Consider the following 143013-nt stretch of genomic DNA (forward strand, 5'->3'; position numbering starts at 1 on the left):
CCTGTTGAGATGTACATAAGCGCTGCCTCTGGGATGGCCTCCTGACTCTTTGAAGTCTCTTAGCCATATAAACTCATAAGGTTTTATTTATTTATTTTTTCTTCCCCAGATGTATTGCTTGGTTGACATGGAGAAATCTTTGAAGCTGACTCTGAAGATTTCCTATCTAGAGGACAGAGAGGTAAGGGGTAGCCTTGGGGCCTTTCTTGACCTTCATCCTACTTCCTAATAGTTATTGAGATTTATGTGCAATATGTGTCCCCATAACAAAACGACTCCCTCTGAGAATGGGTTACAGTAGTAGATAATAGATCCATACCGACTTCAGCTCACATGGTGGTAGAGATAAAGCCTGACACAGCAGGTTCACAATGTACCAGTCCAACCTGAACATCACATATATGTTACTGCTTTGAAACTTATCATCAGTGCTTGGGGCCTCCTAACCTGAAATCTGGAGTGATTTTATTTAGAGAGCCAGAAAGATTCTATTCATAAGCATTCTGAGCTGCAATGCTTGGGGCAACCTCATGCTTTTTCAGACCCACTCCCCATGCCAGACCTGGCTGCTTGAGACTTTCTCCGAGTCTGGTCCTTGCCTCGGTTGTGGCCCAGAGGGCATGAGCAGCCCCCTTGCCTTTAGCCCCCAATCTGTGAGCTTTCAGACAGTAGGATCCTCCTTCAACTTGATAGCTTCAGCATTGAGTTTAGTGCCTGACATATGCTGTCCCAGTCACTCCATGTGCTACTAGTTCTTTCCTCTGCCAGCCTCTTGCTTCCTCTTGTTGCCTCTTGCTGCTGACCTGGCTTTTCTCCAGCTTGTTCTGCTAACTGGGGAAAATGACCACCGGACTTTTTATAAGTGAGGTTGCAGCCCTGAACTCAGCCACTTTTAGGTGCATAGAATTTGATCCTCTTCCCTTTACCTCACTGTGTTCCCACACCCCACTTTCTGGCATAGTGGCTAGTCTTGCAGACTGAAGACACAGTTGTTTTCAGTCGCCTGCATATGGAATAATGGTAGATGCTAGAGTCCTTGGGTATGTCAGAAAGAGACTGAGGGTTAAGTTTTGCCTGAGACCAGAACTAATGTCTATGTATACAAGGAGGCTGGGAATTGAAAAACTGGGCACAGATTGTAGCAAAACTTTTCATTTCTTTCCCATTTGGGGGTAATTCCCCACTAGGAGAGCTTTGGTGGGAACTCTCCTCTCGGTAGAAGGGTGGAGATCCATGATGACCAAGGCCTGGCCAAAGAGATGTTCTCACCTTGACTCTGACCCTCCTGGGGGTGACACAGATACCCAACACATGGGAAGTCATTGGGGAGGAGACTGTGCTAGGAGCAAAGTATCACTAAATGGAGTGATCTTGCTGGGTTTCTGGCCCACTAGCTCTCCTTCACATGTTTTCCAATCTAATGTCCTTCCAACAAATCCAGTTTGTTAGCCGAAGTCAATTTCCATTGCTAGAAACCTGGACTGACATAAACCTAAATGTCCCATTGGAGGGGAAGATGAAAATAAACCAAGGAATATCTGTAACATGGACTATTATTATGCAGCAGTAGAAAAGAGAAACGCATAGCTAAACTCTTGAAGAAAAACTCTCCAAGACACATATATGAGGATAATATGTACAATATATCACCATTTATTAAAAATTAAAACAAAATCATGCATTTTTCTATGTATTTGTATGCTACTATTCAAATAAAAATGCCACTAGAGAGTCACTTTGTCTTGTGCAAGCCTATATCCCCAGGCCTCGAACAGTGCCTGGCACATAGTAGGTTCTCAAAAATATTTGTTGAACAAATGTATTGTGAAAAAAAAGATCTGAAATGACATGTATCAAACAGAATATAGTGGTTTCGTGGAGGAATAATTAGAAAGCAGGTGTGGTAGGAAATGGGGTTTTTATCTCTATTTGAAAATTTTTTGCAAGGAGTATATCTTTATATGCTACTTGTATAATTAAACAATATAAAAAAGGAAAGGACTAAATATTAACAGGTGATGAGAGGCCCATTAAAATGATTTCAAAGATTATATCATGACAAACACAATTTAGCTGGCAAAGAAAGGAGGAAAGAATGGGTATTTCAGGTGGGCATGTATTTTGGTGGAGCTCTTGGTCATTTCATAAAAGAATAAACCACGAAATCTTTATCTTTTTCCTTCTCCCCTTTCCTTTTTTCCTTCCTTCCTTTCTCTCTCCCTCCCTTACTCCCTTCTTTCCTCCCTTCTTTCCATTTTTAATCTTCAATAGGCACTCTCATTCCATTCCTAACCACTGTTCGGGCTGATGAAAGGCTCAGAAATGTTTATTATGCACATGATGCTTTTATATTTTCATGTGCATATTAAAATGTCCTGCTCTAAATTAGGCAGAGAGAACAGCAAGCACAAAAGTGGGAAACACTTTGCTGGGAACTGCAAGTCACTTGCATAGTTGGAGAGTGAGCTTAGAGGTGGGGGTGGGGCAAAGGACAAGGTGTTTGGGGGGTCATGGACAAATCTTCCTCTTTCTCTTCCATCTTGTTCCTTCTTTTACTTCCTTCTCAGCTTTCCTACTCTCTCTCTCTCTCTCTTTTTTCCCTCCTGCAACGAGGCTAGAACCTGGAAACACAAGGAAGATTAGAACTCCCCTTCTTTCCCCAAAGCTCACAGTCTAGTGGGAGAGATAGCTATATTTGCAATTACATTTGTGGCCCACTCCAGTCTGTGCCTTTGCTCTAAAATCATCGCTGACGGTGCTGACCTTTTTTGCTTCACCATACCTCTGAATTCCTAGGAGTCTATTTTCTTCTACTTTGATATTTAGCCCTCCATAATTCTAAATTGTCTTCTGTTGTGTGTGATTTATTTTATGCTCATTTTGTCTCCCTGAGTCAACTGTAAACTCCTTGAGGGCTGGGACCACTTTTCCTGGTGGCCTTTTGTTCAGCCAGGCTTTTGGCAACAAGATGACTTTCTGAACTTCCTTGAATTCCTACTAAACAGCCATGCTTATCATCAGGCTGACAATCTGTACCTAGATAGAGTAAGGATGATATCCGGGGGGAGCTGTGACACCCTTGCAGAAACAAGGTGTACAGGCTTGTCAGCTGAGCGGGTATTTTTATAACCCTCAGCACTGATATTTGCTTTTAATCAGCAGTCACATCGGAACAGTTGGTTTTGAGGAGAAACACTCCCTTCTCCAGAGTATTTGATTAAAATGTAACTAAGATGTAATATATGGTTCACATCTCACAGCAATATGTTATCTGAGAAGGCAGTTTACCACGCTTAACCTTCATCCTGTCATGGTGAATGTTTGTCTAGCTTTACTATGCGCCAGACACTGTGCTGTTAAGCAGCTTTTCAGAGATTATCTCATTTAATCTTCACAATAACTCTGTAAGGACTACTATTTTCCCCATTTAAGGAAGGGGAAATGGAATCATAAAGTTAGGTAACTTGTCCAGGGTCACACAGCTAGGAAATAATGGGACTAAGAGTTGAATCTGAGCTCAGTAACTCCAGGGCTCATTCTTTTAACTATTATGATGCATTTCCCCAGATATTTTGGAATTTATTAAAAAATAGTGATTCTTTATCAAAAGAGATGAACTGTAAATACAGTTGTGTGATGTTCTTTCTCAAGGTGGTAATATTTTGTAAAGTTTAGAATATTTCTTTTGTGAAAGAATCAGTTTAATTCAGTTAATCAATCGATAGCCTGAGTGCCAGGAGGGCAGGAAAAAACTTGTTTATGCTTTGGGGAAAGGGCAGGGTTTGGACCTTGGGTTCCTTCTTTGTGTCTACATAACAATTATGGACCATGGATTTTCCAAGGCTGCCTGGAGTTCAATGAAAAATTTCACTAATACATGTTTGTTGAATCTTGTGTTTCTCTTCAGGTATTTGCTCACTAGACAATTTATTAAACATAAAACTATATGCAATATGATTGTCAAACTTATAATATGAAATCATCAATTGAAAAAATCCATTAGAACATGTAATTCAATTTCTGATTTGGATAATAATACAGTCTGAGGATTTGTTCATTCATTTATTTAAAAAATATTTATTAAATGGTCACTAAATGCAAGATACTGTGGGGAGTAAAATAGATACGATCTGTCCACTTGTGGCAGAAGACTAGCTGGGAACGCTCACACAAAACAAAGTCACACAACTTATAAAATTATAAGTTGTAATAAGAGTTATGGAGGAAGAGTACAGAGTGCTATGTGAAAACTTAGCAAGAGAAGCGGACGTGGTTCAACTGACAGAGTGTCCACCTACCATACAGAGGGTCCAGGGTTTGATACCCAGGGCCTCCTAACTGGTGTGGTGAGCTGGCCCACGTATAATGCTGTCGTGTGCAAGGTGTGCCATGTGACGCAGGGGTGCCCCCGCATAGGGGAGCCCCACATACAAGGAGTGTGCCCCGGGGAGAAGAGCTGGCCCACGTGAAGAAAGCGCAGGTTGCCCAGGAGTGGTGCCGCACACATGGAGAGCTGACGCAGCAAGATGACACAACAAAAAAGCGATGCAGTTTCCCAGTGCTGCTGATGAACACAGAAGAATACACACCAAATGGTCACAGAGAGCAGACAACAGGGGAGGGGAAGGGGAGAGAAATAAAATAAATCTTTTTTTTTAAAAAGAAAACTTAATGAGGAAATTAATTTATACAGAGGGGGCCATGGAAGGCCTCTGAGCCAGTGACATATAAGCTAGACCCCAAAGAAAAGGTGAAAAATGGGCCAGGCAGAAGGCACAACATGTACAAAGGCCCTTAGGAAGGGAAGAATTTGTTAAGAAACTGAACCATGTGTGGGAAGAGTTTAGTGAAAGAGAAGGAGAGGGCTGGGAGAACCACAGGTAAAAGGACGTTGAAGGAACAACAGAAAAAATATCCCCCAAAATCTCGTGTACAAAAACAAAATAGAAAAAAACTTAATATTTTAAGTTTATAAAGTTCTCACATCTGTTGCCTCAATTATAACCTACCAAAATCCTCTGAGGCGGAAAGGCAAGCATAATTATTATTATTTCAACCATTGAAGACAAAAACTCACTCAGGAACAAAATCATAGGGCTTTTGATTCCAGGATTCAGGCCAGAGTGGCAAACTCTGTGTTTTCTAGGAAGCCAGAATGGATCCTGCGTGGGAATCCAACAGAAGTGATGTACCGCTCTGCTGTGTGATTTGGGACACGTTTCTCTATTTGAAGAAGGAAAGCTTTGAACTACACTTAACAGTAAGTACTTCTTGGGCGCCCACTTTGGACTTGATCTTCTAGGTATCTCTCTTCGTGTCAGGACAGCAAACGGGGCTTGCGTTTTAGAGAGTGACTCTTGAAGTCACTTTCATTTTGGCGGCTCTGTAGTTCTGAGATTTACACATCAGGAAAAATTTGAGTGTTACCTGCCTGGTAATTTCAGACTTGAACCTAAAAGTCGATGGTATCGTGAGGGTTAATTAAAATAAAAAACTACAACTCCCGGCAGGCCTCGCGGCTGCCAGTACTGGGGGCCACCAACGTCGGTTAGTAATTTGAATTGACCAATAATATCAGGAAGCTGTGCAAATCGAGGCGGGACGGTCAAATCATCCAATCGCTTGGAAGAGAGGGAAACATCTAAGCCAATCCAAAGGCATGGGGGCGGGACCTGAGGTGAGGGCGGTGAGAGAGATTTGCCGACTAAGATGGCGACCGAGGCACAGAATGAAGGGGAGGTGCCAGCTTGCGCGCCAGGCCGGAGGTGAGCCGAGTTCTCAGTCCAGCTGCCAAGGAAACGAGGCCGTGGGCTGGTCGTGCTGTCGCCCTACCCCTGGGTCTCGGTACCCTAGCTTTGCTTGGGCTTTGTTTCTTCCTCTCTCGGCGTTTTTCACCATCGCACCTGTGGGGAGCGCCGAGGTTTGGCCGCGGTGCTCTGCTCCCGCGGGTTGGTAGCTGGACCCCGCTCATGTCCGAGGGTGGGACGCCACGGCGTTGACTGCAAACCTCCCTGTTGGTGGTGGCAATACCACGACTCGCTTTTAGCCTAGGACTCATCTTGATGGTGGGGAAACCGAAGCCCAGAGCTATTAAGCAGATGTTCCAGTCACACAGCGCTGGGAAAGAACGTTCTTGCAGAGCCTTTTAATCTACCCCGAAGCAGTTTATGTGGTCAATTCAGAACAAGGATTTGAGTGTCAGTTAGAAATGGATTTGAGTTGGCCTTACCACGTATTAGCTGCGTGTCCTTTGGGCCAATTTTAAAACTTTCTCAGCTTCAGTTTCTTCATCTGTACAATGGACATGATGTCTGTATCCCAGAAAATGTCAAGATTAAATTAGATGATCTATTTAAAGCTCCTAGTACTGAGCTAGCGAATAGCTACCACTCAATAAGTGATTTTGTTTTTCCTAGTAGAACAATAAACGAACAGATTCGAGGGATCGCAGTCCTGGAGATCAAGACTTTGTCTCTACAGGGCGATAAAGCTAAGCAGGCACTCACAGATTTAGCGATTCTCGGAAACAATTTCTGGGTGGTCTTGCCCCATCCGTGAAACTGGTTGTTTTAACTGACTACAAACCTCAGCGTGTATCAATAAAACTCTTAGATTTAACACCCAACGCTCTTAGGGTAAATAGGATCAGATATTCTTAGAAGGTGGGTTTGTTAGTGGGCACCTGGCTCCTTCCCCAGCCGAAACAGGGGTGATTGCACGTGTTATTTCAAATTTTATAGGAAAGAGTTAAACACTCTTGGAGCTGTTCATAAATGGTTGACCGTTTTTGCCCTGGAACTGTAGAGGGGATTGAATAATTTAATATGATCTTTCCTTATCTGGCTCAAAAATAGTGAATTATGAAAATCTGAGGACAAATAAAATATTATTCTGTAGCAGGAGTAGTGTGAATTTCTTTAAAGGATGTTGCCCATTGAATTTAAATTTTGGGTGAAAGTATTACATGATCAGTAGGTATTTTCACAAGCTTATCTGAACTGGAAACTGTTTTAATTCCCATCCAGTAAAAGGGAAGTTTGGAGTTTCGATAAAACTTTATAAGGGCAGGACCCATATATGTTTATTATTTTTTTAAAAGATTTATTTTTTCATTTATTTCTCTTCCCCCTCCCCCCTGCCAGGTTGTCTGCTCTCTGTGTCCCTTTGCTGCATGTTCTTCTGTGACTGCTTCTAGCCTTATCAGCGGCACCAGGAATCTGTATTTCTTTTTGTTGCGTCATCCTGTTGTGTCAGCTCTGGGTGTGTGCGGCACCATTCCTGGGCAGGCTGCACTTTCTTTCGTGCTGGGCGGCTCTCCTTACGGGGCGCACTCCTTGCACGTGGGGCTCCCCTACGCGGGGGACACCCCTGTGTGGCAGGGCACTCCTTGCGGGCATCAGCACTGCTCATGGGCCAGCTCCACACGGGTCAAGGAGGCCGGGGGTTTGAACCGCCGACCTCCCATGTGGTAGACGGACGCCTATCCATTGGGCTAAGTCTGCTTCTCCCATATATGTTTTTTTTTTTTTTTTTTTTTTTTTTTTAAAGATTTATTTATTTATTTAATTCCCCCCCCTCCCCTGGTTGTCTGTTCTTGGTGTCTATTTGCTGCGTCTTGTTTCTTTGTCCGCTTCCGTTGTCGTCAGCGGCACGGGAAGTGTGGGCGGCGCCATTCCTGGGCAGGCTGCTCTTTCTTTCACGCTGGGCGGCTTTCCTCACAGGCGCACTCCTTGCGCGTGGGGCTCCCCCACGCGGGGGACACCCTTGCGTGGCACGGCACTCCTTGCGCGCATCAGCACTGCGCATGGCCAGCTCCACACGGGTCAAGGAGGCCCGGGGTTTGAACCGCGGACCTCCCATATGGTAGACGGACGCCCTAACCACTGGGCCAAAGTCCGTTTCCCCCATATATGTTTTTTATCACATATTTGCCAGCACTTAGCTTTTTGTAGGTGGACAGTAATAAATGAGTAATAGTCTATCATTTCTAAGACAATAATAACTTGTATTAAATACTATGCAAAGTCTTTTTCTGGCCTGCAAATATTAACCTCTCTAATTTTTATTGGTGATGTGATCACTTATAATCCATTAAGAAGAGTAAAGTATTATCTGATTTGCACAGGTCAATATATACTTTATCACTGAATGAAGATTATGAGATCTTCCATTTAGAACTGTCCAGCTTTCCATTTCTTGGTCACTACTTTAGGCCTGTTGCTCATAATTAGGAATGTTGTAATCAAATAAAGAAAAATTACCCATAAAGAATACCTAGGTTAAATATTGACCTGTTGATTCCTAGCCTTTGTCAGATAGAAAAATGCTTTAAAATTTAACTCACTTTGCTTGTTTTACCTTCAGTTGCTCATAAATACTGACAATACAGAAAGGGAGATCTGCAAAATAGAAGATATCACTTTACCAATAGTAGTAGAAAAATAATAGACTTTTAAGGGTCAAAGAGAGAAAGCTAAATCAGGAAATGAAATATAGCCACCTCCACTCACAACTTAAGGTAGGGAACTATAGTTCAGTACTTTCTGAATGGAAAAGAGACATAAAAAGAAAGTTTTAACTGTTACTAGTTAAAAAAGAAGCTTTTTAACCACAGTATTTTACTGGGGGGAAATCCCACCGTGAACCAAAAAAAATCAAATGGGAACATACAAGTCAGGAGGTAGATAAAGCAAGCCATGGTGGCGATAGTCCTTGTGAAAAGTTGATGTTATGATGCCAGCATCGTTCAAATTCTGGGACCCAATCTGCTGCTATGCCTAAGAACAGACTGCAGGGTGCATGCTTCCCATTTTGGAAATGTGTCTGGAGGTTACAGAAGGTGCCTGAAGATGGGGAAAGGGTCTTGAATTCTGCTAATTTACATATACCTTAGAGTATGGAATATTGGCTAGTAAACATATGACTTCCTGAGAAAATTGTTCTTTCCCTTATAAGATAGCAGTGTGACCTGTTAACTAAAGTGATAAATGGAACTTTTATTGATTTTAGGAAGACTTTCTGTTCTCATATGCACATGTTAAGTGGAAAAACATGTTTTAAGTATCTGTATCAAGTGTTAGGTGTGTGCTGTCAAGTTCTATGTGAAGGATAATGAGGAACAGATTTCTTCAGAGGTTTTTAAGATTTACTTTTAAAAAAAAATTTAATTTATTCTCTTTCCCCTTCCTTGTTTAAAGTCACTGTCTGCTCTCTGCATCCATTCGCTGTGTGCTCTCTGTGTCCGCTCATTTTCTCTTTAGGAGTCTCTGGGAACCAAACTCGGTACCTTCCATGTGGGAGAGAGGTGCTCAATCGCTTGAGCCACCTCAGCTCCCTGGCTTGTTGTGTCTCTTGTTGTCTTTCCTTTTTGTGTCTCTTTGTTGTGTCTGCTCACTGCGCCTGCTGGTCATGCCAGCTTGCCTTCTCCGGGAGGTACTGGAATGGAACCTAGGATCTCCCATGTGGGTAGGTGGGAACCCAATGTTTGAGCCTCATCCACGTCCCCAGAGGTCTTTCTTGAATCTGGTTTTATTTTACATTTTAATCAATTATCTGGATTAGAGAATTTGACTATTGTATTTATAGATCGGTTCTTTCTTTCTGAAGGAAGAGAAGAGACAGAGTTTTAAAATTAATCTGCATAAACTAGTAAGTGGCCTGGAACTACACTGTAAAGCAAAGCCAGTCCTCCTGGACAAAACTTTCTTTCATTAGTCAAAGCAAGTGGGTTAGCTGTATCATAAAGACTTGGAGGAATGATGTAGGGTGTCTGTTCACTTTTTGTTAGGTGGCATCAGTAAATAAATTCATTTATTTATTTATTTAATTTTTAAAAAGATTTATTTATTTATTTTAATTCCCCCCCCTCCCCTGGTTGTCTGTTCTTGGTGTCCATTTGTTGTGTCTTGTTTCTTTGTCTGCTTTTGTTTCTTTGTCGTCAGCAGCACGGGAAGTGTGGGCGGCGCCGTTCCTGGGCAGGCTGCACTTTCTTTTCACGCTGGGCGGCTTTCCTCACGGGCGCACTCCTTGCGCGTGGGGGCTCCCCCACGCGGGGGACACCCTTGCGTGGCAGGGCACTCCTTGCGCGGATCAGCACTGCGCATGGCCAGCTCCACACGGGTCGAGGAGGCCCGGGGTTTGAACCGCGGACCTCCCATATGGTAGACGGACGCCCTAACCACTGGGCCAAAGTCCGTTTCCCAAATTCATTTAAAACTGTCTTAATTCAGCCTTCTTTGCTCAGATACATGTCCCCTCCCGCCCCCATAGGGGGGCTTGTCATGGAACCTGGGACTTCTAAGTGGGAAGCTGACACTCAATCACTGAGCCACATCGTCTCCCCTGAGTTGGCCTTTTTGTTTGTTTGCTTGTTGTTTGTCTTTGTTTCTAGGAGGTACTAGGAACCCGAACTGAAATGGGACCTCCCATGTGTGGGAAGCAGGCTTGCCACCGTTTGAACAACAGCTACTCCCCCAGATATATGTTTAATCCTCCCTCCCCCCTCATTTTCAGACACTACATTTAAAATTGATCTCTCGGGAAGCGGACTTGGCCCAGTGGATAGGGCATCTGCCTACCACATGGGAGGGCCGCGGTTCAAACCCCGGGCCTCCTTGACCTGTGGAGCTGGGCCATGCACAGTGCTGATGCGCGCAAGGAGTGCCCTGCCATGCAGGGGTGTCCCCCACATAAGGGAGCCCCACACGCAAGGAGTGCGCTCTGTAAGGAAAGCTGCCCAGCGGGAAATATTAAGTGCAGCCTGCCCAGGAATGGCACTGCATACACGGAGAGCTGACAGAACAAGATGACACAACAAAAAAAGAGACAGATTCCCCTGCCGCTGACAACAATAAAAGCGGACAAAAAGAACACACAGCAAATGGACACAGAGAACAGACAACTGGGGCCCGGGGGGCGGGGGAGGGGAGAGAAATAAATAAAAATAAAATCTTAAAAAAAATAAGAAAATAAAATTGATCTCTCCTGAATGACGGTAGAGTTTGGTAACAGGGACTACAATTCAGATGTGTTCCATTGAATGGTGTCTAGTCAATGTTGTGTTTATAAAAATATTTTAAAAATATTTGCTGATATTGAAATAGTCAATTTCACTTCCTTGCTTGTAAAAATGAATGAGTGATAAGATCATTGCATTTGGCCATTGTTGGATGAGGTGAGAGGAAGAGAGAATCTAGAAAGAATGTGGTTTACAGCTTAGTGTGTTTTAGAATCATAGGTAGATATCCAGTGTTTTCATTGATAATTAATGGCGTTTCTTTAAATTTTTGTGGTAACATATGTACAACATTTCCCATTGTCACCACTTTTAAGAATACAATTCAGTGGTGTTAATTACATTTACCCTTAAGAATACAATTCAGTGGTGTTAATTACATTTACCCTTTAGGACTCTTATGCTTGCCATTTCTTTTTTTTTTTTTTAAAGATGTATTTTTTAATTTATTTTTCTCCCCTTCCCCCACCCCCAGTTGTCTGCTCTCTGCTTCCACTTGCTGTGTGTGCTTCTGTGACTGCTTCTATCCTTATCAGCGGCACAGGGAATCTGTGTTTCTTTTTTGTTGCATCATTTTGCTGCGCCAGCTCTCTGCCTGTGCGGCGCCATTCTTTGGCAGGCTGCACTTTCTTTCTCGCTGTCCTTACAGGGCACACTCCTTGCACGTGGGGCTCCCCTATGCGGGGGACACCCCTGCGTGGCAGGGCACTCCTTGCGTGCATCAGCTGGCCCATGCCAGCTCCACATGGGTCAAGGAGGCCTGGGGTTTGAACCGTGGACCTTCCATGTGATAGGCGGACACCTATCCATTGGGCCAAGTCCACTTCCCACTCGTCATTTCTTATACAGAAAGTATACAACCTACAAATCCATTGGAACTTTAAAAAAAAAAAAAAAAAAAAAAAAAAATATATATATATATATATAAAATATATCTTTTTTTGTTCCCCCACTATAATGAATTTTAGGAAGTTTAGGAAAATATGTAGAAAAGAATGAAAATAGCTATTCTCATTCTACCAGATAGAGATAACCATTACTCATACTTTGGTGGATTTCCTTGAGTGCTTACTCTTGTAATTTCTCTCTCTTCTGATTACAGTTAAAATGTTTTTCAAGAAGTCATAGGGGTATATAAGAGTAAGTAAACTTTATCATCATCATCAGTTTCAACCATTTGGATTTAAATTCTGATGTTTTTTACTGTAACTCTAAATAAAATTATACCTCTATTTTGTGATACATCAGTCTTAGATACTGTTGGCTCCTTACTATGAACTTGAAGATTTATTGTACTTTCTTTGCAATCTTCCACTTCTTTTTCTATCTATTTTCCTCCCTATTTGTTATATTTTTATTTTTAGTTAGTGGTTAGCTTTATAGGTTTATGACCAAGTACTTTACTTATTTAGACCTTTCTTTCTTTTTTTTTTTTCTAGGAGGTACCGGGGATTGAACCTGGGACCTCATACTTGGAAAGCAGGTGCTCAACCACTGAGCTACGCTTGCTCTCCATAAATCTTTATTTCTTTTTTTTTCTGAGAGTTTTTTTTTTTAAATTTTAAAGAAGGTTTAGATTACATAAATGATACATTGAAAATATGGGGGGATTCCTGCATACCCCACCCCTTCCTCTTCCATACTTTTCCCTATTAACATCATTCATTAGTGTGGTACATTTTTTACAACTGATGAATGTATATTGAAGCATTGTTACTAACCATGGTCAATAGTTTACATTGTAGTTTACACTTTGCACCTCACATTTTTATAGGTTTTTGACAAAATGTGTAATGGCCTGTATCTGTCATTGCAATGTCTTGTAGAACAATTCCAATGTCCCCAAAATGCCCCATGTTATACCTACTCTTCCCTCTCCCTCTCCTCAGTGCCTTTTCCATTGCTAGAATAATAAGTCTAGTTTATAGTTTAGTTCATAAACCTTTCTTTCTTTCTCTTTTTTTTTTTTTGAGGTACTGGGGCCGGGGATTGAACCTGGGCCCTCGAATGTGAGAAGCCAGTGCTCAACCACTGAGTCACATCAGCTACCCTGAGTGTTGTTTTTTTCGTTTGCTTGCTTGTTTTTATTTTATTTTTTTTAGGAGGCACTGAGAACTAAACTCTGACCTCCCGTGTGGAAAGCAGGCACTCAACGGCTTGAGCCATAGCCGCTCCCCTTTTTTTTTTTTTTAAAGAAAAAAAATATATAAGAGGTTCTCATATGCCCCACTCCGCACACCCCCCACTTTTCCCAAATCAACAACTTCTTTCATTAATTTGGTACATTCATTGCAATTGATGAATACATTTTAGAGCACTGCTTCACAGTGTGGATTTAAGTTTACATTGTAGTTTACACTCTATCCCAGTCCATTCAGTGGCTTATGGCAGGATATATAATGTCCTGCATCTGTCTCTGCAATATCATTCAGGACAACTCCAAGTCCCAAAAATGCCCCCATATCATATCTCCTTTTCCCTCTTCCTGCCTTCAGCAACTCTCATGGCCTTTGTCTCCACATCAATGATATAATTTATTCCATTGCTAGAGTCATGATAATTCTATAGTAGAACACCAATAAATCCACTCTAATCCATATTTTATTCCTCTCTCCTGAGGACCCTGGGGTGGAAATACCCACTCTACCTCTCAATTGAAAGGAGGCTTTGATCCCACATGGCTGGTGGATGGCATTCTCGTACTGGCGGCTGTAGACTCTCTTGGTTACCTCCCTGTCAGCTGACCTGGGTAAATCCAATGAACTGGAGTATAGACGCTGCAACACTGCCGAGGCTCAGGGCCCAGCTGGCACACGGACAGCCCAGCCCAGAGATTAAAGTCTCTTGGGCATACACCAACCCCAGAGCCAAACACAGGTTCACTGAAAGGGACAGAAGAGGCATGTTTAGAGAATTCACATCTGAGTCCAACTCCATCACACCCAGGAGCACAAATTCCAAAGTAGGGCCTCCTGGGAAGGCACTGAACTCAGGAGCCATCTGCCATGATTGTAGGACCTGGGTGTCTCCGTAGCCCTCAGGAGCACTACTACCTGAGGTTCCCTTTATTTCTTGATCATCGAATTTCAAACAGTATTCTTTACTATTTGAAATTAGGAAAGTAGTATACTTACACTTTTGTCTACTCCTTGCCTCTTTTTTTCTCTTCCTTTTCCAGGCTTCATTCAGCTATATCACTACTTCCACATTTTGAAAGTATTTATATTCCGTTCTAAAAGTGCAGTTAAATATTCTATTTATTGTGTGACTGCTGATTCTAAAAGTGGAAAACTAAGGAATAGCATCATTTAAAATAGTGTAAACTATATAAATATTATGCTCTGCAGCGCTAAGTAGTGTGTTTGAACCTGTAGAGAAAGAATTATAATCCTAAATCATCAAACCTGTTTTAATCTAAGCAGGATGATTAAAACATCACTATTAAATGAATTCTCTTTTCTTACACTCTATCAACTGGTCAAAATCATGCCACATTCTAGTTTGCATCAAAAATCTTCTATAGCTTTTTTATTTTCCTGAATTCTCTGATATTTTTCCTTGTTGACAGAAATATGCCTTTATTGTATCATTATAGAGCTTAGGTTTCTTACCACATTTTTGTAAAGGAACACTCTTTTTTCCTTGAAGACATTCTTCATGGAGTAATCTGATTTCTATTTCCAATTTGGATTGATTCTTTTTTAGGCCTCTTGCATAGCTGTCTGCCTGTAATTTATTTTCACGGCACTCCTTAGTTAGTTTTGCTGTTTCTTGGATCTTTTTTCTTAGCTTCTTTTATTTTGCTAAACTATGTCTTCAAGTAATTCTTTTTAAGAAAGGGAACATGAGAGTTACTTTCCAACTCTATGAACATTAATGTACAAATATCTGTCTGAGTCTCTGTTTTCAATTCTTTTGGGTATGTGCCTAAGTGTGGAGTTGCCAGGTCATATGATAACTCTATGTTTAACTTTCTGAGGAACTGCCAAACTGTTTTCCACACTGGCTGTACCATTTTACATTCCCACCAGCAATGTACTAAGGTTCCTATTTCTCCACATCTTCCTCAACACTTAGAATTTTCAGTTTAAAAAAAAAAATAGGGGAGCAGTTGTGACTCAGGATTGAGAGGTACTGAGTTTGGTTCCTTCTGAAAAAAGAAAAACAAACAAGCAAAACAAATAAAAAAGCCAACTCAGGAAAGCCGGTATGTCTCAGGTTGAGTGCTGGCTTCCCACATATGAGGTCCAGGGTTCAATCTTGGCCCTGCTTTAAAAAAAGAAAAAAAGCCATCCTTGTGAGTGCGAAGTGGTATCCCATTGTAGTTTTTTTTTTTTTTTAATTTCCACCCATTCTTCTTGTCTGACCTTTCTTTTTCTTTTTCTTTTTTTTAAAGGTTTATTTATTAAATCCACCCTGCTCATTGTTTGTGCTTGCTTTCTGTTCCCTGTGTCCATTCGCTGTGTGCTCTCTGTGTCTGCTCGTCTTCTCTTAGGAGGCACAGGGAACCAAACCTGAGGCCTCCCATGTGGCAGAGTGGTGCTCAATTGCTTGAGCCTCCACTCCCTGCTTCGTTGTCTCTCTCATTGTTTTTCTTCTTTGTGTCTTCTTGTGTCATCTTGTTATATCAGCTCATCGCACCTGTCTGTCACACCAGCTTGCTGTCTTCCTTGTTTTTCTCCAGGAGGCACTGGGAATCGGACCTGGGACTTCCCATGTGGTAGGCAGGAGCTCAATCACTTGAGCCACATTTGTGTTCCATCATTGTAGTTTTTTTTTTTAAGATTTTTATTTATTTATTTTCCCCCTTCCCCGCCCTCTCCCCTTGCCCTGCTGTTTTTGTTGTCTGTGTCCATTTGCTGTGTGATCGTCTGTGTCTATTTCTCTTGTCTTCTCTTCTCATTTTTTCTTCTTTAGTATTCACCGGATTTGATCCTGGGGACCTCTGATGTGGAGAGAGGGTCCCTGTCAGCTGCGCTACCTCAGTTCCTGGTTTCTGCTGTGCTTCACCTTGACTTACCTTCATTTCTCTTTTGTTCATCATCATCTTGCTGTGTGACTCACTTGGGTGGGCACTGGTTTACCACGCAGGTGCTCGGCTCGCCGTGTGGGCCCTGGCTCACCATGTGGGCACTCGTGGGCCCTTGGCTCATCAGGTAGGCACTTGCATGGCCTCTTGACTCACCACACGGGCACTCGTTCACCACGCAGGCACACTTTCTCTTTTTATTCATCAGGAGGCCCCAGGAATCCAATCTGGGTCCTCCCATGTGGTAGGTGGAAGCCCTATCCTTGAGCCACATCTGCTTCCCATTATTGTAGTTTTAATTTGCATTTCTCTAATGGGTAATGATATTGACTATCTTTTCATATGTTTATGGGCCATTTGTATATCTCCTTTGGAGAAATTTGTGGTCAGATCCTTGGCCCGTTAAAAAAAAAAATTTTTTTTAACTTTTTGTTGTTGAGTTGTAGGAATTCTTTAAATATTATGGATATTAACCCCATATCAAATATATGGATTTCAAATAAGTAGAGGTCATTTTTGGTCTTTTTAAAAAAAAACCTTGTTATGATATATAGGAATATATGCTAAAAAGTAATAGATGCAACATATGTTATATAACAGTATTTTAATGAGCACCTATGAACCTTCTTCCAACCTGAGAACTCAAATATTACCAATAACCCATATGTTTGTGTGTTTCTTCCCATCCCATTCCCTATGGAATATTTAGCATTTTCTTTTTAAAAAAAGTTTTGTATGTTTGCATGCCTAAAATATATTTTGAATAGTTTAATAACATATGTATGTTTGCATGCCTAAACAATATATTGTTTAGCTTTGCTTATTTTTGAGATCATACTGTCGATTTGTGAGACTTGCTTCGTTCACTCATTATTATGTTTCTAAGATTTCTCCATGCTATATTTGTGGTGGTTCATTAATTTTCACTGTTGAGAACTTTCCTCTCTTTTTTTTTTTTCTGTTGAGAACTTTTAAAAAAGTTTTTTTTTAAAGTGGGATGAAATATATATAAATATACATATAAATCTAAATTAATCTTAAGCTTGGTGAATTTTATGTGTGAATTCACCTGTTTAACCACTACCTAGATCAATATATAGGATATTTCCAGTTTCTCAGAAGGATCTCTCATATCCCCTCCCAAATTATCCCCCCCACCAAAGCTAACTACTATTCTAATGTTTATTACTACAGATTAGTTTTTGAACTTTATATACCTGGAATAATTTTTTTTCATAACTTTTTTTTTAAAAAAGATACATAGATCACACAAAATACATGGAATAATTTAGTATACACTTATCTGTGTCTGGCTTTTTTCACTCAATGTTATCTTTTTTTTTTTTTTTTTAAAGATTTATTTTTAAAAAAATTTCTCTCCCCTTCCCCCCCATTGTCTGCTCTCTGTGTCCATTCACTGTTTGTTCTCCTGCGTCCGCTTGCATTCTTGTCATCAGCACCAGGAATCTGTGTCTCTTTTTGTTGTGTCATCTTGCTGCGTCAGCTCTCCGTGTGTGTGGTGCCACTCCTGGGCAGGCAGTGTTTTTTTCACGCGGGGCGGGTCTCCTTGTGGGGGTGGTGTACTCCTTGCGATGTGGTTCCCCTACGTGGGGGACACCCCTGCACGGCAGGCACTCCTTGTGCGCATCAGCACTGCACATGGGCAGCTCACCACACGGGTCAGGAGGCCCTGGGTTTGAACTCTGGACCTCCCATGTGGTAGACGGATGCTCTATCAGTTGAACCAAATCCACTTCCCTCAATGTTATCTTTTTGATATTTATTCATGTTGATTTTTATAACAATAGTTCATTCTTACTGAGTAGAATTCAGTATATTTCACAGTTTATTAATCCATTCTGCAATTGAAGGACAAATAGGTTGGTTCAGGGACTTTAAAAAAATATGCATTAATTTATGTAACAGTAGCAATAATAAACCTTACATGTTAACATAAAATATTTCTTATAAAATAATTATTTTCCAAAGCAAAAAAACAATTTTATTGGAAGAAGATACTTTTTTCATTTTTATAAATCTCTAATGGAATTCTTCTTTTTCTGAATTTAATCTATTGCAGTATGCTGTTTTGGTTGAAGTTTATGAAGAAAATCTGGTGATATACTGACTGGTAGTTGGAAAAGTGAGGAATATTTTAATAGACTTTTTAGATAATTGTAGGTGCAAGGCTTTTTAAAAAATTATTTTCTTAACTTTTAATTTTGAAATACTTTCAAACTTACAGGGCAGTTAGAAGAATAATACAAATTCCATACAAAGAACTCTAATATACTTCTACACCACCACATACCCAGATCCATAAGTTTTAATATTTGCCACATTTCATATCATTCTTTCTCTTTATCCATGCATCCATCCATCAGTCCATTTTCTTAACACTTGAAGGTAGATTATATACATCATCCTCCTTGACCACTTAATACTACCATGTACCTTTCCTAAGAACAAGGATGTTCACTTATATAACCTCTTTAAGTGCAGCTATCAAGGTCAAGAAATTTAACATTGATATAAAACTTATAGTTTATATTCCAGTTTTTCCTATTTCTGAATAATGTTGTTTTGGGCTTTTGGTCCTCCATTATTTATCCAGTTCATTTATCTGCATTTAATTGTCATTGTCTCTTTAGTAGTTTTTTAAAAAATTGTGGAAATATATGCACAACATGAACTTTCCTATCTCAACCACTGCCATTCAATGGGATTAATTATATTCATAGTATTGCAGTGCCCTTACCAGCTTCCATTTTTAATATTCCCATCTTCCCAAGCAGAAACCCTATACCCATTATACAATTATACATTATCTTCCCATCTCCTCCCCATCCCCCGCAAACTGTACTCTTACTTACTGTCTCTATGAGCTTTCATATTCCCTTATATTTTCTTTGTAGTTACCATGGGCTTATTAAATTTAACATCATAAGTCTATAGCAATCTTGTTTGCTTTGATATCAATTTAACTTCAATAGTATAAACAAACTATATTCCTATTCTCCTCTACCCTCTGTCTTAAGCAGACTATACTTAAGTATAGTCACAAATTACGTATTTATACATCATGAGTCCAAATCCACTAGTTTTATCACTGTATTTTATGCATTTGTCTTTTAGATCACGTAGAAGTAAGAAGTAGAGTTACAAATAAAAAAATACAATAGTATTGGCATTTATATTCACCTGTGTGTTACCCTCACCTGAGATCTATCTTCTTGCAGCTTCATTCTTTTGTCTGTTCTCTTTTCAACCTTCAGAACTTTTTTAGTATCTCCTGTAGGGCTTGTCTGGTGGTGATGAACCTCCTCAACTTTTGTTTATCTGAGAATGCCTTAAACTTGCCCTCATTAAAAAAGATATATATTTATAAAAGAAGTTGAAATTATACAGAAAAATCAGGCAGAAAATACAGAGTTCACATATGCCCTCTTTATTAACACCTTGTACTAATGTGGTACATTTGTTACAATTGATAAAAGATTATTATAATTGCACTATTAAATATTGTCTATGCTTTACATTAGGGTTCACTGTCTCCATTTTTAAAAGACAGTTTAGTCTGATATAGAATTCTTTTTTTTTTTTTTAAGATTTATTTATTTCTCTCCCCTTCCTCCTCCACCGCCTTCCGCCCCGGTTGTCTGTTCTCTGTGTCTATTTGCTGCGTCTCCTTCTTTGTCCGCTTCTGTTGTCAGCGGCATGGGAATCTGTGTTTCTTTTTGTTGCGTCATCTTGTTGTGTCAGCTCTCCGTGTGTGCGGCGCCATTCCTGGGCAGGCTGCACTTTTTTCGCGCTGGGCGGCTCTCCTTATGGGGCGCACTCCTTGCATGTGGGGCTCCCCTACGCAGGGGACACCCCTGCGTGGCACGGCACTCCTTGCGCGCATCAGCAGTGCACATGGGCCAGCTCCACAGGGGTCAAGGAGGCCTGGGGTTTGAACCGCAGACCTCCCATGTGGTAGAAGAACGCCCTAACCACTGGGCCAAGTCTGCTTCCCCTGATATAGAATTCTTGTTAGACAGTTTTTTGTTTTCAGCACTTCAGATATGTCATCCCACTGCCTTCTTATTTCCATGGTTTCTGATGAACTATTGGCAGTTAATCTTTTTTTTTTTTTTTAAAGAAAACAGACTATTGCTCAGAAATTAAAAATATAAGTATTAAACTGAGATAAGGTTATCAACATCAAACTAATTTTCTCCATTTACTTCTATTCATCTGTCTTCTTGGCCAATTCATTTTTCTTTCCCAAGATTGTTGCATACCACACTTGAGGCTAAGAAGAATTTCTGAATACCACAGCTATGGACCTGAACATTGATCTGCAGCTACCTGTATGTTATAACTTTAGGTACCTCTTAATAGTTGTGCTTTTTTCAGCCATTTTTTTTGGGAAAACATTTAGCATTATGATCGTCATACTTCTTTAAAACTCAGGCTTTGTTGCACCGTGTCAGGGTGTCCCTGGGCTGCACAGCCTCACGGCTGACAGGCCTACGCACACCTTCCTCTCTCGGCTGTCTGGAGCAAAAGCTGGCAGTTAATCTTATTGAGGATCCCATATACATGACATATTTTTTCTCTCTTGCAGCTTACAGAATTCTCTCTTTATCTTTGGCATTTGACAATTTGGTTATAATATGCTGTAACGCGGGTCTATTTGGGTTTATTCTGTTTGGAGTTTGTTGAGTATCTTGGATGTGTATATTCATGCCTTTCACTAAATTTGGGTAGTTTTGAGTCATTATCTCTTTGAATATTCTCTCTTCCCCTTTCTCTCTTTCTTCTTTTAGAACTTCCACAATGAGTATATTGGTATACTTGATGGTGTCCCACAAGTTCTGTTCACTTTTCTTTCTTCTTTCTTCTTTCTGATCCTCAGACTGAATGATTTCAATTTCCGTATCTTCAAGGTCATTGATTCTTTTTCTGCCAGATCCAATCTGCTGTTGAAACTGTCTAGGGAATTTTAAATTTCTATTACTGTGATCTTCATCTCTCTTTGGTTCATTTTCATAATTCCCATCTCTCTATTATATTCTCTATGTTCATCTATCATTTTCCTGATTTCCTTTAGTTTTTTGGTTCATGTTTTCCATTAGTTCCTTAACCATATTTAAGATTTTTAAAAGTTTTTGTTTAGTATGTCCTGAGTCTAGTCCTCTTTGATAGTTTCTAATGCTTTAATATTCTCTTTTGCTTGGGCCATGATTTCTTTTTCTATGTATGTTTTGTATCCTTTTGTTGAAACCTGAATATTTTGATATTTTAATTTGTTATTCCTGGATTTAGACTCTGAGGCATCTGTTCCTTATGCTTGTATCCAGGTAGTGTTATGATAGACCTTTCCTTGAATGCCAGGAGTTAACTAAAAAACAGACAAAGAGGGGAGCAGATATAGCTCAAGTGGTTGAGCATCTGCTTCCCACATATGAGGACCACATTCGATTTCTGGTACCTCCTAAAAAAACAAACAAATTAAAAAACCAACTGTCATTGGGGAGTGGATGTAAGTCAGTGGTTGAGCACCTGCTTCCCATGTACAAAGTCCTGGGTTCTATCCCTGGTACCTCCTAAAACAACCCCCACCCCCAACAGACAGAGGGGGAGAGAGAGAGGGGTAAAGAGAGAGAGAGAAGAAGGAAAAAGAAAACATCTTTCCCAGTCTTTGCAGTTTGACATGTTCACATACTCTTCATGGTTTGTCCATACAATGAGTTTAGAGAAGAGCTCCAGGCCAAAGTGTAGGAGCCTCAGTGATCCTTTCTGTGCACGCATCTTGTTTTGGGAATTTGTCTGTAGCCCTAGAAATTGGTTTTCTTGGTTCTCAGTGTTCCCTCTCCCCTTGGAACCAGTTTCCTCATCGTTGGGAATTACACTGCATGTCCCATAGCCAGCAATTCCTTGCCCCAGGCAGCATGACTTGACTGCTCTTTATAGCATTCTATAGGAGAGGTCTGTAAAATGCTTTCTACTTGCAGGACAAGTTCTGGGATGGCAAGTCCCTTAGGCTGCCACCAGGCAGATTGGGTCAGACATATATGCTTCCAGTATGTATATGAGAGTTATCTGCTCCCTCCAGAACCTAGTGGGGAGGGGCCAACATGGGTGCCATGTGATCCTGCTGCTTATAAGCAGCCTTGTTCTTTTTTTTTTTTTAAAGATTATTTATTTCTCCCTTTCTCTCCATTGTTTGCCCTTTGTGTCCATTTGCTGTGTGTTCTTCTGTGTCTGCTTGTATTCTCATTAGGTGGCTCCAGGAAATGATCCTGGGACCTTCTAAAGTGGGAGAGAGGTGGCCATTCTCTTGAGCCACCTCACCTCCCTGGTCTGCTGTGTCTCTTGTTGTCTCTTCTCTGTATCTCTTTTTGTTGCATAATCTTGCTGCGCCAGCTCTATGTGTGGGTCAGCACTGTGCACAGGCCGGCACTCCATGTGGGCCAGCTCATCGCATGGGCCAGCTTGCGTTGACCAGGAGGCCCTGAGTATTGAACCCTGGACCTCTTATATGGTAGACAGGAGCCCAATTGGTTGAACCACATCCGTTTCCCAAGTTTTGGTTTTTAACAAGGAAATCTTGACAATCGTTGGGACAATGAGAGATAGTCTACTGACAAGAGAGTATTTCTTCATGGCGTAGAGATAGGCTTGAGATTGTTCTGAGTGTGATTACCTGAGTACTAGGTATACTTGTGTAAGAGTAGAATGCCCTGTCAAACTCCTGATCTTCATTTTTCTGATCTTTGTGTTGAGTTTTCACTGTTCACATTAGCTTTTTAAAAAACAAATCAATTTTATTGATACATATTAATAAAGCATATGAGGGAAGCAGATATGGTCAGGCGACTGGGCTCCTGCCTACCACATGAGAGGTTGCTGGTTTGGATCTCAGTGCCTCCTAGAGAAGACAGTGAGCTGGTGCGACAGGCAGGCATGGAAAGCTGACGCAACAAGAGATGTGCGGAGGAAGAACATAATGAAAGGCACAACAAAGCAGGGAGTGGAGGTGGCTCAAGTGATTAGGCCACCTCCCAAATCAGAGGCCCGAGTTTCAGCTGCCGGTGACTCCAAAAGAAACAAGGAAGACGAACAGACACAGCAAGTGAAAAAACAACAAGGGGGTGGGGAGAAATAAATAAAATAAATCTTAAAAAAAAAAAGCATACGATTCATCCAAAGAGTACAATCAGCGGTACTTGGTATAATCACATAGTTATGTATTCATCACTTCAATAATTTTTAGAGCATTTTCATTACTTCAGTAATAATAATAAGTAAAAAAACAGACAAATAAGAAAATTCTTTACCTCTCAATCTCTCTATGCAACCCCTGTTCTACATAGCTGCTATGTAGCTATCCTTGACAATAGCTTTTTAAAAAAATAAAGATATTTATTTATTTATTTCTCCTCACCCCCTCATTGTACTTGCTGTGTCTGTTCATCTTCCTTGTTCCTTTAGGAGACAGCGGGAACCAAACCGGGGACCTCTGATGTGGGAGGGAAGTACCTAATTGCGTGAGCTACCTCCACTCCCTGCTTTGTTGATCTCTCATTATGTTTTTCTTCTTTTGTCTCTTGTTGCGTCAGCTTGCCGTCTTGCTCATCTTCTTTAGGAGGTCCCAGTAACCTCCGCTTCCTGCTTTGTTGTGTCTCTCATGCTTTTTCTTCTTGTGTTTCTTGTTGCATCAGCTTGCCGCACCTGCCTGTCGTGCTAGCTCGCTGTCTTCTTCAGGAGGCACTGGGAACTGAACCATGGACCTCCCATGTGGTAGGTGGAAGCTCAATCTCTTGAGCCACATTGCTTCCCACAATAGCTTTTTAAAAGGTTCTCTTTCACATGCCTCTGTTCTCCAGAGACTATTTTGATTCTTTTACCTAGTTGAGTGTACCTTCTTTGTCTGGCTGTTTTTCTTTTTCCAGTGTTTGTTTTTTTGGTATTATTTTATGTTTTCTTTCCTTTGCTAAGTTTATTCTCACAGATTATCAATTTTTGCATTTGTAGATGATTCCAAATCTATGTTTATAGACCTTATATATTTTCTAAGAGTCAGACTCTTGATTCACAATCTTTTTTAGACATGTTCAGGTTATTTCATATTCTGCTTTGGAAAATATAATGTAGTGGCACAGGATTGTCAGTTTTCCTTCTATGACCTCGTGTAAGTGTCTAGTTTTATTCCGTCTTCATCTGTAAAATGAAGACATTTTACTAGAATCTGAAGTCAGTTTCCTCAAATCCAACAAATGGAAGAATAATTTCTAGACATGCAGTAAAAATAACAACAAAACAATGCTGCTATCTAAAGACCATCCACACAATCAACCAGTAATCTTTTCTTTGACTTTTTTTTTTTAAAGATTTATTTTTATTTATTTAATTCCCCTCCCCTCCCCCGGTTGTCTGTTTTCTGTGTCTTTTTGCTGCGTCTTGTTTCTTTTCTGACTTTTTTTTTTAACATCACAAATGCTACATCCAAAGGTTAGAGAGAACCTGAAATGCGACATAACAAGATCTGATTTGCTTTCCTGGTTTCCCAGGTTCTTCCAGTAAGTGCACCAGAAAACTTTGAATGGATTTCTGGTTTGGAAACCATACAGCAATAGAAGTGTGGGTGGAATACAAGTATTTTCTTATTTATCCCTCTCTGCAACCCCATGCGTAATTACATATTCACTTTATAGCTAAGGAAACTGAGACTGGGAATGGTTAAGAAATGGCACACTTGGAGAGTGCATGTGGCTCAAGCCGTTGAGCGCCTGCTTCCTACATGGGAGGTCCTGGGTTCAGTCCCTGGTGCCTCCTAAAAACAACAACAACAAAAAACAACCAGCAAACAAAAGAAAAAACCAACTCAGGGTAGCTGATGTGGTTCCGTGGTTGAGAGCTGGCTTCCCACATACATGGTCCGCCCTCCCCCAACCTCAAAAAAAAAAAAAAAGGTAGACTCAGGATTTAAGCCTATGTTATCAACGCCATAGCCTGTGTTGGATCCACTGAACCACACTACTTTTGCATTAGAATATCCCATTTTACATGAGTAAGGAAAGAAGCATGATACTAATACTGTGGTTGCTGAAGAAGGAAAGTAGTAGGTTATGTTGAAGAGTAAGATTTGGGTAGGCTAAGAATAATTGTGGTAAGGTATTGGGCAAAATGAACAATTAGTGTTTGCTGCCATTTGCTCTCCAAACATCCCACCTTTCTTGTCTCTAACCTTTGATGTAGCATTTGTGATGTTAAAAAAAAAGTCAAAGAAAAAGATTACTGATTGATTGTGTGGAAGGCTTTAGATAACAGCATTGTTTTGTTGTTATTTTTACTGCATGTCTAGAAACTATTTTTCCATTTGTTGGATTTGAGGAGACTGACTTCATCCAGGCCCTCAGGAAGCCAATTGATAAACCAAATGCAAATTCAGTAATTTACGTGAAGAATATACCATTTATATTTATCTGTTGTTAGCATATTTTATCCTTGGGAGAAATGCATTACAATTGAGTAAGTTATTGTTTTCTTTGTTATCAGCACTTTTCAACACTTCCTTCCTGAAGATACCCTTTGATCACCTTGAGTAAACCCTCTTAGCTGCACTTTTATTATCTGTTTGGCCAGAGCCCATCTATTTTGTGTTGATGTTTTGCTAGCATTACATGGTGTATCAGTGAGTTCAATCAGGAGACAGAAACAGCACAGTAATTTGGACAGAAAACATTTAATATAGTTATTAACTATAACAGGATTAGGGTAATGAAGCATTGGCTAGTAAGAAGTAAAGAGAGAAATGCTAAGCGATCTGGAGTCTGTCTTTTGGAGTAATGAAATTGTTCTAAAATTTTTGAGATGAGGAATGTACAACATTGTAATTGCTAAAAGCCATTGATTATACACTTTGGTATATGGTATGGGAATATATCTCAATAAAACTGGTTAATAAACAAATAAATAATTGTGCAAGAATAACCAGAAATAGCACCTATATATAGCAGGGGAAACAGATTGAGAGGCGAGGAATTTTCTTGTTTATTTGCCTGTTTTTTGTTTGTTATTATTGAAATAATGAAAAAGCTTTAATAATGAAGTGGTGAATGCACAACTATGTGATTATACCAAATACCACTGATTGTACACTTTCAATAAATTGTATGCTTTATTAATGTGTATCAAAAAATTGATTTGTTTTTAAAAAAGAAGTAAAGAGATCTCTAATGAGCATAGTAATAGTAGTCATAAGAAGCAGTCACAGGAAGTGGATTTGGATCAACTGATAGAGTGTCCGCCTTCCATGTAGGTGGCCCAGGGTTCAAACACAGGGCCTCCTGACCTGTGTGGTGAGCTGGCCCGCATGCAGTGCTGAGGTGTGCAAGGAGTGCTGTGCCACGCAGGGGTGTCTCCCACATAGGGGAGCCTCTCACGCACAAGGAGTGCACCCTGCAAGGAGAGCTGCCCCGTGTGAAAAAAGCGCAGCCTGCCCAGGAGTGGCGCTGCACACATGAAGAGCTGATGCAGCAAGATGATGCAACAGAAAAGAGACACAGATTCCCAATGGCGCTGACAAGAATGCGAGTGGACACAGAGGAACACACAGCAAATGGACACAGAGAGCAGACAACGGGATGGGGGGATGGGGAGAGAGATTAAAAAAAGAAAAGAAAAAAAGAATATATATATATATATATATATATATATATATATATATATATATGTAGAAGCAATCACAACCCTTACGGCTGAGATAGAATGCAAGGAAGAGGCCTCCCAGGGCAGAAACCTAATTCTTGTGGCAGAGGCATGTCTGTGGCTTTCTGAATGCCAGAGAAGTTACTGTTGTGATGGAATTTGCTGGAAATTCACCTTATGGAACTGCTGGAAATCTACCTTTTAGGGTACCAGGGAAAGCTTTTCATGGGGAAGTGTGGGGGGAGGAAGGGGGCTCTGGGTGCTGCTGACTGCTGTGCACTGCAGGATCCTAGTTCTGGAGAAGCTGCCCATGCTGCAGGAGCCTGGTACAGGAGGAGCCTGGTACAGGAGGAGCTTTCCGTGCTGCAGGGGGCAGATGCTGGAAAAGTTGCCCATGCTGCAGCAATTTGGATAAAGGCATTTCCTGGAACCAAGAAGGGAAATGCCCCCTCATTCTATAGTTTCTCTCTGGTGTCCTTTACTATTAATTTAACATTGTTTACATTGTAATTTAACATTGGCAAAGGAAAAATAAAGACTGTGGTTCCATTTTTGCAAAGTAGGCAATTAAGGATGGATTTGGAAATAAGAAGTAATAAATTCTGGTGAACTTGCATAATCACTTTTCTGCAAGTTCTAAAGAGAGAGCACTCCATTTTTTGTAGTGTTCTCTGAACCACTCTTCAGAAGAATATTAGGTAGTATATATAGGCTGTGAATGAATGAGTAGGGACAGGGACAAAACAGGGAAAAAGAAGGTGATTGGTAGATAAATTTGCACTGGCACACTTATTTGCTTGTAAGTATGTGAAAGTTTTTGTGCATTCTAACATGAAAGACTGTTTCCAGGAATACTAAAGAACCTGAAGCAAGACTGTTAAATTATATTTGATTTTTTAACTGTTGTTTATTTATATATTATTCTTTGAATCATGCTGATGAAGGTGTATGGTATTTGTAGTTTCAAACTTGCAAAGATTCCAGAGGTATATTGTTTGTTGATATTTTTCCCACAATCAAACCATAATGGGTCTTTGAATAAGCAACTTTCACATTTCTCATTTCCCTATTTATTTTTTATTTTTATTAGAGGAGTTGTGAGCCTACTCTCTATTTTTAAATTTGGGGCTACTGATATGTAGTTCTTTGAGGTTTAAAAAATTGGTGACTATAATGATCTTGAAATAAATATAATTTTCAGGAGTTTTCTGCCTAGGTCTAATGTAAAGTAATTTTTTTTGGACCTTGTTCTAGGACTGGGTATTGCACTTTAGTCTTTTAAACAGGGTAGGTTTTATTTTTTTATTTTTTAAAATTTATTTGATTTTATTTATCTCTCTCCCTTTCCCAACCCCCCCTCCCCCCCGTTGTCTGTTCTCTGTGTCCATTGGCTGTATGTTCTTCTGCATCCGCTTGCATTATTCAGTGGCACTGGGAAACTGCGTCTTTTTTTTTTTTTTTTGCGTCATCTTGCTGCGTCAACTCTCCTTGGGTGCAGTGCCACTCCTGGGGGGCTATGCTTTTTTCACGCGGGGTGGCTCTCCTTGCAGGGTGCACTCCTTGCATGTGGGGCACCCCTATGTGGGGGCACCCCTGTGTGGCACTGCACTCCTTGCGCACAGCAGCTCTGTGCGTGGGCCAGCTCACCACACGGGTCAGGCGGCCCTGTGGATCGAACCCTGGACCCTCCATATGGTAGGCGGACGCTTTATCAGTTGAGCCACATCCACTTCCCATGGGTAGCTTTTAGTTACAACTATAAGTATCAGTTAGAGTAATACCCTTCTGGATTTTTTTTTCAAAGATTTATTTTTTGTTTATTTATTATCTCCCACCCCGTTGTTTGCGCCACTTTCTGCTGTCTGTGTCCATTCATTGTGTGCTGTCTGCTTCTCTTTCTCTCGGAGGCACTGGGACCTCCCATGTGGGAGAGGAGTGCTCAATCACTTCAGCCACCTCTGCTCCCTGTTTTGTCTCTCTCATTGTGTTTCCTCTTTGTGTCTCCTTGTTTTGTCATCTTCTTGCTTCAGCTCACTGTGCCAGCCTGTCGCACCAGCTTGCTGTCTTGCTCATTTTCTCCAGGAGGCGCAAGGACCTGAACCCAGAACCTCCCATGTGGTAGGTGGGAACTCAATTTCTTTTTTTTTTTTTTTTTTAAATATTTATTTATTATTATTATTTTTTAATTACATTAAAAAAAATATATGAGGTCCCATTCAACCCCACCGCCCCCGCCCCCCACTGCCCCCACAGCAACACTCTCTCCCTTCATCGTGATACATCCATTGCACCTGGTAAGTTCATCTCTGAGCATCACTGCACCCCATAGTCAATGGTCCACATCATAGCTCAGACTCTCTCACGTTCCATCCAGTGGGTCCTGGGGGGATCTACAGTGTCCCGTAATTGTCCGTGAAGCACTATCCAGGACAACTCCACGTCCCGAAAACGCCTCCACATCTCATCTCTTCCTCCCGTTCCCCACACCCAGCAGCCCCCATGGCTACTGTTCCCACACCCATTTCACATTTCCTCTGTGGACATTGGATTGGTTGTGTCCATTGCACACCTATGTCAAGTGAGGGCTTAGATTCCACATGGGTACTGGATGCACTCTTCCCGCTTCTAGTTGTAGACACTCTAGGCTCCATGTTGTGGTGGTTGACCTTCTTCAACTCCATGTTAGCTGAGTGGAGTAAGTCCAATAAGTCAAAGTGTAGGAGCTGAAGTCTGTTGAGGCTCTGGGCCTGGGTGTCATATTATCAGTCCAGAGATTCAAATCCCCTACATATATCTTAAACTCAGCACCAACTACAATTCCAATAAAGTAGCATGCAAGTCTTGTGAAAAGAGATCCCCTCTGAGTCCATTTCCATCACGCAGAAACACCAGCTCCAAAGAAGGGCCATCTGTCATGGCAGTGAACCCCTTCTGCCATGACCATAGAACCCGTGGGTCTCTTTATCCCTCAAAAGAACCAATACCTGGGGTTGTATCTACCTTATCTGTCTCTTAGACTCTGTTCAGTTGTACATAGGGGTATTCCTTCTGACAACCTCCAGACTCTTTTTTAGAGACTCACAGCCTTATAATCTCATTTCTCCTTTCCATTTCCCCCTTACATTAGGTCAAACCGCTTCCCGAAGTCATGTTATTATATGTAGACAGGTATATTCTGCTGTTCCGCATTGAATCTTTAATTCAAGGTCATTTTCTAGTTGCTTCTTCAGCTGGTATGTGGTAGTGATCCCTCGGTGCCAGGGAGGCTCATCCCCGGGTGTCGTGTCCCACGCTGGGGGGAATGCATCACATCTACACGCTGAGTTTGGCTGTGAGAGTGGCCACATTTGAGTAACATGAAGGCTGTCAGGAGGGAACCCCCAGGCACAATGCTACTCTAGGCCTTGTTCTTATTGCAGGTGTATAGGCTCAAAAGTGTAGCCATTAGTATCAAGAGCCCACTGTTGGGCCCTCCTTCCTTCCTGGTTCTTGCCGTTGCACCTGGAGGATTGCCGCTGCTCTCCCAGGGCCCACAACAGTGACCCCCCGGCCAGGAGCCCAGTACCCCCGCAGCTGTTGTTTTTAATTGTTTCCACTATGAGTATATATAGACATTACCATATACCCTGGGCATATGCCCTGTATAACTCCCTGTCAACCATATATATCCTGTCAATAACATCCCATATCAGTATTCCTCCGCTGCCATTGTTGAACCACTCTGTGATCCAAAACTTCCCGTAAAGTGCATCCCAACATAATGTCAGCTTCAGAAGAGTCTTAGATCACCAAAATTCATATATACAATATACAGTATTTCCCCAGATCCACCATAAAACCTTTTCCCTTCCACAGCAATAATCTTTTAACTTATTCATATCATATTTCCTGAAACTGATGTACAGATTCCGAAACTATAGTTTTCAAACAAGGTAACATTTGTGCTTACTATGTGGTCCATACTTTAGGTTGTACAGTTTTCTAAATTTTTTAGTTATCCTATGTTTTGTCTTATGGTTTTCATTATTAGTCTGTCGTCCCCTATATGTTTTGGTGTAATATTAGCTGTTTTATATTCATCCTCGTGTACTCTCACATAACTCCTCTTTTGCCCCCTTATTTACCTTTGTTCCATCCATTGCACGTCCATTTTCCCCTCCCCTTAGGGCCCACAACGCCTGCCAATCTAATGCCCTGGGAGCCGTCCTTTCTCACGAGAGATACAGTTCTCTCTATTCGACGGCATTAGTCTTCCCCAGGATATGGGTCCACCCCACCCAATGGTAGAACCCACCTTGGCAAAATGAGCCTTCAGCTATTCCCTCCGGAGTCCGTCCCGCATCAGACCATACCCCCTGAGCGTCCTAACCAGGTAACCCTCCTACTTATACTTTGATACGTTTTACTCAACATTTAGTTCTCAATGAACTTCTGTCACTCTCCCATGTTTGTATGTTGCCCCTCCCTCCCACCTATTTCTTGGACCATATTACCCCTCTTCCCATCCCCAGCCCCCCTCAAACCCAGAAAACCCCACCCGAAGGTAACCCGTTGCCCCCATTTTGTCCCTTCTTTGTGCTCATACTTATCCCCAGCTCATCACAGATTCCACCCCTACAGACATTAACTCACAGCCTTCCTCCACCCCCCGATTTCCAGTAAGCCACTTTTCCAGACTCTAGCTCTCTGAGGCAGTTAACTTATTTCATATCATTGAGGTCATATAGTATTTGTCCTTCAATGCCTGGGTTGCTTCACTCAACATAAGATTCTCAAGGTTCATCCATGTTATCACGTGCGATTGTAGTGTATTGGTTCTTACAGCTGAGTAGTATTCCATTGTGTGTATATACCACATTTTATTGATCCACTCATCTGTTGATGGACTTTTGGATTGATTCCAACTTTTGGCGATGGTGAACAATGCTGCTATGAACATTGGTGTACATATATCGGTTTGTGTCCTTGTTTTCAGATCTGATGGGTATATACCCAGCAGTGGTATTGCTGGGTCATATGGCAAATCTATGGATAATTTTTTGAGAAACTGCCAAACTGTCCTCCAGAATGGTTGGATCCTTCTGCATTCCCACCAGCAATGGATGAGTGTTCCCCTTTCTTCACATCCTCTCCAGCATTTGTATTCTACTGTTTTTTTCATGGCTGCCAATCTTATGGGAGTAAGATGGTATCTCATTGTTGTTTTGATTTGCATTTCCCTGATAGCTAGGGATTTGGAGCATTTTTTCATGTGCTTTTTAGCCATTTGTATTTCTTCTTTGGAGAAGTGTCTGTTTAAATCTTTTTCCCATTTTTTAAATGGGTTGTTTATCTTTTTGTTTTCGAGATCTATGAGTTCTTTATATATGCAAGTTATAAGTCTCTTATCAGATATATGGTTGCCAAATATTTTCTCCCATTGTGTGGGTTCCCTTTTTACTTTCTTGACAAACTCCTTTGAGGTGCAGAAGGCTTTAATTTTGAGGTAGTCCCATTTATCTATTTATTCTTTTGCTGCTCGTGCTTTTGGTGTGATATTCATGAAGCCATTTCCTATTACAAGGTCCTGTAGATGTTTCCCTACACTGCTTTCTAAGGTCTTTATGGTCTTGGCTCTTATATTTAGGTCTTTGATCCATCTTGAGTTGATCTTTGTATAAGGTGTGAGATAGTAATCCTCTTTCATTCTTCTACATATAGCTATCCAGTTCTCCAGGCACCATTTGTTGAATAGGCCATTCTCTCCCAGTTGTGAGGGTTTGGTGGCTTTATCGAATATTATATGGCTATATACATGAGGTTCTATATCTGAACTTTCAATTCGATTCCATTGGTCTGTGTGTCTCTCCTTATGCCAGTACCATGCTGTTTTCACTACTGTAGCTTTGTAGTATGTTTTGAAGTCAGGAAGTGTGATTCCTCCTATTTTGTTTTTCTTTTTCAATATGTCTTTGGCTATTTGGGGCCTCTTTTTATTCCAAATAAATTTCATAGTTAGTTTTTCTAGTTCCTTAAAGAAGGCTGTGTTGATTTTTATTGGGATTGCATTGAATGTGTAGATCAGTTTTGGTAGGATAGACATCTTAATAATATTCAGTCTTCCTATCCATGAACAGGGAATATTCTTCCATTTATTTAGGTCTTCTTTGATTTCCTTGAACAATCTTGTATAGTTCTCGATGTATAAGTTTTTTACCTCTTTAGTTAAATTTATTCCTAAGTATTTGATTTTTTTATTTACTATTGTGAATGGTATTTGTTTCTTGATTTCCTCCTGATCTTGCTCATTATTGGTGTATAGAAATGCTACTGATTTTTGCGCATTGATCTTATAACCTGTGACTTTGCTAAACTCATTTATGAGTTCTAGGAGCTTTGTTGTAGATCTCTCAGGGTTTTCTATATATAGGATCATGTCATCTGCAAATAATGAAATTTTGACTTCTTCCCTTCCAATTTGAATGCCTTTTATATCTGGTTCTTGTCTCAATGCTCGAGCCAGTACTTCCAAGACAATGTTAAATAGGAGCGGAGACAATGGGCATCCTTGTCTTGTTCCTGATTTTAGAGGGAAGGATTTCAGGATTTCGCCATTGTAAACAATGTTGGCTTTAGGTTTTTCATATATACTCTTTATCATGTTCAAAAAGTTTCCTTGTATTCCAATCTTTTGGAGTGTTTTTATCAGGAAGGGGTGCTGTATTTTGTCAAATGCCTTTTTCTGCATCTATAGATATAATCATGTGGTTTTTTTCTCTCAATCTGTTTATATGGTGTATTACATTGATTGATTTTCTTATGTTGAACCATCCTTGCATACCTGGAATAAATCCCACTTGGTCATGGTGTATAATTCGTTTAATGTGTTGTTGAATACGATTAGCAAGTATTTTGTTAAGTATTTTTGCGTCTAGGTTCATTAGAGAAATTGGTCTGTAATTTTCCTTTCTTGTGGTGTCTTTGTTTGGCTTCGGTACTAGGGTAATGTTGGCATCATAGAAGGAATTAGGCAGTGTTCCTTCTGTTTCGATTTTTTGGAATAGTTTCAACAGGATTGGTGTTAGTTCTTTCCGGAATGTTTTGTAGAATTCACCTGTGAAGCCGTCTGGCCCTGGGCTCTTCTTAGTTGGGAGATTTTTAATGACTGATTCTATCTCTTTGCTTGTGATTGGTTTGTTAAGATCATCAATTTCTTCTTTCGTCAGTATGGGCTGCTTATGTATTTCTAGGAATTTGTCCATTTCCTCTAAATTGTCATTTTTGTTGGAATATAGTTTTTCAAAGTATCCTCTTCTGATAGTCTTTATTTCTGTGGGGTCAGTGGTGATATCACCTTTCTCATTTCTTATTTTGTGTATTTGCATCTTTTCTCTTTTTTTCTTTGTTAGTCTCGCTAAAGGTTTGTCAATTTTGTTGATCTTCTCAAAAAACCAGCTCTTGGTCTTGTTTATCTGTTCAAGTGCTTTCTTATTTTCTATTTCATTTAGTTCTGCTCTTATCTTTGTTATTTCCTTCCTTCTTCTTCCTGTTGGGTTACTTTGTTGTTGTTTTTCTAATTCCTTCAAATGTGCAGTTAATTCTTCAATTTCTGCTCTTTCTTCTTTTTTGATATATGAATTTATGGCTATAAATTTCCCTCTCAGTACCGCTTTTGCTGCATCCCATAAATTTTGGTATGTTGTGTTATCATTATCATTTGTTTCAAGGTAGTCATTGATTTCTTTTGAGATTTCCTCTTTGACCCACTGTTTTTCTAAGAGTGTGCTGTTTAATTTCCAAATTGTCGTGTGAAGTCTGGGTCTCTGTCCCTTGCAAATTTCCAGCTTGACTCCACTGTGGTCAGAGATATTGTTTTGTATGATTTCGATCTTTCTGAATTCATTAAGCCTTTCTTTGTGGCCTAGCATATGGTCAATCTTGGAGAATGTTCCATGTGCGCTTGAGAAAAATGTATATCCTGCTGTGTTTGGGTGTAATGATCTATATATGTATATTAGATCCAGCTCTTCTAATATACTGTTCAAATGTTTTGTTTCTTTAGTGATTCTCTTTTGAGATGTTCTGTCCAGAGTTGATAGTGGTGTATTAAAATCCCCCACTATAATTGTAGATGCATCTATTCTTTCACTTAGTTTTTCCAGCGTTTGCCTCACATATTTAGAGGCGCCCTTGTTAGGAGCATAAATATTTATGATTGTTCGATCTTCTTGACAAATTGTCCCTTTCACTAAAATATAGTATCCTTTTTTGTCTCTCACAATTGTTTCGCATTTAAAGTCTATTTTGTCTGATATTAATATAGCTACTCCTGCCTTTTTTTGGTTGTTGTTTGCTTGTATGATTGTTTTCCAGCCATTCACTTTCAACCTCCATGAGTCTCTGGGTCTAAGATGTGTCTCTTGTAGGCAGCATATAGATGGGTCGTATTTCCTTATCCAGTGTCCCAGTCTGAATCTTTTGATAGGTGAGTTTAATCCGTTGACATTCAGTGTTATTATGTTTAGAGAGTTATTTATGGTAGCCATATTTTGGTTGGATTTGTGTTTGTTATATTTTGTTTGTATTATTTTATTTTCCCCTTCTATTTTTGTCTTTCTTGTTGCTTTTACACTCTCCTCCATCTCTGACTGTCCTGTTTTTTCCTTTCTTCCTGCAGAATTCCCTTAAGAATTTCTTGAAGGGGAGGTTTCTTGTTGATATACTCTTTCAGTTTCTGTTTATCTGTGAATATTTTGAACTCTCCATCATTTTTGAATGCTAGTTTAGCTGGATAGAGTATTCTTGGTTGGAGATTTTTTTCCTTTAGTACCTTGACTATATCATACCACTGCCTTCTTGCCTCCATCGTTTCAGATGAGAAATCAGCACTTAATCTTATGGAGTTTCCCTTGTATGTGATGGTTTTCTTTTCTCTTGCTGCTTTTAGAATTTTTTCTTTGTCTTGAGCATTGGATAATTTGACAAGTATATGTCTTGGGGTGGGCCTGTTGGGGTTTATGACCAGTGGAGTGCGCTGTGCTTCTTGGATATGTACATCTGTCTCTTTCAGTAGATTTGGGAAGTTTTCATTCATTATTTCCTGCAACACTCCTTCTGACCCCTTTCCCTTCTCTTCTCCTTCTGGAATGTCTATAATACGTATGTTTGAGCGTTTTGCGTTATCATTCAGGTCCCTAAGTCCTATCTGGATTTTTTCTACCTTTTTATTGACCACTTCTACTATCTGTTTGATTTCCAATGCACTGTCTTCCACATCACTAATTCTCTGCTCTGCCTCTTCTAGTCTGCTGATATTTGCTGCAAGTGTATTTTTGATTTCTTGAATTGTGGTGTTCATTTCCATCATATCTGTTATTTTTTTGCGCATGTCTGCAATTTCCCCTCCAAGTGTTGTCTTCACGCTGTTAACCTCTTTCATTACTTCATCAAATTTGTCGGTGATAAATGTTCTGAGATCTTTCATTGCTTGTGCGAAGTCCTGCCCCCCTTCCTGATTTTCAGTTTGTTGATTGGATTCAGCCATGTTTTCCTGATTACTGGTTTGGTTTGTAGATTTTTGTTGCTGTCTTGTCAACATTTTTTCTTGACGGGTTTAATCAGTTCCTTAGCTTCTTTGTCTAGTCTTGGAGATTAATTAGCTGTTGTTTTTGCGTAAGTGTTATATCTTCCCTTTGTCACTTTGTTCTTCTTATTCCAATTTCTTATTGCTAGTTAAGCTCACTTTAAAGGAAAGTATTAGTGCTGGGGAAAGTCAATTGTGTAAGGAAGGAAAAAGTGTGAAGTAGTATTGGTGATATATGTTTACAAAGCAACAATATGAGTTCTGGGAGGATGGAGGTTAGAGCATGTAAATTGTGTAGAGTTATAGTAGTAGGAAAGTACCTATAATGAGGTAGACGACTGAATATGGGAGGAATGTGGTACGTACTAAGAGGCTCTTGTTTTCGTGAGAGAGGGAAAGAGAAAAGAAAGGTAATAGTTTCAGGGACGAATACCAGATGGAAAACTAAACAAAGGTATTAGAAATTAAGAGTTAGACACTTTGTGGATCAAAGAAAGGGAGATGGAATATAGGAGAGATAGCAGATGGTGGAGGATATCAAGTTGTAGGGGAAAGGGGATAGTGTAGATAGGCTAAATCTATTCACAGAGAAATGAGGCAGTGGAGGGTGAGGAAACCCAGCAAATGTGAGGTATTTCCTGTAGGACCTATTGTATTGTTAAGGTAAAATAGTATAAGAAGAATATTGGGGACAAGAAAGAGAGGATTGAAAAAAAAAAAAAAGAACAACAACAACAACAACAACAACAAAAAATAAAAAGAAATAAAAAAAAATAAAAAACAAAGAACAGAAACCCCGCCGCCAGGCTCGGCTGGGCTCAGCTGGGCTCCGGTCTCCCGCCCGCCGCCCGCCGCGGCTCGGCTGGGCTCGGCTGGGCCGGCTTTCCCGCCCGCCGCCCGACGCGGCGTGGCTGGGCTCGGCCCCCCCGCCCACCGCGGCTCAGCCGGGCTCGGCCGGACTCGGCTTCCCCGCCCACCGCCCGCCGCCGCGGCGCAGCGCGGCTCGGCTCTCCCACCCGCCGCCCGGCTCTCCCACCCGCCGCCCGCCGCGGCACGGCTAGGCTCCGCTGGGCTTGTCTCCTTCGCCCGCCGAGGCACAGCGCGGCTCGGCTCTCCCGCCCGCCACCCGCCGCGGTGCTAGCTGCCTCGGCTCCGCCTACCCAAGGAGGGGGTCCTCCACACGTAGCTGGGATCTCCGTGTATATTTCACAGATGGATCCTCTCTGTTACCTTCCCTCCAAATCGATGTCCAGACACCTCCGGACCAGGAAAAATCCCGAAACAGCCGGTCCCAAAGAGTCTCCGACGCCTCCCAGCCGATTCCCCCCAGGAGCTAGTAACCGGGAAGTTCACTCCGCCGCCATCTTGCCTCCCCCTCCTGAAAAGTCCCAAATTATATCTTATAGACCAGTCCTTTCCGTTACCTTCCCACCAAATCGATGTCCAGACACTTCCTGCCCTGAAAAAATCCTGAAAAAGCCTGGTCCCGGAGAACCTCCAGCGGTGCCCAGCTGCCTCTTCCCAGGAGAGACGGCAAGGCAAGCTCACTCAGCCACCATCTTGCCGGAAGTCCGGAACTCAATTTCTTGTGCCACATCCACTTCCCTCCTCCTGGATTTAAATCTAAGAGGAACAGCAGTTACTTGACATAGCACAGTACTAAGGTTAAAAGTTTCATTACTTTTTTAAAAAAAATTTTATTTTACATACAAAGACAGTATTTTAGTTAGGTAGATGTTTTGGACAGTCCATTCAAGGAAGTTCAATTAGTCCAACGTGATGAAGCCTATATTCTTTGCATACTGATGGAACACTGGCGGCACATGTTGAGACCATATTTCTGCATCAGACCATGTCGATTTGAGCGGACGTGGCAGAAGTGGGAACCCTGGCTGAATTTTCATGGGTGGCTGCATTTAGAGCTGCTGGTAACCCATCTTGCTGGTAACCCACCAACTTCAATGATGCCAGTTTTAAATTTGATATGTAGAAAGAGGGAAAAATAGACAGTCATAGCTTAGTACTCAACTCTTTGAAACTCATGGAATTTGGTACTTGACGCCTTTTGATGTGAAAATTTTGTCCTGGTGCTCATTGTTTGTTTGGTACTTGATGCTCAAGTTAGAACTTGTCAGTGTCAGTTCCTTCCTGACTTGATATGCTTTCCAGGCAAAACAAAGGGTAATGCATTAGTTATGCAGACGCTCTTGCCCTGTGCACATCCCACTGTGGTCTTATCTTAGCTTCAGTGGTTATTTTGTGTATTTTTGCATTTTTTTTCTCATCATGGGTCCTAAGAAAATGAGCAGTGATAGCTCTGAGTAGAAAGGAATATTACTTCATACCACCACTGAGCAAAAAAAGAAATAATAAGTAAATATGAGAGAGGTATTTGCATTACTGATCTTGCTAGGGAATACAGTATGCCTAGAACAATGGTCTCCACCATCATCAAGAATAAAGAAGTGATAAAAAAGGCTGATATTGCCAAAGGAATTAAAGCAATAACAAATCAGGTTCCTAAACACTTGAGGAAGTTGAAAAGCTGTTATTAATTTGGGTAAAGAAATAGCAGTTACTGGGCAACATTGTGTTAGAAGCTATGATATATGCAAAAGTGAAAGTGTTTCATGATGATCTTTTGAAAAACAAGCTGGAACTGAGTGAAGAGAGTGTTGAAGTTTTTAAAGCCAGCTAAGGCTGGTCTGATAATTTTAAAAAGAGGACTGACATCCACAGTTCATGAGGCATGGTGAGGCAGTGAGTGCTAATAGAAAGAGTGCCGATGAATTCGTCAGTGAATTTCCAAGGGTAGCGGATTTGGCTCAACTGATAAGAGCGTCCACCTACCATGTGGGAGGCCCAGGGTTAAAACCCAGGGCCTCCTGACCCATGAGGTCAGTTGTCCCATGTGTAGTGCTGGTGCGTGCAAGGAGTGCCATGCCATGCAGGAGAGTCCCCTGCGTAGGGAAGCCCCATATGCAAGGAGTGCGCCCCACACGTGGGAGCGCATCCCACGTGAAGGAAGCGCAGCCTGCCCTGGAGTGGCGCTGCACACATGGAGAGCTGATGCAGCAAGATGACACAACAAAAAGAGACACAGATTCCCACTGCTACTGACAAGAATGCAAGTGGGCACAGAAGAACACACAGCAAATGGACACAGAAAATGGGGCAGGGGGAAAAGGGAGAGAAATAAATAAAAAATAAATCTTTAAAAAAATAAAAAGATGATGTAGAGGCTGAGGGTTTTAATCCCCACCAAGTTTTTAACTGTGATGAGACCAGAGTTTTTGGGAAAAAAATGCCAAGTAGAACCTATTTAAAAAAAAAAATTTTTTTTGTCTTTATTCATTTTTTTAATATTACATTCAAAACATATGAGGTCCCCTTATACCCCCCACCTCTCTCACCCCACTAGTCCCCCCATAGCAACATTCTCCTCCATCATCATGAGACATTCATTGCATTTGGTGAATACATCTCTGAGCGTCGCTACACCTTATGGTCAGTGGTCCACATCATAGCCCACACTCCCACGTTCCATCCAGTGGGCCATGGGAGGACCTACAATGTCTGGTAATTGTCCCTGCAGCACCACCCAGGACAACTCCAAGTCCCGAAAACGCCTCCACATCTCACCTCTTCCTACCATTCCCCACACCCAGCAGCCACCATGGCTACTTACTCCACACCAATGCCACATTTTCTTCGATTACTAATCACAATAGTTCATGAATAGAATATCAGTAAGTCCACTCTAATCCATAGTCTATTCCTCCATCCTGTGGACCTTGGATTGGTTGTGTCCATTCCACATCTATGTCAAGAGGGGGCTTAGATTCCACAGAGATGCCAAATGCAGTCCTCCTGCTTTCAGTTGTAGGCACTCTTGGCTCCATGGTGTGGTGGTTGACCTTCAACTCCATGTTAGCTAGTGGGATAAGCCCAATAAACCAGAGTGTAGGAGCTGAAGTCTGTTGAGGCTCAGGGCCTGGCTGTCATATGGTCAGTCCAGAGATTTCAGATCCCCTGGGTATATATTAAACCCCAGCACCAACTACAATTCTGGTAAAGTAACAGGAAAGGCTTGTGAAAAGAGATCACATCTGAGTCCAGCTCCATCACACAGAAACATTAACTCCAAAGAAGGGCCAACTGACATGGCACTGAACTCCATCTGCCATGACCATAAAACCTGTGGGTCTCTGTAGCCCTCAGAAGAACCAATACCTGGGGTTGTATCTACTTTATCTGTCTCTGGGACTCTGCTCAGGTGTGCATAAGGGCAACCCCTCTGATAACCTCCCGGTTCTTTTTTAGAGACTCATAGCCATATAAACTCATTTGTCCTTTCCATTTGCCCCTTGATTTAGGTCAAAAAGCATTTTTAACTCCTGTTATTATATGTAGACAGAGATATTCTGCTGGTCCAAGTTGAACCTTTTATTCAAGGTTACCAAGTAGAACCTAAATCACAAAGAAGGAAAAGGCATCAGGCCAGATTTTGTGGCCAGAAGCTGTGAGTCAGAGAGACTTCGAAGGGTTTGAAGCTGACCCCAAACCTGCAGATACAGAAGGTAAAATTGTGCAGGATATTTTATCTTTGGGCCAATCCATGGGTCTGGAGGTTGATGCTGCTGATGTTGAGGAGTTAGTGGAGGAACATGGTGAAGAGCTCAGTACTGAGTTGCTGCAAGAACTACAGGATAAGCAACAAGAGGTGGCTGAAGAGGTTTCTTCAGGTTAGGAGGAGATAAGGGAAGATGTCCCCAGTTCCTTGATAAAAGAAATGTGTGCAAAATGGGCAGAAGTTCAAAACTTTGTGGAGAAGTACTATCTGAACAAAGCTCTGGCAAGCAGAAATGTGAATTTATTGAATACCAAACAATTTCACTTTCAAGGAATTCTGAAAAGAAGACAGAAGCAATCTTCATTGGATACATTTTAGTGAAGGTGACAAGAGTGTGTTAGAGCCTGTGGTTCAAGTTGAAAAAAAGCAGAAAAGAGAAACACCTGAAGTGCAAGTACCCAGATGTTCTTTTGGAGGGGAGGGCTCTCCTACCAAACAACACTCCATGTAACATCTCCTCCTCACCACTCTCCTTCCACCATCCCATTAGGCCATGGGCTCTTCTCAGTTTAGATAAAGTGATGTTTTTATTTTATTTAATCTAAGTATTTATTAACTTTTAGGTTTATTTCTCATATAATGATATACAACCTTCTCTTTTTATATATTGCCTTAAAAATGTGCATTGTCTTTGGTTTGGGAATGCATTACATTTATTTACATTATTCCTTATAGGTAAAATTTGTTTGGTACTCATCGCTTTTAGTACTTGTTGCGCCTCCCAGAACAAATTAATGATGAGTACCAAGGTACCACTGTACTTGTATGTATTCCTTATCTTAAGAGACATTTAAAACCATGTGTCAGACAGTCTTTTAAAACCATGTGTCAGACAGGGTTGAAAAAGCATTAAGGGTGCATACTTCTCTCAGGGTAGTAAGTCAGGTTTAAACAACTTTAAATATAGCTCATATTTTGATAGATGTTGCCAAGCTTGTGGTTCTTGGAGAACAAATCCAGTTAAGCAATTCACTAGAGAGGAAACATTTAGTTTTGTGGGTATGCAGTTTTGGTAACAGTCAGTTGAAAGACATATCTGTAGGATACAAGTGTTTTTTTCACTGCCTTAAAAATTGCAGATTCAAGGTTCAACATGCCTCAAAAGTACTTGTAGTTCATTTTTCTTTAACTGATTTTTCAGCTGTGGATTCTCAGATTCCATTCCTTTCACTAAGCATATCACCTTACAAATAGAGTCCCATCTAGTGGTAAAAGTTGTAATTGCAGACTATAAATACATTATAAAAATTATACTTTTTGAGGGGTAGGAAATCTTGTCTATATCATTCTTTTGCTTAGTTGCCTGGTATATGCATTTAAATTCTGGGGCTATTTCTCACTCTACATGCCTAAGCTATATTTTTTTCCTCTTCTTGCCATCTATGCAAAAATCATAGGATGAGAAAATTAACCTTTAGTATGTATTTTGATTTTCTGTGGTATTTATGTCAAGTTGTAGCAAGATTAGATTAAACTACTTGGTTTCTTTAAAAAAAATTTCATGAGATATGTTGATTATCCATACAAATATAGAATAATATAATCAATAATCTTCCTATCAGTTGGGTTTAGCAAATCTTAACATTTTGCCATGTTTGCTTCAAATCCTCTCCTTCCCTCCCATAGTGCAGGCTTTATCATGAGAACATCCCTAGCTCCCCAGAAACTCCCCTCATTTCTCTTTTTAATCATTAACCCCCAAAAGTAATTATTATCCTGAATTTTGTGGTAATAGTTTTGTCTTAAAAAAAAAATGATATAAGTGTCATCATATAGTATGTAGTTGTCATACATAGCTTTTTTTTTTATCCCCCCCCCCGTGGCTTTTTGCATGTTGTCTGCTCTCTCTGTCCATTTGCTGTGCATTCTTCTGTGTCTGTATTTATTTTTATTTATCCCCCCGCCTTGCGGCTTGTTTGCTGTCTGCTCTCCGTGTCTGTTTGCTGTGCACTCTTCTGTGTTGTTACTTGTCTCCCATTTTGTTGTGTCACCTTGCTGAGTCGGCTCTCCACGGCGCTCGTGGGCTGGCAGCTCTCTGCAGCGCGCGGGCGAGCCTGCCTTCACAAGGAGGCCCCAGGACACAAACTCAGGGCCTCCCATATGGTAGATGGGAGCCCAACTGATTGAGCCATAGCCAATCATTTTATTTTACTCATTTTATTTACTCATTTATGAGATTCATCCATGATGGTGCGCATAGTGAACTTTGTCCAGTTTGTATAATACTCTATTACCTATACCACACCTTTTTTTAAAACCATTCTGCTGGACATTTGGATTGTTTCCAGTTTTGGCTGTTAGAAAGTAATGTTGCTGTGAATATTCTTATACTTGATTTTTGGTGCACATATGGCTGTACTTGTAAGTTATGGAATAGAATTGCTGGGTCATAGGGTAAAACTTTTGTTTATTACTAGTAGATAAGACCAGACAGTTTTCCAAAATGGTTTTACCAGGTTACAACTCCACTATCAGTATAAGAAAATGCCTGTTGCTTTCTTTAAACCTTGGTATTGTTAATCTCTTTAATTTTAGACTTTCTGGTGGGTAATAATAGTGTGTTGCATTTCCCTGATGTCTAATTATATTGAACATTTTTTCATAGTATATTTGCCATTTGGCTATCATTTTAATGAAATTTAAAAATCTCATGTCCATTTTTCTATTGGATTTTTAAAATTTTCCTCTTGATTTGTAGGAATTCCTAGTATATTCAAGGTATGAGCCCTTTTTTGGCTATATATATTGCAGATATCCTTTCCCACTCTGACTTGCCTTTTCATTTTCTTAATGGTGTCTTTTTTTTTTAAAGATTTATTTTATTTATTTCTTTGCCTCGTTTGTGCTTGCTGTCTGCTCTCTGTCTGCTCATTGTATCCTCTTTATATCTGCTTGTCTTCTTTTTATTAGGTGGCACCGGGAACTGAACCCAGGACCACCCATGTTGGAGGGAGGTGCCCAATTGTTTGAGCCACTTATGCTCCCTGCTTGTTGTGTCTCTCATTGTGTTTTCCTTATTGTGCATTTTGTTGCGTCATCTTTCCATGCCAGCCTGTCACGTCAGCTTGCTGTCTTGCTCGTTTTCTTTAGGAGGCACTGGGAACTGAATCCAGGGACCTCCCATGTGGTCGACAGGTGCCCAACTGCTTTAGCCACATCTGCTTCCCAATGGTGTCTTTTTAAAAAAGATTTATTTATTTCTCCCCATTTTCTCTTTTTTTTCCCTTTCCCTTTTTAAATTTATTTTTTAAAGATACTTTGATTACATAAATGTTACAGAGAATATATAGGGGATTCCCATATTCCCTGCTCCCATACCTCCCACATTTTCCCCTCGTTGTTTTGCACTTGCTGTGTGCTGTGCCTTTAAGAGGCATGGGGAACTGAACCCAGGACTCCAATGTGAGAGGGAGGCTCCTAATCGTTTGAGCTACCTCCATTCCCTGCTTTGTTGTGTCTCTCATTATGTTTTTTCTTTTTGTGTCTCATTGCATCATCTTGTTGCATCAGCCTGCTGTGCCTGCCCATTGCATCAACTCACTGTCTTGCTCGTTTTCTTTAGGAGGCACGGAACCTCTGTTCTCTGCTTTGTTGTGTCTCTCATTATGTTTTTCTTCCTGTGTCTCTTGTTGTGTCATCTTGTTCTGTCAGCTTGTCGCACCTGCCCATCATGCCAGCTTGCTGTCTTCTTTCGGAGGCAGGGGGAACTGAACCACGGAACTCCCATGTGGTAGGCGGGAGTGCAGTAGCCTGAGCCATATCTGCTTCCCTCCAATGGCGTCTTTTGATGAACACAAGTTCTTAATTTTAGTAAAGTAAAGTGTATTACTCTTTTTCTTTATGGTTAATACTTTTTTTTTAAAAAAAAGATTTATTTCTCTCTCCTTCCCCCCGTTGTCTGCTCTCTCTGTCCATTTGCTGTGTGTTCTTCTGTGACTGCTTCTATCCTTATCAGTGGCACTGGGAATCTGTGTTTCTTTTTGTTGCATCATTTTGTTGTGTCAGCTCTCTGTGTGTGCGGTGCCATTCTTGGACAGACTGTACTTTCTTTCGTGCTGGGCGGCTCTCCTTACACGGCACACTCCTTGTGCGTGGGGCTCCCCCACACGGGGGACATCCCTGTGTGGCAGGGCACTCCTCGTGCGCATCAGCATTGCGCAGGGGCCAGCTCCACATGGGTCAAGGAGGCCCGGGGTTTGAACCGTGGACCTCCCATGTGGTAGGCAGATGCCCTATCCATTGGGCCAAGTCCGCTTCCCTGGTTAATACTTTTTTATGTCTTATTTAAAAAAATATTTCCCCATCCTGAGTTCAAGAATATATTCCTCTGTTTTATCTTTTAGGTTTATTGTTTTGCTATTCACCTTTAGATCTAAAATTTATCTGGGAATAAAAAGTATATTATATAAAAAAAATTCACCTGGGATTGACTTTGTATATAGTATGAGAGAGTTGTCAATTTTATTTTCTCTATAGCTATCCAAATTTCCTAGCACTAGTTAGGAAAATGATCATCCATTCCCCACTGATTTGCAGTGCCACCTTTGTCTTGAATTAAGTAAAGAAAGTAGAAGGAAGGAAATAACATTAAGAACAGAAATAATGAAATAAACAACATATAGTAGAGAGATTCAACAAAGCCAAAAGTCGGAACCTTTAGGAAACTAAAAAAATTGATAACTCTTTAATAAGACTCATAAATTAAAAAGAAGAGAAAACACAGATTATCAATATCAGGAACAAGGAGGAGGACATCACTACAGAACTTAGAGACATTAAAAAGATCTTAAGTGGATGATATCAATAATTTTATGCCAATAAAGTTTGAAAATCTAGGTGAAATCAGCAAATTCTAGAAATATACAACAACACAAGAAGAAATAGAAAATATGAATAGTTCTATAGTACAGAATAAATTGAATATATAATTAGAACATTCCCACGAAGAAAACTTAGATTCTTCCAGATGGCTTCCACCAGCCAATTTCAGCAAACATTAAGGAAGAAATTGCCCTAATCTCTTAGCAACTTTACCAGAAAATAGATAAATAAGACATTCCTTATCTAACTTTATAAAGCCAACAAAACCTTGATACAAAACCTAATTAAGATATTTACAAGAAAGGAAAATTACAGGCCAATCTCACTTATGAATATATATACAGAGAACTAAGCAAACTATTAGCAAACAAAATTCAGCAATATATTGAAAGAGTAATACATTATAACAAAGCTGGGCTTGTTCCAGAAATGCAAAACTAGTTTGACATTAAAAAAATTAACCAGTATAATTACCATATTAACTGTATAAATGAGAAAAATTTATGATCATCAATAAATGTGCAGAAAGCATTTGAGGGGAATAGATGTACCTTGGTGGTTGAGCACTTGCTTCCCATGTATGAGGTGAGGTCCTGGGTTCAATCTCTGGTATCTCCTAAAAAAACAAAGTATTTTATAAAAGTGAAAACTGACATTATCTTAAATAAATAAATAATCCTTAGCAGACTAGCAATAAAAATAAATTGCTTAAATCTGATAGTTTGTCAGCATGATCAGTGAGGAAAGATAGCTTACTGCTTTTTATTTGCTTTACCCTGATAACTTGTGAGGTTGAGCTTTTTTTCATTTATTTGCTAGCCCATGTAGGCCCCATGTTCTGTGAATTACTTGATCATATCTTTTGCCTAGCTTTCTATTAATTTGAATGTCTTTTTCTTATCAATTTTTAGGCATACTGATAAATTCACCTCTCAATCCCTCTATCCTTCCCCAGCTCTCCATGACCAGTAATCTAAGTCCATCTTTATAAATTGATTTATATGTACATTTTATATAATTGGAATCATACAATATGTAATACTTCTTTGTATCTGCTTTCTTTCACTTAGCATAGGTTTTTTGTTTGTTTGTTTGTTTTGCCTGGTATAGAACATACATTTGTTCATGGGTACTTCTGGGAAGATGACAGATGAAAAAGACATGGGACTCTCTTTTCCTCCAGAAAAATGAATTTCAGCACAGGCTGAAATTGCCTGGAAAAAGATCTACTAGGGTTTAGGACATCAGGCAAAGGCTAGACACCGCCCAGAGGAGAAAGGGACAAAGGAAGGGAATCCTCACAACAGAACTGTGAGTTCACTAAAGACGCTTTAGAATTTTCAGGCCTCTGGGCCTGTTGCTACAGACAAAGGGGGCCCCAGGGATCCACTACCCCAGGAAAGGGGAGAAAGAGGGACACAGCCTAAGGCTGACTCAGTTTATGACTCACAAATTTGGTCTTCTGTGCCCTTCTAGGCCAGTTGGGGCCATGCCATTGGATGCCTTGGGGACTGGAAAGGAGCTAAAGACTGGGGGGAGGGGGGGAGGGGGGAAGGCAGGGGGCTGCCAGAGAAAGCTGGAGTACTATCTCTGAGAACGTTTGAATTACAAGGCTCTTAGTCCCTAGGCAGGATGCTCTGTCACATTGATCTAGTCTGTGTTGCAACAAATAACACTCCAACCAGACATTGAACTGAGAACCTCCAAAGACTGCCATCTGCTGGTAGACCAAAGAAGTACAAGTGTGAAAATGAAAAATGAGAGGCTTTTTTTTTTTTTAAATTGATTTTGTAATAATATTACATTAAAAATATATATGTGAGGTCCCATTCAACCCCCCCCCACCCCACCTCTCCCCCCCCCCCCCCCCCCCAGCAACACTCGTTCCCATCATCATGACACATCCATTGGATTTGGTAAGTACATCTTTGGTCACCTCTGCACCTCATAGTCAATGGTCCACATCATGGCCCATACTCTCCTCCATTCCATCCAGTGGGCCCTGTGAGGATTTACAATGTCCGGTGATTGCCTCTGAAGCACCATCCAGGGCAGCTCCATGTCCCAAAGACGCCTCCACCTCTCATCTCTTCCTGCCTTTCCCCATACCCATCAGCCACCATGTCCACTTTTCCCAATCCAATGCCACCTCTTCTATGTGGACATTGGATTGGTTGTGTCCATTGCACCTCTATGTCAAGAGGAGGCTCAGATTCCACATGGATGTTGGATGCAATCCTCCCACTTTCAGTTGTAATCAATGAGAGGCTTTTTCAAGCCTTTCTAGCCTCTCTCCCCAAGGCCCTAGGAAGCAGGTCTGTAACCAATTACTGGGTCCAGAGCCCAATTTTGAGCAACTAGCATGGAAAATCCTAACAATCCAGGTCAAGCCAAGAGTCAAGGAACACTTATAACATACAGCCTCCTGCCACTAAATCCCTACAAAAGAGAAAGAAATTGAGCATGTGAATTAACTACATCCTAATCAGATGCTTAGACATCAGCAAAAAATTATGAGCCATACTAAGAAAATGGTAGCCATGGCCCAAGAAAAGGAATATTTCAAAGCTCCAGAAGAGACACAGGATTTGAGAGAATTAGTGAGATGTGCACAAATTTCCAAAATCAAATTAATGAGTTGAAAGACAGTATGACTAAAGAGATAAGTAACATCAAGAAAACTTTGAGTGAGTACAAAGAAGAATTTGAAATCCTGAACAGAAAAGTAATAGGGCTCATAGAAATGAAAGACACAGTAGGTGAGATAAAAAACACATTAGAGCCATACAACAGTAAACTTCAAATGATAGAAAAAAGAATAAGTGGTACCAAAGACAGAACAGCTGAAATTGAAGAGAGAAAAGAATGAAAAAAATTGAACAGGGACTCAGAGAGTTGAATGACAACATGAAATACAACAATATACGTGTCATGGGAGTTCCAGAAGGAGAAGAGAAAGGAAAAGGGGCAGAAAGAGTATTCGAGGAAATAATAGCTGAAAATTTCCCAACTCTCACAAAAGAAATGAACATATATGTTCAAGTAGCACATCGTACCCCAATCAGAATAAATTCGAATAGACCTACTCCAAGACACATACTACTCAGAATGTCACATGTCAAAGATAAAGAGAAAAATTCTCAGAGGAGCAAGAGAGAAGCAAACCATCACATACAAGGGATGCCCAGTAAGACATAGCACTGATTTCTCTTCAGAAACCATGAAGGCAAGAAGACAATGGTATGATACAATTAGAATACTGAAGGAGAAAAAGTGCCAGCTGATACTGTTTTATCCAGCAAAATTGTCCTTCAAATATGAAGGTTAGTTCAGAATATTCACACATAAACAAAAACTAAGAGAATTTGTAAAAAAAGAATCCAACTTTGAAGGAAATGTTAAAGGAAATCTTACAATCTGAAAGAAAAAGGAGAGAGAGGCTTGCAGGAGAGTATAGATGAAAGAATAGCAGAAAGAATAACCAAAAGAGTAAAAAGACAGACGAAAAGAAGGTATGACATAAAACCAAAGAATAAAATGGTGGACATAAATAATGCATTTACAATAATATTAAATGTGAATGGATTAAACTCTCCAATCAAAAGATGTAGGCTGACAGAATAGATAAAAAAAAAAAGGACTATTCTTATGTTGCCTACAGGAGACTTACCTTAGACCCAGAGATACAAACTGGCTGAAAGTGAAAGGTTCGAAAAAGATACTCCATGCAAATAGTAACCAAAAAAGAGCAGGGGTAGCTATACTAATATCAGACGAAACAGACTTTAAATACAAAAAAGTTACAAGAGATACAGAAGGTCATTATTTATTAATAAAAGGAACAATCCACCAGGAAGATATAACAGTCATAAATACCCATGCACCTAACTAGGGTGCCCCAAAAATATATGACACTAATTCTGGCAAAACTGAAGGGAGAAATAGACATCTGTACAATATTTGTTGGAGACTTCAACACCCACTAACATCATTGGATAGAACAACTAGACAGAAGATCAAGAAGGAAATAAAGAACTTGAAAAATATGAAAAACAAGTTAGACTAATATACATATGCAGAATGCTGCACCCAAACTCAGCAGGTTATATATTCTTCTCAAGTACCCTTGGATCTTTCTCCAGGATAGAGTACATGTTGGGTCACAATGCAGGACACAATTGTATTAGTCAGTCAAAGGGGTGCTGATGCAAAATACCAGAAATTGGCTGGTTATTATAAAGGGTATTTATTTGGGGTAAGAGTTTATAGTTACCAGGCCATAGAGCATAAGTTACTTCCCTCACCAAAGTCTATTTCCACATGTTGGAGCAAGATGGCTGCTGCTGTCTGTGAGGATTCAGGCTTCCTGGGTTCCTCTGGGCTCAGTGCCTCTGTTTTCTCCACAAGGTCAGCTGTAGACTATCAGGTGAACGGCTCTGTCTCTCTCCCTGGGGTTTCTGCCGTATCTAAGGAGCCGTCTCTATTCCTCTGTGTTCTTTTCCTGGCTCAGGTTCTCTCTTCCCAGGGCTTGCTTCTCTTTCCTCTGTATGCTTACTTCCTGGGGCTCCAGCTTAAGACTTCAGCATCAGACTCCAACATCAAAACTCCAACATCGGAAACCCTCAACTCTGTCCTTTGCCATGCCTTTTATATGTGAGTCCCCACACCTAATTATGTGGCCCAATCAAAGCCCTAATCATAATTTAATCATGCCCAGGTACAGACCAGATTAAAAACATAATCCAGTATATATTTTTGGAATTCATAACCAAATCAAACTCCTACAACAATAAATATAAAAAGATTGAAATTATACAAAGCACCTTTTCAGATCATAGTGGAATGAAGTTGCAAATCAGTATTAGACAGGAAAGAGGTAAATTTGCAAATGTGTGGAAGCTGATAAACACACTTCTAAATAATCAGTGGATCCAAGAAGAAATTGGAAATGAACTTAATATATTGAAGTGGATGAAAAAGAGAACACAACTTATCAAAACTAATGGGATACAGTGAAGGCAGTCTTGAATGGGAAATTTATAGCCTTAAATTGTATTTTAAAATGAAGAAAGAGCCAAAATCAAAGATCTAATTGAACTGGAGAAACAAGGAAAAGAACAGCAAACCATTCCCAAAGTTATCAGAAGAAAAGAAATAATAAAGATGAGAGCAGAAATAAATGAAATTGCAAACAACAACAAAAAATAGAGAAAATAAACAAAATCAAAAGCTAGTTCTTTGAGAATGTCACTAAAATTGAAAACCCCCCAGATAGACTAACATAGAATAAAGTGAGAAGATGAGAATAAGTAAAATCAGACACGAAAATGGCGAAGTTATAATTGACCCCACATAAATAAAAAAGTTATATAGGAGGATATTATTAGAAGCTGTATGCCAACAAACTAGACAACCTAGATGAAATGGACAAATTCCTAAAAATGCACAAACAACCTTCACTGATGCTACAGGAATTATAAGAATTTAACACAGTCACATTTAAAGAGGTTGAACAGGGAAGCAGACTTGGCCCAATGGATAGGGCATCCGCCTACCACATAGGAGGTCCGTGGTTCAAACCCCGGGCCTCCTTGACCCGTGTAGAGCTGGCCCATGCGCAGTGCTGATGCACGCAAGGAGTGCTGTGCCACGTAGGGGTGTCCCCTGCATAGGGGAACCCCACGCGCAAGGAGTGTGCCCCGTAAGGAGAGCCACCCAGCGTGAAAAAAAGTGCAGCCTGCCCAGGAGTGGTGCCACATATACGGAGAGCTGACGCAGGAAGATGACGCAACAAAAAGAGACACAGATTGCCGGTGCCGCTGACAAGAATACAAGCAGACACAGAAGAACACACAGAGAATGGCCACAGAGAGCAGACAACTATGGGGGTGGGGTGAGAAGGGGAGAGAAAAAAAAAAAGAGAGAGATTGAATAGTCATCAAAAATCTCCCAGCAAAGAAAAATCCAGGATCAGCTTCTTCTCAGGTAATGTTACCAAGTATTTTGAGAAGAATTAACACCAATCCTGTTTAAACTCCTCTAAAAAATTGAAGAGGAGGGAAAATTGCCCAACACATTTTATGAAGTCAGTATCACCCTAATAGCAAGCCAGATAAAGACACTACAAGTAAATTACAGACCAGTTTCTCTAATGAACTTAGATGCAGAAATCCTCAACAAAATACTTGCAAATAGAATCCAGCAGCATGTCAAAAAACTTATATATCACTACCAAGTGGGATTTATTCCTGGTATACAAGAGTGGTTCAACATAATAAAATCAATTAACTTAATACACCACATTAACAAATTGAATGCAAAAAACCACATGACCATCTTGATTGACGCAGAAAAGGCATTCAATAAAATGCAGCATCTTTTCTTGATAAAAACACTGTGAAAGCTAGGAATTGAAGGAAAATTCTTCAATATGATAAAAGGCATATATGAAAAACCCACAGCGAACATAGAAACCAATGGGGAAAGGTTGAAAGCTTTCCTTCTTTTAAAATTTAAGAATTTTTTTTTTTAGGAGGTACCAGGCATTGAACCCAGGAACTTGTACATGGGAAGCAGGCATTCAACCACTGAGGTACATCTGCTCCCCTACAGCTTTCCTAGATTGGAAACAAGACAAAGATGCCCATTCTTACCGTTGTTACTCAACATTGTGTTTGAAGGTCTAGGTAGAGCCATTTAGCAAGAAAAAAAAATGGCATCCCAATAGGAAAAAATGATGTAAAAGTCACTATTTGCAGATGACATGATCCTATATTTAGAAAATTCTGAAATGTCTATGACAAATCTGCTTGAGCTAATAAATGAGTTCAGGAAAGTGCAGGATACTAGATCAACTTATAAAACTCAGTAATGTCTTCTATACATTGTATTGAACATCTGAGAATGAAATTAGGAAAAAAATTCCATTTATAATAGCACAAAAAGACTCAAATACCTAGGAATCACTTTAACCAAAGAAGTATAGGGACTATTTGCACTAAACTACAAAACAGTGCTAGAAGAAATCAAAGAAGACCTAAACAAATGGAAAGAGATTCTGTGTTCATAGATTAGAAGCCTAAATATTGAGATGTCAATCCTATCCAAACTGATTTATAGATTCAGTGCATTACCAGTTGAAATTCCAAGGCCCTACTTTACAGAATTAGAAAAGGCAATTACCAAATATGTTTGTAAGAAAAAGTGCACTTGAATATCCAAAAGCATTCTAAAAAGAAGAGCAATGTGGGAGGAATTTTACTCCCTGACCTTGAAACATTTTACAAAGCTACGGAGGTCAAAACAGCATGGTATTGACATAAAGATAGAATAGAATTGAGAGTCCAGAAATAAACCCTCACCTCTCCAGCCACCTGACTTTTCAATAGACTTACCAAAGGCATGAAACTTAAAAAACAGTTTCTTCAACAAATGGTCCTGGAAGAACTGCGTATCTATAGCCAAAAGAATGAAAGAGGACCCCTATCTCATTCCTGAAACAAGAATCAACTCAAAATGGATCAAGGGCCTAAATGTAAAAGCCAGGACCATAAAAGTAGTAAAAGAAAATGTTGGGAAATATCTTAAAGTCCTTGTGGTAGGTGATGGTTTCTTGGACCTTACACCCTAAGCATGAGCAACAAAAGAAAAAATAGATAAATGGGACCTCCTCAAAATTAAATACTTCTGCATCTCACAGGACTTTGTCAAAAGGGTAAAAAGGTAGTCATCTCAATGGAAGAAAAAACTTAGAAATGACATGTCTGTTAAGGGTTTAGTATCTATTATATGTAAAGAGATGGTGCATTGCAACAATAAAAAGACAGACAACCCGATTAAAACATGGGCAAAAGACTTGAATAGACATTTGCCAAAGAAGAACTACAAATTGGAAAAAAAAAAATCTATGAAAAAATGTTCAACATCCCTAGCCATTAGGGAAATTCAAATCAAAACTACAATGAGGTATTGTTTTACACCTATCAGAACGGCCACTATTAAAAAGACAGAACTACAAGTGTTGGAGAGGATGTAGAGAGATAGGAACACTTATTCTCTGCTGGTGGGACTATAGAATGGTCAGCCACTGTGGAAGACTGTTAGTTCCTAAAGAAGTCGAATATAGATTTGCCATGTGACCTGCCAATACCACTACTGGGTATATACCCAGAAGAACTGAGAGCAGTGATGTGAATAGACACCTGTACACTGATGTTCATAGTGGCATTATTCACGATTGGCAAAAGTTGGAATCAACTCAGATGTCCATTAACCAATGAATGAATAAACATACTGTGGTATTTTCACATGATGGATTCTTATGCTGCTGTAGGAAAAAATGAAGTTGTAAGGCATGTAACAACATGAATGATCCTGGAGGACATTTTGTTGAGTGAAGCAAGCCAGACACAAAAGGACAAATACTGTATGATTGTGCTAATATGAACTAAATATATTGTGTAATCTCATGGAATTAATAACTTGCATATGGGTCACCAGAAAATAGAATGACTTTAGGAATGGAAAGGTGAAGGTTAAGTTGTACAGAATTGGTGAAAAGGATGTACACTGGAAATGAATAGAAAAGGTGAAAGCCCAACATAATGTTTGTAACTTTTTTTTTTCCAGTAAATGCTTTTTTTTTGGTCTTTATTTTTTTAATGTTACATTCAAATAATGTTTGTAACTTGCATGCTATTATGTGGGTATGAAAGTGGTTTAAAGTGAAAATCTAAGATTTTATATATTGCTAAATGGAAAGCTAAAAAATGTAACATGGTACTGTATAGCATAGTAAAATTGCATATATAAGACTTTTTCTTTGAAGCTGAACAAATGTTTCTTAGAAGATGTTATAGCAGACAAAATAATGCCACATTATGCTAAGTGAAAGAAACCAGACACCAAGTTCTACTATTGTATATTTCCATTTATTTAAAATGCAAGTATAAATCAATTTATAAAGATGAAATTAGATTAGTGGTTATGTAGGGCTGGGGAAGAACTGCTAAGGGTTGTGGAATTTTTCTTTTTGGAATAATGAAATTATAAATTTTTTTCTGGTGATGAATTCACAACATTGTGATTATACGAAAAGCCGTTGATTATACACTTTGGATATATTGTATGGCACATGAATATATCTCAGTAAAACTGCTTACACAATAATAAATAACTGTGTAAGAATAGCCAGAAATAGCAGCTATGTACAGCAGGTGAAGCATAGAGAGATTGAGAGGTAAAGAATTTTCTTTTTTTAAAAATTATTTTTATTTGTATTAGACAGCCAAAGGGGTGCTGATGCAAAATACCAGAAATTGGTTGGTTTTTATAAAGGGTATTTATTTGGGGTAGGAGCTTACAGATACCAGACCATAAAGCATAAGTTACTTCCCCCACCAAAGTCTATTTGGAGCCAGATGGCTGCTGACACCTGTAAGGGTTCAGGCTTCCTGGGTTCCTACATTCCTGGGGCTTGCTTTTCTCTGGGTTCAAAGTTCCTTTCTTCCTGGATCTGGCTTCTCTTTCCTCTACAAGCTGACTTCCCGGGGCTCCAGCTTAAGTCTTCAGCATCAAACTCCAACATCAGAAACCCTCAACTCTGTTCTTTGCCATGCCTTTTATCTGTGAGTCCCTAAGGGGTGGGGACTCAATGCCTGAATCATAACTCAATCATGCCCAGGTACAGCTCAGATTACAAGCATAATCCGATATTTCTTTTTGGAATTCATTAATAATATTAAACTGTTACATTATTGAAATAATGAAAATGCTCTAATGATTGGTGTGATGAATGCACAACTATGTGATTTTACTACATACTGTAGATTGTACTTTTTGGATGAATAGTTTGCTTGATTAATATGTATCGATAAAATTGATTTGTTTAAGGAAAAAAATTGAGGAATGATCAAATATAAGAGGGGAATGCAATCATGGGCCAAAGTAGACTTAGTATTATTGTTATAGTAATGGAAGAACTTTTAACAATGATGTAAAGATAGTGGTTACTAGTGGTTCTGAGTGGAGTGGAGGTGGGGGAAGAACAGGTGGAACATAGGGCATTTTTAGGGCATTGGAATGGTTCTGCATGATATTACAATGGCAGATACAGGCTATTATACATTTTGTCAAAACCTATATACTGTACAGTTCAAAGTGTAAACCATATTGTAAACTATAGACCTTGGCTAGTAGCAATGCTTCAATATTGGTTCATCAATTGTAAGAAATGTACCATACTGGGAAGCGGACTTGGCCCTGTGTTTAGGGCATCCGTCTACCACATGGGAGGTCCACGGTTCAAACCCCGGGCCTCCTTGACCTGTGTGGAGCTGGCCCATGCGCAGTGCTGATGTGTGCAAGGAGTGCCACGCCACGCAGGGGTGTCCCTCGTGTAGGGGAGCCCCACGTGCAAGGAGTGCACCCGTAAGGAGAGCCGCCCAGTGTGAAAGAAAAGTGCAGCCTGCCCAGGAATGGCGCCGCCCACACTTCCCTTGCCGCTGACTGACAACAGAAGCGGACAAAGAAACAAGATGCAGCAAATAGACACAGAGAACAGACAACGGGGGGAGGGGAGGAATTAAATAAATAAAATAAATCTTAAAAAAAAAAAAAAGAAATGTACCATACTAAGTAAGATGTTATTAACAGAGGGAAATGTAGGAGGGTTAGTGGGTGGATTATATGGAACTCACCTATACTTTTTGTTTTTTTGGAGATATTGGGGGCTGGGGATTGAACCCGGGACCTTATATGTAGGAAACTGGCGCTATACCACTGAGCCACATCAGCTTACTTGAGTTGGTTTTTTGTTTGTTTCACTTGTTGTTTTTGTTTTTTTAGGAGGCACTGGGAACTGAACATGGGACCTCCCATGTGGTAGGTGGGCGCCCAACTGCTTGAGTCATATGCCTTTCACTCTCCTCTTATACTTTTGATGTAACTTTCATGAAATCTAAAGCTTTTCTAAAAATAAACTTTATTATATATTCCTGCTCCCCCAATTATTTTTTTTAAGTTTGGCTTTTTATATTTAGATCTTTATTAGGTCTGGAATTGTTACAAGTTCTTTCATTATTTTTGTGTATGACTTGATGTAGGGATCACTCTTCCCCCCCCCATATTGTAAAAGTACTTGAACTTATGCTTATAATGTTATGTGATTGTTTTGTCTAATACAGCTTTCAGTGGTGACTGTGTCTGCATTTGAGTTTCATCTACCCCTTGGCAAAGCCAATTAACACATCCAGTTTTTGATTTCTGTTTTGTTCCTTCTTACAAATGCGTGCTCGGAGTCTGAATAAGTACTGCCCTTCAGGCCCCATAATGTGCCCCTGTGTCCTATAACATTTCTGGAATTTGTGTAGGCTGTGCTGGGGCAGGGAAAGGAGGGTTTCTTTGTCACAACAAACAAGGAGGAAGCTTTTTTCCTGTCTCTTCAATTCACCAATGCCTCATCAGAAGCTTTCAGCATTTATGTAAGAAATTAATTTTTTTCCTTGAACTTGAGCAAAGTTAGTGTTTATTTTAAAATAAGATACTTTGTAGAGTAGGAAGTTGTTTTTCTGCTTAAATATATTACTTTTTATCTAGTTCTAATCAGAGATAAGTAATATTAAAATGAAATGTCTTAGTTCTTAAACATATTCCTTGATAGTCTTAGCTTTATGTTGTGGTATTGTATATTTGGAGAAGGATTAATGGGCTTTGTAACAGGGATAACTTAAAAAGAAGGGACCCACTATTGTCTGTCTTTCTGTTCCATTTCCCATCATCCATTTGATTTTCTTTTTAATACTTTCTCTATCTCAGACATTGTTTTTCCAAATATTCTCTACTCCGAAAAAATGAGAAAGAGGAAAAAAAGAACTAGCTTGAAGAAATTCATTTGGGACAAAACCAGCAGAATGAACAAGGGAAAGAAGGGGAGAGAAAGCAGAGGGGAAAAGAAAATGAGTGCTTAAGTGTTTTTTGTATGTTAGGATTCCCAAGATATTTAGTTATTTTTAATAGATTAAAAATTTTTTTTAAAGATACATAGATGATACAAAATGTTACATTAAAAAATATAAGAGGATCCCATATACCCCTCTCCCCACCCCCCAAGGTATTTATTTTAATTTTTAATTTTTCTCATCTTGAACCTGTTTACTCTTTTGACTCTGCAGGGTGTTTAGGGATGATGGCCAATAGGAAGGATACTGTGGAGAAATACTGTACTAGGGCTTTGCTTTTAGCTCCTTTATCACCTGTATATTTGATCCAGTTTAGCCAACTGTAAGTTTTAGCATCTTAACTGAATCTTGCTCTGGAGATTAGTAAAATAATGGTCTGTATGTTTTTATGCATTTCTACTTTCAGAATATTATTGATGTTCTTCCTGTACTTTTGTATTTTAGATGTGAAATAAAATGTGTTATTCATAATTAAAAGAGATGTGATTAAAAAAACAAAAAAATAAAAAGGGACATGATTTCATAAAATGATTTAACTTTGAGTAGATAAATTGTACTCTTTCAAGTGCTAACACATTTCATGATTTTTTTAGCTGTATCAGTAGAGTAGCAATTTCTCATTGCTGGTGATTATAAGCAATAGTTCCATATTGATTGTTTTTTTTTTCACTGAATTAAACTGATATTTCAGAAAAAGAGGCTCTTGTCAATTGTTTAAGATGAAATTCTTTCCAATTCTAATTGGTTTATATTATAATCATTGGCGTCTTTAAGTTTATACAGGAAAACAACCTATCCTAGTGTGTAAAAAGATTGAGGAGACAAGCATTTTAATTCTCCTTTCCTTAGTAAATTTTGGCTTGAAAACACATTCATAGTTTTAAATTTTTGTGTGTATTCTCATAATTCATTACATTTTAGAGAAAAGAAGGAATCTAGTAGCCACCAAATGAAGAGTTATTCTACTAATTAAAATTATATAACAATTTTTCAAGGAAGTGGTGGTGAACTTTACAGTTTACCCATACCTTGTTTTCATTATGCCATTATTAAAAATTGTCCATGTATCACTGGCAAAGTTTGTTATAGATGGTTATATTTAGTGGTATTTTTCTTAGAGAAATGCTTTGTTATCCAGGAAGTAGTAAAGACTTTTTAGTTGTGGTTGTTTTTATTCTGGAAGTATTTGTGTAAGTCAGGTAAATTTCAACTTTGCCAGACTGTGTGATGATTTGTCCTTTCTGGTATGCATTATATCTATTTGTCAGTTACATAATAAATGACTTTATATAATAAAGATTAAAACAAGCTAATAGAGATAACTGGTAATGGATAGAAACATGTGATGTGTTGGCTATAAGAAATGGAATAATAAGGTTCTTAAATGTAACAATAAATTAAAAGTTAAAAAAGGGTATAGTAGGCATTGGGAAATAAAGAATAAAGAAAATATTCGAGTCAAAGATGCTTTGTTAGGAGTATAGCCCAACATAATGTAGAAGTGGAAAACCAGCAAAGATCAGAAGCCAGCAGAACATATCTGCTCAGTATCACCTGATGATAGAAAAGAGAAATTAGAAGCAAAATTCTGAATTCTTCCAAGTGCCCTAGAGAGAAAACCTGTCTAGGCAAAGATTGGACTTAGAATGATGCATCAGAAATATCAAGAATTGAAGGATTTGAAAATAAAATGTATTTCTGGACTTGGGCAAAGCTTGATTTAATTTTATTTTATATACCTGTAGTTGTCTTCCATCCTAGTGAAAACTTTTTATTTTGATGAACAGAATCTGAGGGCAGCTGGCTCAGTTAAAGGGGGCTGATTATAAGGGAACATATGCCTGTATATAAACCCAGGAACCTAAGAACCCTGTCAGTAGGATAGGCAATCTCTGAAATTTTCTATTATACTATTTAGATATATTTGAGCCCTTATATTGTATGATGCTTACTGTTATGTGGTTACTGTAGTATTTGAGACTGTCATGAATGAGGTACTTCAGCAGTTTTTATCTCTGTATAGGAAATATTGTCTAGTGCTGGCTGTATTCCCAAAAAGATCTCAATTTATTGATTACCCATTGCTCTGTTAGATGCAACAACTATAGGCCTGATGCTATCAGGTATTTTAAAGCAGTAATTTAGGGTTTAACTGTTTTAATAAGAAAATGTGGTCTATGTGACTACAAATTCTGACATACTATTGGACCTGGGAGGCTGTGAGGATTTATATCTTTCTGTGGTGTATGCCTGAAATTAAGAGGCAAATTCATGTGGTCATATGGTAGAGGTTATTTATTTATTTATTTTTAATTTTTAATTAATTTCAAACTTCCAGGATAGTTGCAAAAATAATACCCCATTCATAGAACTCCTAATATCTCCCCATTTCCCCAGATATCCGGATCCACCAATTCTAACATTTTACAGCCTTTGCCATATCATTTTATCTATCAATCAATCCATCCATCTATTTTCTGAACATATATGAGCAGGTTCACACATAATACTTCCAAATACTTTTTCTAAGAACAATGATATTCACTTATGTAACCTCCAATTGTTTCCTATGTCCCAATAATGTCCTTTTGAAACTTTTCTCCCCCCTTTCTAGATCCCATCTAGTATCATGTCCTGCATTTAATTGTCACCTCTTTAGTTTCTCTTTCTTTTTTAAAATTAAATTGTGGAAATATATACAACATAGATCTTACAATCCCAACCCTCCCAAGCATACCATTCAATAGAATTTATCACATTCATTACTAGAACTTTCTTTTTACCCCAACAAATCCTGCACTTAATGTTGCATTAACTTGCTGTTGCTCCTGCCCCCACCCTGGTAACCTATACTCTACTTTCTATAAGTTTGCATATTCTCCGATAATTTCTCTATGGTTACCATGGGGCTTAAATTTAACAACTCCCTAATGTAGAATAATCTTGTTTGGTTTGATACCATCTTAATTTCAATAACATACATAAATTTTGTTTCTTTACCTCTCTGTTTTACCTTTATGTAGTTCTAGTCACAAGTTACATATTTATACATTTTGAGCCCCAAACCATTGCTTTATCATTATGTTTTATGCATTTATTTTTTATTTTTTAAAAGATTTATTTTTTATTTATTTCTCTCCCCTCCCCCCCCCCCCCCAGTTGTCTGCTCTCTGTGTCCATTCCCTGTGTGTTCTTCTGTGTCTGCTTGTATTCTTGTCAGCGGCACTGGCAATCTGTTGTCTCTTTTTGTTGCGTCATCTTGCTGCATCAGCTGTCCGTGTGTGCGGTGCCACCCTGGGCAGGTTGCACTTTTCTTACGCTGGGCGGCTCTCCTTTCAGGGTGCATTCCTTGCGCGTGGGGCTCCCCTACACAGGGGACACCGCTGCATGCACGGCACTCTTTGCGTGCATCAGCACTGTGCGTGGGCCAGCTCATCACATGGGTCAGGAGGCCCTGGGTTTGAATCTTGGACCTCCCATGTGGTAGGGGGATGCTCTATCTGTTGAGCCAAATCCACTTTCCGCATTTGTCTTTTAGATCTTGTAGGAAGTAAAGTGGAATTACACACCAAAAATACAATAGAGTTGGCATTTATTTACCTATATCATTACCCTAATTGCAAATCTTTATTTCTTTATGCAATGACAGTCTATTGTCTGTTGTCCTTTCCTTTCAACCTTCACAACCCCTTTGGCATCTCTTGCAAGGAGCTAGTAGTGATGAACTCCCTCAGCTTTTGTTTTTCTAGGAGTGTCTTACTCTCTCATTTTTGAAACACAGTTTTGCTGTATATAGAATTCTTGGTTGGCAATTTTTTGCTTTCAGCACTTTAAGTGTGTCATCCCACTGTCTTCTTGTCTTCATGGTTTATGAAAATTGGCATTTAATCGTACTGAGGCAGCCTTGTATGTAACACATTTCCCTCTTGTGACTTTCAGAATACTATCTTTGGCATTTGATGTTTTTTTTTTTTTTTAAAGATTTATTTATTTATTTAAATCCCCCCCACCCCTCCTTGGTTGTCTGTTCTCTGTGTCTATTTGCTGCGTCTTGTTTCTTTGTTCGCTTCTGTTGTCTGTCAGTGGCACAGGAAGTGCGGGCGGCGCCATTCCTGGGCAGGCTGCACTTTTCGTTCGTGCTGGGCGGCTCTCCTTACGGGTGCACTCCTTGTGCGTGGGGCTCCCCTACACGGGGGACACCCCTGCGTGGGGCGGCACTCCTTGCGCACATCAGCACTGCGCATGGGCCAGCTCCACACGGGTCAAGGAGGCCCGGGGTTTGAACCGCGGACCTCCCATGTGGTAGACGGACTCCCTAACCATTGGGCCAAGTCCGTTTCCCTGGCATTTGATGTTTTGATATTAACATGTCACAGTGTGGGTCTCTTTGGGTTTGTGCTGTTTGGAGTTCATTGAGCATATTGGATGTCAGTCGTGTCTTTTGTTAAATTTGGGAAGTTTTCAGCCATTATTTCTTTGAATATACTCTCTGCTCCTTTTTTCTCTTTCTTCTCCTTCTGTGACACACACAGTATATATATTGGTATACTTGATGGTGTCCCCACATGTTCCTCAGCCTTTGTTCACTTTTCTTCATTCTTTCTCCTTTCTGATCCTTAGGCTGGATGATTTCTTTTTTTTTTTCTTTTTGGACTGGATAATTTCAATTGTCTTATCTTCATGTTCACTGATTCTTCTTCTGCCAGCTCCAATCTGCTGCTATTCAGTCCCTCTAGGGAATTTTTAATTTCTGCTATTGTGGTCTTTAGTTCTCCTTGTTTCCTTTTCATAATGTCTATTTCTCTATTGATAATTCTCTTTGTATTCATCTATTGTTTTCCTGATTTCCTTTAATTCTTTGTCCATATTTTCCTCTGAGCATATTCAGGACCTTTTAAAAAAACCTTTGGGAAACGGATGTGGCTCAAGTAATTGGGCTCCTGTCTACTATATGGGAGGTCCAGAGTTTGATGCCCAGGGCCTCCTGGTGAGGGCAAGCGGGCCCATGCAGCAAGCTGGCTCATGTGGAGTGCTGGCCCATGCAGGCAATGTCACCCTGCGCAGGAGTGCTGCTCTGCGTGGGAATGCTGTCCCATACAAGAAAGCCGCCCTGCACAGGAGTGCTGGCCAATGCAGAGAGCTGGCACAGCAAGATGATGCAACAAGAGACACAGAGAAGAGTAAATAAGAATACGTAGCAGAACAAGGAGCAGAGGTGGCGCAAGAGAGTAAATTGCCTTTCTCCCACTCCAGAATGTCCTAGGATTGGGTCCTGGAGCTTCCTAATGAGAATACAAGCAGAGACAGAAAGAACACACAGTGAATGGGCACAGAGAGCAGACAACAGTGGTGGTGGGGGGAATAAATAAAAATCTTTAAAAATCAAACAAAAAAACCTTTATCTGGTATGTCCTAGGTTTGGTCTTCCTCATTGATGGTTTCTTTTTTTTAAATCAATTTTATTGATAAATGTTAATAAAGCATGCAATCCATCCAAAGTGTACAATCTACCCAAAGTGTACGATCAGTGGTATTTGGTATAATCATATAGTTGTGCATTTATCACTTCAGCAATAATGGTTTTTAATGCTTTAATTTTCTTCTTTGCCTGGGCTGTCAATTCATGTTTCTTCGTGTGTTTTGTAATCTTTTGTTGAAACCTAGGCATTTTCATACTTTAATGTGTTCTCGCTAGAACCTCAACTCTAAGGTGTCTTTACTTGTATCCAGATAGTGCTTTTTTTTTCTTTCTAGTAAGTCTTTTTTTAAAAAACTTTATTTTGTACATTTAGTAATTGAAAATATAAACAATACTTAAAAAGAAAACACAGTTGAATAAAAACATACATTTCCCAATGAAATGTTCTGGATACATATAAAAAATTTTTTTGAATCATACAATATGTTTCACAATGTATTTGGCTCATAGCAGTGCAATCATACGGTATTTGTCCTTTTGTATCTGGCTTGCTTTGCTCAACATAATGTCCTCCAGGTTCATCCTTGTTGTCATTTTGTTTACGACTTTATTTTTTCTTACAACTGCATAAATTCCATCATGTGAATACACTACACTTTGTTTATCCATTTATCGGTTGATGGACACCTGGGTTGTTCCAGCTTTTGGCAATCTTGAATGATGCTGCTATGAACATCAGTGTACAGATGTCTATTTGTGTTACTGCTCTCAGTTCTTCTAGGTATATACCCAGTAGTGGTATTGCTGGGTCACATGGCAAATCTATATTCAACTTCTTTAGGAACTGCCAAACAGTCATCCACAGTGGCTGTACCATTCTGCATTCCCACCAACACAGGATAAGTGTTCCTATCTCTCCACATCTCTCCAGAATTGTAGTTCTCTGTCTTTTTAATTTTTTTTTTTTTTTTAAAGATTTATTTTGTTTTATTTTAATTCCCCCCCCTCCCCTGGTTGTCTGTTCTTGGTGTCTATTTGCTGCGTCTTGTTTCTTTGTCCGCTTCTGTTGTCGTCAGCGGCCCGGGAAGTGTGGGCGGCGCCATTCCTGGGCAGGCTGCCCTTTCTTTTCACGCTGGGCGGCTTTTCCTCACGGGCGCACTCCTTGTGCGTGGGGCTCCCCCACGCGGGGGACACCCTTGCGTGGCACGGCACTCCTTGCGTGCGTCAGCGCTGCGCATGGCCAGCTCCACATGGGTCAAGGAGGCCCGGGGTTTGAACCGCGGACCTCCCATATGGTAGACGGACGCCCTAACCACTGGGCCAAAGTCCGTTTCCCTCTCTGTCTTTTTAATAGTGTCCTTTCTGAGAGGTGTGAAATGATATCTCATTGTAGTTTTCATTTGCATTTCTCTAATCATTAGTGATGTTGAGCATTTTTTCATGTTTTTTTTTTTTTTTTTTTGTCATTTGTGTTTCTTCTTTGACAAATGTCTATTCAAGTCTTTTGCCCAGTTTTTAATTGGGTTGTCTTTTTATTGTTGAGTTTTAACATCTCTTTATATATCCTGGATATTAAACCCTTATCTGACATGTCATTTCCAAATATTTTGTCCCTTTGAATCAGCTGCCTTTTTACCCTTTGACAGAGTCTGGTGAAGTGCAAAAGTGTTCAGTTTTGAGGAGGTTCCATTTACCTACTTTTTCTTTTGTTGCTCATATTTTGGATGTAAGGTCCAAAAAACCACCACCTACCACAAGGACTTTAAGATGTTTCCCCGACATTTTCTTTTACTACTTTTATGGTCGTGGCTTTTTTATTTAGTTCTTTGATCCATTTTGAGTTAATTCTTGTATAAAGAGTGAGATAGGGGTCCTCTTTCATTCTTTTGGCTATGGATATCCAGATCTCCCAGGATCATTTTTTTTGTCCCAGTAACATGCTGTAGCAGTTTGATATTATTAATGAATTCCAAAAAGAAATATTGGAATATGTTTGTAAACTTATCTTTTCCTCTGGGCATATTAGATTATATTGGATTCATAGGTTTACTTGATTAAGTAATTATGTAAGTATCTCGTGCCAGTAGGGTGTTGAGTCCCCACCCTTTGGTGGGTGGAGACTCACATACAAAAGGCATGGCAAAGGACAGAGTTGGGGGTTTTTGATGTTGGAGTTTTGATGTTGGAGTTTGGTACTGAAGCCTTAAGCTGGAGCCCTAGGAAGTAAGCCCACAGAGGAAAGGAAGCCTCCTGGAAGGGAGGAACCTAGGAAGCCTGAACCCTTGCAGACGTCATCAGCCATCTCGCTCCAATGCATGAAAATAGACTTTGTTGAGGGAAATAATCTATGCTTTATGGCCTGGTATCTGTAAGCCCCTACCTGAAATAAATACCCTTTATAAAACCAACCAATTTCTGGTATTTTGCATCAGCACCCTTTTGGCTGACTAATACACATGGCTTTGGTAAGTTTATTGAAAACCAGCTGGCCAGAGAGGTGAGGGTTTATTTCTGGGATCTTAATTCTATTCCACTGATCAATATGTCTGTCTTTATGCCAATACCATGCTGTTTTGACCACTGTAGTTTTGTAATCTGTTTCAAGATCAGGCAGTGAAATTCCTCCCACATTGCTCTTCTTTTTTAAAAGGCTTTTGGCTATTCAGATGCACTTTCCCTTCCAAGTGAATTTGGAAATTGCCTTTTCTAATTTTGTAAAGTAGTCTGTTGGAATTTTGATTGGTATTGCATTGAATCTATAAATCAGTTTGGGTAATATTGATATCTTCATGATTTTTATTCTTCCAGTTCATGAATACGGAATATCTTTTTTTTGCTTAGGTCTTCTTTGATTTCTTTTATCATCGTTTTGTAGTTTTCTGCATATAGGTCCTGTTCTTTGGTTAAATTGATTCCTAGGTATTTGAGTCTTTTTGTTGTTGTTAATGGAATTTTCTCCCTGATCTCCTCCTCAGATTGTTCAGTACTAGTGTACAAAAACATTACTGATTTTTGCTTGTTGATCTTGTATCCTGCCACTTTGCAGAACTCATTTATTAGCTCAAGTAGCTTTGTCATAGATACTTCAGAATTTTGTAAATATAGGATCATGTCATCTACAAACAGTGTGAGTTTTACTTCCTCTTTTCCTGTTTGGATGCCTTTAATTTTTTTTTTCTTGTCTAATTGCCCTAGCTAGAACTTCAAGTACAATACTGAGTAACATTGGTAACAGTGGTCAACCCTGTCTTGTTCTGCATCTTAGAGGGAAAGCTTTCAACCTTTCTCCATTGGGTATGATGTTGGCTGTGGGTTTTTCATATATGCCTTTTAACAGATTGAGGAATTTTTCTTCTACTTCTATCTTTGAATTGCTTTTTTTTTAATCAAAAAAGGATGTTGCATTTTATTACAAGTCTTTTCTGTGTCGATTGAGATGATGTGTTTTTTTCCTTCAATTTGTTAATGTTGTGTACCACATTGATTTTCTTATGTTGAACCAGTCTTGCATACCAGGAATAAATCCCACTTGGTTGTGATGTATATAAGTTTTTTTTTTTTTTAACTTTTTTTTTCCTTCCCCCTCCCCTGCACTGCTGTTTTTGCTGTCTCTGTCTATTCACTGTGTGGTCTTCTGTATCTATTTCTCTTTTTGTCTTCTTTTCTCATCTTTCTTTGCTAGGATTCACCAGAATTTGATCCTGGGGACCTCTGATGGGGAGAGAGGTTCCCTGTCAATCGTGCCACCTCAGTTCCTGGCTTCTGCTAAATTTCACCATGATTCTCCCCCTCGTCTCTTTTGTTGTGTCATCATTTTGCTTTGTGCTCACTTGGATGGGCACTGGTTCATCGCATGGGCACTTGGCTCACCTTGCATGGGCACTCAACTCGCCATGCAAGCACTGGCTTGCTGAGTGGGCATGCTTTCTCTTTTTCATTTTCACCAGGAGGCCCCAGGGATTGAACCTGGGTCCTCCCATATGGTAGGCAGAGGCCCTATCACTTGAGCTACATCCGCTTCTCTAATAAGTCTTTTGATAAGCTGTTATATTTGATTTGTAATTTATTTTGTTGAGAATTTTTGCATTTATCTCCATTAGAAAGTTTGGTCTGTAATGTTATTTTCTTGTAGTATCTTTTTTTTTTTTTTTAAGATTTATTTATTTATTTCTCTCCCCTTCCCCCGCTGCCCCGGTTGTCTGTTCTCTGTGTCTATTTGCTGTGTCTTCTTTGTCCGCTTCTGTTGTTATCAGCAGCACAGGAATCTGTGTTTCTTTTGGTTGTGTCATCTTGTTGTGTCAGCTCTCTGTGTGGGTGGCGCCATTCCTGGGCAGGCTGCACTTCCTGTCGTGCTGGGCGGCTCTCCTTATGGGGCGCACTCCTTGTGCATGGGGCTCCCCTACGCAGGGGACACCCCTGTGTGGCACGGCACTCCTCCGTGCATCAGCACTGCGCATGGGCCAGCTCCACATGGGGTTTGAACCGTGGACCTCCCATGTGGTAGACAGACGCCCTAACCACTGGGCCAAATCCGCGCCTTCTTGTAGTATCTTTATCTGGCTTTGGTATTAGGGTGATGTTGGCTTCATAAAATGTGTTGGGTTATTTTCCATCCTGTTCAATTTTTGGAAGAGTTTAAACAGGATTGGTGTTAATTCTTTTCGATATGCTTGGTAGAATTCACCTGTGAAGTTATCTGGTCTTGGACTTTTCTTTGCTGGGAGATTGTTGATGACAGATTCAATCTCTTTAAATGTGACTGGTTTAAGTTCTTGTATTTCCTGTATCATCAGTGTAGGTTGTTTGTGTATTTCTAGGGATTTGTCCATTTCATCTAGGTTGTCTAGTTTGTTGGCATGCAGTTTCTCATATCATCCTCTTAATGATCCTTTTTATTTCTGTGGGGTCAGTTTTAACTTCCTCCCTTTCATTTCTGATTGTATTTATTTGCATCTTCTCTTTTTCTTTGTTAGTCTAGTTAGGGGTTTGTCAATTTTATTGATCTTCTGAAAGAATCAGCTTTTGGTTTTGTTGATTTTCTCTATTTTTTTTTATTCTCAATTTCTTTTATTTCTGCTCTAATCTTTATTATTTTTTTCCTTCTGCTTGCTTTGGAATTAGTTTCCTGTTCTTATTTTAGTTTCTCTAGTTCAGTTAAGTCTTTTGAGTTTAGCTCTTTCTTCTTTTTTAATATGTAATGTGTTTTGGGCTATAAATTTCCCTTTTAAGAGCCTTTGTTGTATCCCATAACTTTTGATAAGTTGTGTCCTTGTTTTCATTTGTCCGCATATATTTACTGATTTCATTTGCAATTTCTTCTTTGACCCACTGATTATTTGGGACTGTGTTGCTCAGCCTCCACACATTTGCAAATTTACTTTTTTCCAATTATTGATTTCCAATTTCCTTCCATTATGATCTGAGAAGATGCTTTGTGTAATTTCAGTCTTTTTATAATTATTGAGAGCATTGTGACCTAACATGTGGTCTTTCCTGGAGAAAGACCCATGGACACTTGAGAAGAATGTATAACCTGCTGAGTTTGGGTGCAGTGTTCTGTATATGTCTGTTAGGTCTGACTTGTATATCATATTGCTCAAGTTCTCTGTTTCCTTGTTTATCTTCTGTCTAGTTGTTCTATTTAATGATATTAGTGGGGTGTTGAAGTCTACAGGGATTATTGTAGAGATGTCTATTTCACCCTTCAGTTTTGCCAGAGTTTGTGTCATGTATTTTGGGGTACCCTGGTTAGGTGCATAAATATAACTGTTATCTTCCTGGTGGATTGTTCCTTTTATTAATATATAATGGCTTTCTGTTTCTCTTATAACTTTTTTGCATTTAAAATGTTTTGTCTGATATTAGTATAGCTATCCTTTTTTTTTTTTTTTTAAAGATTTCTTTTATTTATTTCTCTCCTCTTACTCCCTCCTCCCCATTTTCTACTCTCTCATGTCCATTTGCTGTGTGTTCTTCTGTGTCTGCTTGCATTCTCAGCAGCACCAGGAATCTTTGTCTCTTTTTTGTTGTGTCATCTTGCTGCGTCAGCTCTCCGTGTGTGTGGTGCCACTCCTGGGCAGGCTGCACTTTTTTCACATGAGGAGGCTTTTCTTATGGGGCGCACTCTTTGCCCATGGGGCTCCCCTATGCGGGGGATACCCCTGCGTGGGCTGGCACTCCTTGAGTGCATGCACTGAGCATGGGCCAGCTCACCACATGGGCCAGGAGGCCCTGGGTTTGAACCCTGAACCTCCTATATGGTAGGCAGATGCTCTGTTAGTTGAGCTATATCCGCTTCCCTCCCTTGCTCTTTTTGGTTACTATGTGCGTTGAGTATCTTTTTCCAATCTTTCACTTTCATCAGGTTTGTATCCCTGAGTCTAAGGTAAGTTTCTTGTAAGCAATATATGCATGGCTCATGTTTTTTTATCCATTCTGTTACACTATATCTTTTTTTTTAAAGATTTCTTTTATTTATTTATCTCTCCCCGTGTTGTTTGCACTTACTGTCTGCTCTCTGGGTCCATTTGCTGTGTGCTCTCTGTGTCTGCTTGTGTTTTCTTTAGGAAGCACCGGGAACTGAACCTGGGACCTCCCATGTGGGAGAGAGGCACTCAGTTGCCTGAGCCACCTCAGCTCCCTGCTTTGTTGTGTCTTTCATTGTCTTACCTCTTTGCATCTCCTTGTGTCAGCTTGCTGTGCCTGCCCACCATGCCAGCTCACTGTCTTGCTTGTCCTCTCCAGGAAGCACTGGGAACCAAACCTGGGACCTCCCATATGAAAGGTGGGAGCTTAATAGCTTGAGCCACATCTGCATCCCAGACTGTATCTTTTGATTGGGGAGTTTAATCCATTCACATTCAATGATATTACTGTAGATGCGCTATTTACTTCCACCATTTTATTCTTTGGTTTTCATATATCATATCATATTTTTGTCTGTCATTTTACTCTTTTGGTTGTCCTTTCTCTATTCTTCCTTCTATATTCTCCTTCAGGCCTCTCTCTCCTGTCTTTTTATTTCTGGTTCTAAGGCTTTCTTTAATATTTCCTGTAAAAGTGAATTATTTTTTGCAAACTCTCTTAGTTTCTGTTCGTTTGTGAATATTTTATACTCACCTTCATATTTGAAGGACAGTTTTTGTGGATAAAGAATTCTTGGCAGACAGATTTTCTTTCAGTATCCCAGTTGTATCATATTACTGTCTTCTTGCCTCCATGGTTTCTGAAGAGAAATCTGTGCTAAGTGTTACTGAGCATCCCTTGTATGCAATAGTTCGCTTCTCCCTTGCTCCTCTGAGAATTATCTCTTTATCTTTGACGTGTGACATTCTGAGTAGTATGTGTCTTGTAGTAGGTCAATTTAGATTTATTCTTATTGGGGTATGATGTGCTTCTTGACCATGTAAGTTGTAGGAGAGCTCTGTGAACTACCTTCTATACACAGAGCCACTTCTGGGATGGCACACCTGTGATGAGTACCTTGGTTCAGTACTTGAGGCCACCACTAGACAGATTGAGCCAGAAATCTGCACTCCCAGTATGTGCATGAGGGTTACTCTGCTCCTTCTGGAACCAGGACTGGGAACATGGGCCAGCTTGTTGCCAAGCTGGTAAGGGCCTGGGGGAATGAGACAACTAGGGTACTAAGGTACTATGAGATCTAACTGCTTTTTAAATGGCCTTTTTCTTGAATAGGTGATCATTGGTTCTTATTCTGTTGCTGCAATCCTTTAACTTTTCTAGAGCTTTGAGAAAGATGTTTTAGCCAGTTATTTGGTGTCTTTTCACAAAACTAAACTCCTAAGTATCTTTTATTAAGGTGTTTTATAACCTAAACAGCAATAAGCCCAAATTATCTTCTTTTCTGTAGTCAGCAGAATAGGATTAAGTTTCTAAAAGATCAATACATAGATTAACCTACAGAGAGAATAGACAGTTATATGGTTGAGATACCCTGAGAAACACACACAAAAATAATCCTCCTGAAGATTCTTCTACGTTTCATTTTTTCAGTGATGCCATCTGCAATTTTGTTATCTGCAATGACTCTTCCCTTCGAGGTCAGCCCATTATCTTCAATCCTGACTTTTTTGTGGAGAAGCTCCGACATGAGAAACCTGAAGTGTTCACTGAGTTGGTGGTCAGCAATATCACAAGGCTTATAGATTTACCTGGAACTGAGTTGGCCCAGCTGATGGGGGAAGCGGACCTTAAGTTGCCTGGTGGGGCCAGCCCAGCACCAGGATTCTTCCGGTCTCTAATGTCTCTTAAACGAAAAGGTAAGATACGTTTCTGGGAAGGTTGGGTAGGTGTTAGCTGCTCCCTGAACTTCACTGTTAACATCTGCACATTTTTTTTTTTAGGAGGTACTTGGAATTAAACCCAGGACCTCGTACATGGGAAGCAGGTGCTCAACCCCTAAGCCACATCCTCTCCCCAATGAGGGTTGACCCTCTCGCTTGTTTGTTCATTCTTTTTGGGAGGTATCAGAGATCGAACCCAGGACCCCGCACGTGGGAAACAGGTGCTCAACCAATGCTCCCCTGCAAGTTCTTAATTGAGAAGTTGCTGTTATTGTAAAGCATTTTTGTCATGTTTCTCATTTTCATTAATAGTAAAGACTTAAAACCTTAAGTAATAGTAATAAGAATTATAAATACAGTCTAAGTAGAGAAATAAAGTAACGCCTCCAAGAGATGAAACCATTCATTTAGTTTATCAGGAGCACAATGAATTTCATGCCCTGTTAAAATTTAATAAATAGTTTTTGGAAAAAATAAAGTTACACAGCTGGGAAAGTGCAGTAAGAAAGGCTTGAGTATTTTTTATTGCAGTAGTTCCCAGATGTTTTCATTCCATGGGATGCTTTGCTAAGACAGATACTATGAATCACTGTCCTAAAGAACTCTTCCTAGAAAATAAATTATAGCCCTGTTTTTTATTTTATTTTATTTTATTAGAGAAGTTATGAGTTTACAAAATAGTCATGCATAATGCCCAGAATTCCCACACATCACCCCTTTACTAATACCTTGCATTGTTGCGGAACATTTGTTACAGATTATGAAAGAACATCATCAAAATATTACTGATAATTGTGATCCATAGCTTACATTTGGTGTTTTTTTCCATAACCCCCCTATTATTAATACCATATATTAATATTGTAGTAGCCCTACTTTTGATAAGGTATTAAAGAAGTACTATTTAAAAAAAAATTATTTCTCTTCCCTTCCCTGCCCCCTCCCTACCGCCCGTTTTCTGCTCTCTGTGTCCGTTTGCTGTGTGTTCTTCTCTGTCTGCTTGCATTCTTGTCAGGCAGCACAGGGAATCTGTGTCTCTTTTTTGTTGTGTCATCTTGCTGCATCAGCTCTCTGTGTGTGCGGTGCCACTTCTGGGTGGGCGGTGCTCTTTTTTTTTGTGCAGGGTGGCTCTCCTTGTGGGGCACACTCCTTGCATGTGGGGCTCCCCTACGTAGGGGACATCCCTGCATGGCATGGCACTCCTTGCTTGCATCAGCATTGAGCATGGGCTAGCTTACCACATGGGTCAGGAGGCCCTGGGTTTGAACCCTGGGCCTCCTGTATGGTAGGTGGATGCTCTATCAGTTGAGTCATGTCTGCTTCCTGAGAAGTACTATTTTATTTTATTAAATATAAAGGAGTCATGGTAGAAAAATAGTTTAAACATGATAACATCAGATTTTATAACAACTCTAGTGGATAATTAATATGCTTTGATAATCATAGTTCTAAGTTCTGTTTTTTGTTTGTTTTTAAATTAAGTGTCAACATGCTACGCATTGTTACTTAATCAGGAAGATAGACTTTGCCTTCAAGGAACCTCGATTCTAATGTTTATTGGATAGAATTGATTGAGAGTTCTTCTGATTGTTTTTTCTGGTGCACTTCCAGCTCTAAGATTTTAATTTATTGACTCTGTGAAATATTTGCTGAATTGTAAAATAGTATGCTTGAGTGGTTTTGAGTATGATTTTGTACTATTTGTACAAAATATAGCTCTGTCCTATTATATCCTTTATTTTTTTTTAGAAAAAGGAGTGGTGTTTGGATCCCCATTGACAGAGGAAGGCATTGCCCAGATATACCAACTGATTGAATATCTGCACAAAAGTAAGACTACTCAAAATTGTTTTTTACTTAATGAAGCATTGTCACTTTTCTATTGAGAGCTAACTGCCAAATTAGGAAAGGAGATACCAATTACCCATCAACAAAGAAACTAAACAGGAATAATTTCATGTGGCAATTTTCTGAAGATTTTAAAATTTCATTTCATGTGTTTATTTGCTTCATACTCTCAAAGATGAATATAAATTGGACAGTGTTGTGAGGTCACATTTTCTCCTTAACTTGGAGAGATATTTCTTTTGGAAAAATACACGGTCTCTAAAGAATGGTAGTATTTATTCAAGAAAGCATGATTTATCACAAAATATACTTGTCATCTCAAGAATTCAATGATTAAAATATAGTCTTTATTTAATTTCTACTTTATGACTTAGCAGTAATGCTAGGTTATGTCATTGATCCCGGTGCTTGGCACAGCTGAGTGTATGTGACATGTAATGCCTTACATGTGCCAAAATGTAATAAAATATTTCCTTGATAAATTCAGAACAAACATTCATGGCATGTTTTAGTTGAGACAACATGCTAGGTAGGGGCTGGTACAAAGGTTGCAAACTGACAACCCAAGGGCTTGGGTCATCTCCATTCATATTTTGGTTCACAAAGGGTTAAATTAAAAATAAAATTAGTTGACAGTGCTTTAAAATGTGGAGAGCCCAGATTTTCAGCTACTTTGGATAAAAGGAAGATCTAGCATCCTTGGCCCCTGTTGCCAGTTGGACGCAATCTTTTGGAGCACAAGTATGTGTTCTCTAGTTTGCTACATTTCCTGCTTGTTTAATTATTTTTACCAGCCTGGCCCTTTAGGCTTTTAACCTGAACCTTGGAATTAGAGGGTTTTACAAAGATGAATATGTACCTAAGCTGAACACATGAGCTTTCTCTTCGCTTTCAGATCAAACCAAAACTATACCTACCACCTTTTTATCTCCTTAGATTGCCTTAGAACCTTGTTAGGGTTGAAGAATAGTTTAGTTGGAATAACCCTAAATTGGGAGTCTCTTAGACTGACAGGTGATCTGACAGGTTAGAGCTTTAATTCCTGGGGCAACACAGAGGCTCTATATTTATTTTTGGCCTAGGAAAATTGTAGGAGTGACAAACCTCCACAAATGGACTCAGCTCCTCCAAACAGAGTCTGGGATGACCAAAAAGGTGGGGCCTTCAAAGAGATTTGAATTTTCTTCTAACTTATTTTCCAAGCTCATTCCAACCATTGATTATGTTAAATTCAGAATTTCCCTCAGGAGGTTGAATGACTCTTGGAAGGGACCATCTTCTAGGATTTTTCTAGCTGCTCACAGGTGTTTAGTTATGTCCCCTCAGAGGGCCAGTAGAGTCTAAACGACTCTGGGAAAAAAGGCTAAAACCTCCCTCAACATCTTAGTTAAAAATTGTTTTAAGTGTAGTCTTTTAGACTATTTATTTTAATCATAATCTCTCTTTTTGCTTCTTTTTTGCCTGTCCTCTATTTTCTTCTATGCTAAACAGACTTACGAGTAGAGGGTTTGTTTAGAGTACCAGGCAATAGTGTCCGACAGCAGATTTTAAGGGATGCTCTCAATAATGGAACTGATATTGACTTGGAATCGGGGGAGTTTCACTCAAATGACATTGCCACCTTGCTGAAGATGTTTTTAGGAGAGTTACCAGAGCCCTTGCTGACACACAAACATTTCAATGCACACCTCAAAATTGCTGGTGAGTATAGAAAGTAAGAAAGGAATGTAAAAACATTTCTTTCAATTTAGTAAAATCCTTTCTTTGATTGCTTATAACCCATGGCAATACTTCTAATATAGGTTACATCTTCATGATATTTCTGGGCTTATTTGGGTACTTATGGCTAGTTAAGTTTGATTTACTCAAATGTTTTTCTTGTGAAATAAATTTCTTTGAAGATAAGGTCTGAGTTTTATTTATTTTTGTATCCCTGATGGATCCTAGCATTTTATTAATACATCGTATTTGAACATTGCAGTTGCTTAACAAATGTATGGTTTTCATTGGGTTGATTCACATATCTGAGATTGTTACTAGTTTGGTATATTTGCCTTGGTTTGGAGCTTTTGCTAAGTATTATTATGCTTTAGCTGGAAGTTTATTTTTTAAAAATAATTGTTTTCTGAATAAGCAGTATATTCACATCGTTCAAAAGAGTAGACAGTAAAAAGCCCTTTTCTCATCCCTGTTCTCCAGCATCCAGTTTTCTTTCTCAGAGACAACCAGCGCTATTGATTTCTAAGATATCCTTCCAGAAATATTTTATGCACTTGCAAGCATGGTCCTTTCCCTTCTTTTTATGTAAGGGTATTATATGTAGGATTCTGTGGTTTGCTTTTTTTTTTCACTTAATGTATCTTTTTTTTTAGGAGGTACCAGGGATTAAAACCAGGACCTCCTACATGGGAAGCAGGTGTTCAGCCACTTGAGCTATGTCCACTCCCCACTTAATGTATCTTAATCTCAGAGATTGTTTCAATTTCAGCTAATAGTTTCCCCACATTCTTGTATGCCTGTATAATAGAGAATCCATTCTTAAATTGCACAGTTGTTATTCTGCTATATGGTCTAAGTGCACACAGCATCAAAACCATACTGAATTTAATTTTCTGCTCTTGAGCATTCCTTTCCTCTTTCCTCTAATTTTAAAATAAAAAAAACCACATTATTTTCTTTTGAATAAATTTTACTACCCTTAAAAAAAGATTTTCTGAAAAAAAAAATGAGGATTTTTTTTAGCACTTTTGGTAACAATCCAGATGATACAAATGAGTAAATATTACTGCAATGTTATATAATTTTACTGTTATTTTGGGGAAAAGTAAAATTGTTAGGTCTTTGAAAAAGATTTGTAAAACATTGATACATTCTGTTTATCATGAAGGTTGCTTGTTCTCTTTATTTTCCTATGTAGTTCATTTAATGCAGTATTTTAAATCCTTCCCTTCCCCACCCTATGATTCACTGTTGAAATCATACTGAGTTGGGTCACAGTTGTAACATTTAATTTGCCTTGCTGATATCAGGGAGGAATTTTTGTTTTCAATTTCACATTAACAGGGAACATTTACTTGCCTTTCCTAAACCTGGAATTGCTAAACACTTAAAAAACACACTGTAGTCATTTTCAGGCCTATATAAACATAACAAACTATATGGTTGTTAGTGCCTTGTGAAATTCTCATTATCCAGGGGACTGTTTTTGTTGGTAAATTGTATAGCTTGTTAGGGGAGAAACAATGATTCTCATCCCAGGGGCTGCCTGGAAACAGCCTATTATCAGGACATGATTTTCTTTTAGCAGTGAAATATCTGGGTGGGGAAAAGTGGAGGGGGTGGCATTATCAAAGTCAAAATGTTAATTAGTAAAGTGTTCCTGGAGCACAGTATCAGCCTTGTTTAAATAATTTGTCATTAAAGTCAGGTATGGATAGTTAAATCATAGCCAGTTCAGGGAATCTAACCAAATGTTACGTATGGATTTATTTTTTGTTTATTTTTTTGTTAAATGTGGGTATGTATGTGGGTATACATATGTATGTTTCTATTTTTTTATTTTGATGTAATTTACATACTATAAAATTTATTCTTTTAAAGTGTACAGCAGTCAGTGGTTTTTAGTATATTCACAAAGTTGTACAACTATCACCATTATTCCATTTTATGGATATACCATAACTTGTTTATCCATTTTTCAGTTGATGGACATTTGGGATAATTCCACTTTTGTGTTGTTATGAATAATGATGCTGGGAACATTCATATACTTTTGCTGTTTTTTTTTTTTTTTTCTCCTTGAGGAACCAGGGGCTCGGGAATTGAACTTGGGACCTCGTATGTGGGAAGCTGATGCTCAACCACTGAGCCACATCAGCCAGCTTCCCTGAGTTGTTTTTTTTGTTTATTTTGCTTGTTGTTTGTTTTGTTTTTTTCAGGAAACATTGGGAACCAAATCTGGGACCTCCCATGTGGGAGGCGGGCGTTCCACCGCTTGAGCCACATCCGCTCCCCATATATGTTTTTTGTGTGGACATGTTATCATTTCTTTTGGGTATATACCTAGAAGTAGACTTGCTGGGTGATATGGTAACCCTTTTTAACCCTGTTTAACTGCCAAACTTTTTTCCAAAGTGGTTGGACTGTTTTACGTTCCTGCCAGCAGTATAGGAGGATTCAATTTTCTCCACATCCTCTCTGATACATGTTTTTGTTAGTCTTTTTAATTATAGTTATCCCAGTGGTTGTGAAGAGATATCTCATTATTGTTTTTTTTTTTTTTTTTTTTTGAGGTACCGGGGATTGAACCCAGGACCTCATATATGGGAAGCAGGCACTCAGCTGCTGAGGGACATCTACTCCCCTCATTATCGTTTTGATAACATTTTCCTGATGTTTTATGATGCTGAGTATCTTCTCATGTACTTATTGGTTGTTTATTTATCTTCTCTGGAAAACTCTTGATTCAGAGCCTTTGGCCATATTTTAATTGGGTTATTTGTGCTTCTATTATTGAGTTGTATTGACATTATTTTATTAGATATTGCTATAATGTTTGAATTTTTCTTATGTGATTCTTTTTCTTCTTTTTTCACGGGAGAGAAGGATAGTAGCAGGAGTATTGATTTCTTTTCTTGCTGAAATTTTCTCCCTCCTTTGCAATAATCTCTTGTGTCCTCAAGATTTGATGCAGTTTGATGATAAAGGAAACAAGACCAGTGTACCTGATAAGGAGCGGCAAATTGAGGCTCTTCAGTTGCTCTTCCTTATTCTCCCTCCACCCAATCGTAACTTGCTGAAGTTATTGCTTGATCTCCTGTACCAGACAGCAAAGAAACAAGATAAGAATAAGATGTCTGCCTATAACCTTGCCCTTATGTTTGCACCCCATGTCTTATGGCCAAAAAATGTGAGTACTGAGGGAAACTGAGGGGAAAAGTGAAGACTGCTTTGTTTTCTTGGGCTGGGCTTCATCCTGTGGCTGCACTTTGGTGAGGTTATCAAGGGTCCAAGGTCTAGTCATCAGCTTTTCTAGATTAAGAACTTATTTTATTAGTTCATTTAAGTCATCAAACCCGAGGGGCCCAATTCCTGTTAACCTTACTTTCGAATCAATCTCTGATAAACCTGACTGGCGATTTATTAGTGGAAACTCTTAGTGGAGAACTACAGCTACCAAATAAACTAAAATACTTCTTTTGGTTGGTCAGTGCACATTCTTTCTTAGTAGGAAAGCCTTCTTGGGAAATCATGCTAATTTCTGAAGATTTCATGCTGTGTATAAACTTAGAACAGAGAGCTGTGTGATCTTAAGGGATAGTGTCACCACACTGTTAAATAAGATGACACATAAAGCAATCCTGCCTTCTCCTAAATTTTGTTTTCTTCAGATATAGTTCTTAGATAAAACCACCTATGCTTCTTATTACTAAGACTTTGGTTTTTTCAGTGATTTACAGGAGAAAGAAATGATCTGAAGTCCCTTGAACTAATTAAAAAACTTTTTAAAAAACTTCTTATTTATTTTCTTGAACTAATTTTTTTTTTAATGTGCCAGGGCTGGGCCTGGGGATTGAACCCAGAACCCTGTATATGGGAAGCTGGTGCTCGACCACATCGAAACTGAGCCACATCAGCTTCCCTGAGTTGTTGTTTTTTTTTGTTTGTTTGTTTGCTTGTTGTTTTTTTGTTTTTAGGAGGCACTGGGAACTGAACCTGGGACTTCCCATGTGGGAAGCAGGTGCTCAACTGCCTGAGGCACATCTGCTCCCCTTGAACTAATTTTTGACTTAGAAGCCCATAGCTTCATATCCCTGCTTAACCGTTATACAGGCTTTACTATATGATGGAACTGGGAACCATGATGTCTGGGTTGGAAGCTACAAACCAGCTTTGTGACCTAGGTCCTTTGCCCTTTCAACACCTGGGCTCATGCTCAATGAGCTAAGCATCATAGTACTTTTATCACTTACCACACAAGGTTGTTGGGAAAATAATAGAAATAGGTTATGGTGATTTATAAAAGTTTTTGGGGATTGTGAGAAACAAGAAAAGGAAGGTAATGGAGAGAGGTTTGTGTGGGATATTTTATCTAATAAATAACTAGTGAAATAAATGATAAAGTTCTGGGCCAGGAGTGAGAGCCCTTGCCTGGAGAAAAGTAGGGGTGGGGAGGAGGGAGGAGAGGATATATGAACACTTGCTCATGTTAAGGAAATCAAGACTCATAATGGAGGAATTTTATTTTTTTATTTTTTTTCTTTATTTTTTTTTATTTTTATTTTTTTAATATTTATTTATTATTATTATTTTTTAATTACATTAAAAAATATATATGAGGTCCCATTCAACCCCACCGCCCCCGCCCCCCACTCCCCCCACAGCAACACTCTCTCCCATCATCGTGATACATCCATTGCACCTGGTAAGTTCATCTCTGAGCATCACTGCACCCCATAGTCAATGGTCCACATCATAGCCCAGACTCTCTCACGTTCCATCCAGTGGGCCCTGGGGGGATCTACAGTGTCCCGTAATTGTCCGTGAAGCACTATCCAGGACAACTCCACGTCCCGAAAACGCCTCCACATCTCATCTCTTCCTCCCGTTCCCCACACCCAGCAGCCCCCATGGCTACTGTTCCCACACCCATTTCACATTTCCTCTGTGGACATTGGATTGGTTGTGTCCATTGCACACCTATGTCAAGTGAGGGCTTAGATTCCACATGGGTACTGGATGCACTCTTCCCGCTTCTAGTTGTAGACACTCTAGGCTATAATGGAGGAATTTTAGAACCAGCTAATCAAAACTATGGAAAAGGAATGAGTAAACTATGGCTACAAAATGAAGCATTTTGTGGGTCTTGGCTAAAGTAAATAGATAAGGTAACAAAGATACATGCTAAGAATGAGGGCTCAACATAGTGGAGATGCTGAAGTGCTGAAAAAAGAGTGAGGAGAAATCAAGAGAAGGGAATTAATGAAAATTGGACTGTTTTTAAGAAACGGTTGTGGTGGGGGGTGGGGAGTAGGGCTATATGGGAACCTCATATTTTTTAATGTAACATTTGTGTGATCTATGTATCTTAAAAAAATAATTAAAAAAAGCAGGAGGAAAATTTACAAAAATATACACAATGGAAACATTAAAAAACAAACAATTGACCAAAGTATCTTAAAAAAAAAAGATACACTTGTCAGTTTTGGTATAAATTAATAGGGACATTTTTCTTCTGTCTTTGGAAAATTTTGTTTCTCTGAAAAGGCAATATCCTTGACAGTTTGTCCATATGCTATTCTTCCTGCCCATGTTGAATCTTATACTAGCCCTTATTTAGCAATTTTGCTTACATGTCTAATTTTCAAGCAAAGTTCAGAAATGAAGATTGGTTCTCAAGGCTTTCCTGGTGGTTCCAGGAGCACATGGTTCTTCCTAGATTATGTCATGTCCAGTGGAAACCTGCCGAAACTAAAAGCCTTTGCAGAAATATTGTATTTTTTTATATTCTTTTTTTTTTTTTAAGATTTATTTTTATTTATTTCTCCCCCTTCCCTCCCGCCCCAGTTGTCTGTTCTCTGTATCCGCTTCTGCTGTTATCAGCAGCATGGGAATCTGTGTCTCTTTTTGTTATGTCATCTTGCTGTGTCAGCTCTCCGTGTGTGTGGTGCCATTCCTGGGCAGGCTGCACTTTCTTTCGCGCTGGGCAGCTCTCCTTACGGGGTGCACTCCTTGCACGTGGGGCTCCCCTACGCGGGGGACACCCCTGTGTGGCACGGCACTCCTTGCGTGCATCAGCGCTGCACATGGGCCAGCTGCACACGGGTCAAGGCGGCCCGGGGTTTGAACTGCGGACCTCCCATGTGGTAGACGTATGCCCTATCCACTGGGCCAAGTCCGCTTCCCTAAATACTGTTTTAAAGCCACCTTTATTAGGGATAGAAATGATCATACACTTAAAAGAATAAGGCTATTGGTAAATAAATGGATTATCTGCCTTCCACTTCCCAGCTTTTAATGCTCTTTAAAAATTTCTTCTCCTCTGCATAGGTCACTGCAAATGACCTTCAAGAGAATATCACAAAGTTAAACAATGGGATGGCTTTTATGATTAAACACTCCCAGAAACTTTTTAAGGTAGGTAAGGGATGGGATTTGAATGGTAACGGGACAAGGAAGATGAAGTAAGGCAGGGTTATTGAAGATGACTACGTAAGAAAGGGACTGCATGGGACAGTAAACAAATGAGATTCGACTGTGGCAAAACCCTGGGAGAACAACCAAGATGGGGAAGACTAGGAGGTGCCTTGAAGCTGAGTAGGCCTCAGCCTTTTGGGCAATTTGTTCCACCCTCTGGATCATCCTTCCTTTTTCTTGAAAGATAGCACATTTTGGTGACTGAGCCTGCTTCAGCCTGCTTCCTGCCAGTAGAATTCTGAGAGTTTAATATCCTACTTTAATTTTGTACATTGTTTTCTACTGAGAAAAGTTGAAAGAGTAAAACTGTGAACACACTCAGATTAAACAAATGTTACTGTCTCTCCACATTTGCTTTATCTCTCTCCCTATGTATTCATATCTTTTTTTGGCTGAACCATTGAAAGTAAGTTTCACATGTCAGGATATTTCACCCCTAAATAATTAAGCATGCATCTCTGAAGAATAATGATGTTCTTATAGGCAGTATTATCGCATCTAAGAAAATTAACAAGAATTTCATAGCATCTAATATCCAGTACATATTCAAATTTCCCTAATTGTCCCAAGATAGTATTTCATATCTGCTTTTTTTTTCAATATAAGTTAATCAAAGTTTATAATTGCTCTTGATTATTATGTCACTTTTAATCTGGAATACTTGTGTTTTTCATTTTTTTTTTTAAAGCATTCAGGCCAGTTGTAGATTGTCTCACATTCTAAATTTGTTTTACTGTTTTCTGACGGTAATTTAACTTGTTCCTCTCTTCCATGTACTGTCTGTAAAATGAAAGTTAGGTCCAGAGGCTTGACTAGATCAGGTTAAACATTTTGGGCAAAGATACTTCTTTTCTTTTAAAAAAGATTTATTTATTTCTCTCCCCTCCCCCCCACCCTGGGAGTCTTTTCTCTGTGTCTATTTGCTGTTGTTGTCAGCATCATCTTGTGTCAGCTCTCCGTGTGTGCGGCACCATTACTGGGCAGGCTGCACTTTCTTTCACGCTGGGCGGCTCTCCTTATGGGGCGCACTCCTTGCACATGGGGCTCCCCTACACAGGGGACGCCCCTGTGTGGCAGGGCACTCCTTATGCGCATCAACGCCAAGATACTTTTTAAGTAATGTTTGTGTACACTGTGTTGCATCATGTTGCATCACATGAGGAGGCACAGAATGTCAGATTTTCTCACTCTTAGTGATGCTAATTTTGCTAACAGCCAGATCTCTCAATTATAAGGGTACATTTTTTTTTCTTTGCAATTAGTAAGTAAGCTGCAGGGTGATTGTTTACTAGTTTTAAAATTTACTGATAATCCTGCTGGAATTAATGATTATATTGGGTATTGCAAAACAATGATTTTCTAATTCTGTCACTTAGTTTTTTATTAGCTGACTTTATTCTTTGGAGGAGAGCTCTCCTTTTCTCTCTTACTCTCTTTTATGAATATCTCTATAGACTCATAGATTTTTATTTATTCAAAGGGCTAGTCAGTTTCAGTAGTTTTGATATTCAGTTGTTCCAGATTTGGCAAATGATTGTCCTTACAAGCTGTTGCTTGTGTCTTTTTGACAAGACTCCATTAGTCTTTGAGTGCTTCCTTGCTTTCTGGAATAAAATGACCTCAGCTCACTTTGTACTCTCTCTGCCCTGGACTAGGAATCAATTATTTTCTCCAGGGAACCTTGGTTTCTTTGAGTGACATTACTCAAAAGACGTGTGCTCTTTGCTACTGGAGTGTCATTCAGGGCAAGGAAGTAGATTTTTTTTAAATTAAAAAAATATATTAATATTTCTAATTCAGATTTAACATTATATATCTTATTCTTGATTTCTTTTACTTTATATTTGTATCGTTTTTTCTAACACCAAAATTCCAGATTTAATTTGCTTTACCTATAATATTCATAAATTAGTTTCAAAATAATACAACTTTTACTACTAAACCTACTGCCTGAAGTTTAAGATTTTCTTGCAGTCCCTTTTCCCTTGATTATATCCCACTAAGGATGTATAGTCAGAGTAAAATGTTGAAAATTTATGTGAAATTATTCCTTTCTCTCTGCTTTTGTTATCCATGTACATATAGATAAGTTTTTTTTTTTATCCTATTTGTGTTCAGTTTTAGAGTTTACTTTTCCTTTTGCATTTAATTATATTTTTGACTCTTTAGAATATTTACATGGTTCAGTGGTCGAAACTACATAAGGGGAGCAGATGTAACTCAAGTGATTGAGTGCCTTCTTCCCATGTATGAGGTTCTGGGTTCAATCCCTGGTACCTCCTAAAACAAACAAATGGAAAAACCAAGTCTCACTGGGGAGTGGATGTAGTCCAGTGGTTGAGTGCCTGCTTCCCATGTGTGAGGTCCTGGGTTCAATCCCTAGTACCTTAAAAAATAACAACAATAACAACAACAAATACATAAAAAGATATATTTTGAGAGATCTCAATCCCTCTTCTAGTTTCTCCATCCTATTCTCCCCCCTCCCCCAAATTCCTGTAGGCTAATCATTTCCAATATTTTCTTCTATTTATTTATTTATTTATGGAGATACCTGGGCTGGAGATTGGACTTCATATGTGAGAAGCCAGCACGCAACCACTGAGCCACATTGGCTCCCCTGAGTTGTTTTTTTGTTTGTTTGCTTGTGGTTTTTGTTTTTTGGAGGCACTGGGACTGAACCCAGGACCTCCCCTGTGGGAAGCAGGTGCTTAACTGCTTGAGCCACATCCACTCCATGGTTTATACTTTTTAAGTTTCTTTTTGTAAAAACAGGTAAATCTTTCAAGTATGTGTGTGTGTTCTTATTTCCTCTTCTTTCTTGCATAGGTAATTTATATACTGTATATATATATATGTATATATACTCCCTCTTTTTTCACTGAACAGTCTATCCTGGAAATTACTCCATATCAGTTCATAAAATGCTTCTTCTTTCTTTTTTCTTTTTTTAGGAGGTACTGGGGATTGAACCCAGGACCTTGTATGTAGAAGGCAGGCACTCAACCATTGAGCTACAGCCACACCCTCTTTTTTCTTTTTTTAATGATGGTATAGTACTGTATTTTATGGATTTTCCAAAATTCATTCAAACAATTCCCTATTAATGGATATTTAGGTTGTGTCAAATATTCTGATTAATCTTAGGGAAAAATATTTTGAAGTTCTGAAGAAATCCCCAGAGTGGAATTCTAGGTCAAAGTGCAAATGCAAATGTAATCTTATTCGATATTGTCAAATTCTTCTCCATTTTGGTTGTATTATTTTACCCTCTTACTAGGACTATATCAGGGTACTTTTCACAGGACTCTTGACAATATATCAGTGAACTAAATTCATTCTTGTCTCTTAGTATTCCACAGTATTAGTACTTCATTCTATTTTATTTATTTATTTAATTTTTAGGAGGTACTGGGGATTGAACCCAGGACCTCATACATGGGAAGCAGGTGCTCAACCACTGAGCTACATCCATTCCCCAGTACTCCATTTTATTTATTTATTTATTTATTTTTTTTTAATTTTTTTATTTTTTATTGACTTTGTAAACCAGTACTCCATTTTAAATGGTACTTTCTCTACAATGATTCTAAAATGTGATTCAGGAATCACTTGTAATTTGTAAGGATTCTTGGGGTGGTTTTTGTTAAATACTAACATTACCACAGTTATCAGTATTTTTACTAATGGCTCATTTGAGTATATACATGCCTTATTTACTTTTTAAAACAACAACTTCATTGATTTCTGTTCAATTTTCCCATCAGATTAGCTGAGTTTTTTTTTTTTTTCGGTGGCAAGAAAGACAGGAAGCTATAGAAAAGGGCATTTTGAGGATCTTTTGCTTTTCTCAGTCAAATTATTTTGAGGGCCACTCTCTTTGTGGCCTGAATGAATTTTAGATGCAACTAACCACTGGTTCTTGGTTTTCTTTTATGTCCTGCCCAGGCTCCTGCTTATATTCGGGAATGTGCCCGATTACACTATTTGGGCTCCAGAACTCAAACATCAAAGGTAAGAATAGGAAATTACTTTTAGCTCAAACAAGGAAACAAAGTTAATTAAGATTAGTGGAGTTTTAAAACACAGTATGAAGTCAAAGTAAAGCCATGGAAAATAAAAACCTCAGAATTATCTGGTTATTTTGAAATAAGGAAAAAGGGTGAGAAATAGAAAGTTATATGTAAAAATAAAAATGTCCCTATGTATACTACTCTTGTCTGCTTTCAGAAGTTTCCACTGATGGATGGTATCCTCTCTGTATAGCATAGGCTGCAGGCTTAAACTTTTTTTACACAATCCTTATGCATTCTTATGGCCTAAGATATAAAAAAATCTCTAAATAGCAAATATATTAAATATTTTACAGTAATAAAAGTATAGTTTTATGTAATAAATCCTCATTTCAGTTTCAGTGGTATGGTAAAACTATCAAATGGCTAAAAGACTTGAAACCATGTAAGTTTAGAGAGGGAAATGTGTGTTGCTTATTAACAGATATAACACATATAATTATCACAATATTGAGCTTTAAAAGAGAAATTTTAAAAACTGCACAAGCACCTTTTGTTGATTTCTGTTTTGTCTCTTTTGGTTAGAAACTTAAACTGTCTTATGCTAATTTTTTCTGCTACCTTAGTTTGTTTTTTCTTCTCAGACATTAAGTATGACCAGTAATGTTCAGTAAACATTTGGTGTGACCAGGAAACAGTATTTGATCTCCACTAGTTTTACTGGGGTATGATTTTTTCTAGAGAGCGGTTGTTTTTGTTCCTCTACCACTGCTGTGCAGTTTCACGTCACTTTGTCTTGTGTGGGAAAGAGCACCAGCCAAGAACCAGTACACTTGGGTTCCAGGGTGGGTCTGCCACATGAGGCTCTAGATGACTTCAAACGTATTGATTAAATTCAATTTTTTTTTTCTATCAGATGTGATCGATCATAATTCCCTTTTGCATAATATGATAACAATAAGAATTAGAGGATATTAAAGGATTTTTAAAAATGATTCTCTCTCTCTCTCCCTCCCTCTCCCCCCTTCCCCAGCCACCCTGTTGTCTGCTCTCTGTGTCCATTTGCTCTGTGTTCTTCTGTGTCTGCTTGCATTCTTGTCAGTGGCACCAGGAATCGGTGTCTCTTTTTGTTACTTCATCTTGCTGCATCAGCTTTCTGTGTGTGCGTTGCCCAAGCTGTACTTTTTTTCGCACGGGGCGGCTCTCCTTGAGGGGTGCACTCCTTGCATGTGGGGCTCCCTTATGGGGGGGACACCCCACGTGGCATGGCACTCCTTGCGTGCATCAGCATTGCATGTGGGCCAGCTCACCACATGGGTAAGGAGGCCCTGGGTTTGAACCCTGGATCTCCCGTATGGTAGGTGGACACTGTATCAGTTGAGCCAAATTTGCTTCCTTTAAAGTATGTTTTGAAAACTGAACTCTTATATAAGTATAACCTTTGGTGGCAATATTATGAACAAATTTAGGGTTCTCTGGGCAGGTCATGGGACTAGGGCAATTAATATATAACCTATAATTATAATTTCCTCTTTTAAAAAATTTTTTAATGAAGGATATTTGTTTGGGGTAGGAACTTAGAGGTACCAGGTCATAAAGCATAAGTTACTTCCCTCACCAAAGTCTATTTTCACATGTTGGAGCAAGATGGCTGCTGACGTCTGCAAGGGTTCAGGCTTCCTCAGTTCCTCCCTTCCAGGGTCTTCCTTTTCTCTGGGTTCAGGATTCCTCTTTTCCCAGGGCTTGCTTCTTCCTGGGCTCAGGGTTCCTCTCTTCTTGGGGCCGCTTCTCTTTCCTCTGTGTGCTTACTCCTGGGGCTCCAGCTTAAGACTTAAGCATCAAACTCTAACATCAAAAACCCTCCAGCTAAATTTGCTATAAAAAACAAAAAAACCCAAAAGCCCTCAAACTCTTTTACCATGCCTTTTATCTGCAAGTCCCCACCCACCAAGATGTGGGTGTAGTATATAATATAATCTCATATGCCCAGAGGAAAAAACCAGTTTGCAAACATAATCCAATATTTCTTTATCAAACTGCTACACTCCACCCTCTGAATTCCAAAAAGACATTACAATATTTAAAAAAACCTTAAATCAGTTACAATGCAAGTACTAAATCATATTACAATCAATTTAAAGAAATATGGTTTATCCGGGGGCAAAGTCTTGTCTGCTCTGAACCTTAAGAAACAATACATCATGTGGACCATTGACCATGAGGTGCAGCGGTGCTCAGAGATACATTCACCAAATGCAATGAATGTCTCATGATGATGGAGGAGATTGTTGCTATGGGGGGAAGAGGGGGTGAGGGGGTGGGGGGTATATGGGGACCTCATATTTTTTGAATGTAGTATTAAAAAAATAAAGACAAAAAAAAAAAAAAAAGAAACAATACATCTACTTCCAGTACACAAATGGACAGACAAAGGATAAAAATTTTCATTTCAATAAGGAGAAACTGGGAGGGAAACATGAGTCACGGTTTCTGTATAGTTCATTAGATCTGCGGGGAATCCTCTGTTAGATTTCAAAGTCTGGGAGTCATTCTTAAGTAGACGGTTTCTTCTCCTTGGGGCCTTATGGGAATCCACCCTTTCCACATGCTTGCCCAATGGCCATTTTCTTGGTTCTACCCTCATCAGTCATCTGGGTGTTGACCAAGCTCCAGACCTCATCCTTAAAGAGTGTTGGGGTGACTGCCACACCTTACCCAATCATTGGGTTAGGTCTTAACCCCCCTAGTACAGTGACGTGAAGACAACATTCCCCCTAACCTTTGGCAGACAGGCTCAACCCTCTCAGAGCAATGAGATGACCACCTGGCTTTCTCTAACCTTTGGCTTACAGGCTCAACCCTCTCAGAGCAATGGGTTGACCACCTGGCCTTCACTAATCCATGGGGGACAGGTCCATCCCTCTCAGACCTATGGGGTTCTGACCTTAACCACCCTATTCCTTGAGGAATGTGCTCCACCCTCTCTGTACCCTGGGGTAGCAAAAACTTTCCCCAAACTTCAGGTGAGAACATCTACCCTCTTCAACTGCTGGGACAAACTTGCCCTCTCTGTACACATGGGTGAGGTTCCTCTCTTGGCCCAAGGTGATGTCTTAATTCTAGATCTCACCTTCCATGGTTTCCCTCTAAAAGCTGTTTCTCCTTCAATCTCTACTTTCCCTGCTCCTTTAGTCCAAGCTAACAGTGGTTTTGTTCATACAGTTCTCTCAAAAACCTTGTTGGTTTAGCATGCAAGAAGCAGGGGTCCAAGCCAGCAGACAGTAAGACTTTCCACAAGTCTTTCTGAGATAACTGTATCTTCAATCCTGATTTACAAGTTCCAAGTTTAGTTAAGTCCTCTAATGGGGCACTTTCATCTGGAAGCTTGATTTCCAGAGAAGTGGAATTTCCAGAATTAGTTTCTGTTTTCTTTGTGCCTGACAGTTCAGTCCTCAGTATATCTCTCTCTTCTAGTGTTTTGCTATAAGCTATAAGCTTATAGCAAAGCCTCATTCTCTGGGTTTACTTTGGAAATTTCTTCATCTAAATGCCCAGGCTTGCCAGTTTCAAATTCTGCCTTCCATAAAATACCAGGAGTTTATCTTGCTAAGTTCTCTGCACCTTTAAAACATGGATTGCCTCTCTTCCAGTTTCTAATAATAGTTTCATCATTTCCTTCTAAGGCATCATAAAAAGTCTCTTTAGAATCCATATTGCTATCAACAGTCTCTTCAAAGCACTGTGGGTCTTTTCTTCCAAGCATCTCATAATTCCTCTAAGAAATACCCTTTACACCTTTCCAGCATTTTGGTAATTACAAAAACACCCACTCCTTGGTACCAAATTTTGTATTAGCCAAAGGGGTGCTGATACAAAATACCAGAAATTGGTTGGTTTTTATAAAGGGTATTTATTTGGGGTAGGAGCTTACAGATACCAGGCCATAAAGTATAAGTTACTTCTCTCACCAAAGTCTATTTTCATGTGTTGGAGCAAGATGGCTGCCGACATCTGTGAGGGTTCAGGCTTCCTGGGTTCCTCCCTTCCACGGTCTTGCTTCTTGCTGGGTTCATGCTTCCTCTCTTTTCAGGGCTTACTTCTTCTTTGGCTTAGGGTTCCTTTCTTCCTGGGGCTTGCTTCTCTTTTCTCTGTGTGCTTACTTCCTGGGGCTCCAGCTTAAGGCTTCAGCATCAAACTCCAACATCCAAAACCCTCTATAATTTCCTTTTTATCTGATAATAGTATTAAGATTATTATTGTTCCTGGATATAGGAATATATCATGTTCTCTCCTACCTCCCCTCTTTTATTTTTCCTCCAGGCTTTTGTGAGAACCTCAAAACAGAGCTGACAGGTGTATTAATTCATTTTTCTTTTAAATTTTCTCTAGGATGACCTTGATCTTATAGCTTCATGTCATGCTAAGTCCTTCCAGTTGGCAAAGTCTCAGAAACGGAATCGAATAGATTCCTGCTCTCATCAGGAGGAAACCCAGCAGCATACAGAAGAGGCACTGAAAGAGCTGTTTCAACATGTTCACAATATGCCAGAGTCAGCAAAGAAGAAGCACCTTATTCGACAGGTGCCTGAAGGCGGGGAAATAGTGACAGGGCTTTAGGAATGTGATCATGGTTGTAGAATCACTGGGGACTATTGTTAAGAATCACATTTTATTTTGGCTTTCATTGATCCAAACTTTGGCTCAGTCAAAAAAACAAGCTTGTCTTTGGACCTTCAATGGTGATCTCTATACTAGAACCACCTCACTAGAAAAAGGAGAGGAGCATCTTGGATTTGTAGAGTTAAACAGGAGGATTCAAAGAAAAAAAAATTTTTTTTTGAGGTACTAGGGATTTATTCTCTGAGATGACTGTTTTTTGAGTTTGTACTCAGCTGGTAACATGACAGTTTTCTTGAATGTCAGCCCTCCCATCAAGAAAGTCTGTCCAAGGCAAAGGCAAAGTGCAATATCCTTCCTATCTTTTCTGGGCCTGTGTCTTGTCCTGGGCTTGAACTTGCCAATGGGTTAGGAGTACCCCTGTTTACAGGAGTTTTGTTGTTTCCTGTATTTCCTAGGAGACAAACTTTACCCCTCTCCCAGGTGTTCCATTGCTATACTTACAAAGCAGGTAAGTTTTTGCCTCAGGCTGTCCACCTCAACCATTTCTTACACTGCTAGTCTTGTCTAAAGCTGCTCTTGCCTGGAGGATAAGTTCTGAGTGGCAGATGGAAGGAGGCACACCAGATATGAGTTTCCTAAGGCTGTATTTCCCAGCTGGAACAAGACCAGGGACCCACAAAGGGAGCACTGGCTGTCTCCAGACTGCTCTTGAGGGAGTCTGAGGGAGGGGCCAGGAAGGGTGCCAGGAGCTTCTTCCATGGCTCTCCAAAGCCTGTTTAGCAAATGCAGCCCTTCTACTGTCTTCTGTAGCTCTGAAGAAGAATACCATCTTTAAGTCTCCTCTGCTGCCTTTGTTTTGGGTGTGTTGGAACAATAGTTGACCTCAGAGTCGGGCCCCCAGTGATCCGAGGTTGCTAATTAAAAGCTGTGATCAGCAATTGACCATGCCCCCCTTGGATCTTGGAGAATTGTTTTTTTTTTTAATTTTATTGTTTTAATTAAAAAATTTTAAAAAAATTTGTTTCTCTCCCCTTTCCCCCGCCCCCCTGCCCCAGTTACCTGATCTCTGTGTCCATTTTGCTTCGTGTTCTTCTTTGTCCACTACTGTTGTTGTCAGCAGCATGGGAATCTGTGTTTCTTTTTGCTGCGTCGGCTCTCCATGTGTGCGGCGCCATTCTTGGTCAGGCTGAACTTTCTTTCGCACTGGGCAGCTCTCCTTATGGGGCGCACTCCTTGCGGGTGGGGCTCCCTATGCGGGGTCACCCCTGCATGGCATGGCACTCCCTGCGCGCATCAGCACTGAGCGTGGGCCAGCTCCACACGGGTCAAGGAGGCCCGGGGTTGAACCGCGGACCTCCCATGTGGTAGACAGACGCCCTAACCACTGGTCCAAGTCCCCTTCCTGAGAATTGGTTTTTATGTCCCTTTCTGGCACCAGCAAGCTGTGCCATGGGCCAGACCCCACTGTGTCCTGCTGTGAGGGTGGATGCCAGTACTGCGCGTGTAGAGAGAGCAGGTTATATAATTTTTCAATTTTTTCCTCCCAGTCTTCCCTTCTTCTGGACTCTGGAGTTTCAGAGTAATCGATTCAGATATTTCCTGCCTGTTTAATAGTTGTTCTGGTAGAGGGATTCATTCTTGTAGCTTCCTGCTCTGCCATCTCACAATCCTCCCAACATTTGCCATTTTGAGTATTGCCTGAATAAATCCGAATGACCTGGTTATTTATTTCTCAGGAAATTAATTTTGTCTCAGTCCCTCTTGAATTTTAGCTGAACAGGCAGTCAGCCTCTTGATTTCTTATTCAACTCTTACCTCTTTGGGGGAAGAATCTGTGTTTTAGTCCCAAACATAGGACCAAGTATAAACAAGTACTCAGAAAATGTTGAACTGAAAATTGTTGAACTTAACAATTGACAAGAAAAGTACTTTAGGAGGGGTTTTCTGTCACTCTCTTTGAAGTGACTTTGAGATCTAGCAAATTGTGCCGTGATTAGAATTTTACAGGGTGTTGCTGGATTGTTGCAGATTCAAAGCAGTCTAATGATTTAATTCTTTGAGAGAAACTAAGACAGCGATTTCCATGTAAGGCAGGTTTAATGTCTTCTCTCAGCAAGAACATTGAGGGTTAGAAATAATACAAAGGAAAAAGAAACCTCATTTTAGAAAAATAGGAAGTTGTAAAGAAAGATTAAGAAGAAAGAAAATTGCTTATCTCATTAATGTTTACATTTTGGATATTTCTTTTATTCTTTTGTTATGGATATATTTTTATGTAGTTCTGATTATTACCTCTGCTTTTTTTCTCTAAACATTACAGAATAAGCATTTTCTTATGCATGTTTGCAAATGCCTTGCATATATTTGAGTACTGCCATATCTTTTTGAAGAAACTATTATTTTACTATTTCTTAACTTTCCCCCCATGATTATAAAAGTAATATGTGATCACTATAGAAACATTGAAAACTACAGAGTGGTATAAAGAAGAAAGTAAAAAGTCACCTATAATCATTCAGAGATAATAACCAATCATATTTTTTTTTTTTTTTTTTAAAGATTTATTTATTTATTTAATTCCCCCCCCCCTCCCCTGGTTGTCTGTTCTTGGTGTCTATTTGCTGCGTCTTGTTTCTTTGTCGCTTCTGTTGTCGTCAGCGGCACAGGAAGTGTGGGCGGCGCCATTCCTGGGCAGGCTGCTCTTTCTTTTCGCGCTGGGCGGCTTTCCTCACGGGCGCACTCCTTGCGCGTGGGGCTCCCCCACGCGGGGGACACCCTTGCGTGGCACGGCACTCCTTGCACGCATCAGCACTGCGCATGGCCAGCTCCACACGGGTCAAGGAGGCCCGGGGTTTGAACCGTGGACCTCCCATATGGTAGACGGACGCCCTAACCACTGGGCCAAAGTCCGTTTCCCCCAATCATATTTTGGAGCATTTCCTTCTACTGTTTTTTCTATGAGTATATCACATTTTTTTTCTTTTACTCAATTGAAATATTAGATATTCAGTTTTGTATCCCACCATTTTCATTTTGTATTATACCACAAACATTTTTTTCTGTCATTAAAAGGCTACAAAACATTCTTTAATGGTCATATATTATTCCATCCCATACAAACTAATTTATGTACAATTTTTGGACATATTGGGCAATTAGGTTGTTTCTTAGTTTACACATTTTTGTTTATAAGTATTTTCCTTACAAATTATTTCCTATAAGTGGCATGAGCACAAGGTGGATATGACTACTATCTCTTTTAATACTTATATTTGTCATGAACCCCTCTCTCTTTAAAAAAAATTTATTAAAAAAATTATAACAGTTGTAGGTTACAGAAAAATCATGCAGAAAGTACAGAGTTCTCATAGTCATCTCTGCCCCATCACAGTTTTCCTTACTATTAACATTTTGCATTAGTGTGGTACCTTTGTTCCAATTGATGAAAAAATATTATTATAATTCTATTACTAACTTCCATCCATAGTTTATATTAGGGTTCACTCTTTGTGATATATATCCTTTTTTTTTTTGAGGAATTGGGGCTGGGGATTGAACCCAGGACCTTGTGTGTGGGAAGCCAGCACTCAACCACTAAGCCAAATCCACTCCCACATCATTGCTTCTTTGTTCTCTGTATTTGCTGTAAACTGGTAATTAGATCTAATTGTAGCATCTCAATCTGATTCCAATTTCATTTCTCTTTTGGTAAGGATACTACATAGATGGCATGTACTTTAAAAAAAAATTATTTATTTCTCCCCCACCCTCGTTGTTCGCACTTGCTGTCTGCTCTCTGTGTCCATTTGTTGTGTGCTTGTCATCTTTTTAGGAGGCACAAAGAACCAAACTGGGGGGAAGTGGATGTGACTCAAGTGATTGGGCTTCCACCTCCCATACGGGAGGACCCAGTTTTGCTCCCTGGGGCCTCCTGGTAAAAAAAACCAAAAACATGCCCACTCGGTGACCTGAGTGCCCACGCAAGTGCCCATGGGGTGAGCCAGTGCCCGCGTGACAAGCCACTGCCCATGCAAGTGAGTAACACAGCAAGAAGATAATGCAACAAAAGAGAGATAAAAAGGAGGGTCAAGGCGAGGCACAACAGAAACTAGGAACTGAGGTGGTGCAAATGACAGGAACCTCTTTCCACATCAGAGGTCCCCAGGATCGAATCCCTGTGAATCCTAGAGGAGAAAAACTAGAAGACAAAAAGAGAAAGAGATACAGAAGATCACACAGCGAATGGGCACAGAGAGCCAAAAACAGCAGGGTAGGGGGGAAGGGGTGAGTAGAGGGGGAAAAAAAAGAACCAAACCTGGGATCTCCCATGTGAAAGGGAGGCACCCATTGGCTTGAACCACCTCTGCTTCCTGCTTGTTGTGTCTCTCATTGTGTTTCCTCATTTTGTCTCTTCATTGCATCATCTTGTTGTGTCATCTTGTTGCATCCGTTCTACCATGCCAGTCTGTTGTTTCTGCTTACTGTCTTACTTTTCTTCTTTAGGGGGCACTGGGATCCGAACTCAGGCCCTCCCATGTGGTAGGCAGGTGCCCAACTGCTTTAGCCACATCTGCTTCCCCAGTGTGTACTTCCCTGCCCTCCTCCCACCCTGCTGTTTTTGCTGTCTGTGTCCATTTGCTATGTGATCTTCTGAGTCTGTTTCTTTTTTTTTTTTTTTAAAGATTTATTTAATTCCACCCCCCACCCCAGTTGTCTGTTCTCTGTGTCTATTTGCTGCGTCTTGTTTCTTTGTCCGCTTCTGTTGTCGTCAGCGGCACCGGAAGTATGGGCGGTGCCATTCCTGGGCAGGCTGCACTTTTCTTTCGCGCTGGGTGGCTCCCGGTACGGGGCTCACTCCTCGCGCGTGGGGCTCCCCTACACGGAGGACACCCTTGCGTGGCAGGGCACTCCTTGCGCGCATCAGCACTGCGCATGGGCCAGCTCCACATGGGTCAAGGAGGCCCGGGGTTTGAACCGCGGACCTCCCATGTGGTAGACAGACCAAGTCCATTTCCCTGAGTCTGTTTCTTTTTGTCTTTTCTTCTAGGCTTCACCGGGATGCGATCCTGGGGAACTCTGATGTGGAGAGAGGTTCCCTGTTAGCTTGCACCACCTCAGTTCCTGGTTTCTGTTGTGCCTCACCTTGACTCTCTCCTTTGTCTCTCTTTTTGTTGGGTCATCATCTTGCTGCATTGCTTGCTGTGCAGGCCTGGCTCACTGCATGGACCTGGCTTGCCTGTACCAGGAGGCCCTGGGGGTTGAGCCTGGGTCCTCCCATATGGTAGATGGAAGCCCAGTTGCTTGAGCCACATCTGCTTGCCCCTTTAGTGTGTACTTTTTAATTGGCATTTTAAAAAATGCTCTGGATAGATACTGCTAAATAGTTTTACAGAAAGTTTTACCAATTAATGCCCTCACCAGTTGGATACAAGAGGACCCATCTTATTGCATCTTTGTCAACACTATTAGGAATGCTTTGCTTTAACTTGTTCTATATGTTCTGCAGGATACTTATTAGCTAAGCAGTTTAGAGGTGATTAAATTTTCTGTCTCCTGAGAAAATTAACTTTGAGAACCTCAGGCTACCTGTATATAAAAAGGATCATTTCTTTAACCTCTAAAACTGAACCTGTTCTGATAAAAATTTGCAGGATTACAATTCAGAAATTTAAAAAGTATAGTTAGGTGAAAAGAAGAATTATATATTATATGTATTTTGTATACATAAATATATTTAAAATGTGGAGATGTACGTCATCAAAGCTTTGAATGAGACTATACAACACCTTGGGTCTTCTCTTTTTCTACCTTTGATACTTTCAGACAGAGAGCTATTGTTAGAATCGACAAGTCTGCATTCTATTGTGTTCTGTTGTATTTCCTCTGAGTCTAATGCTCAGAGATAATTATGATAGATATCCATTTAAAGAGCTTTAATAACTATTATTCTGTATGAAACTTATGTTAAGGACTACCTTAGGTTGTGCTAGTGATTCTTTTATGGCCAAGATTTTTATGTAAAAACTCGTGATAAGCAGTTGGAGATCTTGGGCAAATTACATAAATTTTGACTTTTTGGAGCATCGTTTCTGCCTTTGTGATTTGCTTGCAGGCCTTCTAATTCATATATGTACACAGTCACTTATTCCTGGAGTTTTTTGGGTATTTACACTTAGCTTTTGGTTGTCATAGAATGTAATCTCTTGCTTAAGAGGATATTAATAAAATATTCTCTATGTTTTCTTTTAGTTTAATAAGCAATCTGTGACCCAAACACCAGGGCGAGAACCTTCTATTCCCCGGATACAGAAGAGGGCCCGCTCACGTTCCTTCAGTGGGCTTATTAAGGTAGGTCCACTGTGCTGTTGAATTAGCATTGATTATAGGAAATTTAACAGTCTGGGTTTTCTTAGGTGTGAACAGTTTTCTTCTATTCCTTGGTCTGCTATAAAGGGTTTATTTGTAAGGGGCTAGGAATAGAATTTGGGAAAGTTTTTGTTTTTTAAAGCATTTTTCTGTGTTTTAGATCAGAGAAGGGGCTCTCATTAGAGAAGTGAGGAGTAAAAGGAATAAGGGTATTTTCTTCTCACCTGGGACTGAGGACGGAATCCTCATTGAGTAATGTAAAAAGTTTCTTTTTCTTCCTGACTTGTTTTGTCTTACACACTTCACTGTGCAGTTTGCTCAATTTATGGAGAAGTAAGGAATTTAAGAGATTGGCTTAGAAAATTGTTAGAAAAATAGATTTTCTAATAAGCTAGTGAATTTTAGATATCTCAAAAAAATTTTTTTTACTGTTTAAGTTTAACCTTTATTTTTCCAGATCTTTTTTGATGCATTACATAAATAGATATACATACATAAAAATAGCATCATTTAAAAATATGAACAAATGAGACGATGATATATAAGATTTTCTGCAACTTGCTTTTTTTAACTTAACAAGATATCATGGAGATCTTTCTATGATCCTATATGGAGTTCTACTTCATTCTTTTCAATTGTTACATAGCAACTATTTCCATATTGATAGATGTTTAGGTTCTTCCCATATATTAGTACAATGAACAGCCTCACAAATAAGAAGCTCTAAGGATAGAGGTATACAGAATATTTTTGTTAAATGAATCATTTTTAAAAAATGTTTCTTTAATAATCAGGAATAAATTACTTTTGAATGATATACCATATTAACTACATTTGATGGGTTTGTCTTTCTTATGAATTTTCTTATGCTGTTTAAAGGCTGAACATTAGTAAAAAGCCTTCCCATGTTCATTACATTCATAAGGTTTTTCTCCAGAATGAATTCTCCTATGTCCAGTAAGGATTGCGCTTGTTGTGCTTTCCCACAGTCATTACACTGATAAGGTCTACTTCCACAGTGAGTTTTTTAATGTACAACAAAGGATGAGTTATACCTAAAAGACTTTCCATACTTTTTACAGTGGTAGGGTTTCTCTCTTGTATGAACTCTTTGACGAAAAATGAATGTTGAGCTCTTCCTGAAGGCTTTTCCACATTCAGTCCTCCAATATGGTTTCTTTCCAGTATGGCTTTTCTGATGTTCCAACACAGTTGAGGTATTCCTGACAGCTTTCCCACATTCATTACATTTAAAGGGCTTCTCTCCACTATGTATTCTCTCACGAGTAGTAAGGGCTCCATTATGAGCAAAGGCTTTCCCACAGTCATTGCATTTGTAGGGTTTCTGACCAGTATGAATTCTCTGATGACTTAAAATGATTGTGTTCTTTCTGAAAGTTTTTCCACAATTGTTGCATTTATGGGGTTTCTCTGAAGAATGAATTCTCTGATAATTAATGAATAGTGAATGCCTCTTAAGGAATTTCCTACATTCAATACATCTGTAATACTGTTTGCCTATATCAATTTTTTGATGATTTAAAGGGGATGAACTGCTCATAAAGGTTATCCTACTTTCTTTACATTTATTGGGCTTCTGACTAGTATGATTTCTCTGATCATTAATAAAGGAGGAATTATATTTGAAGACTTTCTCACAGTCCTCACATTTATAGTGCTTCTTATCTCACATTTATAGTGCTTCTTATCTGTGGAGCTTCTTTTTCAGTCCTGGTCTCTTTCCATCATGACACTTTTTGGTGGTTCTTTCAGAACAGATGGATTCAGAAGTATTTTGCTTTAGGGATGACGTTGTTTCAAACCAGTTCTCTTGGACTGCACAGATACCAGATGGAACTTCTTGCACCTCCATCCAGGACTCTACCCCTTGTTTCAACTGGGAGATTATTTGGGTTTGGAAGAGAGAAGCCCCGTAGATACCAGGAGCCCATAGTTCTCCAGCATCATATCCATGTACAGGGCCCTCTGAGTTGTGTCCAGGTATCTCCACTCAATCTGTGTATAGTCCACCCCCATATCCCCAAACATCAGCAATCCTTGGGTCTGGGTTCTTGGTAGTGTTGGGGAGATCTGTCTCCTGAACTGTTCTCCCAGGGCAGAGAATCCTTTGAGAGCCAATCTTCACTTACATTGATAGAAAATTTCCTCAATGACTCAATCCCTAGGTCTCAGCACAAGCCTTTGAGCTTTCTATTATGTGCCAGGCTAGGGGAAGACATTAGCTCTGGGTGCTCAAAGCTGCCTCAGAGTTTTATAAGCTTTTTTTTTTAATATAAAATTTTTTATTGTCTTTTTTTTGGTAAGCTTAATATTTTAATCAATTATTGTATTATGTTTCCTTGTAGCAAATCATTAAAACAATTATTGCTTTACAAAATACAAAGAAATACAAAATATATTTCTGTGTGCTTGCCGCCATCACTCTGTCTGCAGATGCTGTTTATGACTTTTTATGGACGAGCTGAACTTGTAGTTAAGGAATATTGACAGTAGGTGGCAATGTTTACCTTGGTTACAGGGTTCAAATTTCTAGGCATAAACTCAGACAAGGTTCTGGTTAACTTGGACAGAGGTTAGCATGAGTCCATGTTCTCTTTTCATTTTTAAAATTGTTTTAACTTTATTAAAATATAAAAATCCAGCAACATTAAGGAGCCCCTTGTTTAAAATTTCAATTTTTGCCCTAAGACATAAATACCTTATTTATTTTCTTTATGCTGTAGCTGTTAGCAGTTACAACTTCATCTAACCCTAATTTTGGTCCTAGTTTTAATTTATAGAGGTTTAGAATTCACTCTCAATCGTAATCTGCTGGGGCCAATAGCCTTTGGGACGTTAGGCTTGCTTGACATCAAAATTTCTTTTGCTAGAACCCTAGAAGTATACTCACTTGCTTAGATGTGACTAGTAAAATGAGCATCCTTGGTTTACCCTCTTTGTTCTTTCTTAATTGGAAAAGTCTGTCATTTCCTCTGACTTTCCTGTTATAGAGATGATAGAAGAAAAGTTATAGTCAGTAACTTCTAATAAATTCAATTAAGTAAATGTTGCTTTACCTGAAGTTAGGTGGTGTAGTTTTCTGTTCTTAGTGAGATCTTCTCAGGTAGTTAGCTCTAGCTATATTTCCAATAGCAGCTGCCCACTTCTTTACTAAGAGAGAATTTAGAACTTTAGAATTTATAAAAGAGTGTAATTCTACCAGGATAAAACATTTTAGAACAATAATATTAAACACAGATGTTAGCAAATTTTATTAAACAGAGGGTTAAAGTGTTTTCATTATAAATTAAGAGATTTTTGAACTGATAATAGATGTAGATTTTTGCTCAGTAACTCTGGAATGGAGTGATAAATTGCCTTTTCAGAAGTTAAGTAGATGATTTATGAGCAGTCCTTGGCATCCCCAATTCAGCTTCCTCTAAGGTGATATTTGACTTTTGAAAGGAGAGTGGCTCTGGTCTTATTTTACCAATACTTCTGTGCTGTAACTTTGATTTCTCTCCTTCTTTGATCTTTTTTTTGGCTAGGTTTTTTTCCTCCAGAATTTCTCTTATGTAAATAATTTGTTACTTGTAATATTCTGAATATGGTCGCTGATATTTATATTGTAGATTTTTTAAAATATACTTTTTTGTTTTTTAAAAGAAACTTAGATTACATAGATGTTACACAAAAAATATAGGGGATTCCCATATTCCCTGCTCCCTAGTCCTCCCATGTTTTTCCATATCTTTTTTTTTTGTAAAGATTTATTAATTTTTTAATTTATTTCTCTCCCCTTCCCTCCCAGTTGTCTGCTCTCTGTGTCCATTCGCTGTGTGTTCTTCTGTGACCGCTTCTATCCTTATCAGCGGCACCAGGAATCTGTGTTTCTTTTTGTTGTGTCATCTTGTTGTGTCAGCTCTCCGTGTGTGCCGCGCCATTCTTGGGCAGGCTGCACTTTCTTTCATGTTGGGCGGCTCTCCTTATGGGGCGCCCTCCTTGCGCGTGGGGCTCCCTGACGTGGGGGACACCCCTGCGTGACAGGGCACTCCTTGCGTGCATCAGCACTGCACATGGGCCAGCTCCACACGGGTCAAGGAAGCCCAGGGTTTGAACCGCAGACCTCCCATGTGGTAGGCGGATGCCCTAACCACTGGGCCAAGTCCGCTTCCCTGTTTTTCCATATCAACAACATCCTTCATTGGTATGGTACAGTTGCCACAATTGATGAACAGCCTCTTGGAGGATTGCCACTAAGTGATAATTATAGTTTACATTGTAGTTTACACTTTCTCCTGCACATTTTTGTGACTTATTAACAAGATATACAATGGCCTGTATCTGTCATTGCAATGTCATTCAAGATAATTGCAAGATAATTCCCAAATCCCGAAAATGCCTCCCATTACCCCTGTTTTTCCCTCTCCATCCCCTCCACCTCCAATGGCCACTGCCTCCACATCTATGTTAAAAATTCTTCCATTGCTAGGGCACAACAAGTCTACAGTAGAACAACTGTAAGTCTACTCTAGTCCAATGTTCATTCCCCAATCCTCAGGATTCTGTGATGGTGATGCCCACTCCATGTCTAATTGAGAGGGGACTTAGGTCCCATGGGGCAGATGGATGGAACTTTCTTGCTTGCAGTTGCAGACTCTCTTTGCCTTGAGATGGTTGTTGTCAGTCTCAGTCATCATCTCCTTGTTAGTTGTCCTGGGTGAATCCAATGAACTGGAGAGTGGGTGTTGCAAGTCTATTGAGATTGTAGACTTTAATATTCTAGGTTTTTTTTTTTTGGTTGTTGTTGTTATTGTTGTTTTTTGAGATATCGGGGGCAGGGATTGAACCCAGGACCTTGTATGTGGGAAGCCGGTGCTCAACCACTGATCCACATCAGCTTCCCTGAGTTGGTTTTTTCATTTGCTTTTTGCTTGTTGTTTGGTTTTGTTTTTTTTCAGGATGCACTGGGAACTGAACCTGGGACCTCCTATGTGGGAGGCAGGTGAACAACCTCTTGAACCACATCTGTTCCCAATGTTCTAGTTTTGATATGTTCTTTTTTTTGAATTCAGACTTATTCTCTAAGGGGAATAAAGGGAGTATTTCTCCAAAGATGGTAGAATTGTCACTGTCAGCCATTACAGTAAGTTATAGTAGCTCCTAACTGTTCAGATATGTAAGACTCTTCATCTTGGTCTGAATGTCAGTAATGGTCATATGACCCTCTTAGGAAGACCTGCTGTATTCTCTTATGGCTATATTAGGACCTCTTATGGAACTTGAAATTTTCTAGTTTTGGATGAGAATGTGACAGGGAAGCAGAATCTTAAAGTGGACTCTGCCTATGTATCTCCTGGTGGGGAGGGGAAGAAGGGAATCTTTTTTTTTTTTTTAGTATTTATTTTATTTATTTATCTCCCCTCCCTCCCTGGCTGTCTGTTCTCTATGTCCATTCGATGTGTGTTCTTCTGTGTCCGCATGCATTATCTGGCAGCACTGGGAAGCTGTGTTTCTTTTTTGTTGAGTCATCTTGCTGCATCAGCTCTCTGTGTGTTTGCACTACTCCTGCGTGGGCTGTGCTTTTTTTCGTGCTAGGTGGCTCTCCTTATGGGGTGCACTCCTTGTGCATGGGGCACCCCTTTGCGGGGGCGCCCCTGTGTGGCACAACACTCCTTGCGTGTGCCAGCACTGCGTGTGGGCCAGCTTATCACACAGGTCAGGAGGCCCTGGGAATCGAACCATGGACCCTCCATATGGTAGGTGGATAGTCTATCATTTGAGCCACGTTCGCTTGCTGAGGATCTTTTTTTATTAGGAGGTACTGGGTATTGAACCTTGTACATGTAAAGCAGGCCCTCAATCACTGAGCTTTACCTGCTCCACAACTCCCCCCCGCCGCTTTTTTTTACAAACTTTAGTTTTAAAGAAGTTTTACATTACAGAAAAGTTACATTGAAAAAATATAGGGGATTCCAGTATGCCCAACCCCCTGCCCCTCTCACATTTTCACCTATTAAAAACATCTTGCATTAGTGTGGTACATTTGGGAATATTTTTAATAGCTGTCAGAGGCATCGCATCTTTGGGGGAAAAAATGACACTGGTAAATAACTGGCATTTCTTTTATGGTCTCAGAGGTACACTGTAACTAGCCTTTATTAGTATAAATAAACCATAAAGTTATTTCTACTATTTCATTCCTTTTAAATGCAGAGGAAAAGAGAGCTAAAGAAAAGCAATAATTTCAGTATTTTTTTGGTAACATACTTTGGCTTCCCTTGTATGAGATGGCCTGGGAGGATTTATACAAAATTTATCAGAAAGCTGAACTTTTTTTTTTTTTTAATGTAAGGAAACTACAGTTTTGAAGTATAATATAACTATAATATAGATATAGTGGATGTTTATAAGTCAAATATTTTCTCTTCCTAAACCAGCGGAAGGTCCTGGGGAATCAGATGATGTCAGAAAAGAAAAACAAGTACTCTACTCCGGAATCTATGGCTCTTGGTGAATTGAATAGAGCCAGCAAAGAAAATATGAACTTAGTAAGATATTGTTCTTTGGACTTCCTATCTATATGTGTATATTTGTAGAAAGGTAAAGAATTAGTATACTGTCATCTGTGTTACTGTATTTATTTAGGCCATTCAACTGTGCCTTTTCTCAATTAATTCTTTCCTTTGTGTTGGTTCCTTTACTTCTGTGGGTTTTCACAGACTCATTGATTCATTCAACAAATACATCTTCAGTTCAAGGATGATGTAACCAGTCATAAACCCAGATGACAAATATAGTAAAATAGCCCATAAACAAACTGTTAGGGGGAGCAATTAATTTTAACTGGGAGACTCCAGAAGGAAGGTAACATTTGAGCCAGGCATACTCAGCACTATATGACCTGTCCTTCAAGGTACATTATGATTAATGATTAATAAATTAATAGAAATTATTAATGGCAAATACTAATGATAAAGTTAAGATTATAAATACATCAGTTTTGGTAAAACTCTTCATATTGAATTTGTACAAGGAAATAATTCTTCTGATAGTAAAGTCTGTTTGTAGGAATGACATTAGAATATTTAAACCAATATAAAATTTTCTTGTTATAGTTATTTTCTGACTCTCCAACTGTCAAGATGACACCAACAAGATTGAAATGGTCTGAGGGAAAGAAAGAGGGGAAAAAAGGTACTAATTCTACTTATTTTCTGTATTTACTCTGAATATAGTTCATTTCTGCATCCAGGCAGTCAGTGGCATTTTTGGAATTCCCATTGTAGCATACTTATAGTAATAAGCTATGTCAAGTTTACAAAGCTTGTTCCTTGGCCTTGAATTCACTCAGCAGATGGGTAATGAGCATCTGCTCATGCTGCCCTAGGAGCTGAGGTTAGGACTGGGAACACAGACCTGCATGGTCTCTGCGCTCTTGGACAGACAGGATGCTCATGTGAAAATATCTTAAGAATGCTTCTTAAACAAATTTTTTAAAAAGTGTAAAATTATTTGTGTCAATCAAGTACAGAAGAGCTGAGAGTATGGAATGTTTTATGTTCCTTACCTTTGTAGACCTTAGCCTTGTTTGGTCAACCTGTGTTCAGCGAAGCTTTCCAGATAAACTACCCAAGCTGAAGGACACCAGAAATTGTATTATACATGTTTTTGAGGCTGTATAGGACAAAAAGGATTATTTAATGCTGGGACTGCTGGTTGTCCCAGGCTCTTCTGATAAAAAGCAGTGGTTGCTTTCTTCTGAATAAGTTGTGTGGTCACTGGAAAGACCTGAGATTCATAGTTAGACCTGTTTGAGTCATCATTTCTTTCACCTGAAAAAGCTGCCCAAGCCCTCTGAGCCCAAGTTTCATGTTCTGAAAATGAGGATAATAGTTATATCCACTTCACGGATTTTCTTGTGAGACTGAATCAAAATAATGTTTTTGAAACACATTGTAATTGTTAAAGCATTAACAAGTGGTAAATAGTTGTTACCAATGAAAATTGGGTGAAACTTGTTATATAAGGTTTGTGTGTCAGATGAAGGAATCTCTGGTTTGACGTGCTTATTCACCACTAAGACATGAGCATAATTACTATTTGAGACAGCAGAAAAAGAAAGAGAACAAAAGCCCAATCCTCATGGATAAATGTTTATTCTTTTCTAAAAATTAGATTTCAATATAGTCTCACTTTTCCTTGGATAAATGATCTGACCTGTGTTTTTTCCACCTTGCTTCTGACTTCTAAGCTGGGCTGTCTGACTGAGTTATATGTCTAAATATTCTTACCTATATGTCTATAAGTCAAAATGAAGCATACATTATTTTTGAAGGCTTCATTGTTTTGTATCAGTGAAACATTTTGTCACTTTCATTTTTCAAGATAATGAAGAAACAATAAGTCTTTCTATATCGACACCTCTAATTTGGGAAGAAAAAATGAATTAAAACAATAAGTCTGCTTAATATTTCACAAAAGTTTTAGAGCAGGGATTCTTGACTTTGTTATCTATGGACCTCTTAAGGGGTCTATAAAATTCCTAATATGTTGGTAAAATTTTATATGAAGTTACATATATGCAATTTTTCTGGGAGAGAGAATACATAGTTTTCATTAGATTGTCAAAAATGTCAAAGATTCAGAAAAGTAGAGGCCCACAGATGATGAGTGACCTTCATTGGATCAGTGGAATTTTTATTTACCACTCTTACCTGGTTTCTTACAGTATCTTGAAACACCTTCCTTGGCTGACATGATACTACACTCTTCTTTTTTTAGATTTATTTATTTATTATTTATTTCTCTCCCCTCCCCCCAAGTTGTCTGCCCACTTTGTCCATTTGCTGTGTGTTCTACTGTGACCACTTCTATTCTTATCAGCGGCACTGGGAATCTGTGTTTCTTTTTGTTGTGTCAGCTCTCCGTGTGTGTGGCGCCATTCTCGGGCAGGCTGCACTTTCTTTTGTGCTGGGCGCCTCTCCTTACAGGGCGCACTCCTTGTGCATGGGGCTCTCCTAAGTGGGGGACACCCCTGCATGGCAGGGCACGCCTTGTGCCCCATCAGCACTGTGCATGGGCCAGTCAAGGAGGCCCGGGGTTTGAACCATGGACCTCCCATGTGGTAGGTGGACGATCTATCCATTGGGTCAAGTCTGCTTCCACTACACTCTTCTTGTTCTCCTCCTTTCCCTTTAATTCTTTTCCATCTTTGCCTACCTTTCTACCTCTTCATGTTTTCCAATGCCCTATATTAAGTTCTCTGCTCTTGACTTTTTTTTCCTTCTTCTTCTTAGCAGTTTGGTATACTTCTGTAGCTAAGTTTTGCTCTCTGTGTGATGACTAGATGACTAGTCCCAAGCCTGTGTCTTTAGATCTCAATGCTCTTCCAGTCTTCAAGCCCATAGATCCAATTGCCTGTCATGCATTTCTTTTACACAACAATGAACACAATCCTGTATTTTTTTGGTGGTGATGGTGAAGTTTAGAAAAAGAATAAATATTCTTTGAAGAAGAAGATGATGCAGCCTTACTATTATCATCAATAGTATAATCTAAAAGAAGATTTAATTTAGCATAGCATTTCTCAATCTCAATACTATTGACATTTTGGGTCAGATAATTCTTTTTTACGGGGAGCTTCTCTGTACATTGTACAATGTTTAGCAGCATTCCTGGCCTCTGCTCTCTAGTTGGAAGTAGCACTCCTACCCCAGTTGTGATAGCCAAAATGATTCCAGATACTGCTAAATGTCCCGGGTGGGAGGGGAGGGCAAAATCACCCCCAATTGAGAACCACTGATTTAGTACCTGCTTATTAACTGGGCATTATTTCCTGGAGCCAAAATCTTACCCTTCTTTCAAAGCCTAGCCTAAATGCCACATCCTCTTTAAAACCTTTTCTGGCTAAGGTAGGCAGATATAATTACTTTTTTCTTTGAACTCTTACCAACTCTTTTAAAATGTTGATTATGATTTATTTAGTTGTTTACTTCAAATGTATTGTTATATCTCTGTAGCTAGTTTCTCTTTTGGAAGACAAGGACCAGATTTAAGATATTTGTGGCCTCCTGTTTCCTGCTATTTTCTTTTCTTTTTTTTTTTTTAAAGATTTATTTATTTATTTCTCTCCCCTTCCCACCCACCCCGGTTGTCTGTTCTCTGTGTCTCTTTGCTGCATCTTCTTTGTCCGCTTCTGTTGTTGTGAGTGGCACGGGAATCTGTGATTCTTTTCGTTGCATCATTTTTTTGTGTCAGCTCTCCGTGTGTGCGGTGCCATTCCTGGGCAGGCTGCACTTTCTTTCGCGCTGGGTGGCTCTCCTTACGGGGCACACACCTTGCATGTGGGGCTCCCCCATACGGGGACACCCCTGCATGGCAGGGCACTCCTTGCGCACATCAGCACTGCGCATGGGCCAGCTGCACATGGGTCAGGGAGGCCCGGGGTTTGAACCTCAGACCTCCCATGTGGTAGATGGACGCCCTAACCACTGGGCCAAGTCTGCCGCCTCCTGCTATTTTCTTTCTCCTGAAAATGACAATGCTTTGCACCTAGCAGGCATTTTCTAAACATTAACTGGCAAAAGGGATAGCAGTGGAAGAACATGAGCTCTACATTCAGTCAGGCTTGGGTTCAAATCCAAGCTTCACTGCTTAGTAACTGTATATCTTGGGGCTAAATAACTTGCTGATTCTAATTCTTCATCTGAAAAATGGTAAGAGTGTTATGATGACACATAAGATAATGTATATAAAGAACTTAGAGCAGTGCCTGGCATAAACTATGCACTTCGTAAGTGATAGGTGGTAGCTGTTGTTACAATTCAGATGGTTTAATGACCTTAGATTAGAGCAAGTGGACAAGGTGATATTTACTTGGTAGAGAGTTATAAATTATCAGTAATAGCTCTTTAACACTCACAATTTGGAGAAAATATTAGATATAGATTCTCTAGCTTTCAGGTGGTATTTGCAAAAGTAAATTATTATAAATATGCTTAATGCTCTTATTTTTCCTTCAACCTAGGATTCCTGTGAAGGATCCAGAGTTCTTCTGTCGTCCACCTAGGAATTTTCTCTTTAGTGGACCAGGTGTTACTACTCACGGCAAAGCCTGGACTTGCAGCTTGCTTGCTGAATTTTGCCTTGTGAAAGCCAACTAATACCATGACCTGACTGATACCTCTAATCCTACTTACTGGATGATGTTTGCAAACTGTGCCTTCTGAGCGAGTGCTATTTGAACTCTTTTTATTTTTTATTTAATATTTCCCCAGTGTTATGGAGAAACCACTAACTAGCCATCCAGCTTACAAAGCACAGTAAATAGGCAGAACCAGGTACTCTTGTGTTCATTCAAAGTATTGATTTAGGCAGATAATATTTTTTAAAATATGAAATTTATACTCAACTGCCAGTAATTTTTTTTTTAAAGTACTGTCAGTCCTGGTGGATTGATATTATTTTTAACTGATATTTTTGCCTTTTCTCTGTTTTTTGACAATGTTGGGGTAGGGGGGGTTGTTGTTTTGTTTGTTTGTTGTTTATTTCTTTGTTTTAAAAGCCATTTTGAAAATAGGTAATCTAAAGGTCTAAAAGAGCTCTAAGCCAGATTTTTTTCCCCCTTTTAACCTTTTTCCACCTTAAGCTTTGGGAAAGCTGTTTATCTCATGAGGCTGAATTCCTTAAAGCATTGTACCCAAAGAATTTATAGCTTTCCAGGAAATTTTTGATTATTTCTTGGATATGAGATTGAAGGGTATTTCACTTATAATTTGAAAGAGGATACTTTGGAATGATACAATATTTTAGCAAGTTTTAATTATTTAATTATTCCTCCCTTCCTCCCTCTTTCCTTTTTCCATCTCTCCCTCTTTTCTTCTTTCCTCAGTGGTGCCAAAGTAATTGTGCGGTTGTTGAGCTTGTTTCCTTCTTAAGCTTCCTCTTACTTGAAACATCTCTCATGCCAGTGTAATACTTCTGCCCTTTATTCATTCTGTGCCAAATCACTGTGACTCAAGAAAAGTCACTGACAGCTTAATAGACATTTGCTGAAATATTTGTATGTAGTGGAAGCTCGAGAGTATGACTTGGATGGGGCTGGCTGGCTCTATGTCACAGAATAACTCTTAAAAGGGTAGAATTATATTACATCCTTCCAAGGGTGCGTGCTAGACTGTCTCTTGAGAGTAAGTTGGAGCCAGAGGAAAGGAAGCAAGCATCAGTCTCTGCAGGGCTGATAGGATTTAAAGAAGAGAATGTTCTTATTTGGAAGCAGTTTATCACCAGTGTTGAAGGAGTGGTTGCTGCCCTGTCTCTCTTCTTGTCAGAATGGACACAGATAGTAATTGGGAGATGGTACTGTAGTTTTGACTGGGTTGGGGACAGTCACATATGTTTCAGGTGAGCAGTGGCATCCCTTTGAGCTAGTATAGAATATTCACTGCCCAAAGAACAGCATGTGGCAGGTGAGAATGTTCAGGTTTGTGCCTGGCTCAGTTAAGCTGTATAACTGTTCTCATCCTGTATGTTGAATCTGAGTCAGGCCTCTGCAGTCAGTTGTCAGCAAAGTATGGTTTGCTGACCTATTTTAAAGTATTGAAAATGCTGTGTTATTGCTGAAACAAAAGATGCCTGTGGAGGATCAGAGTTCGACTTTGTGTCTGGGTGCCAGCCTCTCTTTCACACTTTGTTTCTTTTGCTGGTTACTGCAGTAGTAAAGAAAAAAGTAAAATTTAGCCTTCCAGCTTGATAGATTGTGAACAATTAGGAATATAAAATTGCTTAGAAGCCCCTCTCTAAAGCAGTTTTGTGTCATTCTTAAAATTATTATTACCAAATTCATTTGTGTAGGTTTCTGTTTGCCTTTTTTCTTAAGGAAAATAAAATTTCTTGCACCAGGTATCAGTAAATTCAAACAGAAACCCCTTTTGGTATCATCAGACAAAAGTAGTGTTCTCTCTTAACTTGGTACATCCTTTCCTTACTGTTTTAAGTGTTGTTTCATCCTGGAGTGGTGTGATGGTCTGTTAAACATGGTCTGGCATCAGGTAGAGAGAGCAGAGATGGCCTTTTGCACTGATACCGCCTCGTCATTGAGTTAGTGTTATGTGTCTTCTTGAGGGAGGTAGCTGAAGGTTACTGTAATCAATCAAGGAGGGTAGTGTTCTTGGGGCAAGGCTGGTGAGAGAGCTGTTTATCACATGCATATGCTTTTATATAGCTGGTCCCCTGGGGCAGTTTATGTGTGTATTTGGGTAAGTGTGTTTTGTTTAAGTTATTTATTGAATATTCTGTCCCTTCCTTTAAGGGCATTATAGGTCATTTTCCTTATAGAAGCTGTGATCCAGTTGGAATCCAAATTTAAGGAGCAAGCAGTAAAACCTGCCTTGTGTTCTGAAACTGTTCTAATCCTGTGGAATCTTACGGAGAACTCAAAGACAAAAACCTTTTATAATTTGCCATAGAAGGGTACTGCCTTCCTTCAGACCTGGTGGGCAGGTCTTATTTTTGAGCCAGTATTTAACACATTTTAAAAATCTATGTTGTTTAATCTGATCTATTTTTGTTATGTTTATTTTTCATGTTGGAACAGTCTCTTTGAAAATGCTTCTTCTTGTGTGTTTTTTTTTTTTAAACTATTTTTCTTTCTGGGGCCATATGTGATGGTTTTTAATATGGTATCAGTATGATGCAACACAAAGACACAGGCATAAAAGTACATTTCCTTGATTTATCTCTGTGTTAGGTGAACTATACTGGTTGAATCAGTAAAAGCCATAGTAGGCACTGGAGTTTTAACCTTTTACAACGATGGACTTTTGCACTGGACCAATAAATCTGGTTTGAAAAACCCTGCTGCAGTAGTGGAAGAGGTTTAGGAAATAGTGATTATACCTGAGTGCTCTAAATTTAAATTTAAGGAGCAGGTACTCAATGAATCATAGCTGAAATCACCCTTAGTTGATTTCCACAATGGGAAGGAAAGCTCTTTATCCTGAATGTTCCTCTAGAGTCAGTCAGGTATGTCAAGGGAACAGCTTTGGGAAAATGGGTCAGTGCAGGGCTATTGACCATGGTGAACACTGGTTATTACAGAGGTGGCTGTTCCGTTGGCCTGCAAGGAAGCTAGTTGATCACTGAATGTCAGAGCAGAACAATTCCTTCTTCTTGAATGGGAATGTTTCCATTAAGCTTCCCTCACGGGAGCCTATATTAGGATACGGTTTAAAATAGTGCCTTATAAGAGAACATGTGATGACTGGGACCGTGCCCCACAGTCTATAACTGGGGAGGTCATCATTGGCAACAGACTTCTGTAGACTCTTTCTGCTTACTTTGTATTGGGCCTTACACAGACGCTTGAAACTTGTGGCTCCCATTCTGAGATCTTTTCTAAGTAGAACTCCTTTACCGAGGAGACAGCCATATCCTGCTTTCCTCCACTCTGAAGCCTTCATACTGAAGGTAGGACCTAGATCCAAACCAGGATACCAACATTGGCAAGACTGCCCTGGAATTTGGGGAATATTTGGGTTCCTAAGATTCGTAAGCTTTTTAAACCAGTGATAACAAATCCAATCTAAAACTTGCTATAGTAAGCTCGCTTTCCTAGACACTTTATGCTGAGCTCTTTCTAACAGTGTAGAGTTGATGGAGGGGCTAGTTAGGAGGTATAGTACATAATAGCCTGAGTGCTTGGGTTACCATGGAAACTAGAGCATGTGAGGCCACAACCAGTGCTAAAGAGCCATTGAGCACCCCTCCACATGTCAGAGACCAGCAGAACCTGTTGGAGAAAAACAATCCTTCATTCCAGGGTCCTTTCTTGATAGCACGGGCTGCTTTGCACTCTCTCTGAGCTCAGTCAACAAGACAAAAGAGGTTTCTTAACTAGTTCACCATTTTTTATTTTTCATTCTTATTTGACTATCATATAAATATGTATATGTAACAGTAAAGAAGCAGTCATATGTATTGTCTTTCTTTTATACTTGTGTAATTAAATTAAATTTCTTCTGTTTCATACCTAAAGACTTTGGTCTTATAGCTCCACATTTTGAGGGGGAGAATTGCCTCTTGTTCTGAAGGAATGTAAGGCCTCTAAGAAAGGTTCATCTTTGACTTATTTGCCTGCTGGGTCGAGGTGTTCAGGTGCAGTAGGGATTTTGGCTGATAAGAAGTGGGATAGGCATTTTAGAGAATTCTGAGTTTCCTGATTTCCTGTGGCTGAGTCTAGAATGTTTTGCACAGATTCCAGTTTCTTACATAATCTTTATTTCTCATTTTAAAATGAGTGATAGTTACAGTAACAATAAAAACCAGCAAGGTTTAGTGCTTAAGCAACTGGTTAAAATGTTTTTGCCACTTATTATGTATGTGACCTTGGATATATTCCTGAACTTCTCTGTTTACTTATCTGTAAGGTAGAAAAATGGTATCTCAACAGTGCTATACTCTCAGTGGATTAACAGATAAGGTCCTAGTGCAGAGACTTTTTTTTTTCATTTTAAAAACAATTTATTGATCTATATCATTCATACATGAACGTACATAACATTAAGTGTATATTAAAGTTGTGAACTTATAAAACAAACATGTATAACATCATACAGGCCTCCCCATACATCACCCCACCACAAATACCTTGCATTGTTGTGAAACATTTGTAATTATGAAAAAGCATTGTCAAGGTATTACTGCTAACTCTAGTCCATATCTCACATTTGGTGCATTTCCCTCCCAATATACCCTATTTTTTTTTTGTTCATAAACCATATAATTTATCTAAGGTGTAAAATCAGTGGCATTTGGTATAATCACTGGGTTGTGCATTCATCACTTCAATCAATATTAGAGCATTTTCATTACTCAAAAAAAAAATCTGGTCTCCATGTTTGTGTGCTTCAGGACAGTTGTTTACCTCTGTAATTCTATGTAAATTTTTGTGTATATTTGCATTTTTCTATGGGAGAGATTTCCTAGCTTTCATGAATTCCAGAGGAGTCCTTGACCACCAAAATATTGAGAACCTCGCCAGAATAGTGTCTGGCAGATGCCAGTGTTCATTAAATGTTCTTTTTCTCTCTCTCTCCCAAGGACAAATTTTATAATCAGCAGGTTATTGATGTTGACATAGTTATTTATTTATTTTTTATAATGATGGAGTTTCTTAAGTCTGAATAGAAATTAAAACCCTGCTGTTATTTTTACTTCATTACTTACTCATGCTTTCCTCTTTTGTCACGTTACCTCCCTATTTGCTACTCAGAATTGTCTGTTCCTCTCTCCCCATCCTGCAAGGACCAACTTGTATTATTTACTGAAAAGAAGTGAAGATGGAGAGGCTTACAGATATTATATGGGCAACTGGGTAATGCCAAAGAAAAGAAAAAGGAGTGGAGGAAGGAAGAGAGGTATTTTGAAATATAGGAGACTCAAGATGCCAACCAAGTACCATGCCGAGCACATAGTCATTAATAATTGTTGAACTGAACATGCAGGAAACATTGGAGAAGGGAATTAGAGAAACAGAAATCCTGGGAGAATTTCCTCTTAGTGTTGGTCCGCTTCCCCCCCGCCCCCCACTGGCCATTTCCACAGTCTTTGTCCTTATGGAGGACTGGCCCACTTTTTTGCTCCTGCCTCCATTCCTGGATATAGGCATACAAAGGATGGGAATGACAAAGAAGGCTGCCCCTAAGCTAGAGGGCGGTGCTGTGGAGTTTGCTTGTTTTAGATGCTGCTTTAAGGCACCACTTGACGTCTTAATTTTCCCCATAAAAACAGGCAACCAAAAATTGGAGTCTAGTAGTGGCAAAGTCTTGGTCTAAGAGGGTCATTAATATCATATCCTTTGGGAGCTGATATGGCTCAGTGGTTGAGTGCTCGCTTCCCATATATGAGGTCCCGAGTTCAATCCCCAGTCCTGGTACCTCAAAAAAACAAAAACAACACAAAACAAAACAAAATATATATCATCCTTTATTAGAAGTACTCAGTCCCCAGATCTGAAAGTCTTCTACTTTGAAACTAGTATTAAGGTTAGCGAGAAGGGCTGCCGTTGATTGGTGCCATTGCTAGCATTCCCTTTTTTTTTAATCCCCCCTCCCCTTGTGGCTTTTTGCATGCTGTCTGCTCTCTGTGTCCATTCGCTGTGCATTCTTCTGTGTCTGTATTTATTTTATTTCCCCTCCCCCTTGTGGCTTGCTTGCTGTCTGCTCTCTCCATTCCCTGTGCGCTCTTCTATGTTTTTGCTTGTCTCTCTTTTTTGTTGCATCACCTTGCTGAGTTGGCTTTCTGCGGTGCCTGCGGGCCAGGCGGCTCTCTGTGGCATGCAGGCGAGACTGCCTTCTGGCACACAAACCCAGGGCCTCTCATGTGGTAGATGGGAGCCCAACTGATTGAGCCACAGTCACTTCCCAGCATTCCCGTTTTATTCCCATAAATAAGCCTTTTTTTATTTTCTGAACCTTGGCATTGAAGAATGCTTAATTCAGTTGAACATACCTATAGGCAAAAGAGAAAGGAACCAGACTTTCTTAAAAATTATGAATCGATACGCCATCCTCAGTGCAGAAGTGTTGATAAAATTCCTCCTATCCATTTACTTCCCAATTTTCTGACATTGGTAGAGGAATATAGTAGGGCCTCTGAAGAGTTCAAATTTCTTGTGAATGAAAAACTAATTCCACAATTTTTTTTGTACTTACAATGTACAAACTTTGTGCTAGCCTTACTATTTCTTTGTCTCAATTCATACATCTTTGTGAGGTATTATTTCCAATTTTATGGTTAAAGAAACATAAGAACAGTTTAGTAATGTATCCATTGTCAGCTAAAAAGTGGCAGAGCCAGGATTAACATTCAGGGCTGTCTTGTCTGACTCTTAGAATTGTAGTCTTATCAGGGGTTACACATACCACTGCCTATAGGAAGGATCCAGGGAAGTGATAAAAGGTAATGAAAATGACATCTACTTCAAGACATTTAAAACACCATGAGAGCCAGCCATAACTCTGTGGCCTGGATTTGGTCCACAAGCCCCACCTGGCATTCTCTGCATGACATTATGCTGCTTGTCTTCTGGCTGGTTCCTGAATCTGCATAGGAAGGTCTCCAGAGCTTCTTAATGCTGTTTCTGGGACGATAGCAAGATGTGTGCCTACCAGGAAGATGGTAAAAGGTGTTCAGACCTAGGAGGGTGTGCACTGACACAGCCTCCTCCACCTCACCTCTTGTCCCCTGGTTATGTGGAGAGGGTGTCTATCCTCATTTCCTTGCTCTCTTGTATGCCAGAGCTGCACTGTCTAATAGGGTAACTGCTGGGAGAAGAGACACCTGTTACTACCTCCAGAGGAGAAATCTTAGGATGTCAGCCCATTCCATAGTTTTCAGGTATGGGGGTTGCCAACAAAAGCATTATTCACACAGGCACTAGGTAGAACCGTACTTTACTCACATAGAAAAGAGACTGAGCAAGGTCAGCTTCAATAGCAATACACCGGTTCCTCATATAGAGCATTTTGCTCTGCATCCGAATCTAGTGCTGTAAGCAAGGGACCCAGACATCTGCAAACCATGGAGTGGGTTGACATCCTAGATACTCCTCTCCTGGAGGTGGTAATGGGTGTCTCTTTTCTTTTCCTGACAGTAGCTCCCAGCCACGTGTAGATATTGAGCCCTTGAAACATGGCTCGTCTGAATTGAATTGTGCTTAAGTGTGACATATATCCAGAATTTGGAGACTGAATGAAAATAGAAGAATGTAAAAATATGCCAATAAATTTGATATGTAAATAAATTGTTTACATATCAAAATGACATTTTTGGTTTATTGGGTTAAATAAAATATATATTGAAAATTTTGTCTGTTTCTATTTATTTTTAAAGATATATTTATCGCCCCCCCCCCCCACGTTGTCTGCTCTCTGTGTCCATTTGCTGTGTGTTGTTCTGTGTCTGCTTGTCTTCTCATTAGGTGAACTCCAGGAGTGGGAGAGAGGCACTCATTCTCTTATACCACCTCAGCTCCCTGCTCTGCCTCGTCTCTTATTGTCTCTCCTCTTTGTCTTTTTTTGTTGTGTCATCATGCTGTACCAGCTCTCCATGTGGGCCAGCACTCCTGTGCAGGGCAGCACTCCTGCATGGGGCAGCACTCTGTTCGGGCCAGCTTGCCTTCACCAGGAGGCCCTGGGTATTGAACCCTGGGCCTGGACCTCATATGTTCGATGGAAGGCCAATTGCTTAATCCACATCTGCTTCTTCATTTATTTATTTTTTAATGTGGCTCATATTGTATTTCTATTGGCCAGTGCTATTCCAGAGCCTCTGGGTCTCAAATCCTGGGCCATCCTTTCTCCACCAGAACTTACTCCTCAACTCCATCACAATCTGTGGCCACATCTCCTTTTTTCCTTTAGTTCTGAGACCACCCTGGAGAGTAGAGGGGAGGTTGGAGTGAAAGGTTTATCCGTGGGTTGCTCTAAGATTGTTTTCTGGTTCAGCCATGGCTCGCTCTCAGACTGCCTCTGTGTGATGTAGCTCACAGGTGCTCACCCACGGGCTGGAGACTTGGAGCACTGTGGAGTCACTGCAAGAGGACTTCAAACCAATGTGTGTGCCAAGCACAGTCTGCCTCTTATAGAGGAGCTGCTGTTGTTCAAAGTGTTTGGTGTTAAGGTTGATAAAGATGGCTTTAAAGTTAGTGAATTCATAATAGCTTTGTGTGTGTATGTGTGTTGTGAGGTATTTTATACATGAATATAAATATAGCTGTGAAATGTGGAAATCTGAACTTTGTGGGTGTTAAGGAGTCTTCATATTAGTAGGGAAGTATTGATAGAATTCTCATACTCAAAAAGAGAAGGTGATATTGGTCAGAGGGGGTGGGAAATTAAAATTTTAATTCCACCTCTCTCATGAGCCACTGTCCTGGGCTTAAAGAATCATTCATTAGTGCTGAGGAGAGTGATTGCCTCCATGATAGAACAGCAGAAATGCAAGGACCCTGAGTTGCTGCTGGTCCCAGTCAATCTGCAGTGACAAGAGTTGCTATTGGGAGGGATGGGGTTGGCCTGGAGTGGGGTAGCAGCAGGCAAAGCCGGAAGCTTTGCTGCAAGTGGGCCCTCCAAACCCCAATCATGCTGCTCTCAGGACACGAAGAGGAAGTGTATTATTGCGAGTTGCCCCCCAGTGGATCCACCTTAGTGTCTTCAGGATTTAACCTATTGATATTGTGGAATGTCAGTGGTGACTGTGATAACTATGCCTCTTTGAAGGGACACAGCGGAGCAGAGATGGAACTGCATTTAACACAGATGCAGTATCCTCTTTTCAGCATCCACAGATAAAACCTCTTTTCTTTTCTTTTTTAATACAACTTCAGAGGAACTGACATTGGTTGGCTTTTAGTTTCCTGTTTTCTAATCTAGGCTGAAGACAGGGAAGGTGACTGAAATTTGTTGGCTTTTTTTATTGATTGGTTTTTCATTTGTTTTTGATTCAGTAACTGGTTTGTATCATATCTTTTTGTTTCGCTGAGATTTTTGTATTTAAAGCCAAATAGATGCCTTTAAACAAGGAAAAAAAAAAAAAAGACTAATTAGTTTTGCTGTCCAACTTAGAGACCTAGGGCCACAACCTTCTACCTCTCTCTGATGAAGAGTTGCTGAGATTTACTGGAAACCTAATGATCCAGTTATCCAAGCCGTATTAAGTGCTTTTATGTGACTGAAATTTACCATTAGTGAGAGGTTTTGTACTGCAGGCACTTCCTTAACACTCCTTGTATGTATTGTGCTGAATGAACCAGGAAGCAGAGAAGAAGACTGGAGAAGAGAGGCATGACCCTCTTCCAAGGGAGCATGAAGGCCTACTCATTCTGTGTGGGGAGGAATCAAGAAATAAACTGGTATAGAGGTAAAGGGGATCTATTTAGTCTGAAGCCAATTCTCAGCATGGCTGTATAATCAGAGATGATAGTGCTACCTGGGACCATAGAGATAACTGAGCCCAGTAGTTTCAAACTGGTTTGTTGTGTTCCCTCTAGGGTGGTTATGTGAAAGGGAAATGGGGTCAGAGAGCACAGCACCAGATTCCCCACGCCTACTTCAATTAGGGAGAGAAACTCTTTTATCTGGTTAGGAGTAATATTTTTCTCAAATAAAGGGCCTGAAAATCATCTACCTAGCTCACAAATGATGTTTTACGGACAAATGGAGATTCGGAAAGATGGCAACTTAGGCTTGAGATACACATCTGGTGAGTGGCAGGGTGTGGACTTAAATCCATCTCTCTCTTTTTTTTTTTTTTTAAAGATTTATTTATTTATTTAATTTCCCCCCCTCCCCTGGTTGTCTTCTTTTTTTTTTTTTTTTTTTTAAAGTGATTTTTTTTATTGTGGCAAAACATACATAATATAAAAATCACTTCAGTCATTTTATGTGGACCATTCTTGACATTAAGTTCACTTCAACACTGTGTAACTGTCACCACTGTCTACTTCCAGGCTGCTTTCATCATCCCAAACCAAAGTTCCTCATTCAGCGACAGTGCCCGGTCCCTGCCACCCTGGTGACCACTGCTCTGCCCCGCTTCTATGAATGTGCTTGTTCTAACTATTTCATAAAAGAGAAATCGTAGAGTATCTGTCCTTTTGCTTCTGGTTCATTGCACCCAACATCGTTTCTTCAGGGTTCATCCTTGTTGCTGCAGCTCTTCTTTTCATGGCTGCATATTCCATCTTGTGTCTACACCACGTTCTGTTTTCCATCTACCTGTTGACGGGCAACTGGTGCTTCCGCCTTCTGACTGTGGCGAATAATGCTGCTGTGAACATCGGTGTATAAATACCTGTTCAAGTCCCTGCTTTCAAATCTTTGGGATACATACCTAGGAGTGAAATTGCTGGGTGATATGGTAATGATACGTTTACTTTCTGAGGAACTGTCAAACTGTTTCCACAGCGGTAGCACCATTTTTACATTGCCACAGAAAATGTACAAGTATTCCTAATTCTCTACGTCCTCACCAACACTTGTTCTTGTCAGTTTTTAAAATAACAGCCATCCTAGTGGGTGTGAAGTGCTATCTCAATGTACTTTTAAAAAGGAAAACAGATCGTTGTTTGCAAAGTCCTGCACATGCCCTGGTGCTCATTGTAGTTTTAATTTGCATTTCCCTAAAGGCTAATCATATTGCCTTTTGTTGTAGGAGTTCTTTATATATTCTGGATGGTAAGCCGTTAGCAGATATACAGTTTCCAAATATTTTCCCCCAATCCGTAGGCTGTCATCACTTTCTTGATAATGCCGTTTGATGCACAAAAGGCTTTAATTTTTACGAAGTCCACTTACCTACTTCCTCTTTTGTTGCCTGTGCTGGTAGTGTAAACGCTAAGAACCCAAGGCCCTGAAGATGTTTCTCAATGATTGCTTGTATAGAAGTAGATCTCATCTTCAGGTCGCTGAGCCCGTTTGAATTCGTTTTTGCGTGTGGTGAGTTGGGGCCACACTCATTCTCTTGCCTGTGGATGTCCAGTTGCCCCAGCACCATCTGTTGATGAGACTTTGTTGAATGGACTTGGCACCCTTGTCGAGAGCACAAGAGATGGTGTAGATTCATCCCTGGACTTCCATTCTATGCCACTGGTATATGTGTCTATCCTTAAGCGAGGACCACACTGTGTCATTACTGTAGACTTGTAGTAAGTTTTGAAATCAGGAAGTGTGAGTCCTCCAACTTTGCCCTTCAAGTTTGTTTTGGCTGCTCAGGCCCCTGGCAATCCCATGTGGGTATGAAGATCTGCTTTCTACTTCTGCATAAAGGCCGCTGGGGTTTTGGTATGGATTGCACTGAGCTTGCAGATCACTGTGGGCAGTAGCTGAGGCACATTAGCTTGACGGAGGTGCAGTTCATATACTGTACAATCCGCCACTCGCGCCCTTGTTCAGTAGTGGTTTCTAGTACTCTCACAGGGCTGTGCGGCCATCACAATAATTCTAGAACATCTTCGTCACCTACTCCCCTACCCACTGGCAGTCACTCCCATCTCTTCCCCTTCCCCAGCCCCTGGCATCCCACACCCACCCTGGTGGGTGAGAAGTAACAGAGCGGGGCGTTCCCTAACTAGTGGTCGTGGGAAGCATCTTTTCAGGTCCTTATGGCCATTAGTGTATCTCTGGAGAAACGTCTGTTCCAGTCCTTCACTAATTCATTTTTTTTAAGGAGGTACGTTCAACAACTGAGCTATACCTGCTCCTGCTCTCCTTTTGACCACTTCTTTTTTTTTTTTAAGGTTGGCAAGGGTTAAGGAGTTTATTTAGAAATATGAAAAGAGGTAAGTACACAATCCACAGCATGGATTGTGGGCCCTCTACGGGATGAGTTGCTTGCCCACTTTTAAACTAGGCATTCTTTTTATATATTCTGGTTATGGATCCCTTATCAGGTATATGATTTGCAAATATTTTCTTCCATTCTATGGGTTGTCTTTTCACTCTTTTAGTAACCTTTGGTGCACAAAACCCATCTATTTTTTTAAATTTTGCAACTTATGCTTCTTGTGTCACACTTAAGAACCCACTACCAAAATCCAAGGTTGTGAAGATCTCCCCCTACATTTTCTTCTAAGGGTTTTATAGCATTAGCTCTTATAGTCAGACTTTTGGTCCATATTGCGCTAATTTTGTACGTGGTATGAAATAGGGGTCCAGTTTTGTTCCTCTGCATGTGCCTCTCTGGTTGTCCCAGCACCGTGTGCTGCCAAGACCCCTTCCCCATGCCGTGGTCTCGGTGGCCTGCTGGAAACCACGTGGCCCGTGGCCAGGGTCTCTGGTCTGCCTCTCCGTGGAGTCTCTTCCTTCACTGTCTTTGCTTGGCTTCCTCACGCGTTCTGACCCACACCGGAAGCTACTGCACCGTCCTCCCCACAGGCTGTTTCAGGCGTTGCGCTGTGTGCAGGGGTGCTCAGTCCAGCCTGGTACAATGTCCAGCCGTCTTTGAGAGGGACCCCCAGGGTCTCACGGGGCAGGAGGAAAATGGCTTCCCCGTGCGTCTGCAGGTACAGGATGCACACGTGCTGGATCATGCGTGCCAGCAAGGTGGGGAGCAGGCACTGTAAAAAACCGGGGGTGAGGACCCCTTCCCGGGCGAGGCCTGGCAACACTGTGAACATGAACCTGGGCTGGGGAGGAGGGCGCTCAGGGGCTCCTGTGCAGGCAGACGCATGCGTAGACCCACCGCCTCTGGGAGGACGCAGGCCTGCTGCCCCACGACCCCAGCTGCAGCCTCCACAGGCGCCTGCTGACACCTGAGCGGACACGTGGGGCTCACACAGCGCAGGTATGCCGGGACCTGACCGGGCGCCAACAGCGAGCCCGAGGGGCCACCGGGAGCCGTCGTGGAGCCACTGGCGCAGACGCCCACGAGCCTCTACGCTGCGGGGGCCACTGGCGCAGACGCCCACGAGCCTCTACGCTGCGGGGGCCACTGGCGCAGACGCCCACGAGCCTCTACGCTGCGGGGGCCACGGGCACAGACGCCCACGAGCCTCTACGCTGCGGGGCGTCCACTGGAGGGCACCAGGGGCCCCTGAGGCTGGCCCAGCGCTCTGTCTGGTCACCGAGAAGCAGCCAGGCTGTCTACTCAGGCCCAGGCCACTTTCCTGCCTCGGCTGCACATCAACATGATGGTGAAATGCCCTCCAGGCCGACAGGGACGGAGCCCTTCCTCGGGCTGGTTGTCTGTTCTTGGTGTCTATTTGTTGCGTCTTGTTTCTTTGTCCGCTTCTGTTGTCGTCAGTGGCACGGGAAGTGTGGGCGGCGCCATTCCTGGGCAGGCTGCTCTTTCTTTTCACGCTGGGCGGCTTTCCTCAGGGGCGCACTCCTTGCGCGTGGGGGCTCCCCCACGCGGGGGACACCCTTGTGTGGCACGGCACTCCTTGCGCGCATCAGCACTGCGCATGGCCACTAAGCCGGAATTTATACATTCCTTAGGACCATGCTAAAGTGTATATTGGAATTTGTGTCAAATTAAAAAAAAAAAAAGCTAAGTAGGAAATAGAAAAGTGGTTGACATTTGTAAAAAATAGTAAAGATTTGGGAAGTGGATTGTGGCTCAACTGATAGAGTGTCCGCCTACTGTATAGGAGGTCCAGGGTTCGAACCCAGGGCCTCCTGGCCCGTGTGGTATGCTGGCCTATGTGCAGTGCTGCTGTGTGCAAGGAGTGCTATGCCATGCAGGGGCATCCCCCGTGTAGGAGAGCCCCAAGTGCAAGGAGCGCACCCTGCAAGGAGAGCTGCCCCATGTGAAAAAGTGCAGCCCACCTAGAAGTGGTGCCACACACACAGAGAGCTGATGCAGCAAGATGACACAACAAAAAGAGACACAGATTCCTGGTGCCACTGAGAATGCAAGTGGACACAGAAGAGCACACAGCGGATGGACGCAAAAGAGCAGACAACGGGGGTGGAGGGGTGGGGGAAGAAGGGAGAGAAAAAAAATAGTGAAGGTTTGCTAGTGACTGAAGTTTGAGAAGTATTACTGTAGACAAAATGGTGCAGGGGGAGTTTCAGGCACAGGCATTTCCTCACAAGGGGAACGGGGTTCTATGGATGGGAGAGGGGTGGGAGGGGCAGGTGAGAGGACAAGAGCTGAGGGCAGGAACCTGGGAGGAATAGGGGCAGAGTGGGGTTTGTGGAATAGTAGTTCCCAAACTAGTCCACACTGGGGCCCTCTGGAGGGTTGTTGAAACATTGCTGGGTCTTATCTCTGGAGTTTGTGATTCAGCAGGTCTGAGGTCCAAGAATTGCCTTTCTAACAAGTTCCCAGGTGATGCTGCTGGTCTAGGGACCACAGTGAGAACCGGTGGTTTGGGGTAGCAGTGGGGGAGTAGGTCGTACCCCAGTCGTGGGTGTGGAATGTAGGGGGGCTGGAGGGACAGGAGGCAGCTGACTGTGGGAGTGGGAGGAGCAGGTGTGTGAGCAGCAGCATGAGGCAGAAAGGCAGAGCTGGCCTTGCCCGGCAGGGCGTGGGCACAGCTGGTGCTTGCGCCATGTGCCCAATGAGCTGCAGGAGTGTGTGGCCCCATGCGGGTCACGGCTGGGGCTGGTTGTGAACGGTCAGGGAGGACAGTTACCAGGACCAGGCACCTGCAGTTTAGTGAGACCCAGGGAAAGGGAGGTAACTCAGAACTCCCTTATGGCGCCCAGGTCGGCTGCCAGCCCGTTTCCCTGTCATTTGGATCTGCTCCAAGGGGAAGGAAATCAGCTTCTACCGAGCACCCACTGTGTCTCAAGCATTTTATAAACTTTATTGCACTTAATTGTCATGATCTTGTGCTATGGGTATTAAAGATAAGGAGACTAGGGACCTTAGAGGCGAAGGAACTTGCTCGTTGCTATCCAGGCAATCCTAGGTTATAATCAGTCCTGGGCTTGCCAGCTCTGATTAAATTGCCCTACTGCCATCTCCTTGCCCCCTTCACATCATTTCAACATGTCATCAATATGAAATCAGTATATAATCGGTGTAAATTGATAGTTAATTACTAATGAGATATTTAAATTTTTTGTACTGTCTTTGAAATCTAGTGTATATTTTACACTTACAGCACACTTGAACATGGACGAGCCACATTTCCAGTGCCCAATAAACACACGTGACTTCTCTGTTGGATGGAGTTGCCCTTGGGTATGAGAAGGTCCCTGTACATGGGCTGTAAGCATCACTTCTGCCACTAGAAGGCGCAGGGGACTGTCTCTCCCCAGTTAATGCATCAGGAGTCGGGATCTGGTGGGTGGGACTTCTCTTAAATCTCCTTGTCTTTGATTTATTTGTTTAAATTTTAACCCAAAGAGATCTTGAAAGATTCTACACTAATACAAATGTCCTCTAGAAATAAACACATGTACCTGGGTCTGTGTGTCAGAAACCAACAGTGTAACTGGAAGTTTTTCACATTAATTTGTAGAATACAATGTTTAATAATAATAAAAAAAGTAATACAAATGTGCTATTTGAAGCTTACAATATATTATTAAAACTCGATGGCAACTGTAGCAATTATTTAGAACTGAAACCAATGAAAGATTTTTTTCAGTGAAGAGTATTTTCTCACTGACATTGTTTAGAGTTGTAGGTGCCTGGTGGTAATAAAAGCAGACTAATTATTAGTTGATTATTTTTAAAATTCTCTGTAGACAACTGACCTCCTTATGCCTGCACCCATGGGGTCCTGTTCCATCACCCCACACTTGGTCCACCACTGGTCTGTGCTATCATCCCTTGATAGAAATGGGAGGAGCTTCTCTCACTATTACACTAATAAATCATTTGCAGATTTGTAACCTCTAGTCTCTGCAACTTTGAGCTCTGCTGTTTTGAAAATCTTAGTTCTGATGGAAGAATACTTCCACCAGGGGACACACAATGATTCCCTTGAACTGAGAGTGACATCTCCCCATATTGGGCACCTCATGCCTTTGAACCAACACACACACAAAGTGGTTAGTATGGAGTGATTATTCTCAATCACCGGAAAGTAAATGTGGCTCAAGCAATTGGGCTCCTGTCTACCATAGAGGAGGTCCATGATTTGATTCCCAGGGTCTCCTGGCGAAGGCAAATTGGCCCACGTGGTGAGTTGGCTCATGTGGAGTGCTGGCCTGTGGAGAGCTGGCACAGCAAGACGATGCAACAAAAAGAGACAAAGAGGAGAGACAATAAAACACAGCAGATTGGGAAGCTGAGGTGGCTCGAGATTGAGCACTTCTCTCCCACTCTGGAAGGTCCCAGGATCGGTTCTCAGTGCTGCCTAAAGAGAAGACAAGCAGACACAGATGAACACACAGTGAATGGACAAAGAGAGCGAATGCAAAAAAACCCCCAAAGCCCAAAAAACAAAACAAAACAATGAAGTGGGGGAGGGGAAGAAATAAATAAATCTTAAAAAAAAAAATCCCAATCACCAAGGGGAAATTGGGTTGCTGCTTCACAATGGGGGCAGAAGAACCATATCTGCAACTTAATAGGTACCTCTTAATACTTCTGGGCCAATAGCAAAAGTTAGTAGAGAATTACAGCCACAGTCAAAAGATGAGACCACTGAGGATTCAACTTTTCAGCATGGAAGGTTTAGGTCACCCCACAAATAAAGGACCCTGAATAAGAGGTGTTGGTGCAGGGTGAACAGGGAATGGGTAAAGGAAGAATGAAGTCATAGAACTGAGAATTCTGGAGCAGCTGTGCATATTTTCTTCCTTGTTTGTTGTGTGCATGAACTAATTTCTTTTTTTCCCTTCTCTTCTACTTTCCCCTTTTTGTTTCATATGTGGACTGTCATTAGAGGTTAACTTTATAAGTTTATTCAGGAGGGACTGTGGTAGTTTGAGGCTTTTATGGGCTCCAGAAAAACCATGTCCTTAGAGCTAACCCATTCCTGTGGGTGTGAAGCTATTGTAGGTGGGACCTTTTGGTTAGGCCACTTCAGTAAGGCATGGCCCAGGGTGGGTCTTAATCCAGTTACTGGAGTCCTTTATAAATGGGATGAATATATATATATATATATAGAGAGAGAGAGAGACAGAGACAGAGAGAGACAGAGAGACAGAGAGACAGAGAGAAACCCCCAGAAGCACAGAGAGAAAGCCCCAGGAGCAGAGAGAAGAAGCCGGAAGCTGAAAGCTGGAAGAGAAGGGAGAGACCAGCAGATGCTGCGTGTGCCTTGCCATGTGAGAGAGGAGTCCAGGACTGCCAGCAGGGGGTCTTCAAGTAGAGACCATCACCTGATGGCGCCTTGATTTGGGACATTTTCACAGCCTCAGAACTATAAACTGATAAACTATGAAATCCCCATTGTAAAAGCTGACCCATTTCTGGTAGATTGCATTTTGGTAACCCAGCAGACTAAAACAGGACCGTGATGGAAACTGAGGAGTAATTAACATCTTGCAGAGATGGGTGCTGTGATTGTTGCCCAGTGATGGACACAATGACTCTTGGGACTTTGTGTATGTCCCCTTTTCAGGAGAAGGAAGTGTGACCTTGTACAACAGATAGATGGGTCTTGTTGGGCAAAAGTTAAAGTTGTTACTGTGTTGACTAGAAGTTCAGATATCTATGTAAAGTGTGAATGGGTGCTAAGTAGCTAAAGGGGTAGATTTTGCTGGTTATTAAGCTATTGTCTCTCAGCTGCAAATGTACCCTTCTATGCTCTGAAAGTCACATTTCTACTTTGCCGGCTGGCTCCCCATTAGGCCCACCAATAGGGGGCACTAGAGGGAAACAGGAGGAGAGGAAAAGGACTTACTCCTTGTTTGCTTGCTGTTCCTGTTGGAGTTGTTACCCCAATGGCCTTTCACCCTGGGATCACAGCTGGAGCCAGTCTCCAGGTTTTTTCCCACACTCCCAGAACCAGACTTCTAGCCCTAGAATGGAGTATCACCAGCTGGGCAGCACCTCCTTCTAGGAGGGTTGTCCTGGCTCTTTTGGGTCCTCCTCCAAGCTTCTGGGTTCTGATAATCCTGGTGTCTTCCTCTTATTTCCCGTCACAGGGCTGATTGCTGCTCCCTGCTTCCCTGCAGTACCATGTTGTTCCCTTGTCATGTTTTTCAGTGATAAAACAAGCCTTTATCTTAAACCAGGGGTTCTTAACCTTCTTTGTTCCACAGACCCCTTTGCCAGTCAGGTGAAAACCATGGACCTCTTACTAAGTCCACACTATACTGTGTATTATTTAATAAATGTATCACACCCGCACCAACATGTCCCTACAAGAAAAATGTTTTTTGAATTTCACTTCAAGCTCATGGACCCCTTGTTAAGAACCCCTGTCCTCAATAATCTCTGATATATATATATTAGATAATCTAGCAGGATTTCTATTTTCCTGACTGCATTGTATTAATGAAAGCCTAATAGGTCCTTTCTGTGACCTGGGGCAGTCATTATTGTTTCCTGACACCTGGCTCTTCTCTTCTTCTGGCCATGGTAGGATTGCACTTCCTGGTCCCTTGGGGTTGGTGGGACCATGTAACTCCTTTTGGTTGACGAGTTGTAAGTAGAAATGACGTGTGTCACTTCTGGGCTAGAATATTTAATCGCCAGTGGAAGACCCTCAGATTTCTCTCTTTACCCATGAGGCATGACAACCACCCATGTTAGAGGTAGTAGCCTCTGCCAGCTTAGGTCCCTGAGTGATTTGATGTGCAGAGCTCCTGGCCACTGAGATTTTAGGGTTGATTGTTATAATAGCATGACCCAGACTATCCTGACTAATATAAGTTCTTAACCTTTTTTAAATTTCTTTAAGAATCTAATGAGAGCTTTGTACCATCCCCCTAGAAAAGTATATGTACAGGCACATAACTTTGCATACAACTTCACAAACTCCTGACTTAAATGTAGGAGAGTTTGGATTTGGGATAAACCTTGAGGTTGAAAACTACTATCTACTGAAGAAACTGATAGTATTGTTGTGGAAGTTGCTCATGGTCCTCTCCTAGGTATCCTAAGCCAATAGGCTGTGTGCATGTAGGTTCTGCATGTGCCTTTGTTCAAATGGCTTTCCTCTTAGACACTGAAGGTTATTATGTGTATTTTCCATAGTTGAGTCACTGTTGAGAAATGAAGGGCAGAAAATTTAACTGCAGGTGGAAGAGAGAGTAACCAAAGCTTGGACTCTGGGTTCCAGTTTTACGTCTTCCTGTGAAAGGTGAACAAATTACTTATTCTCTCTCTTTTTAAAAAAGATTTATTTATTTATTTATTTTTCTCCCCTCCTCCTCCCAGTTGTCTGTTCTCTGTGTCTATTTGCTGCATGTTTTCCTTTGTCCGCTTCTGTTGTCAGCAGCATGGGAATCTGTATTTCTTTTTTTTTTTTGTTGCATCATCTTGTTGTGTCAGCTCTCTGTGTGTGCAGCGCCATTCCTGTGCAGGCTGAACTTTTTTTTGTGCCAGGCGGCTCTCCTTATGGGGCGCACTCCTTGCACGTGGGGCTCCCCTACGCAGGGCACCCCCACACAGGCACTCCTTGCGCATCAGCACTGCACAGTGAGCCAGCTCCACACGGGTCAAGAAGGACTGGGGTTTGAACCATGGACCTCCCATGTGGTAGACGGACGCCCTAACCACTGGGCCAAGTCTGCTTCCCTTACTTATTCTCTATCAGCCTGTTTCCTCATCTCTAAAATGGGAATCATGTTTATCACAGGGTTTTGGGAAGATTAAAGATACAATGTGCTCAGTCAGTAGTAGGTATTAGAATGGTTATTTTTGCTTTGGGTCTTTGTACATGCCCTAAATGAACATATCATTTCTTAAGAGGAAGAAGGAAGGAGAGACCAGGCAGAGATCACCCGCCATCTTGCTTCAACATGTGGCAACAGTCTTTGGTGAAAAAACAGCCTTGAGTTGGACTCTTTAGGGCCTTGTAATTGTAAGCTTTTACCCCAAATAAATACCCTTTATAAAAGCCAACAGATTTCTGTTACTTTGCACCAGCACCCATTTGGCTGACTAAGACACCCACCATGTCAAGTCTTGGCTGTCAGTTGAGGTGCTCTGCCTTCTCTTCTCCTGCCAAAGAGCTGATACCTAGTCCAGGTTTGACCAATAAGATCCCCTTTCTCCAGGACTTTGAGTTTTGAGTGGAGCAAGCAAGATGGGAGGGATTGGGACAGAGTGCCTTCATACCAGCAATGGACCCTGACAAAAAGAATAGTAATTTCTGCTTTCTAGACACCCCATCTTTGCCCTGGTCCTGGTGTGGTTTTCTAGCTTTGCTCTTGATTCTGTGAGCTCCACAATACCCTTCCAATTCATTCCTTTTCTTGCTTAAATTTTAAAGTTATTTAAATTATACCAGGTAGTATATGCATATGGCACTAGATTCAAAAGACATAAAAGGATATTCAGATGCATAGAATGGGAGAAAATATTTGCAAATCATATATCTGATGAGAGACTTGCTTCTAGACTATATGAGGAACTCTTACAACTCAATAACAAAAGGACAAATAATCCAATTAAAATAAGGGCATATGATCTGAATAGACCTTTCTCCAAAGAAGAGATATAAATTGGCAATAAGCACATGAAAAGAAGCTCAACATCATTAGCCATTAAGGAAATGCAAATCAAAACCACAGTAAGACACTGCTTCATAATGACTAGGATGGCCAGGATCAAAAAGACAGGTAATAAATGTTGGCAAGAATGTGGAGAAAAAGGAAAACTCCTATATTGCTGGTAGGATTGTAAATGGTGCAGCCACTTGGGAAAACAATCTGTAAGTTCCTCAGAAAGTTAAGCGTAGGAAAGCAGTTGTGACTCAAGCGACTGAGTTCCTGCCTACCACATGGGAGGTCTGGATTCGTCTCCTGGTGCCTCCTGGAGAAGACGAGCTAGATAGTGAGCTGATGCGACAGGCTGGCATGGTGAGATGACACAACAAAATGATGCAACAAGTGACACGGGGAGGAAAACACAGTGAGAGACCCAATAAAGCAGGGAGCGGAGGTGGCATAAGTGATTAGGTATCTCCTTCCCACATAGGAGGCCCCGAGTTCAGTTCCCAGTGCCTCCTGAAAGGAAGAAGAACAGGTAGCAAGCACAAAACAATGAGGGGGTGGGGAGAAATAAATAAATAAAATAAATCTTAAAAAAAAAAAGTTAAGCATAGTGTTACCATAGGACTCTTATTCTATTCTAGGTATAAACATAAAATAATTGAAAACATGTCCACATAAAAACTTGTTCCAAAGATTCATAACAGCAATACCCATAATTAGGCATAATAGTCCTAAAGTAGAAACAACCCTAAAGTTCATCAACTGATGAATAGGTAAAGAAAATGTGGTATATCCATAGAATGGAATTTACTTGGCAATAGAGAGGAATGAAGTACTGATATATGCTACAACATGGATGAATCCTGAACACATTATGCTGTGTAAAAGAAGCCACACACAAAAGACCACACGGTGTGTGATTCTAGTTATGTGAAATGTCTACAAGAAGCAAATCTATAGAGATAGAAAGTAGGGAAGTGGACTTGGCCCAATGGATAGGGCGTCTGCCTACCACATGGGAGGTCCGTGGTTCAAACCGCGGGCCTCCTTGACCCCTGTGGAGCTGACCCGTGCACAGTGCTGATGCGCGCAAGGAGTGCTGTGCCACGCAGAGGTGTCCCGCGTGTAGGGGAGTGTGCCCCGTAAGGAGAGTTGCCCAGCATGAAAGAAAGTGCAGGCTATCCAAGAATGGCGCCGCACACATGGAGAGCTGACACAACAAGATGACGCAACAAAAAGAAACACAGATTTCCAGTGCCGCTGATAAGGATAGAAGTGGTCACAGAAGAACACACAGCGAATGGACACAGAGAGCAGATGACTGGAGGGGGGGGAACAGGAGAGATATAAATAAAAAATAAATCTTAAAAAAAAAAGTAAGTTGATTAGTGGCTGCCTAGGGCTGGGGGGTGGGAAGGGTGGAGGGAAATGGGAGTGACTGCTAATAGGTGTGGGATTTCTTTCTGAGTGATGAAGTGATGAAAATGTTCTAAAATAGATAGTGGTGATGGGTTGCACAACTCTGAGAATATAGTAAAACCCACTAAATGATATACTTTAAATGGGTGAATTGTATGTGAATTATATCTCAATAAACCTGTTTTTTAAAAAAAGTTATTCAGAGAAATATATCCTCCCTGCTTTTGCCCCCTTACTCCTTGGTTCACTTCCTAGAGTTGCCACTGTTACAAGTTTCTTGCACACCTTCTGGAAATGCATACGCATGCACGCACCCCCACCTGCAGAATTTACACACTTGGCGCCAGCCACCCATACTGTGTGTGCTTTGCTTTTTCCTCTTACTGTGTCTTGGAGTCCATTTCATGTTAGTTCCCAGAAGGCTGCCTCCTTCTTTGTACTGTCCACATCCTATTCCATTGCGGTAGCTGAATGATGGCCCCTCAAAAGAGATCCACCTCCTAATCCCTGGAGTTAATTCCACCTCCTAATCCCTGTGAATCTTACTTTATGCAGCACGAAAGGGCTTGGCAATGTGATTTAGTTAAGGATCTTGAGAAGAGGAAATGATCCTGAATTACTGGGGTGGACCCTACATGCCCCTGCGTGTGTCTTTATCAGGAGGAGGCAGTGGGCCATTTCCCACAGAGTCAAGGAGGCAGCTTGTGGCCATGGAGGCGGAGGCCGCAGTGGTGCTGCCGCAAACCAAGGGATGCTGGCAGCCAGCAGAAGCTGCAAGGGGCTGGGAGCAGACTTTCACCTGGAGACTCGGAGGGACAGCAGCCCGCCGACACCGCAGTTTTGGCCCAGTGGTACCGACTTCAGTCTTCTGGCTTCCAGAACAGTGAGAACCATAAATCTGTTGTTTTAAGCCACCAAATTTGCGGCAATTGGTTACATCAGCCACAACAATCTCCTACTGCTGGATACTTAGGTTGTTTCTAATCTTTTGCTTTACGAGCAGAGCTGTGGTAAAGTTACTTGAAAATATGTCACTTCACTTATTAGTGATAAATGTCTAAGTTAAAGTCTAGAAATGGAATGGCAGGATCAAAGAATTACAAAGCACTCCTTTTCTGCCAGCCACGTCAAAACATTTGGTTTGTAATTTTGTTCTGCAGCTTGTGACCGTAGAGCCTTACTCATGTTGGATCCAGGTGACAATCTCCCCTATCAGTCAAGACCCAGCTCAAAAGATATTTCCCTCAAGAAGTCTTCTTTCTCCTAGGCAGGGCTGTGTGCTCCACCATCCGAATTCCCACAGCAACTGGAATACATCTCTCCTGGAGCCCTAGTCACGTTGCCTCGTGTTTATATGACTTTCTTGGAGATGGGGGGCTCCTTTAGGGTGGGCAAAAGGGTCTTATTCACTGTGCATCTCCTGGGCTTAGCACAGTGCCTGGAACAAAGCAAGGGCTCAGTAAATTCATGGATGGGGTCGAAGGAAAATTGCCTCTTTTTTGAACTAAGGGTGGAAGGAAGTCAAACCTAACTAGATAAAGACAAAGACTTGGAAAGGCCAGGAAAAGAGTTCTGAAACTGTGGATGCTTCCAATTTAAAAAAAAGTTGTGGTAACATATATTATATATTATATATACATTATATATATAATATATGCACTATATATTATATATATATACATTAAATTTCTCATTTTAAACTATTTTTATGTGCAATGGAATTACATTTACAATGTAGAGCTACCGTCACCTCCATCCATTACCAAAACTTTTTTATTACCCCAAACAGAAACTGTGTACCAATGAGGATGCTTCCATTTTATTACGTGAGATGAAACTGCTCTATGAACCTGCAGCCCCATCTGTCTAGTTGTATATTTTTTACGTTCTAAGTACCTGACTGAATGCAGGGGCAGCGATTCACTGTGAGAACTGTCCTGAGGATGAGCAAGGCAGTGAGTCCCCAGGTTTTAGCTCAAACTGGAAATAGTCTCGTAGGCCTATGAGGGGGTATGTTGGTCAATAGAACTGACCACGAAGGGGTCAGGCTGTGCCTGCTGTTCCTTCCTTCTCTGTATCCCTTGGGCTGTTTCTGGAATCTCTTCCGTCCTAAGGAATCCCTTTCTCAGTCCTTCCCGTTGGCTGAGGACCACGTGGGCAGGGAGGTAGGTGAAGGATGTGTGGGTGCGTTTGCTCTGGGAGGCTGGCAAGGGTTGTTGTGGCTACCACCTCCTGCCTCTAGACCCTTCTGCCTCTAGACTTCCCGAGTGGTGGCCCCTTACAGACCAGCCACTGGGTGTGCAGTTGAGGTTTTTATTTCCTCTCTTGTGTTGTATCATTCAGAACCAGTTACTGTGGTTGTCTCCTTTCACCAAATGCATGTAGAATTGAAGGGTTTGCTCTTGGGTTTCAGGATGAGCCCCTTCTGGAAATCCATTTCTCGTAGCGCCCAGTGTTGGGAAGGGTGCAGCGAGGTGAGCACTCCCATACCACCTGCATTCGGGTGTGTGGAGTGGAGGGTGGGCGGGCACCTTTTCCTAAAAGGCAGTGTGATAATAGCATCAGGCCTTGAAACTTTCCTGTTTTGCTATTAAAACTTTTTAGTTGTGATAATATGGTTTTTTTGTTTTTGTTTTTAAAAGACTCCTTTTATTGTAGAGATGCTTATTGAAATATTTATGAATGAAATTAACCCCGCCTGGGATTTGCTCCCTGTAGTCCAGGGAGGCTGAGGGGAGTGAGTGGGCTACAAGCTGAAACAAGCCTGGCTCTTAGTTGGCCATTGGTGAAGCTGCTGGATGAGGAGTTCAGGGAGGTTCGTTGTACGTCACTCTACATTTATAATCTAAAGTTTTTTCTGTGATGAAATGCTGAAAAGGAAAGCCGCTTGACCTAGCATTTATACTGTGATGACAGCAGCCTGAACTTCCATCATCACTCCCCAGGCCTCCCTGCTTCTTCATCCTCGCCCCTTCCAGACCAGAAGCCAGGCTCTGCTTGACTCCCCACTCAAAGCCTCTCAGGTCTCTAGAGCCCCCGGGTCTCTACCATGACCTGCTGGACTGGGCCCCACTGCCTGCTCCAGACCAGCTCTCTCACTCTCTGCCCATCTGCCACCCAGGCTTTCAGATGCCAGAGTTTGCAGTCTCCCACCTCCTCAGAGCCCTTGCCTAGGTGCTCTCCCTACCCCAAACCCCTCACCTGACGGCACCCGCTCATTCATCCAATGCCAGGTTGAGCATCATCTTAGGGAAACCGTCTCTGACTCCCAGGCAGAATCACACCTTTTCTCCACCACCACGTTCCAGCATCCCTTGCAGTTCCGTCATAGCTCTTACTACTCTTTGTAATTAGATACTTCTGTGATCATTAAAAAAAAATTAGTATCTATCTCCCATACAGACCATGAAGTCCCGAGGGCAGGGCCTATGTCTGTGTCGCTTGCCATCACGCCCCAGGGCCAGGCACAGTGTGTGGCACATAAGGCATTCGTTACTGGATGAGTGAATTAATGCCTGAGGAGGGCACATGTTTGGAAAGCCTTGGCTGACAAGACTCCAAGTCATATACCTGGTTTCTGGAAAATGTGCAGGTGAAGATGTGAGCCTGGCCAGATTGGAAGGGGCCTTGTTGGCGACGTGAAGATTGTTTGGATTGTCCAGACCCAGGAGCCCCTGAAGGTGCTTGACTGGAGGAGCAATGCAAGCCGCAGGCGGCCTCTGGCTGCCCCTTGGTGGGAAGGGAGAGCCTGGAGGCCGGGAGGCCAGATGGGGGTGCAGGTGTCCTTGCCTAGGGCGATGAGGGTGGTGGTGATGGGGATACGGGAATGGAGTCAGCATTCGTGGCAATTAACCAAGCAGCTTCGTAGTTTTTCTTCTGCGAACAAACAGTATATTCGCACCAGAGCGGTGGGAAGGAAGCCCCAGAGGGCCCAGGTGAGGACAGAGTGTGCTCACATCCTTTCATCACAGAGAGTTTTGCAAACGGTCCCTCCAGAGCCTCTCACCAGGAAGCGACTATAAGCCAGCAGCTAGGGGCAGGGCTCTTGTCCCCATGTCAGGGAGCTGTGGTCGGTGACTAGCAGAGCTTGGCAATGGCCAATGGAAAGTTGGCCTCTTGCGCAGTAAATTATCTCTCCAACACTCCTTCATTTAGGGCTTGACTCGGAGCCAGGAGAAGGAGCTTAGGAGACCCTGGAGCCCAAGGAGCCAACTGGGGCCTCTGCGGGTATCCTGGATGGGGTCCCAGCTGGAGCGGGGAAGGGGCTGCCCCTCCGGATAAGCAGAGATGGTGTGAGCTCAGCACGGGCCGACCACCAGGAACGCCCTGCCCTGGGACCTGCTGTCCTTTCCTGTCCCAACACATGCGTCACACTTTCCCTTCGTCCCTGTGGAGGCTTGTAATTGGTTGCAGAGATGGAGAGCAGGGCGGCCAAGTCGCCCAGCTCTTCTCCTTCTGGGAAGTCGCTGTGGGGAGGTGAGATCGCTGGGAAGATGCTGAATAAAAACTTCTGTAATTGCTGCCCTGAATGAATGCTTACTCTGTGCCAGCCCAGAGTTAGGCTCCTTAATTCTTATTCATTTAATGTGAGTAGGTCTCCTTTCTTTTTCTCCCACAGGTCTCTGAACTTGTTCTTTATAACAGGTACCGTGGTTGTAACAGATACTCTTTGATGCACTTATTTATTTAATGTCTGTCATTCTCACTAGACTGTGGTAAATGCCATGAAGGCCAAGGATGGGCTTATTTGTCCTCCACTGGCACCTATCCATGTGTAATAAATATTTGTTGAATAAATGAATAATCCTCACCACAACACAATGAAATAGGTACTATTATTATCTTCTTTTAAGGATGGGGAAACTAAGGCATGAAGAGGTTGAGTTGCCAAAGTCACAGAGCCAGGAAGTGGCCACCCAGGATTTAGTGTCACAGTGATTAGCCCATGGGTGGAGATGTGGCCCAAGCTTGGCTCTCAGTCAAGCGCTGAGACTAGGGCTGCCCAGGATTTCAGCCCAGCGGGGCAGCTGGTCTGAGAGCGTGGTGTCAGAGAGAAGAGATGGGGAGAGGGAGAGAGGTTTCCTTGAACTCATAACGGAGAACTGAGGACATGGTGATCAAACCCATCCCCGCGGCGGGTATAGTGGAAAGAGAAGGAAGGGGGACCAAAGACCTGGGTGTCAGTTCCAATGCAGGCACTGCGTGACAGAAGCATGTCCTTCTTGATCTCTGGGTCTCAGCTTCCTTAGTGTAAAATGGCAAATGTAAAAGAAGGAAATGTAAAACTCATGGGATGGGAGTGGGGGGTGATGAGAGCATCATTGAGGTTTCTGACCCCGTGTCTGGCACCCAGCAATGTCTCAGGAAGTGTTAGCTGCCTCCACAACTCTTTTTTTCTTTATTTTCCCCCTTATATTAGAGAAGTTGTGGGTTTTCAGAACAATCATGCATAAAATACGGAACTCCCATACTTTGCATTGGTGTGGAATATCTGTTACAATTGATAATAGCACATTTTTATGATTGTACTATTAATTAAAGTCAATGGCTTAAAAAATAATAAAGTCCATGGTTTAACTCAGGGTTCACTGTTTGTGTACTATAGTTCCATAGATTTAAAAAAATTATTCTGTTACTATTTATACAATCTAACATTTCCTCCTTTCAATCATATTCAGATATATGTTTCAGTGTTAATTGCACTCATAATGTTGTACTACCATCACCAACATCGATTATCAAAACATGTCCATCATTCCAAATAGGAACCTTGCACAGTTTAAGCCTTAACTCCCCATTCACCTGCCCTATTCCTACCCTATATTCTATATAACCTACATTCTAGATTCTGACTCTGAGTTTGCTTATTCTAATTGTTTCAAATCAGTGAGATCATACAATACTGTACTTTTGTGTCTGTTTTATTTCACTCAATATGATGTCTTCAAGATTCATAAATGTTGTTGCATGTATCAGGACTTTTTTTTAGCTGACTTTATATATATTTTTATAGCTGAATAATATTCCATTGTATGTAAATACCACGTTTTATTTTTCCATTCATTGGTTGATGGACATTTGGGTTGTTTCCATCTTTTGGCAATTGTGAACAATGCTGTTATGAACATCGGTGTGCAGATATCTCTTAGCTCCTGCTTTCAGCTCTTTTGGATATATACCAAGTAGTGGGATTGCTAGGTCATCTGGTAGTCCTAAACTTAGCTTTTTGAGGAACTGCCCAACTGTCTTCCACAGCAGCTGCACCATTTTATATCACCACCAACAATGAATGAGTGTTCCTATTTCTCTGAATCCTCTCCAATACTTGTTAGTTTCCATTTTTAAAATAGCAATTCTAATGGGTGTGAATGGTATCTTATTTTCATTTTGATTTGCATTTCCCTGATGGCTAATGATGTTGAGCATCTTTTCATGTGCTTTCTGGCCATTTGTACATCTTCTTTAGAGAGATGTCTCTTTAAGTCTTTTGCCCATTTTAAAATTGGGTTGTTTGTCTTTTTCGTTGTTAAGTTGAAGGATTCCTTTTTATATACTGTATATAAATCCTTTTAGGATATGTGGTTTCCAAATATTTTCTCCCATTGTGTATGTTGTCCTTTTACTTTCATGCTAGAGTTCTCTGAGGAACAAAAGGTTTTTATTTTGATGAGGTTCCATTTAACTGTTTTTTCTTTTGTTACTCATGCTGTGGGTTTAAAGTCTAAGAGACCATTGCCTAACACAAGGTCCTTAAGTTGCTTTCCTACATTTTCTTCTATGAGTTTGATAGTTCTAGCTCTTATATTTAGATCTTTGATCATTGTGAATTGATTTTTGTATATCGTGTGAGATAGGGGTCCTCTTCCTCCCCCCCCCCTTTTTTTGCAAGTGGAGATCCATTTTCCCTAGCACCATTTTTGAAAGAGACTATTCTTTCCCAATTAAATGCTACCTTGTCAAAAATCAGTTGGCCATAAACGTGAGGGTTGATTTCTGAGCTCTCAGTTCTGTTTCATTGGTCAATATGTCTGTCCTTGTGCCAGTACCATGCTGATTTTTTACTGTGACTCTGTAATAAGTTTTTTTTTTTTTTTTTTTAAGGAGGTACCGGGAATTGAACCCAGGAACTCATACATGGGAAACAGGAGCTCAGTCACTGAGCTACATCAGCTCTCTTCTAATAAGTTTCAAGATTGAGAAGTGTGAGTCCTCCAACTTCATTCCTCTTTTTCAAGATGACTTTGGTTTTTCAGGGCCACTTACCCTTCCATATAAACTTGATGATTGGTTTTTCCATTTCTGCAAAGATGGTTGTTGGAATTTTTATTGGGTTTGCATTGAATCTATAAATTGCTTTGGATAGTATTTACATCTTAATGTTTAATTTTTCAATCCATGAACATGGAATATCCTTTCATTTATTTGGTCTTCTTTGATTTCTTTTAAGCAATGTTTTGTAGTTTTCTGTGTACAAGTCCTTTTCATCCTGAGTTAGATTGATTCCTAGATATTTGATTCTTTTAGTTGTTATTGTGAAGGGAATGTTTTCCTTGATTTCTTTTGATGGTTCATTGCTTGTATATAGAAGCACTACTGATTTTAGGGTGTTGATGTTGTACCCTGCCACTTTGCTGAATTCATTTATTAGTTCTAGGAGCTTTGTTGTGGATTTCTCGGTATTTTCTGTATATAGGATCATATCATCTGCAAAAAGAGAAAATTTTACTTTTTCCTTTCCAATTTGGATGTTTTTTGTTTTTCTTTTTTGCTATTTTTAAGTTTATTTCTGAGTTGCAAAGATTATTTCCCCTTCCCCATGTTTTTAGAATTTCCTAAAAACATGTATTCCCCCTTTCAATCTTGGCTGCCACAACCAGACAGACAGAAATTGTGAGGACCTTATTTTTCTTGTATCTGTAGTAGAAACCTTAGCAGCAGACATTAACTGTTCCAAGTCTTGGATGCCTTTTATTTCTTTTTGGTGCCTAATTGCTCTGGCACGAACTGCTAATGCAATGTTGAATAACTGTGGTAACAGACAATGTCCTTGTCTTGTTCTTCATCTTAGAGGGAAAGCTTTCAATTTTTCACCATTAAGTAGGATTTTAGCTGTGGGCTTCTTATATAAGCCTTTTATCGTGTTCAGGAAGTTTCCTTCTATTCATAGGGCTCTAAGTGTTTTTATCAAGAAAGGGTGCTGTCTTTTGTCAAATGTCTTTTCTGCATCGATTGAGATGATCATGTGGTTTTTTCCTTCATTCTGTTAATGTGGTGTATTGCATTAATTCATTTTCTTATGTTGAACCAGACTTGCATAACAGGATAAATCCTACTTGATCATGGCATATAATTATTTTAAGATGTTGGATTCACTTTGCTAGTTTTTTTTTTCATTAAAAATTTTTATTGAAGTTTATCATTCATTCATGAACATACATAAAAAATGAGTGTATAGCAAAAGTTGTGAACTTACAAAACAAACATGCATAACATCATACAGGGCTCCCAACAATTGCCCTACCACCAACACCTTGCATTGTTGTAAAACATTTGTAACAAATTATGAAAGAGCATCATCAAAGTATTACACGTAACTATAGTCCATATCTTACATCTGTTTTATTTTTCCTCCAGCTCACCCTATTTTTTTTTCATAAACCATACAATTTATCTAAAGTGTACAATCAATGGTATTTGGTATAAATATGGAGTTTTGCATTCATCACTTCAATCAATATTCGAGCATTTTCATTACTCAAAAAAAACCTATAAAAAACAAACCACTATCATACCCATATTTTAATGCTACTAATTACAAATCCTATGATGTGTTTTCACCATTTCTATTCATTTCAAAACATTTCCAAACAAATTATTACCAATTCTGCACAGACTAACCCTCAGCCTTCCGTTCTCTAACCACATTCTATTCTCTGGTGACTTCTATTCATGTTATTAACTCCGTGAGTTTACACAACATATTTAGTTCATAATAGCACAATCGTACAGTATTTGTCCTTTTGTGTCTAGCTTGTATCACTCAACATAATGTCCTCCAAGTTCATCCACGTTGTCATATGCTTCATGACTTCATTTCTTCTTACAGCTGAAGAAAAGATTCCCTTGTGTGTATACACTGCGGTTTGTTGATCTGTTCATTGGTTGATGGACACCTGAGTTGTTTCCAACTTTTGGCTGTCATGAATAACACTGCTATGAACACTGGTGTGCTTATGTGGGAAGCTGGTGCTCAACCATGGAGCCACATAGGCTCCCTGAGTTGTTATTTTTTTTCATTTGTTTGCTTGTTGTTTTGTTTTTGTTTTTAGGAGGCATGGGGGACTGAACCTGGGACCTCCCACGTGGGAAGCAGGCATTCAACTGCTGAGCCACGTCTGCTCCCTACTCAGCTTCTTTAGGAACTGCCAAACAGTCCTTCACAGTGGCTGTACCCTTCCACATTCACACCAACAGTGGATGAGCATTCTTATCTCCCCACATCCTCACTAATATTTGTAGTTTCCTGTCTTTTTAATAGTGGCCATTCAAATAGGTATAAAACAATATCTCATCGTATCTTTGATTTGCATTTCCCTAACAGCCAGTGATGCTGAATATTTTTTCATGTGTTTTTCTACCATTTGTATCACTGTTTTAGAAAAAATGTCTATTCAGGTTTTTTGCCCATTTTTAAATTGGGTCATTTGTCTTTTTATTGTTGAGTTATAAGATCTCTTTTTGTATCATGGGTATTAGACTCTTGTGAGATGTGTGATTTCCAAAAATTTTCTCCCATTGAGTAGGCTGTCTTTTACCCTCTTCACAAGGTCCTTTGAGGTGAAGAAGAATTTAATTTTGAGAAGGTTCCATTTATCTTTTTTTCTTGTTGTTTGTGCTTGGGGTATAAGGTTTAAGAGACCTCCATCTACTACAATGTTTTAAAGACATTTCCCTTCATTATCTTATAGGAGTTTTATGGTTCTGGCTTTTATGTTTAAGTCTTTGATCCATTTGGATTTGATTCTTGTATAGAGAGTGAGATAGGGATCCTCTTTCATTCTTTTGGTTATGGATATCCAGTTCTCCCAGCACCATTTATTAAAGAGGCTTATAAAAAATAAATTGACGGAAGTAGACATGGCTCAACTGATAAAGCACCCATCTACCATATGGAGGGTTCAGGGTTTGATCCCCAGGGCCACCTGACCCATGTGGTAAGTTGGCCCACCACTGCACGCAAGGAGTGCCATGCCCTGTGGGAGTGCCCCCATGTAGGGGCGCCCCATGCACAAGGAGTGTGCCCTGCAAGGAGAGCCGCCCTGTGTGAAAAAAGGACAGCCTGCCCAGGAGTGGCCCTGCACACACAGAGAGCTGACACAGCAAGATGACGCAACAAAAAGAAACGCAGTTTTCTAGTTCCGCCAGATAATGCAAGCAGATGCAGAAGAACACACAGTGAATGGACACAGAGAGCAGACAATGGGAAGGGGGAGGGGAGAGAAATAAATAAAATAAATCTTAAAAAAAAAATCAGTTGACTATAGTGGTGAGGGTCTATTTCTGAACTCTCAGCACCACTTGTTGAAAAGGCTTATTAAAAATCAATTGACAATAGAGGTGCAAGTCTATTTCTGAACTTTTAATTTGATTCCATTGATCAATGTGTCTATCTGTATGCCAGTGCCATGCTGTTTTGACCACCGTAGCTTTATAATACACTTCAAGGTCAGGAAACATGAGTCCTCTAACTTCACTTCAATCTTCTTTTTTAGGATGTTTTTGGCTGTTCAGGACCTCTTTCACTTCCAAATAAATTTGGTAATTGACTTTTCTATTTCTGTAAAGTAGGCTGTTGGAATTTTGGTTGGTAGTGTATTGAATCTATAAATTAGTTTGGGTAGAATTGACACCTTTATGATGTTTAGTCTTCCAATCCATGAAAATGCAAGTTCTTTCCATTTGTTTAGGTCTTCTTTGATTTCTTTTAGCAATGTTTTGAAGTTTTCTAAATACAGATCCTTTACATTCCTGGTTAAAATAATTATTAGATATTTGAGTCTTTTTATGGCTATTGTAAATGGGATTTTTTCCCCCTTGATTTACTCCTCAGCTTGGGCTAGATCTACCTGGATTTATTCTAATTGGATACACAGTGCTTCCTGGACATGTATATTCATGTCTTTCATGAGAGTTGGGAAATTTTCAGCCATTATTTCCTCAAATACTCCTTCTGCCCACTTTCTCTTCTCTTCTCCTTTTTTGAAACTTCCATAACATGTATGTCAGTGTGCTTCATGCTATCATTCAACTCCCTTAGCCTGTGCTCAATGTTTTCCATTCTTTTCTCTCCCTGTTCTTCTCTCTTTTCGGTTTCAGCTATTCTGTCCTCTACATCACTGATTCATTCTTATATGATTACAAATCTGCTGTTGTGTGCCTCTATTATATTTTTAATCTCACTTATTGTATCTTTCATTCCCATAAGCTCTGTCATTTTTCTATGCAAGGTTTCAAATTTTTCTTTGTGCTTACCCAGTGTCATCTTAATGTCTTTTATTTCTTTAGCCATGTTGTCCTTCAATTCCATGATTTGACTTAGGAAATTTGTAGGAACATCATTTGATTAGTTGTTTGAAGTCCTGTGTCTCATCTGGAGCTTTGATTTGTTCCTTTGCCTGAGTCATATCTTCCTTTTTCTTAATGTGGCTTGTAATTTTTTGGTGATGTCTGGGCATCTGATTATGATGCTGAGTTTACTCTGATATTTAGTTTCTCTCTTGCCTAGGGATTTACTGTTGAGTAGTTGTGTGCTACCACTGTTTTTTTATTCATGGTTCAAATTATTCTAGATATTTAGAATTGCTCCTGTTTAAATGCTCAAACCAGGGCTAAGGACCCAGTAATGGGGTGCAGGCCGGTTTCCAAGGGCTTTGGAGAGGGGGACAGTTAAGGCACCAGATTCTCTTTTACTTATTTCTTACTAGTTTTCCCTTCTTTGTGTGCATTTTCCTGGTCTTCCATCAGATTCTTCTTCGGCAGACCTCTCAGTTCAGACCCCAGACACCAGGGGGTAATGCATTTGCTGTAACCTGTCTGGGCGGTAGGTGCAGAAGCAATGTTTTCAGCATGGGCCAAGACTTGCAAACAAACTTCCTCAGAAACTGTTCTCCTCCCTTAGCCAGCGGCACCTTCCTTCCCTCCCTCCCTCTGTGTCCTCAGCAAGCAGTCCAGGTATTGGGGAGGGTATTGAAGATGGCAAATTATCATCTTAAGCTCCCCACTGGCTCTCAGGGAAAACAATGTTGTGGCCCTACTGGCCTAGGAGTGTGTGACCCCTCCAAGGCTGGCAAAAACCTGAATTTGCCATAGGCTGTGTCTCTCCCGCTTCCCTTTCTTGGGGAAGAGGGCCCAGCAAACCTCTGAGCCCATAGTCACCTGCCAGGGTGGAGGACCCAGTGCTGTTTGCTTCAAAGGTGGGGGATGGGCATGAGCTACTGCTGCAGCAACTTTACTCACAGGATCTTTCCTGCCAGCCAAGACTCCTTTCTTTCACCCCTCTTTCTTCTGGATGGTGTCTAGCCTTCCCCAGGTGTTCTAGGCCCTAGAACCGTTTTCCAGACAGTTTCTGCCTATCATCTAGCTATTTTTCTGGGAGAGAAAAGTGAACCCTCTGCCTTTCTAATCTTCCATCATCCTGGAAGTTTCTTGTGTACTTTGCTAGTATTTTTAAAAAAAATCAATTTTATTGATACATATTAATAAAGCGTAAAATCCATCCAAAATATACAGTCACTGGTATTTGGTATAATCACATAGTTGTGCATTCATCACTTTAATCATTATTAGAGCATTTGGATTATTCCAATAATAATAATAATAATGATAAAACAAAAACCAGACCAAAAAACTCTACCCCTTAATAATCACCTCTCAATCTCTCTGTGCTTCCCCTGCTGTACATAGCTGCTATTTTGTTTCTGTTTTTCTAATTTACTTTTTATTTATATTTTGTATAGATTGAGTCAAACAATGTGTAGACC

General features: G+C 40.4%; 1 protein-coding gene and 1 pseudogene across 5 annotated transcripts; one reads left to right on the plus strand and one right to left on the minus strand.

Annotated features, from left to right (window-relative positions):
- Positions 1-5660: 5660 nt before the first annotated feature.
- On the plus strand, positions 5661-111518 carry ARHGAP19 (Rho GTPase activating protein 19). 5 transcript variants are annotated; one of them, XM_058298659.1, is made up of 14 exons: positions 5709-5765; positions 28168-28436; positions 28772-28859; positions 71150-71415; positions 73189-73269; positions 74779-74988; positions 77970-78196; positions 81337-81423; positions 85432-85497; positions 89886-90077; positions 96366-96464; positions 102923-103033; positions 103601-103679; positions 107512-111518. In XM_058298659.1, the coding sequence occupies exons 1-14, from the start codon at positions 5710-5712 to the stop codon at positions 107520-107522; spliced, it is 1842 nt and encodes a 613-aa protein (XP_058154642.1). In that variant the 5' UTR covers position 5709; the 3' UTR covers positions 107523-111518. The 5 variants fall into 5 exon arrangements, with proteins under 5 accessions (XP_058154644.1, XP_071071841.1, XP_071071840.1 ...); XM_071215740.1 differs by lacking the exons at positions 28168-28436; positions 28772-28859 and adding an exon at positions 23753-23831 and having other exon boundaries at positions 5686-5765; XM_071215739.1 differs by lacking the exon at positions 28772-28859 and having other exon boundaries at positions 5689-5765.
- LOC139439155 (zinc finger protein 485 pseudogene) lies at positions 97307-98922 on the minus strand (annotated as a pseudogene).
- Positions 111519-143013: the final 31495 nt, after the last annotated feature.

The sequence above is a fragment of the Dasypus novemcinctus genome, chromosome 6, assembly GCF_030445035.2.
Source record: "Dasypus novemcinctus isolate mDasNov1 chromosome 6, mDasNov1.1.hap2, whole genome shotgun sequence".
Taxonomy (NCBI): Eukaryota; Metazoa; Chordata; class Mammalia; order Cingulata; family Dasypodidae; genus Dasypus; species Dasypus novemcinctus.

Excerpts from the sequence above, each read along its gene's own strand:
- ARHGAP19 (XM_058298659.1), top strand. The coding sequence starts at position 5,710 with ATGGCGACCGAGGCACAGAATGAAGGGGAGGTGCCAGCTTGCGCGCCA. Across the intron at positions 5,766-28,167 it reads GCTTGCGCGCCAGGCCGGAG|TGGCACTGGGAAACTGCGTC; the intron begins GTGAGCCGAGTT and ends TGCATTATTCAG. Across the intron at positions 28,437-28,771 it reads AACCCTGGACCCTCCATATG|CTCACTGTGCCAGCCTGTCG; the intron begins GTAGGCGGACGC and ends TTCTTGCTTCAG.